This window comes from Idiotropiscis lumnitzeri, chromosome 13, assembly GCF_059441095.1.
Source record: "Idiotropiscis lumnitzeri isolate Australia: NSW breed Sydney's pygmy pipehorse chromosome 13, RoL_Ilum_1.0, whole genome shotgun sequence".
NCBI classification, from domain to species: Eukaryota; Metazoa; Chordata; class Actinopteri; order Syngnathiformes; family Syngnathidae; genus Idiotropiscis; species Idiotropiscis lumnitzeri.
The window spans coordinates 7,596,856-7,741,034 of NC_142403.1; the positions used below are offsets into that span (position 1 = coordinate 7,596,856).

The 144,179-nt window shown below is 39.4% G+C and overlaps 5 protein-coding genes across 13 annotated transcripts; 4 read left to right on the top strand and 1 right to left on the bottom strand.

Annotated features, from left to right (window-relative positions):
- Positions 1 to 31,791: 31,791 nt before the first annotated feature.
- On the bottom strand, positions 31,792 to 33,923 carry fam43a (family with sequence similarity 43 member A). Its single transcript, XM_088314157.1, has 2 exons — positions 33,801 to 33,923; positions 31,792 to 33,684 (listed from the first exon to the last, which is right to left on the bottom strand). Exon 2 carries the CDS (start codon positions 33,653 to 33,655, stop codon positions 32,627 to 32,629), a length of 1,029 nt encoding a protein of 342 aa, XP_088170283.1. The 5' UTR covers positions 33,656 to 33,684; positions 33,801 to 33,923; the 3' UTR covers positions 31,792 to 32,626.
- A 423-nt stretch (positions 33,924 to 34,346) lies between these two features.
- lsg1 (large 60S subunit nuclear export GTPase 1) lies at positions 34,347 to 39,525 on the top strand. Of its 2 annotated transcripts, XM_088314209.1 has the most exons (15): positions 34,347 to 34,522; positions 34,634 to 34,751; positions 35,329 to 35,455; positions 35,570 to 35,690; positions 35,781 to 35,867; positions 35,957 to 36,043; positions 36,113 to 36,173; positions 36,260 to 36,436; positions 36,900 to 37,241; positions 37,398 to 37,499; positions 37,576 to 37,719; positions 37,818 to 37,941; positions 38,482 to 38,561; positions 38,691 to 38,861; positions 38,950 to 39,525. In XM_088314209.1, the coding sequence occupies exons 2-15, from the start codon at positions 34,653 to 34,655 to the stop codon at positions 39,127 to 39,129; spliced, it is 1,902 nt and encodes a 633-aa protein (XP_088170335.1). In that variant the 5' UTR covers positions 34,347 to 34,522; positions 34,634 to 34,652; the 3' UTR covers positions 39,130 to 39,525. The 2 variants fall into 2 exon arrangements, with proteins under 2 accessions (XP_088170335.1, XP_088170334.1); XM_088314208.1 differs by lacking the exon at positions 34,347 to 34,522 and having other exon boundaries at positions 34,533 to 34,751.
- Positions 39,526 to 40,429: 904 nt separating this feature from the next.
- tmem44 (transmembrane protein 44) lies at positions 40,430 to 49,226 on the top strand. Of its 3 annotated transcripts, none has more exons than XM_088313398.1 (10): positions 40,430 to 40,661; positions 42,212 to 42,338; positions 42,413 to 42,503; positions 42,653 to 42,812; positions 43,998 to 44,097; positions 44,191 to 44,361; positions 44,466 to 44,591; positions 44,733 to 44,798; positions 44,942 to 45,073; positions 48,941 to 49,226. In XM_088313398.1, the coding sequence occupies exons 1-10, from the start codon at positions 40,474 to 40,476 to the stop codon at positions 49,121 to 49,123; spliced, it is 1,344 nt and encodes a 447-aa protein (XP_088169524.1). In that variant the 5' UTR covers positions 40,430 to 40,473; the 3' UTR covers positions 49,124 to 49,226. The 3 variants fall into 3 exon arrangements, with proteins under 3 accessions (XP_088169524.1, XP_088169525.1, XP_088169526.1); XM_088313399.1 differs by having other exon boundaries at positions 44,942 to 45,013; XM_088313400.1 differs by having other exon boundaries at positions 40,435 to 40,661; positions 42,653 to 42,813; positions 44,011 to 44,097.
- A 4,746-nt stretch (positions 49,227 to 53,972) lies between these two features.
- Positions 53,973 to 93,043, top strand: atp13a3 (ATPase 13A3). Of its 3 annotated transcripts, XM_088312321.1 has the most exons (34): positions 53,973 to 54,209; positions 63,327 to 63,414; positions 67,004 to 67,090; positions 67,181 to 67,354; positions 68,587 to 68,817; positions 68,991 to 69,061; positions 69,267 to 69,350; positions 69,946 to 70,015; positions 70,139 to 70,273; positions 71,818 to 71,890; positions 72,997 to 73,128; positions 73,196 to 73,378; positions 73,588 to 73,745; positions 74,043 to 74,231; positions 75,117 to 75,178; positions 76,347 to 76,497; positions 76,974 to 77,090; positions 77,289 to 77,306; positions 77,649 to 77,802; positions 78,035 to 78,155; positions 78,369 to 78,493; positions 78,658 to 78,815; positions 78,973 to 79,101; positions 79,181 to 79,260; positions 79,332 to 79,374; positions 79,474 to 79,583; positions 79,685 to 79,781; positions 80,037 to 80,109; positions 80,184 to 80,361; positions 81,318 to 81,496; positions 81,583 to 81,671; positions 81,752 to 81,832; positions 86,401 to 86,484; positions 88,085 to 92,373. In XM_088312321.1, exons 3-34 carry the CDS (start codon positions 67,040 to 67,042, stop codon positions 88,265 to 88,267), a joined length of 3,783 nt encoding a protein of 1,260 aa, XP_088168447.1. In that variant the 5' UTR covers positions 53,973 to 54,209; positions 63,327 to 63,414; positions 67,004 to 67,039; the 3' UTR covers positions 88,268 to 92,373. The 3 variants fall into 3 exon arrangements, with proteins under 3 accessions (XP_088168447.1, XP_088168448.1, XP_088168449.1); XM_088312322.1 differs by lacking the exons at positions 86,401 to 86,484; positions 88,085 to 92,373 and adding an exon at positions 92,672 to 93,043; XM_088312323.1 differs by lacking the exon at positions 86,401 to 86,484.
- Positions 93,044 to 93,297: 254 nt separating this feature from the next.
- opa1 (OPA1 mitochondrial dynamin like GTPase) lies at positions 93,298 to 116,521 on the top strand. Of its 4 annotated transcripts, XM_088313380.1 has the most exons (31): positions 93,298 to 93,499; positions 94,647 to 94,971; positions 95,192 to 95,288; positions 97,071 to 97,178; positions 98,466 to 98,519; positions 99,746 to 99,822; positions 102,127 to 102,282; positions 104,697 to 104,750; positions 105,082 to 105,186; positions 105,329 to 105,415; positions 105,677 to 105,790; positions 105,929 to 106,009; positions 106,088 to 106,162; positions 106,259 to 106,330; positions 106,654 to 106,753; positions 106,863 to 106,993; positions 107,177 to 107,249; positions 107,408 to 107,480; positions 107,553 to 107,668; positions 108,568 to 108,632; positions 108,821 to 108,897; positions 109,401 to 109,566; positions 110,484 to 110,636; positions 110,725 to 110,833; positions 110,983 to 111,062; positions 112,051 to 112,191; positions 112,272 to 112,388; positions 112,475 to 112,568; positions 112,732 to 112,842; positions 114,892 to 114,965; positions 115,048 to 116,521. In XM_088313380.1, the coding sequence occupies exons 1-30, from the start codon at positions 93,435 to 93,437 to the stop codon at positions 114,954 to 114,956; spliced, it is 3,141 nt and encodes a 1,046-aa protein (XP_088169506.1). In that variant the 5' UTR covers positions 93,298 to 93,434; the 3' UTR covers positions 114,957 to 114,965; positions 115,048 to 116,521. The 4 variants fall into 4 exon arrangements, with proteins under 4 accessions (XP_088169506.1, XP_088169507.1, XP_088169508.1 ...); XM_088313381.1 differs by lacking the exon at positions 98,466 to 98,519; XM_088313382.1 differs by lacking the exon at positions 102,127 to 102,282 and having other exon boundaries at positions 93,299 to 93,499.
- The last annotated feature ends 27,658 nt before the right edge of the window (positions 116,522 to 144,179 follow it).

Below are 144,179 nucleotides of genomic sequence, written 5' to 3' on the forward strand. Positions count from 1 at the left end.
AGGGTAATTTATATTTCACCCCGGAGGAGAGAATCCGCACCATGCAGCTTGCTACTGCTAAGAAGCAAATTAGCTCGGCAGCTGCGTGGGTGGTATGTGTGAGTAAAAAAAACTCCACACACGCACCTACCACCTCCGCCGCCACCTTTCTGATCGATTTTGCGATCCAATTAAATGGATCATCTAATAATCGAGGTCCCTTTGTTCTTGCAGGCACGACCGTAATTGTCGTCGCTGATGCGTTGTTTGTTGTTCGGCAACGTAAACACCCGTGACGGGATTTGGTAAAAAAAGGCAGAGGATACTCCACCCTGTGCTGTCCTAGCCAATACCAGCCGTAACGACGCCGTCCGACTTGGAGCGAAACTGCAACACATTTTCAAAATGTGAGTAAAAAGGCAAACTGTGCGCAGCATTGCCGTAGTGACGTCCGCGCACTGGCTCCCCGCACGAGTATAAAGAAGCCTTTAGACTGCTCATCCACGCTACCACACAAGATTACCAAGAATTCCCAATTATTTCAATCCAATCCCCGTTGGCCTGCTATAATCTCCTGGCCTATTTGTAGATTCTTGAACATGATGATCCTTAACTAGCCACAAAAACTGCTTGAAGCCCAGCAAACCTTTCTCAAGAAGGTCAAGTATAATCATCTTCACAGTTTGCTATCCTATACTACTATCGCGATAAGGTTTGCGGAAGTGTTGGGAGTTAAATGTTGTAGTACGGTAATTTGTCAATGGGTGGTGCTGTTGCTTAATGCTGTGACTTTGTGTATCGCGAAGAAGACTCTGTTTACTTCCGGTTTTTTGCGCTGCTGTATGTTGCTGATTGTTGCGCACTTCAATAAAGAACGGCTCACGCCACAAATTTCAACATTAAAGTAGGGATAGGGGTAGAGTTTGGGTTAAGAAGTAGAAGTTGTTCACATGACTTGACTTGAGCACACATTTTGATGTACAAGTAGATCGATTTAATGGACTACTCCTTTTCAGGATTCCTAGCTTTTTTCATTCGATACATACAGTACACCTTGCAGGGCTTCCAACTGTCAGGCTAGAGTTGGCATTGTCAGGTATAAAACGGCCCTGACGCCTTTTTTACACTGGGAATTATTTAAATAATGATGGCTGAATGTCCAAAGTCAATCAAGCAAAGTTTTATTTTCCAATTTGCGAGTTGGTGAGAGAGAGAGAGCCGGAGGCCGAACAGGCCTGTTCGGCCTCCCACACTCCCTTCATCTGACCCCCTTCATCTGACTCTCCTCCGGACATAAAGAGACAAAGAGGGGGGCTGTCTTCTGGAATTCTAGCAGGCAGGCAGGAAACAACCAATCACAACAGACAGTTTAAAACTTCAGCTCGAAGATTCAGAAACTTGAAACCGAATGTGTGTGTGTGTGTGTGGCTGTGCTCATGTGTGCTAAATGAGTGTCTGTGTGTATACAATTATTAGTGATACAAATAGTGTATGAAACATGATTATGAAAACACAAAATTGGTGACATATCCTAACATTCCCCCCTGTTGTGAATTCAAAATCATGGCCCCACGGCTTTAGGACAGATCATCATTATGAAATCATACAACAGTGGAGAGGCGAAAAACCCTCAGTAGGGACAAAAATTCCTCTCCTCTCTTCCGACGTGGAACGAGATCTTCATCATTTGATGACCATCAGGGAATAAAACATATAAAAATACATTTCAATGTGCCTAGTGAAAAATAACAAAACTGTCTCCACGCAGAGCTTGTCCCTGGGGTGACTTGATGCAGGCCCCTTGCCTCGCTGTAGGAGGAGACAGCCGTCTTTACCTCCCGGATCTTCGTGTGTGGTGTATATGTATGCACGTGTGGGGCTTGAGCGACAAGTCCATATTCTTTTTACGTTTCAGTGTCCAGTTCGAGTTCGTCATTGTCCAGTTTGAGTTTGTCATACTCAACATCAATCAGATTGTAATGTTACTTTTGGGTAACAAACATGCAATTAATCATCATTTTTGTCAGAAAAATAATGTAACAAAAACAGTCTACACATAACAAAAATGAAAACCATAATTATCCCGATATATTGTCTTTCAAATTCTTCATAGTGGTCATAACATCAATAATTGTTTCATTTTTAAAACTTTAAATGCAATTATGTTCTTCAATCAAGGCTAAAATTTCTTTATGTACGTCATTAATTTCCAAACCATATCTAATCTTTTTATTCTGTGGCTTCAACATTCGTATCTGTGGCTGGTGGTGTGGTTCTGATGTGCGTGTGGTCCGAGATTGTGACTCGGGGAGGGATTCGCGTTGCTAGGCCTTTAGCTGGAAACCGGTGAAGTTTGTACTGCAACTGGTGGATCCAGCTGCCACGCCCCGCGACCTTTGCTGCGTCGGGGTCACCGCCATCATCTGGCGAGGGCCATCTCAGCATTCACTTCCCCCCAACGAAGTCGTTTCAACACCTTGAAGAAGAGTTGGTCTCCCACACGGACGTAATTTCTGTAAATCAGAACAACACTTGACCAGTATTGGCGTCTTTTGGATCTTTTTCGGTCAAACATATTTTTCGTTGGTGGTTCTGATGAACCTGAGAGTCTATAGGGGATAGTGTCCTTCCTTCGGCTGGCATTGTCCTCATTGCTGTGATTGAAACACAGTCTGGCCATTGTCTCCTTTTTTTTTTTTTTTTTCATTAGTGCGTTCCACAAGTCCTGCAGACTGTATGCACAGTGACGCTTTGAGTCCATTTTTTAACAACTGTCCCACTTGTTACAACATCATTCACAAAATGCATAATTTTCACTTCAAATCACTTCTTGAAATTCCAAATGTCAGGATAATTTGATTACACAACACTTTTCCCAATCGTTTTTAGCATCAGCATGTGTTGATGGAAACAACTTAATCCATTTTGAAAACATTTTAATTATAACCAAACAATATTGCAACCCAAACAACTAACACTTTGTCTAAAAAAAAAGTTTTTTGTTGAAAAGTCTATATGTGGGAACAATTTCATATCATACTTCCCCCTGTTGACACACGACTATCTGCTCGTGTGTCAATCATCTTATTCCTCTAATCAATGAATTAGGCAGCCAGGATTTGCCATCTGCCAATTTGCTGATCCTGTCCTCAGCAATGTTTGCACCTTTGTTCTTCCAATGTGCACTTAGTGGTGCCTTTTTCCCTGGCCTGAGATCAACTTGTCAAGTTGATTTACTGTGTGTGTGTGTTTTCATTAACCCTCTTGTGCTAGGTCGACCTTGGGATTATGGCTTGGCTCCAACCTTTATTCAATCGTAATCGTGTCATTTTCTGTTCAGAAAATTTTGCATTTACAAATACTTATTTAGACGTGCTTTATGCACAATTTTTCTTTCATCTTCTGTGATTTTTTAAAGCGCCGTTTGCCCAATGTCGACAGAACACATAAACATTTGTCAGTCCACATTGTAACCATACAACTCATACAAAATGGAAAACCCCAAATCTTAATTAGCTCACAACCGCCTACGCTCTTCCTGCTTATCCGAACAATTTCTCTTTTCCAAGTTATCTGCTGGTATCAGACTACTAATACTCCCATCGCATAAAAGTCAGCGTGATTTCTTCCTACAACCTTGGTTCTCAGTCACTTTCTTATCAGTCTGAAAGCGCACCTGGTCTGTGTTACAAGTCTGATTTCCTCCAGTCGGGAGGAAAAAGGAAAAATAATGTAAAAAAAAAAACAAAAGGTCAAGTCGGGGGTTCGTGATAATTTGGAGCGGCTCCACAGTCGTGTGATGCCTTCTAATGGTGCGGAAAACAAAATGACGCTGGGCTGAAATGCATCGCACCTTATTAGCGTAATATCCCTGTGACAATTAAGTCGCTGTGCAATGTGAATGTCGTGTGATGGAATGTCATTTTTTTTATTCCTTAAAGCAGCAGTGAAAACTGCTTGATCCGATTGTTGTGACTAATATGCAAGTGATTTCATGAGCCCTGCGCGTCTGCAGCCACACAAGGTCATGAAACCATTTTTGAAGTCACTGTTTGCTCAAATGGCTCATAGTAATTTGGTAGTGCTAATACATCTTAATCAATGAGTTCACGCTTGACAAGTTCAAAAGCTTGTCAGCCTCAAGTGTTCAAACATTTTTTTTTTCTTCTCAAATGTCATTGGCTTGTCATAAATGATGTCCAGCAATGGTCGTGTGATTTCTCAGTAATTCGCAATCCATGCCTGGCAATAGTTGCATACACCTATAAAGGTCATTATTTACTTCTTTGTTATTGGTTTTAGGGCTCGGGCAACGACTTCTTTTTCCTTGTCCCCAAAAATGCGCCCCTTTTCAGTTAAAATGCGGCCTAAATATGTGACTTCCTTTTTTAACAGCTGCATCTTATCTTTAGTTCAGATTATATCGTCGGTTCAATTTGATGACACATTAAGTAATTCTCGTGGTCAAACGTATGTTTAATATCTTCCTCGATGTCTTCCCCGCTGTCATTGTCAGAGGAGGAATCCAGAGGTTTGGACATTAACTCGCAGTCCGAAGCCCCTCTGGGGTCCCGGCCTAGTCATTCATCATCAGGTGACTCGTCAACACGGCGTCGACTAGGCTTAACTTTTCCCCCACAATGACGAGCAAGATGACCTTTTTTTTCCGCAATTGAAACACTTGCCTTCCTTGAACCACTGTTGATGTTTGGGTGACAATTTGGACAAGTCAACTGGACTTCTTTTTTTGTATTTTTGTCCACGTAATTCTTCTTTGTTATCACGACTCGGTCCCGAAAAATTTATGTTTTTATCAAGACGTTCAGTTTTTTTCTTTTCCTGTTCGACACGTTCATTATTTTCTGCATAATTTAGGATTTTCTTTTCCATTTTACAAGCTGGCCAATTTAAATTATGTTGTTCTATTCGAAAAACCTGTGATTTTCTTTTCCTTTTTCACCTAATCACAAATTTCTTATCACAAAAGTGAACTTGTTAATTCTATTTTATTTCCAATTTTTCCGAATCTTTTGACTCATTTCACTTTAACCAATTTTTCCTTAAAGTGGACAAGTGCCCATTAATGTTATTGTAGTTTCTAATTCCTTCTATGCTTTAATGAAATTTATAGCCCTTCTAACTAAATTTCCATCTTTTTTCCTGTGTCATTTTCCATTTCTGTTCTACTTTGATCCAAAAATTATCAACTGAAATATAAACTCTTTCTTCAATTCACCAAAAAGCAGGATCTAATTTCTATCCTCCTCCTCACAGGAGCCTCTCCACAGTCTGCTCCTAATTTCCAAATTCACTGTAGTTTTTCCACAACCACTCAAACCTACCAATGTCTCGAATCAAAATTTAAAAAATCAAGAAACACCTATGTTTTTGCAAAAATTCCTCATGTTCACTTTCAGAAGCTTCATCCAATTGTTAAAACTTCATAACACCTACTTCTCCCTTTCTGAAGGAGACGCAAGTATACAATTAAGTAAAAACCATCATCAAAATGATATATCTTGTCTATTGAATCATGTAAATATAAATTATCTCATCACTAAACTTTTTCTGTAAATTAATCACATCCCCACAACTTGGGCTCTCATTATTCTGTAAAAATAAAACTAATTTCAATTCATGCAACCAACTCAGTGTCCTTCTGGGTCCCTCAACCACACAGGTTCTAATTCTGTTACTCTGTTCCATTTTTCCACTTGCACATCTGACTATGGCCCCTTTCTCACTTGCCCTATCATTTGAAATTGATTTATTATAAGCAATCCTATCTGCACCAATGTCACATAAAAAGGGTAATTGGTGTCCCATTACCAATACGGTTATTTCAACTCAATCATTTAATCAAAAGCCAATATCTTTTGTAAATTTAGGAAAACCTCTTCATTTAAAACTTAGTCATGCTGAAGGCTGCTTCTTCTCAAGGCAATTTCTTGCTATCTGGCCTTCTTTTAGTGTGGTCTTCCTGTGTGGTTGACGGCAGTTTCTGGCAAAGTGTCCTGATCTGCCACAATTGTAACAAATATCATCTCCGGTGGGAAGGCGTCCTTGTCTCAGCCTCTTCCACCTTGATAAAAGACATTCTGACCTTTATTTTGATAAAAAGTGTCTATAGACTTCTGTTTCTTTTTATTTTCTATCTTCTCAGCATGGAGGGCGTGATTTACATACTCCTCCAGGGTACCTGTTGGCAGGCAAATGTAATGTTTATTTACCCACTTATGAATTTCCTCTCTTGATCCTGCATGTAAAGCATTCTTCAACTGCTGTTGAAATGCCCCATCCACATCACCATCTTCCTGCAGCCCGCTGTGGTTTTAAAACACAGCTGTCATTCTCACTTTGTATTGCCCAAATGTCTCATCTTTTCTGTTTCTTGTCACCCTCTTCTCTTTTTAAGGCTACCCTCATCCAATATTCTGTTTCCTCAAAGCCATTTGTCTTCATCTTTTTGGGGTCTTTCTTTGTCTTTGCTATGATTGATTTCTGCAATGCGGCTATTTTTCGTGTTTTTAACTGACCATTAAAGCCATGTTCAGCTATCCATTTGTCTAAATACTGAATTTTATCAGGATCCTGTTTTTTGATGAACTTCCTTATCTTCACTCATCTTTTTAAACCATCCTAGGCATCTGGGTTAAATTTTTTTATTTTTCAGAAAACGCACATCAGGCTATTTCTCTCTTTTCTTTTTAGCCTATCCCGTTGTATAAGTTATTTTATTTAATTTCAAATTTAAATGAATTTATCTCCTCAAATCATCTTCTTTATTAACTTCTTTTGTAAATTTGGGAATTATTTTTCTCAATAAGATCTCGTCACTCATAAGTAGCCTTTTGTTGGTTGCTAATCCTTGATTCCATTTTATCTCTACTTCATCAATCCTTTTAGCATAATTCCAACCACTTTTATCACTCTCCCTGATATTTAGACACACAGACAGACACACAGACATATACACGGGCCCACAAAACGACACACACAGTTCTCAACACTGAACAACTACAAACAACAATAACATGTTAGTATAACAGCAACACAATCCATCTTTATCTTTTGCCCATAATAAGTCCTTTAATTCAACTAATATCTCTCATAATTATGTATGTGCAGCCCTATAGGGCCAATGCAGCCTCTGCCACAAATGCACACTGCCACTTATACACGCAGCACATTGAGGTGAGCGCTTTATTGGTTTATCTGTCTTTTTTGGGGGTTTCTCAGGATACAGGGGGCAGTTGCAACCCCCCTCCCCCTTCTTTACCTTCTTAAGATGCCCTTTATTAGTCCCACAATGGGGAAATTCGAGATTCGAACCCAGGCCTCCTGGGGAGACTGGGTCCTGAACGCGGCGCCTTAGACCACTCGGCCATCCTGGCAGCCAACAACTTTCTCTGTCATTCTCAAATACTGGTCCTGTTTATTACCCTTACTGCAGTACATGGGATAAAATACCAAATGGTATTTGTAATCCCCAATCACACCATTCATTCATTTTGCAAACAGTTTTTCCGCAAACATCCACAAGCAAAACGATCATTCCACATCTGACGTTGTGTGTGTGTGGGGTTTTTTTTTTTTTTTTTCTTCAGCTTCTCTGCAAATTCTTCTCTCACTACCCTGAAACCTGATCCTTCAGGCTTGCCCCAGCCAGACCTCTTCTTTTGCTGTTGTCTGTTCTGCTACTTCTCCAAACCCACACACACACACACACGCACGCACGCACGCACACACATTCTCACTGACTCAAACTTGTTCCTTTGTTCACACACACACACAGCTGCACAGCCCCCAAAACACTTCAAATAAAAACCACCGAAAATAATGCCTTATTATTCCCTGAATTTCAATGTGAAATTGTGAGTAAGACCTTCTCCTGATTGCCACTCTTTTCCATTGTCGACACCGGAGGGAACCTTTTAATATTCGCGGAAACTTTGTCTCCCTTCTCTAGGCGGATCAATCTCTAAAATTTGCTCAGTTTATGGCCAAATTCGCTACCATCGACGCCGAGGAACAAATCAATTTGTTCACCGTGCTATCCGTGTCTAAAATTTGCTCAGTTTCAACGAGTTATGGTCAATTCGCTACCGATGAGTTATGGCCTAATTCGCTACCGATTATTTTTACATAACTCCTTGGACTAGCACGATGCAGTTTTTGTTACCGTACTGACTAAACGGTCGAGGCCCGGCCTCTGCGCGCGCTGTCTTACCCACATAAATCACCCCTTACGAATTGTGTTAATATTTTAAATTTTAAAATGGTGGCACAAAATAATTTGAAAAACAATACCTGATTTCCTCTGGATCAGCCTTGTCCTATCGGCAACCGGCATCCGGGCGGTGCGCCGTCGCAGGAACTTGGAGGCCTCGCTTTCTCAATGTTGAAGCGCTGACGTCAGATTCGATGGCGTCCAAAAGATCCAACGACGACGCCCGTCCGAGTGCGGCTGCCCGCATTCTCCACCAAATAAATGTCAGGTATAAAACGGCCCTGACGCCTTTTTTACACTGGGAATTATTTAAATAATGATGGCTGAATGTCCAAAGTCAATCAAGCAAAGTTTTATTTTCCAATTTGCGAGTTGGTGAGAGAGAGAGAGCCGGAGGCCGAACAGGCCTGTTCGGCCTCCCACACTCCCTTCATCTGACCCCCTTCATCTGACTCTCCTCCGGACATAAAGAGACAAAGAGGGGGGCTGTCTTCTGGAATTCTAGCAGGCAGGCAGGAAACAACCAATCACAACAGACAGTTTAAAACTTCAGCTCGAAGATTCAGAAACTTGAAACCGAATGTGTGTGTGTGTGTGTGGCTGTGCTCATGTGTGCTAAATGAGTGTCTGTGTGTATACAATTATTAGTGATACAAATAGTGTATGAAACATGATTATGAAAACACAAAATTGGTGACATATCCTAACAGGCATCTAGTCAGTGGTTTGCAAATCCACCGTTATCAGAAACAACACCGATAAGCTGTATGTTCTCCGTCGGAAAAAGTTGGAGTGAAACCTGTCGGCTGGATGTTAAGTTCTGTTTCAGGTGAACAAGTCCAGTTGGATTGCTGCAGTCACTATGCCTCACAGATGGACTGGAAAATGCTTTGGTGTCTTGTTTTTCAACTTGGAGAGTGGATAAACAGCAGAAATTGAATGGATGACCTCAAAGTGCTTCTTTAAGGCTGTCAGAACATTTCTGAGTCACCTTTTAATGCTTTAATCCTTTTAATCATACTCTTTATTTGTCATCTTGATTATTTGCTTCAAGTGAGCTCGATAATTTTAAAAAAGGTAAAGTGCTCGTTAATGGAGCTTTTACATTGATGTGTTTAACCCAAACTCGTGTACTTTTTGCAATGCAAAGGCCCTCTTGGAATCTTTGTATTTACATGTCTGAAAGCAAAGCAATTTCATGCAAGGGCGTGTATCCTGGTGAAAATGTACCGGTATGTATTTTAGGGGTCTTCGAAACGAACCCCCAACATTTACTCATTCTTGGAAAGTATTTGTATTAAGTCCTAAACATAATTTTCACAATCAACACGAAATTGGATGGACATGTCTGTCATAAGAAGCACGAAAAAGTCTCAAGGACCCATGCCTGAAAATCGGATATTTTAGTTGGAAGTCGCCATTTTGCAGGAATTCCCGGACTCTACAAACGCCTGTTGCGCTATGGAATTCTCCCAAATGAGCCCGAATCGGAAGTCGTACTCTCGATAGATTGGCTGCACATAACTGTGAAGCTTTTTTGCAGACTCCATCTAATGTGGCTGCAGTGTGGGGTCAAATCTTGGGGATGATTTGGAAAATTCACAGTGATACAAGAGCTTGTTCCTCTTTCCTTGGAACCTAAATTTTACTTGACGGTTCTTGCAGCCATAATTCTAATTGCATCAACGGAAAAGTGGACAAATGCACCTCTACTTTTGCATGCGCATCAATTAACAAGCGTTAACTTGACAGTACCGTGCAATGATACGTCTTTGTGTAAATCCGATTATGCCTCGTTTGCCTGTTAGTGATTCAATTTCCAGTTCTCTGTAAAACTTGAGGATAACCAGAAGAAGCAAGAAATTCTCTAATAGTGGCTTATGCAAGTGGACCAACGAGTATTGTTCTCATCTGCCGTTTCATAACAATAGTTGACAGACGTCGTGCTGAATGGACACTGACAGTGAAGATGCCTTGTGCTTTGTTTTCTCGCATTGTGCTTCTGGTCTATGGGGGAAAGTAGACATCTGTTTCTTAGCAACCAAGAAATAGTCACAGCTTGGAAAGCTTAAAAAAAAAAGGGCACTGTTAAAAGTTTCATTCCAGTGTCAAGAGTTAGTATTCGGGTGCTGCCGGAATTCCAAAGCGAGTTGCTTTGGACACAGGAATGTTTTAGCTCTCATATTTGAGGAAGTGCATGAATTTGTATGTCACATGGTTTATTGCCAAATCTGAAACTGAACGTTTTTGGGACAGTGAAAATGTGACACTGAAGAACGCTTCATAAATCAACTCATTATGTAATACGATTCACAGAGGCTCTCTTTAATCAATTTTGGCAGTTTTCTTTCTTACATAATCTGTCTGCTATTCATTTAGGAACATGACAGACAGTGAGACCACCTGTTCCAACTCACAAACTTTGGTCAAGTGCTACCTTACACATATTGTATTCTTTGCCAGAGACAGAACGGTACTGTATATTTGAGTGGAGACTGCACATTCATACAGACGTGTAATAAAATTTTTTTTTTTTTAAAGTTGCACGGATATCATTGTATGCACAGACTGGCATTACCTAACCGTGTTACCTTCTGGTAAGCAACACTTGCATGAGACTGTCGGCCTCTCAGACAAGTGATTTTGGCAAGACATGAAATGGGTTGTACTTTGTGCACTCCAAGTCTCGATCACTGTGGTATTTTGGCAAAGCAATGTTACGTACACCTGGGAGATGTTTTCCACTTCGGAAAAAAGGCCCAAGAAGTCTTCTTTAAGCAAATAAATATCGAGGTCACAATGTTAGAAAAAATCAAAATCACATGACTCAGCATTCACTCTTAATGACACATGAGTTCCCGTTGTTCAAGGGCTGGAAAACAAACGAATCAGATTGCCAGTAAATGTGTCTAGAGATAGATTTGGACACAGCACAGTCTTGCAGCATTAGCACATAATCAGCTTCACAGTCCAGAAGTTCTGGATTCAAATCTCTAAAGAATTATGGAGCTGACCTACAAAAGCTAAAAAAATAAATCAATAAAAAAATTGCACAAGTACCTAGCATACTCTCCAAACTGATACATTTTTCACACACTCTTAACCCTGTGGCTTAATAAAAATATGTGTATAAAATGTACGAATTTTTACAAGATTTGGGCATTCCGTCACTACTGACTGAAGGTCCATCATTCCGTCACTGACAAACACCCATTTTGCTGTCGAATGACGGGAAACCTAAAAAAAACTAAGCATCGAGGGAAATGTTTTTTTTTTTTTGTTCGTCACCAGAATCAGTTAATTAGTTAGTATAGTATAGTGTCTCGCCTGTTTATTGGAGGGATGAGTATCCCCTGGGGTTGCATATATATATATATATATATATATATATATATATTATATATATATTATATAAAACAATGGATGGATGGATGGTTTTGAATGGACAGCAAAAATAGGCAACCTAGTGTAATCACTGTACATGTTAAGATTTTGACAGTAGCCGTGTAATTTACAGATTGTGAATCCATATCCTGTAACAGCCTCTGAGGTTAAGACCATCAAAGTACATGATCGAAATGAGGTCAGTATAGAAACGGATTAGTTGCAGTTATTTATTGCAGGAATGCATGATCACCATAAAAATAGTTTTGACTCTTGCACATGCAGTTGCTGAATCAGACTTCACAATAACAATATCAGTGTGTGGGAGGGATTTGTGCTGTGTAATGAGATAGCAATATTGGGCTATACTTGCCAAACCGTGTCTGTTGTCATTGTGTGACCGCCAGTGTGCACAAAGCATGCTGGCCCCACATCCTCACCCCGGAGGGTCAGTTGGCACAGAGAAAAGTCACAAATGTTTCATTGCACTCAATTGAAAGTCCTGGCAGACGACAGGGAAAAAACATAAAACATGAAGGGTTTTTTTTTCTCCCATGGTATCAATAATCTCACTCTGCCAACTTTCACATTAGACAAATATTACACTAATGTTTGGAAACAATTTCCGCATGCCTAAGCACAGCAGACATCATAGTTTTACATAAGGCCTGACACCAACATTTGCGGATTCTACTAATATTTTTTCTGGCTTGCTAAAAAAATATAAACCAGGAGGAATATGAGTATACCGTACTTAACAAATTACTAAAACCTCCGCCCTGCGTAGAGTTTATGCCTCAAATGCCCTAAATTCACAGCAATGGTAATTACCGAAATATTCAAGATTATTGTATTACTAAAAGATATACTTAATTTTTTTTTTTTGCTCCATTTCTTCGTTAATTGAAGCAAACATCTTCACAATACTATTTCTCTCAGATCTTTTTCACCATCTGTCTAAACCTGTGTTAGTGAGCACATCTCTTCAACTTCCATAATGCCTGCTAAAATCAGTACCAAAATTTTAAACTGTCATATGTAATAAATAACAGCATTGGGATATTGCAAGTATTTTCGTTACCAACCCCCTTATTGCATTAACTTGAGCACTAGTTGTACAAACTATTATTCTTGACTTCTGATCTCAGAACTAGTTTTCCGTCAATGTGTTGTGTCCAGTATATTTAATAATATGAGGAAGCAATGAAACATTTATAAGGTTTGACAGTCATAACGGGCCTTTCGAAGGAAACCGTAACCGCAATGTGACCCACCACAAAAATGAATTTGACAATTAATCATATTTAATGGCAATGATGTGAGGTTTATGATTTCTTTCAAAAAAGAAATATTTGAATGAAGCTGCTTTGTCATTGGCGATTCGTTGTAAGACGAATCGGATCCCCGTATATTTGTGGTTTACCTATTCCCAGCAGGGAAGCACACGCATGCATGCATTTGAAATTAGCTGTGTGCTAAGCTTGTTTGCAGCCACTGATGACTGAAGTGGATGACACAGACATGATGGGAGTACAGACAAGGACCGAGCGGGCGGACAGGAATGTCATAAGTGTGAACAAATATGGGTGTGGATGGTGAAGAATAAACATTCTCTTTTCTACTGGTGTCCTTTCTGTATCATTCATGTCCACAATTAATGAATGATAACTAATGAAATTAGTAAACCACCAAAAGATGTGCCAGCATCATGAGATGACCAAACATCCTGTCTCTTCAAATAGCTCTTTGTGTTGAATTTGATCAAAAAGCACCACCTCATTTGAAACAAAGGCACGGGTTCATGAGCAGGACGTTGGCGTCAGAAGCTGCTCTGATTTAAACACCTTTTGGAGGACTTCTTCCGGAGCCTACCAGGACACGAGCCAGGAGTGGAGCCTTCTGATTCCTTTCCTCTCCTGCACTGGCGGCATCTCTAAATAGACCAGACGAGCAGGCCCAGTCAGAGCGGATCGCCCTTGGCGTCGTCTCCGCTAAAACCTCTGTAGTCGTTCTGTTAATCAGCAGAGACAGAGAAGGTTGCGTTGCACGAGCCAGACACTGATCAGCCTTAGCAGGGGACGGCAGGCTGTTGCTAACAATAGAACCAGAGATACAGGTGAACAAATGTACTTACCACTGTTGCCTCTAAAAGCGTTTATTTTTCCTTCTCATATTTACGTCTGCCGAGAACAAATGCAAGAAGTGTTGCTCTGATGTCAGTGTTTGTTCAATAAAAATTTGTAATACAGATTTGGAATGGAATCTTAGAATCTAAATATTTATTTACAGTTTCCATAAGTTGGACACCCTCTAGCATTACAGCAAAAAGACACTATAAAAAAATATACATTCAGACCATCTTGGGATATTTTGTCATATTTCCTTAATCAATTTACTCGCTACGTAGTTGTTGTAATTTACTTACGGTGCAGGGGTTGTTGTTATTCAAGTACTCTTTAACTAAAGATAAGTTGACTAGTTCAAATATGTGTTCCTAATTGAAATCCTTTATGTCCAATCTGCTTTTGCTGTGCATTGTTTGCTAGCAGGAAGGACGTAGGAATGTTGTTGTCTGTGGCGCGGTGAGTCCAACTGAATTTTCCCTCACCTTGTCTTAGGTCTTGTAAGCCATCAAGAGTGGGTCAGGGTAACAATGATGCTTTCAGCAATTTTACACAGATTTTCAAACACTATGGAACGAGTTACTTTAACACCAATTCCGATAAGGACCAAATACACTCAGAAGCAGTGTTAAATTTAACTCTATGAGTGTTTAATTAACACATTGAAATTTGCTGTGTACCTATCTCTTACATTCAGATTTTGTCCTCCTTTTATCGGAACACCAAACCAGACTGTGAAGGATGGACAGCTGTGTACCTGTGAAAGGTTGTGTTTTCTCAGCAGCATCAGGAAGCACATCCTCTGACGGTTCTTTTGGAGGATGGCATTGAAGTTGGCGTCAGGTCCTGAGAGTTCTGGACTTCCCTGGAACTTGAAGGTCTACATGATTGGCGCAGGGCCGTTGAACAGTGTGAGTCACCGCTGCATCAAAGCTTATGGTGTGGTTGCCTGAAGGGCACGCTCGTCACTTGACCGTGTCAATTTCATCACATGACCAGCCGCTCCACTTCACATCAACCTGCTCTCGTATCACCGTCTGAAAAATTCTCAGCCTCCCATAATGACTTCTTGGAGGTACTCTTTTTTTTTTTTTTTTGTAGTATATGGTTTCATTGTATGGGGTCACTGACGGTGTAGCGATTCACTCACTCATGGGGTCAGTTCTCACTCAATGACTGTTTGAATTGGTGTGTGAATGGTCGTCTGTCTCGATTTGTGCCCTGAGATTGCCCGTTTCACGGTGTGGTCTGTCAAAGGTCAGTTGGGATACGCTCCATCCCTGTGATTCTGAACATGAAAGGCAATGTAGAAAATGGATGAATGGGTTGCATTCTGTCAGATGTCTGTTGTTTTAGTTTTCCATTCCAGCTGGAGTGGAAGGTCGTTCCACTAGCGGCACACCTGTCACGCATTTGGCTCATGTGGAAAAGGAGGGCGTTCCCTCCAGTAGCACACCTGTCATGACTTTAGTATCGTATAAAAGGACTGCCTAGTGTTGAATCTTCCGGATGCGTTTTGATCTTGCCTTGTTTCTCGCATTTTGCCCAGTAAGTACTTTTTGTTTAGTCTATTCTTGGGTATTTTAGTTTTCTTCGTTGTATTGGACAGCTGGCCTTTTCACGGCAAACTGCGTTTTTGTTATCCTCGTGTTTTTGGTTTATCTAATTTTCCTGGTTGTTTTTACCAGAGTCATTTGTTGAACTTTGTCGGTCTCGCGCAGATTTTTATGAATAAACATTTTAATTGTCAAAATCTTGCGCATATAAATCTTCTACATGCGCAATGAATTATTTCTATTTTTATTTTCTTAACCAACAGACAATTCTTATTCAAGGTTAATAAGAGAGATGTCACATGTGAGTGCGTTGGGGTTGTCATTTGAAGGAATTTTCAAGGTTGAAATGGAATTGAAATGCATTTAATATTAAAATGACGTTTCACGGAAATGTCAGTCCTTCAACTGCTGAGCACTTTCTTTCACACAGGAAACTTGTTTCACCTCATGCTATCAGTGAATTATTATAAACACTCTGATGCACTTTTATTCATGTAATAATAGTGCCGGGCATACTTGAAAAGCACACTCCCACGCGCACCTACACAGTGTTCTTTTTCTTTCATGTTCACTGTGTGAAACGTATCAGACATTTCAATTAGCAGCACAATCGCTCACTAAATGGAATCCGCACGTGTTCATGATTTCATTTTTCTTTTACAGCGTATACGTAATGTACCCAGATGCCGGTGTTGCACGTGGTAAGGTGGGCGTGTTGTAGTCAGAAGGTCAATTGTTTGTATATTACGTATCCTTGAACACTTTCAAAGCCCACACTAGTTCTTGATGTCATTTTACTGTGATTTAGTGAATACACAACATGGAAAAATTCCACTTCAGAGTCAAACATAATTTTCTTTTAAGAACACATTTTCAGGCTATGTGTTTCAATCTCATCACAATTTGCTGCTGCTACCAGTATAATTTTTTGCTCCACACCTTTTGCATATAAGCATTAATGATTCTAAAAATCTGGATTTCTGGAAATGTCATCTTTTTGACCTCAAAATGCTTGAGTGGAAATTCCACTACAGCAACCAGCAACTGGCAGTTCAATTCTTGCAGTGTGTGTGGGTGGTCAGCTGACCCTCTTGTAAGGAAGCAGACTGTGACAAAAATAGAGTAAGACACATATACACACTTGTTATCTAATTGCTCGCATGTGAGGCGCAGATGACGAATACATTGAGTGAGGCTGACAAAGGAGAAGAGAGGTGGCCAACGGCAGGTCAACCAGTTTTCGAACACCCCTTCCAAACACATTCTCCAAACCTCTGTCCTGTTTCCTGTTTACAGCGAGGCGCTATTGTCCACACGTATGTACGAGGCCTTCAAGTGGAACAATCCGCTCAGTGTTGAGGAGCCTGAAAACACGCGTCCATTTCCTGTGCGAATCATCTGTTCCATCACTGAGATGATCCGCACACCCCAAAACCTTCACAGCTGTAGCTGGGCAGGGAGCGTTGGCTTATGAATTTGTGTGCGCTTTCACTATTATAGTGAAATTCATGACTTCCTCATTTCAAGCCAGTGCGCATCCTGCTGATTGCAAAAAGTGCCGCTTGCCAAAATGTCATCGCGGCGGCACAGGGGAGTATCGAGGTCATGTTAAAAAAGAACTTCAATTCTAGATTATAATTGCTAATGGTCAAAATATAATGAAAATAAAAATGCAGTTTTATGAGAATTTCTCAAGATTTTATTTTATTTTTTTTTTTTTGTGAGTGAAGGTGGAAAATTTGGGGTTTTCAATTGATTTTTTTTTATTATTTTTTTTTTAACGTGGGTGGAAGACCTGGAGGAAACTGCCACAAGCACAGGAAGATAAAGGAAATGCCACACGGGAGGCCAGACCCTAGATTTGAACCCCAGACATCAGATGTGCTTCACACATCACTCACTTGGAGCTAAATATTGTGAAGAATATCAGACTCCTCTCACTATGATCCTAAAGAAAATTTGTGTAAATGTAAGGACAACAATGACTTTTCTAAGGTCCAATTCCACTTACTATACTACACTTACTTGACATTAGCCAGCAAAGGATAACAACAGTTATAGAATTAAAAGAAGGAAAGGTGATGAAGTTATATTTGGATTTGTGTCAAAGGTGATGTGAGAAGTTAACAAGTGCAGGTCCCTTCATCCAGAAAAACATTTCAGTGGAGCAGTGTGTTCATGCCTGATGCCTGTTTATCCATCACACATCCTGTGTGTGTGTGCGGGGGGTGCATGCGCGTCTTTCTGCCTTTATTTATAAAAATTGGGCCTTTTATCTGTCTACCCTGTTATGTATTGTTGTATGTATATGTCTCTATTTTTACCGTCTATTTCTCAGCCAAACACAAGGACACCCCCACACACGCACACCCAGACCCAAAGATAAAACACTTTGTCAATGTGTCAGCTCAGGATTCCCTTACTTCTAATGAGTAGAAGGAAGTAAACAAGCAGGAATCTTTTTCTGCTTAACCATAATGCCTCAAAAGTCACCTGACACAATCATGAAATGCAAAAAAAAAAAAAAAAAGGTAAGAGACAGTTGCTTTAAACACAAAGCACCGAGGGCAAAGCATCACGCGCGTTAAACGTGGCATTCCACTTAGTACACACAGGTGGTATTAAATAAAGACAAATTAATTAACTTTGTATGGTAAAAATTGAGAATTGATTGGTTGCATTTGATCTCAATTTCATTGACTGTAAGAACTGTTGAGCGACAAAACAAGGAAACCTCCAAAGGGATTCACCCTCACACCCACTCAGCCGATGATAAGACGGGCGACAGATATAATTGTTGTATCTATTTCCAAAATAGCGCTTGTAAATTGGACAGAGTCAGCTTTGTGTGTTCCAATGCGTTGAGCTCCGGCTTTGCTATCACAAATGCTGTAAAGCCGTGTTTCCCATCCAGTCGAGGAGATAAGAGATTTTCTGCTATTCTGGTTGACAGGAAGCCCTCGCACAACAACAATGAGCCTCACTGAAGATACACGTGCAAAACAAACATGCACATTCCCGTTCACATTCTTTCAAGTTCACCCGCTCCCTAAACACGTTTGTCTATGTGTGCATGCATATAGCAAAGCCCCTTAAACTGCTCAAGCTTTGAAAGCACACTGATGGTATGCTGGCTTTAAAAAGGAGAATCGTCTCATGGGTTCAAGGAAACGTTTCATTGTTGTGTGAAGTTTTTATAGATTTTTCAGCATAGTAACATTCCATCCATTTTCTATACTGCACGTTTTGTTCACGGGAACGCTCGAGGCACGGGTACACGATGTACCTGTCAATCACTGAGTTGACACGCACTGAGGCAGACAAGCACTCATTTATCCTATGCTCCTGTTATATATACAGTGCAGGCACTAAATTGTAATTTGGCACTTAAACCTGGACTCTAAACCCACCTCAGTTTCATGTATTATTCAATGAGGATTCAAGAAAATTTTCAATCTTACAGTGGTTTGAAAAGTTTCTCATGAGTACTCCATAGATGTTGCATCACCCGCCTAACAAACCAAAACATAACATAAAATCATAATTCATCCATCCATTTTCTAGCGGGTTTTTCTCATTTGGGTGGTTGGTAAGGTGGAGTCTATCCAACGATGATGGTGGGATACATCCTAGACTAGTGGCCCCCTGTTTTTTTTCTGCCACAGACCAGTTCAGAGCAGTCCATTATTTTTGTGGACCAGCAACCGTGGGGGGGTTGGTTTCTGATGGCTGACTAATAAAATGCAACACCAACGAATGCAAATCCACTGTGTATTTATAGGTCTTACGGTAACGCAACAGACACCAAAGAACAAATATGACGTGCATGAATGAGCAACAAAAAAGTGGCGTATTTTATAGATAATACAACAAACGCATTTTTATGTTACTATATTAGCAGCGCCCTACTGAAAAGTGCGGACAAAAGTGGCCAAAGTTGCCCGCAGACCGGTACCGGGTGACGGGCCGGTGGTTGGAGACCATTGCCCTAGATCGATCATGAGGTTATAGTATATACAATACAGACAATCAACTATTCACACTCAGATTCACATCTGTTAATTATTTCAAGTCTTCAATGAACCAAACTTGCATGTTTTTGGAATGCGAGAGGAAACCCAAGTTCAGTACCTCGAGAAAACACATATTAGTGAAGTGCGGTTGTGCAATGTAGACACAGAACCAGAGGACTAGAGATTCTGATTCCCTGTCCCAAAACAAGGTACAATATTGTATCATTAACTCATTCAATCCCAATGACGGATATACAAGTCCTACATTTTATTTTCACCTGGGCTGGCAGTGAATGAGTTGAGGGAACATTTCCGTGCTGACAGCATTCATATTAATCCGCAAAGACTGATTAATTTAAACGGAGAGTTTCATGAGATGGAAGTGGCTCGACTTACCATTTTTTCAAGATACAATCTGTCATTGGGTCAATATTTTATTAATTTTTGCTTTGACTTGTCAGCAAAAATTTGAGATGCGTACTGTATGGTCAGTGGACATAACTAATCTGGCTTCGCAACAGGTGGCAATTTGGAATGAAGTGAAGAACTCTTAAAAAAATAAAAACTTACAACTATTTAATGGCACTCCCACTCAAAGTTTATTGTCAAACTGATGTGGTTGCAAAGGACCCGCCCACCAGTACACGTCCCTGCGGTTTATGCATTTCTCTTGAATGAAAAGGAATAGTGACATACGTGACATACATGCAGTACAGTAGTTGTCATCACCCAGTGATGACGTGCATACATTTCATGAGTCTATAAAAGGTGTGAATTGGTTTCTAGAAACTGATCAAACCGGTACAATTCTTGTCTTGTAAGTGAACAGAAACTGGATCCGCCCTGCCGATATTATTGTTGTTGTTGTTGGCAACCCCATCGACACACCATGTTGAATTGCTCTTAAACAGACAAGACTTAACATTGCGAGTGTTTTCTGGCCTACTTTTACCTTGTGCAGTTTCCAGCTTGATTGTCAAGCTTCTTGGGAGTGAGGGGTGTGCTTATGGTGCTTGACAGATGCTTTGGACTGCCACTGAATATTTCTCGAACGTTAAATTCAAGTCACGCTATCGGCAGGTTGACTCTCCAGAGAGTTCCACACGTGTCTTGTGTGGCGTGTCAATGTTTTCATTTACATTAATGTTGCAACAGCACTGAGCTTGCGATGCATGTGTTAGCCCTCCTTATTCCTCTTTGTTTCTTTGACATGCCAAAAATGGTCATGCATGTAAATTAAAATGATTATTATTATCAGCATTATTATTTTTGAACGAAACATAACAGAAAGGCTGCTGAAAACCCACTGATCTTACTACCTCATTTACTGTATATTCCCAACGAAACAATCTTTTCTGACAAGCAATGGATTCTAATGTCAATCGCTAAATATTTATCTATATTTTCGTCATCAAGCTCAAGAATTTTAAGATGACCCTCATAATCCCACCATTTGATGATTCTGTATCAGTGCACAACTGTAACAATGACTTGTCTTGCTTGGAGCTTTTGTTGCTTTGACGGAGTATTCATCCGAATCCAATCAGTTTACAGTAAGCTTGTCTCATATAGAACCGGAAGAACAGGGTTCGCTCGAGACAGAACACCATCTTAACTTGAGGTGCAACCGAATGAGACCCAACAAATAGGCAGAACACGCAACTACTAGGACACTATGAGGAAACACAAACAGCAACTAACCTTAATCTTCAAACGCTTAATTAGTGACATCTATTTACAAACGCTCCAAGGCATGCTACGATGCCTCGAAACAACGTCAGTCATTCTGCCACCTGTGCGGCTGCACATGTGGCACATGCCAGGATCCGCTCCTGCCGGGCTGAGCTCATGTCTAAATTACAGATTGAAGAACTCCTCTGCATTTAAATATAAATAACATTTTAGCCCTGAAGTTACTCATGCTTTAGTGGTTCAGTCAGGGTGGTTCCCACTTAGTGATGGCGTGAATATCAACGCGAATGTCTGGCTACCAGTCTAGGGTATAGTCTGCGTTTCATCCTAAATTAGATGCGATAGGATCGAGTTTCCCATGACCCTGAAATGGATTAGTGGTATAGAACATGGATGGATGGGCTTTCGGGCCCCTAATGCATAGACGACTGCGTTGCTAATGAAGTGTTATGTCTGATTGCGCCTTCATATACTTGTACAGTATTTTGCCCTTTTCAACTGAAATGAAATGACAGTGTTAATCTTATTAGCTCTGCATTGCTTGGATTAAATATGAGGCAGATTAAACGAGCACTTTGGAGTAATTGGTTTCATTTTAAAGCCTCTTATATTTCTTATGAAGTGCAGCTTGTAACACAGCAGGGTTTTTTTTTTCTAAGATGCGACCACTATCTTATTATATTGAAGTTCTTCATTTGAACGTCTCTGATGTTTGTGTGTTGCATTGACACTGCGTCATTTACTGTATTTACCGTGTGTGTGTGTTTTATTGATTTCATGTCATCTTACATGTCTATAATCTTGATCATGTCTGGCTATGTTGTCAAAGCAAAATTAAAAACATTCTCAATGTTCACAGCCACTATTGAAAACATGCTTACACTCACACACGGGCGCAAAGTACAATCCCATTTAATCTAATGTACTCTGACTGGGAACATTCCTGTCATGTTAAGTCAGTGTATTTTGCTTATTGGAGCAAACAATAGTACCTGTCAATTTCATTTTCATAAATGAAAGGATTATAGAGCCTCGTGTTGATCTTTTGTGTTCAGGCCAGTGCATCGCAATTCCTCTGCGTTCCCACGTCCAGTACACGTTCCACCTTGTACATGATGTGACAAGCAACCCGCATTTGTCACACAGAAAACGCACGCTTTATTGACCTGACAAATCCTTGTGTAAATTCACACGTCCTGGTGAAAATTTACTGCCCTGTGGCAAAAATATGTCTTTAATGGCATACAACATTTGCAACTTTTCCGCTTTCTTCTGCTATTTTGTTTATTACAAAAGCGTCCCAGTAACGGCAAAGAGGGAAAGTTTTCCGTAATATAACCATTATAATTAATTAAATATGAACTTGTCCATCGAATTCTAATCTACCGCTCATCCTAGCAAAATTCACTGCAGATATTTAATGAAAGTTCCCAAGTATGCCCACTTCTATGCCTTTCTGTGACTCTTCCAGTCTCTCTGTTGCAACCTGCTGCTGACCGACACTGAACAGTTGGAAAAGTTAAGAGGTCAGAGTTCACCTCCAAAGTTACTTTTTATTTATTTTTGTTGAGTTTAAATGAAAACTTATTTGTGTTTCAATGCTTGCAAATGTATTTTCAGTTACGTGAAGCACATTGAGTTACCTTGTGTATGAAATGCGCTATTTATAAAAAAAAATTCAGCTGACTTGCCTTGCCTCAAGATTATACAAACGCGCATTGTAGGTTCACCCTAAAATTTCACCAGGAATCTAATCCCTAACCTTTTGTGAGTAATGTTATTTTCAGCACTTCATGTTACAATATTAGAGCAGCAAAAGCGTAGCACAACCCCCGTCCCCACCTCACCCCTCAACCCTATCAGAGATTTCTGCACCTGAAAGGCTGCATTGTTTGGTCATGCATAACCCCCGAGTGCACCTGGGACGTAATTAGTGTCACACACCTGCCCCAGGTATGAAATGTTTCTGAACCAGACAAGATGATTAAAGGATTAAATTGGTGGGTGCTAATGGCTAATTTTTAATTCATGGCATTTTGTTGGTTTTTCACTCTTGTGTGTTTAATTTTGTACTCTGTTTGTGCAGTTTAATTTTGTACTCTGTTTGTGCAGTTTTATTTTGTGTTTGATCGTGTACGTGTGACTCCAGGTGGAGGAAAGAGGGGGCAGTTTGCAGCAGGGAGACCGGAGAATAAAATGAAGGAAACGGGAAGGAAATGACAAAGGCTTTCCTCTGAACCCACAGAACTACCACTCTCCCTTTGTCATCCTGTGTGGAAACTTGGACTCACACAAACACACATGCGCATGCATGCTATGTTGTTGTTGTGACTAGGATTAAAAGTTTGCTTGGCAGACATAACAGCCAAGTGATAAAGAAAAGAAATAAGGGGGAAAGCAATTGGTTATGACATGACGATAATTGCAAATACGTTGCAAAAAATAAATAAATAATCATTGTTTGCCGTCATCATCATGACAAGTGAGTCAATACGGAACATTTGAAGGCTACAAAATGTCCATATAATAATAGAGGTGGAAAGTCACAGATCTCATTTACTTGTCTTGTGATTGGAGAACATTTTTTTTTCAGTATACTGGTACTTTTTTAATGTCACTTTAAAAATCTGTATTAAGCAGGCTACATACATTTTTGTCTTTTTTTTTTTTTTTTTTTTACTTTTTCCTGAGGCATAGGTTGTAAATGAGGCCAGTTTTTCCACAGTGTTAACACATGAGGTTGTTTCAATGTTGACTCAAACAATCAGTAATAAAAAACAAGCAACCTGCATCAAACAATACAAAAGTATTTCACATTGTTTGTTTTAAATTGCCTGGAGTTCGACATTGGCATCTCCTCCACAGTGGACTTTGCATATTTCAAGATGACTTGAATGAGAAGTTGCTCTGAGGTCCTTATGATTCGGCTGTGAGGAAGAGACACAAAAACAAGTAAAGAATGTCAAAGGAAGGTCAAGGGTCACTGCAAGAATGTCATTGGCATGTTTGTTATCGCATATTCACACACGAACGGACGGCCGTAAGTGTGGGGATGTATTCACATACTTTGAGGGTATTTTTTAACCATGCCAGACGACATACTTTGGGATTGTGAGGATGTTTGTCCCTTCCTTTTCTTCCATAGGAAAAATCCTATATAATCAAATATTATTACCAGGTCAAATTATTGCCATTATGAAACATGTAGTATTAACTGTACAAGAATCTCAAAGTAAGGTAAGGTGAAGTAAGTTTTTCATTTTTTGATGATCATGCATGTAATTAACGTCATCCATTCATCCATTATCTTATCCGCTTTATCCTCCCAAGGGCCGCGGGCGTGCTGGAGCCTATCCTAGGCAGTAGGTAGCACACCCTGATGTGGTTGACAGCCAATCGCAGGGCACAACAAGACACCAAACCACTCGCGCTCGCACTCACACCTGGGGGCAATTTAGAGTGTTCCATTAACCTACCATGCATGTTTTTTGGAATGTGGGAGGAAACCGAGCATCCGAGGAAAATCCATGCTGGCACTGGGAGAACATGCAAACTCCACACAGGAAGGCCGGAGCTGGAATTGAACGCTGCACCTCTGTACTGTGTACTGTGAGGCAGACGTGCTAACCAGTCGCCCACAGTACCGCTCGCGATTAATATCAGAGGGTCAAATCTATATTTATGGGGTGCTTTGTTTGCATTATTGTTGTATTCTGACCTGTGACTGCAGCCATCGTCACGCTGCAACTCAATTCCTCTTTATTTTTTTTTATCTTTAAACAAACTAAACCATACGTTCTAAAGTTGGGGATGTGCCCTTTGTGATCCAAAGTAGAAGTGTAACACATGGCCCCACACCGTAGGGAGGCGGGCATAGCAACAGGCACGGTCGCTGAGCATTTCCTGGACGGCGTTTGGCTCCTGAGAGCCGATGACATGCTAATTCCACGGCGGTTGCAGCCTATTGCAGGGAGATTAGAGTTGGGCGGCACGGTTGCTCCGTTGTCTCCTGGCGCTCCTGGCCTTCATCTTAAGAGGCTTTCAGAGACTTCACAGAGCTGAGCGGCCATCTGGCTAAACCCTCGGCAGCCAGTCACACATGCTTTCAACGCAGATGATGTCAACTGGGAGTTTGAAAAGAAGCACGGAACACAAACTTGGCCCAGGCGTTCAACTTTTGTGCCACCTCCTAAGCCTCCTAATGAGACAATGACAGCCGGCTGAAAACGTTTGCAGCAAGTTCACAAGAGATTTATGATTAAAGATTTGCTTCTCTTAGAATAAATTAGAGAGTGAAGCTCCAATAAACCTGTCTTTCTAATTTCAGTTATAAAAAAAATTAAACTACTAGTAGTCACAAATGTAAGATGAAATTGGACAAACAGAAATAAAATGAATTTAACATGAACAATTACATTTGAATAAATTACCAAAAAATACAATAAAGATAAATTTTGCTGGTTGGAAAAATGAAAGGTAGACTGTAAGCAGCTATTCTGAGTTAGAAATGGCTATGAAATACAACTTCTGCTACCTCTACTATTACAACTCCTACAAATAATTAATAATAAATGATAATCAATAATAACTCTAACATTAACAATCATTATTTTAGCTCACTTTAGTTTATATAAACCAAGTAATTTTCTATTAAAAACAGCTGTAAATATGTTTTAGGAACAAAAATAAAATATTTTCTTTCATATTTCTGTTTTAAACAACTTATGTTGTTATTATACAGGGTAATTATTTTGTAATAACTCAAACAAATTGATAATCAAAGTGGAAATGAATTTTTTTTCACTTATTTTGCAATCTTAAAAACAAGCTGTTACAGTAAATAGATTGACGAATCTATGACTTGTTCATTTTGTTCTTAAATTCAAGGTTATAGCTCTACGATCTCAAACAGTGTGTCACGGCCCAATTATGTGAGTGGGTTCATGCCATGATTACATGACATGATATTTTTGAAAAAGTTTTACGGATGTTCAAGCACAATCATGTGTTAACACTCTCTCCAGACTTTGAATTTACCTGAGGTAACTTTCCATGCGTGCACTTTTAGTCTTGTTACTCTTTCACGGAGTAGCCACATGGCAAGGATCTCTGCAATGAAAGGACTTTTTATTGCATTCCCACTTGGAGGGCGGGGGGGGCACATTTTTGGCACCGCTTGCTTCCAACAAATATCTTTCTTTGCTCCCTTCATGTGACCACACCGAAGGTTCAATCCTGTTGCTCGTGTGGTATGGGGAAGGAAGATGCTATTAAGACCTTCCAACTCCTGAGGTTACAAAACTGCAAAACAGTCTGTGCTTTTCTCTCTGAGGAGTTACAAAAGATATATTTCAAATCCACACTTGGTTTTTTTCTTTTATTGTTGGCCAAATGACCAAAGATCACTCAAAGCGCCAAATTTTTTTGTATTTGTACAAATGTGTTTTGAGTTGAATATTTACTCTAATTGAGTTTCAGTCTTACTTGAGCATCTTGCATCTTGTTGTGTGTGTCTGCATGCGTGGGTGTGCGTGGGTGTGCGTGTGTGTCCGTGTGTGTGCGTGTGAGTAAAATAAATGGGCTGTAAAAAATGTGTTTTTGGACAATTACTGGAGTGACTGCATCCAATCGGCATGGCTCTATATCGACGAGTGTTGTTCTGGACTCTTAATGGGATGCAAAATTGGCCAAATGCTGTAAATCAAATATCCATTCAGCAGAAGCAGAGAGAGGCTGATCCCTTCTCACTGCCATAGCAAGTCAATAGTGGACAGCCTGTATGCAGTGTCCCCAATAGCACCCATCCATCAGTGACAGTTTGTCTCTGGTGTAAAGCTCAGTCAGCCCATGGAAAAAAAATCATAATTGATTACCCATGCCGATGTAATCACTGCCTCTAGACTCCAGAGTGTGTCAGTAAATGTGTCAGCGAGCTCATACGAGGCGTTTATTGATAAATAATGAAGTGAGGAATAACTTCCTGTTTAGAAGACATTAGACAATAAGCACAAAGTGCAGTATTCAGGGGTGTGTTGCAGTGCAGCCATTTATGTAATCCCATCATAATGTAGATAAGTTTTATTGGACTGTGGACTTTTACTTGCGTTTGAGCTAAACATCTTAGCTGATTTTAAAATGCGGGCCCACGCATGACTAGGAAAATTTGTCATGTTTGTGCTTCCTGTTTTTATAGAGTTGAAGATTAAACACACTGCACATTCATTACACTAGGCCTGTAACAATAATTTCTCCTGATAATCACAAGTCTTCCCACACAAGTCTGGTGTCCCACCATGACTGACCCGTGAGAGGCGGCATGGTGTCACAGGTCATTGTTGTAAAATACAAAGAGGTATAGAAGACGATTGGCAAACTCTTACTTCAAATAGTAACGGCATTGCAGTTGCAAGGCTTCTTGTTATTTTTACTGCGATGGAGGACTTGTGAGACACGTTTTCCTAACACTCAATCGTATTTCAGATTGCTTTCCAGTTGGCTTTCTTTCATGGCATCAGTGTGTTATCTAAACTCGGTGTTGACCATTTATTATTATTATTATTATTATTATTATTATTATTATTATTATTATTATTATTATTATTATTATTATTATTATTATTATTATTATTATTATTATTATTATTATTATTATTATTATTTATGATTATTATCATTATTTATTATTATTATTATTATTATTATTGTTATTTATTATTATCATTATTTATTATTATTATTATTATTATTATTATTATTATTATTTATTATTATTATATTACAAATATTCTTCACTCACCTCACCCCACAGGATAATTGCTCAGGGTAATCTTTGTTAGATATCTGAAAATCAGGCCTTTGCTGACTAGCTGAAATGCTCAAAATAGGCCTGCACTTGATGATCCATAGTCAGAGTGTTGCCCCTGACTTGCTGTTACTGTTCAGCAGTGACACAAAGACTGTCAGCCCATTCTCCAGGACAACCCAGACAAGCCTTTCATTGGACGTTGCGTTTGTTTCCTGTCTGCATTTGAAACAGGAAAATTACACGAGGATTTCGACATGAGAAAAGTAGGCCAATCTCGCTGGTAACTAAGGTAGCGCACACACATCCTACTTCTCCTCTGTGCTGGCATTACTGAACAACACAAGCTCAAAACATACTGATGAGTATCTTAGTAGACTCATGAAAGGATCCCCCCCCAGGTTGCATCGCCCCCAGACAGTCAGCGTCCAAGAGGTCACCCAGTGATTTTTCTTTACTCTATGCGTGGTTATTATTCCATTTCCTCCCTGCGAGCGGAAAGACCAAAATAACCCTGCTGAAATCTATGGCTCTCCAGAGGCAAGTCTTTTGTGTTGCAGCAAGTGGAAAACAAGTGTGCCACTCGCTGAATGGGACACTGTGAGATATAAAGTTTCACCGCCTCGTGGGGGTGAGTCCATGGACACAGACACCACTTATATCATCAGGCACTTTGTGAGGAGAACCATTAATGAGTGTGACACTTAGCATTGTGTCTCAAAGGCACCATGTTGTCTGAAACTCAATGGCAATGGTAAACAATGAACTGATTAAATATATAGTCATCCGAGAGTAAAACCAAGAAACAATCCGTAAATAAGAATGTAGAATTTCATAACTAAAGTTGTAATATTTGAGAAAAAAATATGAGAAAAAATACTCAATACAACAAATGATGTTTGTAAATTAGAAGTTATCGTCACACAATGCAAATATATGATCAAATCTATTTTATCATAATGAAAAACAAAACATTACAATAAAAAAAGTATGTTTCACAGTACATTCTCTGAATTAGCAATATGCTCGCTAACATGACGCGCGGTGAGAGTCTCTCAGATGTCAGCCATGCACTCATACAACGTGAAGAGCAGAAGAATATTCGTGTGTACTGTATGGGGAAGTGCTTGCTTGACTGGGAAAGGAAGTGGAAGGCCCTCAGCACCTGCACACATTTCCTTCAGTGATTCAAGTTGGACGACATTTTAAGAGAGCACCATTGTATACTTTAGACATGGTGAGAACAGTTTATAGAATCCCTTTTTTCTGTTCTAGCAGTCCATAAAGACATGCAAAAAACCCGGATCGATACCCTAACAAACATCTTTAGGATGAACTAGAGTAGGGATTTCTTGACAATTGCCATTATGTGAAATGGTAAGGCAGCCAAATATTTTTGTTCAAATAGTGAGGCTTATGTCGTAATGTTTTCCCAAGCAGATCTCAGCCAACTCACACACCCACACATGGCTTAGGCACGGTATAATGACTGCATAGGCGAGCCACATTTTGAAGGAGCATGAGAGGGCCATGATTCTCTGTGGGTGTCACTTCTCAGATATTCATCGAGGCTTCATTGACAGCGGCACACAAAATATTCATTAAAAATGTGAATGAAATACACACAGTCATGTCTAGGATGAGGCCTGTCAGACGAGTGTCAACAAAGGAAAAGAGTAGGTGTCTCTTTTGAATTTCATTATTTCAAGCTGTCTGCTATGAGCGCTTATATGAGGAAATTCCTCTTCTAATTCTACTTTGTGACTCATTAAAATCACCTCCAGCAGAGGTGTCTTTAATTAAAGTCTGTTTTAATTACAGGCTCCGTCATGGAGAATGGCAGCGTCAAGCTCAGCACCTGCCAAGGGTTCTACGACGCAAACGTCTAATTATGTTCTCTGGGTGTGCATGAACTTGTCACAGTCTGTGGAAATGTTCATTTGCTTGAACCGCTCTGACTCAGGTCCCTGCGACATCTCCAGTGTCATCAGATCCAACCTCATGAATTAAAAAAGGAAGATTTTGTAGCAATTCTTTAGATGTAATTAGGTTTTGGCTCAGAAGATTTGCTCAACCCTCTTCCGACGAAGAAATTCCGTTCTTTTATTCGCTCACTTCTGGTGCCCAGTGGCGGTGCTTGACCTTAAATTTCTTGGGAGATGGTGGCCCGGGGGGGGGGCAGACATATCCAAGTGGGTCCACAAAACAAAATAAAAAAAATTCACAACAAATCTTACTAAAATAGAGTACATCATGTATTTTACACAACCAACACATGCCAGAGCTTCAAACTCCAAAAATTGTTTTTTCTAACTTGAACTGTCACAGTGTTATTTTGGAGACCCTCTTGAGATGGCGACACAAGTCGATCCAGCCAGTGACTCATATTTGATTTGCACTGTCTTGTAGATGGGAAGCTTCTTTCATACCAATGCCAGACCAAATAGTGAGTTGAGTAAACATTGAGGTGTTTGCTTAACAAGTAAGCATCAATAGAGCCTCCTTATCAGTGAGGTAGCGCAGGCATTGCCACCTTTGGATGTTTGAAAAGCACTCATCATTGCAAACACTATCACATTTTCAAATAGGCACACTGTGCGTGTATGGCCTTTGTTCAGCAAAGCCCGGGTGCCCGTGTGAAAACACTCCTGATTTCCGCTGAGGTGTAACAGATGCTGCTGTGAAAATGTAGGTCAGGGAAAAGTGCATTCACCTCGAGCTGTATTGAGCTGCTGTGAACGTCAGGAGCAGCCGACAAGTGTTTGTGTGCGTGTGCGAGGCCATCGCCACGGATCACATTGGGTCGGCGCACATGACAACGACGGCCCTTCTATGCAGATGCGTGTGCAGTACAGTTCCAATCACAGTCACATTGCTCTGGAAACTCTTTGAAACCTAAATCCATTGAGAGGGAGTGTATCGTTTTCGACGTTAGCCTTAGCGTGGCCAATGGGATTGTATAAGATGGTTCTACCATGCATATTTTCCCTCTTTCGGTTTCATCGGCTCCCTAGTGCCAGCTGTTTCGGCTGCATCTGTGCACTTCGTCATGTCGGCACTGCGAGCTGCGCCACATGTATCAATACATCAATAGAGATGTGTGTTATATCACTGAGCCTAATGAGAGGCAACTGGGACGCTTGCATTTCTGTGGCTCGCTAACTGTGAGTGCACGGGAAATTTAAAACTTCTTGTCAACAATGCCTGCACTGTAATAAAAACAATGTTGGGTAAACTTAAATATCAAGGCAACAAACTTGGATGACATTTTATGATGGGCAATTCAACTAAATATTTTAAATTTTGCGGTTGTAAAAATTGTCTTTCCTTCATCTCATTCTTTCATGCATGTGACAATTAAATGTAATAAAGTTTTCTTTTTCCAACTAAGTCCAAGTTGTGTTTTTATTTTTACAGTGTGGTCACATCTTAGTCACATGCGTGTGTTTTGAGGGTCAAGTTCTGAGTTATGGACAATGTCCAGTTGAGAGGCTGTACTTGTTTTGCGCAAAACAGACAATGATGACCATGTGACACATGAGTTTGTGCACATAACACAATTTAAAAAAACTTCATAGAGCATCCTTTAAACCCCAGTGCCTCTCTTCTGCCTGGTCATTAAGAGCCATGTGATGTTCAACTGCTTGTGATGTGCTCTGTCCAAGCCCTGAGGCTGGTGACAATGAATGAGCTCTCCTTGACACTGCAAAATAACGCCTCAATAACACGCACCCATTGGAGAAAACACACTAGAATCCATTGAAAGGAAATCCAATTGTAAATCTATTAACAGAATGTGTCTCTTCTATAAGCAATGTTGTTTCCATACATATATAGGCTTCAATCCTTGTAAGTGTAGTTGTTGCCCAATGAAAAGCACGTCTTTCCAATCTAATACATCTTTTTAAAATCAGTTTTGGATAACAAGCCAAAACGTACTCAAAGTGGAGAAACGTGCTTTTCATTGGATGCAGAAATGACTCCAGTACATGTTCTCACAAAAAACTCATGATTTGACACGTTTGATCACTTCTCCTTTTTATTAATGAGGTTCACAAACCACATTTTGTATTATTTCGAAAAAAAACCCAACATATTTATAGTTTAAAACATCTGACCTTACATCTTATGTATAAGGTGTTTTTTTCTTTTTCTTTTGCACAGCAAAGATATGACATTCATGTTTAGGACAATATAAAAAAAACAGACATTATGTACATTGTAGTCAATGTGACACTTGAGTTAAGTCGACAACAGTGCAAAATTAAAGAATAAAAGGGGTTGTCATCTAAAAAATGGTCTAGATTCACTGAGGCAGGGGTGGAGAATCTGAAAAAAATATGACCAACTATTATCAGATATATTATGAGCATGTGTAGGTTAAATGTTGTTGCATGGAAGGTGGGAACTAACGCACTTGGAATACCGTATCACTTCCCCACCACCGAATAAAAGAAAAACTGAAACTGAATTTTTCTGGATCCTAGTCAGCACGTTTTCAACAGATGATGTTTTATTTTCACCACTGGGAAAACTTGGGTAAACAAGTATTGAGGCAAATCCTCTTAAATAAAAGATGGGTATTAATCCTGCGTGGGCTCCTTTTGGAGCACTATAGAATTTGGCAGGTTAAAAGCACATGGTCCCCATTTTTGAATTCTTTTGGCATGAACAAACTCCTAAATATCAATATATCTCCCAAATTATGAGAGTGTTTTTCAAACCCCTCCTCACATTGTTGTCAAGAGGCACAAATATAAGAAAGTCCCCATGTTGTCAACAGGCGATTTGCGTCTTTCAGGAGACACTTTGGCTCAACACACAACAGTGGCTTAGTGTCATATTATTCACTGTACTTTTATCTGCCCGAAGCCATTGGAGAGTGCTTGGAGCTCATGGCTACTCTCTATGGACGATTCACTCCCCGTGCTCTCCCCCGATAGTAGTCTGGTGACTTTGAGGTCAGCTTTCAGTGTCTGCACGTCGTTGCCTATGCTCATCTCCCCCAAATCGTTAATAATCTGAGTGAGCTCCTGTTTGCCATTGGCCACACAATCCTCATTGTCAAGAATGTCCTCGCATTCAAAGTGCATGGCCTTTTCCTCCTCCTCCTCCCCGAGCAAGTCCTCCGTGATGGAGCCCAGTTTGGGCGCGCTCCGGCTGCGCTCCACCGGCGGCTTGTAGCAGCACTGTCCGTTCAGCAGCTTTCTGAGGGGCGCCAGGGGGATTGTTTGTTCCCCGATAAGCTGCTGCTGCTGGTGCCGGGTGTCGTCCCTCCGCTTCAGGCGCTTGAACTCTGCTAGAGCCGTGGCCGAGGTCTGGTAGAGCAGCAACGCCATAGCTTTCGCCTTCTCCGGCTTGGACACGAGCACGGCGTGGCAGCGCAGCATCACCGCCTTGTGCTTCATCTCGTGCCGGTAAATCCAAGCGAACACCTTGGGCAGCCTCGGGTCAGCCACGCAGTAGGTTATCCGGTGCAGCAGGTACAAGTGTCCCGGTCTCTTCGCCTTGTCGTCCACGTGCACCATGCGGATGCCCTGCGAGCTGATGGTGAGCCGCATCTTGGTGCCGTTCTTGCCCAAGTCACTCTTGCCCCAGATCTTGCTCACCGCCACGTCGGTGCAGCCGTCCCCCTTGGACTGGATGGTGGTAGCGTTGCCCAGGTAGAGCACCGTATACGTGGGGTCGTCGCTGGTGATCTTGACCTTTTTCCGCTTGGACTTGAACATGTTGCCCACGCGGTTGAGTGCGCTCTCGGGGCAGGACTTGGCGAAGGAGGTGAGCGCCGAGTAGTTCAGACTCACCGCATAGCCCTTCGGCTTGGACTGTTTGTCTTCCTCGATCAGGTCGAACTTATTCTTCTTCCAGGGCAGCATTTTAGAGCAGTTCGCGGCGAGCACCTCGACTGAGAAAGAAGGAAAAGTGAACTTTTTTTTAAATGCACCTCTAAAGTCTAGTAAATGTCTAGTGCTTTCTAATCGCAGTTAAGACACGTGTGAGCTACTCTATGAGACACCGTACTTCATGTGTCCATCCTCTAAAGTTGTCCATGGCAGCATGTTGTGTGTCAAGTTGACAAGTGCAGAGAAGCTGAGAAGAGTCCAAGGCGTATATACTGGCACAAACCATTTCAATATTATAGGGTGGACCGAACCAACTGAGAATCTGAAAATGAAACGCAAATCTCGTCAGTGTATTTATGGCGCCACCCTCCGGTTTTTACGATAGCTGCAGCTCGTGCATTTGTCATGCATTAAATACATACTTAATATGATATTAATTATATATTCTTCAATAAAAATGAACGTTAGTTCTCAATTCAATGTTGAAATGAACTATTTTACATATTTTACAATTTTGTTTTAACTTTACTTGGACTCGTATTTTGGACGTTCTATAACGGCGAAACCGAACAAAATAGACTACTTTTGTATGCAATATTTAACTGTCCTTTAAAAAATTAAACCATGTAGCATGTGTTTTTAATTTATAAATGTATACGTATCAGTAATGGGGAACACAAATAATATCGTCGTGTTTTCTTTCAGGACTTCTTTGAAAATTGGACACATATTTGGAAAGTTCCACAAACAACTGCGTAACTCGGGTCGGCTACGAGACAAAACATGCAGATTAGATTTTATTTAAAACATTTGTGACTTTGTAGTATACGAATAAATTAGTTCTCTGAATACGGGCGCATACAACATCGACGTTGTAATTATCAAACCTTTAGCGAATTGGTATGTTCCACTTCCGGTTCTTTGGAAAACAACCCCGTGCACATGTACCTCCGTAGGTTTTGACTTCTGTTTTTTTTTTACTGCAAATACGTATATTTTGGTGGGGTGAAGTGATTCTGCAGGAGTTGTTATGGGTAAGAAGAAGGCTGGAGGAGGAGGATCACTCGGCAGGTCGCTGATTAAAGAGAGACTTCAGACAGGCCGAGGCAAAAGGAGGGGCGACTCATGGGTACGACATTTGACTTACATACACTTTATCAGAATGCATTATGAGTCAGATTTGTCTTCCATTAGTTGCGTCTAATAACCTTTACGTATGTTGTTGCATTTCCTACTATGAGCGTTGAGCAACTGTATTACAGATCACTGTAATAAGGCAAGGTGGATAAGTTACCATAGTCATTGTTTATGTGGTTGATTGCAGCTTAGAACTGCACTTCATCATACTGATAGCTGTGTATTATATTCCTGTTAGTAAAGGAGGGAACAAGAATGTATATGTTTGATGTCAAATATTTTGAAGCGATAGTTAAATGAGGTAATTCAATTGATAGATACAGCCAGCGCATGTGTATCTGCGAAAAGCTGCAAACTACTTCACGACGTCAAACATATTACTGAATTACTCTGTCAATCAAAACTGAGCAGTATTCTGATTGTAATGTAAGGTTTGACAATTGTTGCGGTAGAATGTTGTGGCTGGTGTGCGCAACAGTAGCACTGCATTCTCATAAGCATGTTTTGTTTCCTATGAGGTCATAAAATGTGTACTCGACCTTTATTTATATTTTTTATCATATTTCTAGCTGCACACCAGTGAGCTGAATGATGGCTATGACTGGGGACGCTTGAACCTGCAATCGGTGACTGAACAGAGTTCCATGGATGACTTTTTGGCTACAGCAGAACTTGCAGGAACAGAGTTTGTAGCTGGTAAGTGATCCTATTATGTTCTCTTTTAATGAATGAGAAAACAAATCATCACATTCAAATATCTTTCCTGAGAACATTTCCTAGTTTGTTGTATTTTTCTTGTATTTATCATAGAGAAACTCAACATCAAGTTTGTACCAGCGGAAGCTAGAGCAGGTTTATTGACAGCTGAGGAGATAAAGAGGCTGAAGAACCTTCATGAAGACAACAAACATTTCCTTAGAATCCCTCGACGGTAATTTTAACCCCCGAAAAAATAAATTAAGAAAAAAAAAAAAACACGATTTTATTTTATTATGTTTTTATATCTATGTTTTTTTCTTAGCCCTCACTGGGATGAAAGCACCAGTGCCGAGGCATTGCAGCTGGCAGAAAAGGACACCTTCCTGGAGTGGAGAAGACAGCTTGCACAGTTAGTCATGTTGTGCATGCCATTTACATGCTTTTAAACATTTGTCATTTCTCACTGTATCAAGAATGTAACTGCTGCTGCTTCCTTAGGCTGGAAGAAGAGCAGAAGTTGTGTCTCACTCCATTTGAGAGGAATCTGGAATTCTGGAGGCAGTTGTGGAGAGTCATTGAGAGGAGGTAAAAAAGAAAAAAAACATTCCTCTCGATCAGAATGCAGTCTTTGAAAATTGATGTGACTTCCTGCAGTGACGTAGTTGTTCAGATCGTGGATGCCAGAAATCCATCATTGTTCAGATGTCCTGACCTGGTGAGTATGTTTTTTATATATATATATATACACACACATTTCCTCTCCACTGTGAGTACTAATTACATTGTTATGGTTGCTGCCAGGAGCTATATGTAAAAGAGGTGTCAGAGGATAAGGTGAACATGCTGCTGGTGAACAAGGCAGACCTTCTGACCAGGGAGCAGAGGCGAGCATGGGCCAGACACTTTGAGAAAGAAGGCCTGAGGGCAGTTTTCTGGTCCGCTCTCGCTGAAAGTGACAGGTTGGATGCAGAAGAAAAGGTGAGCAAGCATGGAAAGAAACTATTGATTAAATATATACAAGGTCCTCATTTACGACGGTCCAGACAGACGAGGTTTCAAAGTTATGTCATCAACATTTGAACGGAACTTTCCGAGACGTGGCTGTGAGATGATTGGTTGTTTCTGTTTGCTTGAAAACTCTCATTTTCATGTTAGCATCCTCAGAAATAGATGTTGATTTTAATCCCAATAATACATCGTAGTCCATTTAAGATGCATCTAAAAAAATCTAAATCTAATGGAAAGCCGAGTCCTTTTTTTATAATAGTGCAATTTAAAAGAAAATCATATATAGACAGTTAAATATTGTTTTAAATATAATTTTAATGATTATATCTTGTAACTTTTTTTAAATTAATAATTTATAATTTAACTACTGAAATAATGTAACTTTTCTCCAATATTCAAATTTACTGAGTGGCACCTTGTATGTGTTCCACAGGGCATGGAGGTGGAGCAGCCAGAATCTGAAGAGAGTGACCAAGAAGAAGGAGCACAGCCAGACGATGAAGATTTGAAGTGGAAAGGGGCAGATGGCAAAGATGAGGAAGGAGAGGATAGCGATCACTGGGAAGAGGTGCGGGAAAAGATAACCATTGATGAGGAGGAGTGGTTTACCGCCTCCGAAGATGAGGGGCAGGAAGAGGAGCATATTGTTGGCAAATCAAATGAGATCCCTTTCCGTAATTCCACTCGCTTGTTGCACAAGGACAAATTGCTGGAAGTGTTCAAGATGGTTCACAATGGTCCCAGATGCAAAGAGGGACAACTTACGGTTGGACTGGTGGGTACATGTTTCCATTCTTACTTGTTAATTGTATTTTAGAGCAGTGCATCGGGAATTACAACAAGCCGTGTGGTCAGAGTGGGCGAGACTCATAGGCTTAAGAGTGCATCGCTCTCTGAAATTAAACATTTTTCACCAATATGCATTCACCAGGTGGGTTATCCAAATGTGGGGAAGAGTTCAACCATCAACACCATTCTAAGAAACAAAAAAGTATCCGTGTCTGCAACTCCTGGGCATACGAAGCACTTTCAGGTACAAGCGTCAACCGCTTAATTTTTCACTATGCGCTGTAGACGCAATTGGGATTAACGTGAGTGTCGTTTCACAGACTTTGTTTGTGGAGCCAGGGTTGTGCTTGTGTGACTGCCCTGGTCTGGTTATGCCCTCCTTTGTCTCCACCAAAGCTGATATGATCTGCTGTGGGATCCTGCCCATTGACCAGATGAGAGACCATGTGCCAGCAGTCTCTCTCATATCCTTTACACTGCCACAGTACTTGAGAAACTTACTCTCTCATACTTGCACTGTGAATTTCTCAAAGCACTGTTATGAACTTAACAAGTATGTTAAGTCTGCCAAACGATCCCTCGGCATGTACTGGAAGGCACGTATGGTATCAACATCATCAGGCCGAGAGAGGATGAAGACCCCGACAGGCACCCCACCTCAGAGGAGCTGCTTATGGCTTATGGATGTAAGACTACAACATACATCGCTGCAGTTTACTTGCCAGGGGTCAAATCTGGGTTGAGAGCAGATTCAACTTGTCTTCTTGTCACTTCTCAAATTATCTTAGATTCAGCCACTTAATCTCTTAATATTTGATGGATGGAAAGAATGTTAGATGGATGTATGGAGAGAGATAGTTAATCCAGTGAATTGGACTTTGAATTAATATGAGAGCGAGAGAGAATCTGAATTATCAATTATATGTCATCCATCACAATTCACAGTCTATTTTTGAAAGCGTTCTTTTTATTTGCCAATCTGTGTCAGTCATTGATTTTATTGATGGAATTATGAAGAAAGACAGTCTTTTGTAAATCAATATGTTCTACCCTGGATTTCTTCTTGCCTCTTTCCATATAGTTGGATACTTGACAAACACACCGGGAATATTTTACTTCTCCAAATGAGTGAATCATGTGCAAACATTTCTACATGTTTTGTAGAGCTTCACCAACCATTTGTTTGGTAGAATCTTTGCAAGATTCTTATTTTGTTTTTCTTTCAGACATGAGAGGCTTTATGACGTCACACGGCCAGCCTGATCAGCCCAGATCTGCTCGTTACATCCTGAAGGATTATGTCAATGTGAGTCAATCTGGCATATTTATGGCAATGGCAGTTTGCCAGAATTTAAGTTATTTAAGTTCCTTTTCAAAGCGACTAATCCATCATGGGAACCAATTTGCTTAGCATACAGTGTTGCCTCTTTCACAGGGAAAACTTCTGTACTGCCACCCTCCTCCTCACATAGAGGCTGAGGACTTCCAGCCACAGCACAGCAAATTCCAGAGAAACAATTTGGACAACTGCGACCTCTCTTCATCCAGTAACAAAGGAAAAATCAAGAGAATTGAAAATACGGTGGACAAGAACTTCTTTCATGCGGTAAATGAACTACTACTAAACTACATCAGTAACATCATTTTATTAGTCCGGTACATGATTTCAGATGGGATCTGTGTATATATTTTAGGAGAATGTACGAGCGCTCTCTAAAGGAGTCCAGGGTTTTATGGGCTACAAACCAGGCAGTGGCATGGTGGCCCCTGGAAAAGCCGGAACAGAGACGATGGTGGAAAAACCTTGGAAGAAACATGGCAACAGGAACAAGAAGGAGAAAGTACGTCGTCTTAACAAGCATCTCGACGCTTGATCATTCAAGAGTGAAGATCTAATCTCAAATAGAGATGGATGGAACAGGATGGAAAAACACGTCAAACTGTGCTATTAATGAGTTAATGGTGAACATTATCTGTAGGTTTCAAGGCCTCTTAATCCAGGAGATGGTTTGATGTTCACTTATGGCACGCGTAATCCATAATGGACTGCTGTGATGTGTAGGTCAACATATGGAATACATTCCATCAACTGGATAGACAGTTATGAATCAGTGCACTACAATCATGACTAATAATCACAAGGTCTGGATTTTTATACTTTCACAATAATTTACAGTAGGCACAAATCTCCAACATGTACATTGTACAAAACATCGGAACCGATATGATTAATGTACCAAATCAGTGTTTTGGATAAAATAATTAGATTATACGTGTGTCATGGATTACATATTTTATATGTTCACAAGTCACTACAGCACACTTGCATACATGTTGCATTTAAAACGCTTCAGGCCATACTTGGAGAAATCATGGAATGAACACACTCATGAGGATATTCACCCAGCCACATAAACAAATAGATGTTCAAGCAACTGCAGAATCCACAGGAATCATGGAAAGAAAATCAGTTTACATACATCAACTATTTGGAGAATTTGTTTGGGGTCAATGTTAAAATGCTCCTTGAAGATTAAAGTGCCAAAATCTTGAGCTAGCAAAAGCTGAATTTAATTTGTTGTACCCCTCTGAATAGTTGAAAAGTTTGACATAGTGTTGGTCTCATTCACTACATGCATTTTTGTTTTTAGTTTGTGTTGTATGCAAGGCCAGTTTTATATAATGTTTAAAACTAATTGAGCTTGCAACACGGGCCATCTGTACTGCCGCCTTAAATGTTACCAAATGTATTTTAGTTTTTAAAGAAAAATACATCATTAGGTAGCACGCCTTCCTTGCTTAAATTCATTCCAAAGTGTGAGAAAATCCAAAGGCGGATTTGTGGTTGTTAACTTCGACTGACCAGCCATCCATTTTGAATTTGATTTGTCCTCATTAGGGCAATGGGTGAACTGGAGTCTATCCAAGCTATTTTTGAGCAAGAGGTGAGGCACACTCTGGAATTGGTGCCAGCTGTTCTCGGGGACATGCTGACAACATTACTCCTATCTTAATTACACTCATTGAACTTTATATATAGTGAAAAATCAAATTTATAAAGCATATAAGACAAACAATTTATAATTTCTAAACCGTACTTTTTAATGATTTCTTTAACAATTAAAAAAATGACGTGTTTGCCAACGCTAAGTCCCACCCTCAAATAAATATTGGCGCTATTTTATTGGTCGATTTTAAACGCCCCACCGGGTATTGACATGGCCACGCTGAACCAGGAGAATGACTGGCCCAGGACCAAAGACCACAACTCGTTTCCCTCGAGTCTCCTCAAGTTTTGCACCACTTCTCTCACCTCTTGTTTTACGAGTAGTGACCCAGGACAAAGTTGCTTTTCCATTCGGCTTGTTTGCTTATCTTCTTTGCTGCTACTGATCTCATGTCTTCAGTAAGTATCTTTAACTCAAATCCTTTCTACCGTTTAGTTTTGTTTTTGGTTAACCTGCAAATTAGTTTAGATAAATCATTGATTTTTTAACTATTCAATGACTACAATTAGCTCGATTCTGATTAAAGATCGTGATAATTGAACAGGTGTGTTCATAGTTACGTATACATACACGCCTCATTGAGCTGGTCGCGCCATTGCGATGATACGCCAGCGCGTCCGCCATATTGCGTGTGTCGGATATGAAAGTACTCCTCAGTAAATGCCCTGAATCTTATAGAGAGACAACATTCAACCTGCACAGACTAGTTAATGCCAAAAACAACATATTTAACTTTTAATATAATGATTTATACAACTTATTTGTGTGGTATATGTGCGGAGAGTATAGGTAAGCACCAAATCAATGTACCTGTATCTATTCTGTATCTACAATGTTACTCGGTTCAAGATTATTTAAATATAAATATAGTAAAGCTTTAATCTGTACCGGTAATGGAATGCAGACCTAACTTTGGTTTTCTGTATAAAGAGCCCTAACTTTAATTTGACATTTTTTTAAATGACATTTATTGATTTTATTTATTTATTGATTTCTATTTTTTTAAATACATTTTTTAAAATTCAAATTTGTATTTTCTTTAGTGATTCGTATCATTTTAACTACTCATAATGGCAATCACTACGTACTGACTATCCACTGTTTTTGCTTCCTTCCATAACATAGTATATGGAAAATTAGCTGTCAGGGATGGTTCTACACCGGGGCCAATGGGGGCTATAGCCTCCCCTAGAAATTTCGGTAGCCACTGTTAAGTTCCTCCAGCGTTTTATTGGATGTTCTAAAATATAATTGGGAATTATTTTCTCAGCTTCACTATGTGTACCCAGGGTAGGTCATCCGCGCTGAAAGGAATGACAAAAAAAAGCCCCTCCAGCATTTTATTAGATATTATAAAATATTTCCACAGCCCCACCAATGCTATAAGCCCCGGAAGAGAAAAAAAAAATCCCAGAGCTGTCTCTGTTCAATATATAGCCATTATTCAATTGAAAAATATTAATAGATACTAGTTTTATCAAGTTATGTACTCAGACCAATGTGTTTACATCTTAATCAAGCTTTAAATTGTGAGGGAGGAAAAAACTGCCGTGTCTTCCTCCTGCTGTTAGTGTAGTATGTGGCGTACTCAGGATGACCAACCCAGAAAGCCACACACTGTTGTGTATTGTACAACCATCTTTAGTGTAAATGTCAGCTTTTCTGTTCCTTTACATCTGCACTCTAGCTTGTTTGGGGTTCAAACAATATTGTGGGTGTGGCTGGGACTTCTACAAATTACTTTTCATTGTGACTTTGCATATGAATGATGTTATTTATCTGCTGTAATTGCCTCATGTTGCACTGTGAACAAGTTGCGCACAGGTTGTACAACCAAACCACTTATTTCATGGTCTACCAGCATTCACCTAATATGTATTGCGTGACTTATATTTCTATTTAAGTGTCACTTCTGACCTATTCTTGTTTATTGCCTCAACCTTTCAAGTGTCGTGGGTCAGAGGGGCAAGCATCATGGAAAGAATCCTGGACATACTGTGACTTCTCTCTACTGTTTCCTTGGTAACCTGTGTGGATTCACTGGAGCCGTTTTGTCCAGACAGCTGCATATTCAAGTAAATGTAACAATCGGGCCGGGGTATTTAAACACCAAGTCTCATATTAGATATTAAGTCTCACTTCTATCCAGGTTTTGATGGGACTTATCTCTGCTACTTTGGATTTGGTTATTGTTATCGCCTGCTGTATTCCACTGTGTTTTTGCAATAACTTGCGAGCAGGTAAATTAAAATCTGATAAAATTGCGAGTTTAATATGATAGATTATTATTTATTTATTTATTTTTATAACAACAGCTAAATTGTAATTGACAAAATACTCTGACTCTGTTTAGATTACAAAACAACTTTTACATGGCTTTGTGCTTCAGAGAGAAGGCGAAGAATGATCAAGAGGCGCAGGAGATCTCACCTTCTTGCAGTGTGTCTCCTTGCGGCGCTCACCGGAGGTTTCCTGAAATCAGGCGTCCTCCGCAGCCCAGCGGCAGACGGGGCCCTCCGAGGGAGGAAGTTGCTTTATGTTGCCCTGCAGGTAAGATTGCGATGACTACTTCTATAAGAATTAAAGTGATAAAGACACAGAAGAGCAATGATGAGATAGTGATGTCTCTGCATCACCTTTGAAGCATTTACAATTCCTCCAATCAGGTTTTTCTGCAGTCATCCCATATACTCGTGACAGCCTCTAGGGGGCATTGTTGTAATACAGTGGTGCTTTGAGAGACTAGTGACCTGACTTTTTGGAGAAGGGAGCCGTTTTTATTGGACTTGCAAGGGTGACCTTGAGAGAGCACTTGATGGTTGCACGTGACATAAGTAACTTTGCAACAAGTAGCAGTTTGACAGATCTTATGAGTCAATAGTCTTCAAAATGTAGCTTCAAGCTGTTTATTGCCTCTCTCAGCTAAATTTTACTGTCAAACTAAACGAAGAGAATTACAATGTGTATTTAAAGCAACCACACAGCCTCCGTTCCCTTAATGTTAACATGTATAAAAACTCCTCAACCGCACGGGCTTAAGTAGTATCTTTGTGGGGTGTTGTTACCCCTAAACCAGCTGACATCTGAACCCAAACGGTGCTGCAACACGTTGAAAACGATATTCATAGGCAGAGAGTCTTTATTTGCTGTGAACTATACTACTGTCACCAAGAGGAGCTGAGCCCCCAATACAGAATATCCATATGTCGGAGCCTTATGCTTCCACTAGGTGGCCAAGGTATGCACGTCAGAATGAGAAGCTCAATTGAAGGAGAAAGTGTGGGGAAAAAATGGTTTACTTGGTTAAATTTATTAATTTACCGATCATCTTATCTTTACTAGTGTTGCGGGCATGCTTGAACCAAACCCATCCTGAATTGTTCTAAATTGTTAATAATGTCATTACTGTAGATTTCTATAAAGCACAACTAATTTTCACATAAAAAGGACATTACAATTTTTTTATTGGGAGGTGGGCCTCGAACGTATTCATGGCTTTTCCAATCATTTACATAACGGGAAAGATGTTTTAGATTTGTTATACTCAAGTTAATTGTTGCTCACTGAGGTGAAGTCTTGAAAGATTTTCATGAACCTTCATGACATTTTTTTGCACATTCACATTTTTCCCGAAACTTTTGATGCGTACAGTTTTTGAATTTCAAATTATGCAACATCAGCAGCATTTCAGTTTGAAGGCTCAACTGTGTCTTTACTTTCTTTTCTAACACCTGGATATTGTACGAGGACAACACTGAAATTTTGGGTTACACCCTTGGCCTGGTGTCTTTTGCTATCACAGCTACCTCCAAGTTCCCCACACTTCACAGAGTTGTAAGTGATCATATTTTGTATTAAACTAGTTCTTGTCACCAGTCAGCAAATAGCTTTCAACTAAAGAGCTTTTTTTTTGTCCTCCACATGCAGCACAGAGGGAAGGCGCTGTCAAGATCTCACATTTTCTCTGGAGTGCTGTGCTTGTTGGCTGCTGCCCTTTATGCTACTGCCATACTTCACTACGACACTCGGGTCAGCTTCCTCCTCAGGGTCATGCCTTGGCTGCTGTCTGCAGTCTGTGGTGCCTCGCTGGATCTTCTTGTATCCCAATAAGAATAATTCTACAAATCTAAACTGTGAAGAAAAGCACAGACTATTTATTTGAAAGCTCGTGATGATGCTTTGACCTTTGACACACATGCCAGACTATAATCCTCCACTGGTGTCACATGGGAACCAGGCAGCATCTTCTGAGCTTTTCTCCAGAAATGGAGAGCCTCCTGGGTGACTCAACCAAAGACAACATTGCCACAAAGCATCATGGAAAACAGGTAGGTCCTTTTTTCTTCATGTTGGTCCGTCATTGTAGGTCCTTTTCCACATCCATGTCCGAAATCAACCCTTTTTTTTTATATATATATGTGTTACTTTTTAGTAAGACCATTATGCTATTGGAACCTCTTTCTTTAAAGGGCAAACATTTCAATTTGACCGAGATGGGCCGCTATATGGACGTCAGTATTGACACCACAAAACAAGTAAGCAATTTTGTTGCTTACACACCATACGCTGTGCCCTGTGTATAAAAATAACACCATCTCATGTCCACTCCCTGAATACTGTAAATGCTGCTCCTTCTGTGTGTAAAGTAGATGTAATGTATGTCATACTATATTGACAGATGTACCCCAAAGAGGCGGCAGTGTGTGGGAAAGTAGTGGACAACAAGGTTCTGAACAGGACAGGCCCAATGGTACGAGTTGATGGTTGTGATACATCATGTGACTCTTCAATTGTCAATTCTGATCTAGAGGTGGGTAGGAATGATTAAGTAATATTACAGGTACTTGGGATAATCATTAATAAAATATTTATCACAGTAGATACAAGTACAATGCAATGCAAACATTCTCAAGCTATTTTGTGTACTACCCAGGAAAAGCCACTAGATGGTGCCTGACTACTCTAAAAGCTTACACCCACAGATGTATAAGTAAATGCAGTTTAAAAGGACTAAATGATGTTTTTGATTTTGGTAATCGTGTGTTATAGCACAGTTGTACACCAGAGCAAACTACAATAATGGTAAAAAATATTACAGCGTCAAACCAAGTTCTTGAATTAGATTTCCTTAGATGATGTAACTTTGTGGATTATTGTGTAACTAACTGCTTTGCAATGAGTCAGAAAGTAACTTTCAGAATGTCACATGACTGTTGGGGAAATGAGCGAACCAGTTATTAGAGGTCCTTTTCACAAGACAAGCTGTCATCAAGTTTAATAAGATGCAACACCAAGAACCTAGAATGCGTGTAACATTAAATAAAACTGTGGGTGATGATTTTGATGAACATAAGCGGCAAGCTTTGCACACCTGATATCGTGGAACCACTAGTTAATGGTAGTTCGACCAACTTTCTTTGATGTGGAAACACTTCTAAATTACTAACCACCGTCTTGGATGATGCTACACAAAAGCTCTGTGTATCACATTTGGCCTCAGTTGAGCAAGTATCTGATGATAACTCTGCATTTGTTTTGGTTTTTTTTCTTTGATTTTTTGTTTTTCTTTTTTGGTGCTACTAATTATAAAAGAACCTCTGGAAAGAAGATCTTAGTTTGCCCCAAGAGAATAGTAGTCGAAGTTTTATTCTACACATACCACAGAAGTAATGTCAAGGGCTTCTTGCCGTGTGATAATTAAGAACGTGAAAAAGCAAAATCTGATCTCGCACATATCTATGACTCAACTCATGTTTGTTTTTGGTTCATTATAAGAGTTATGACTGATTAGGTTATTACAGTTTTACAGTGGTTAATTAAAAAAATACACTTAATATTTACAACTTGTAAAGGTTTTTATATATGTATATGAACAAAGAGAAAGTCAGGAAGCTTCATGTAATGGATTTTATAATAATAATAATAATAATAATAATATTCCCTTTATTAGTCCCACAATGGGGAAATTCGAGATTCGAACCCAGGCCTCCTGGGGAGACTGGGTCCTGAACGCGGCGCCTTAGACCACTCGGCCATCCTTATTTGACGTTATGTCCCACTTAACTGGCAAAAACAAATTTTTCTGATAAGTTTTATCAACACGGAGGACCATAAAGTAAATGGTTATATATCTTTACAGAATTTTTGACACAACTAACCTCTGTTCCCAAACAAATATTGTATTGAAGTCTGTTTTTGGACGTGTCGCCTGATTCTGTGACATGACTCACCAATGAATAGAATGTCAATGAAACCCTTTTTATGAGGAATCCTCCATATGAAACCTTGCTGTTAGCCCACTAAAATGCAAATGCAACAATACTCTGGAAAAGTTCCATTTGTGACTTCTCAACGCGTTGCTAATTCTGTACCTCAGACTCAGTTCTGCCAGTAAATTGGGTAGACGGTTGCAAAGAATGAGCCAGTATTGTGCTGAGTGCAGTTTCTCCATCATGATGAAACGGAGAATAGACTTGAGCCCGGGAAAGTTTTGAGGTGTTATGCTACGTGCTGCCCAATTGCCAATTGTTCTCCTCTGACAGATTGTTGATTAAAGCTCTATGCTGGGCAGGGCCCGTCTGCATAGAAAAATGTTTGCCTCTTCCCATAGGGGACCAGCAATCTAATTTTGGAGATTTTTTTTCCCTGCTAAGTCATTGAGTTTGTATGACAAAATAAATTATTTTTTGGACTATAAGTTACACTTTTATTTATTCATATACATATATATTCATCACTGTCCTGTGAAAAACGAGTATGTCCTGTTTTGTTCATTTTGAAAATGTTCACATTAAAGGGATGTCTGTGACGCATTCACGTAAAAAAAATTAAAAATGGACATACCACTGGACAGCGACAATATGTATGCACTATACCATGAAGAAAAAACAAAACATAAGATGCTCTGAAGTGTAAATCACATTTTCTTGGGGGAAAGTATTTACCAGTGTCAGCCAGTAGAAGGCAAAAAAACGCATCAAGGACGAGCTGCTGATAACACCGCATTCAGAAATTCATGGGAGGCGATTGAGCTTTGCCTTTCCGAATATACGCACTCAAAGTAGTGCCAGGGTAAATCGCATTTTGTGTTGACAGAAGAATTGAGTTCTAGTTTTATTTGAAAGTTCCTCATCTAACTGCAGAAACATTTTTATTTTTAGTTTAAAATGACTTACTTAAACTAGAATCTCATGTTGCATTGTGGCCAGAAGTTGAATCCTGTTTGGGTATTACTGCGCCTTTTGCTGCTGTAAATAAGAAATCCTTGTTGGGGTGGACATTACTTACTAGTGGCGGCAGCAGAGTTACGTCACACATTAGTTGCCATGACGACAAATCATCTCCTTTTTTTTTTTTTTTTTTTTTTTTTTTTTTTTTTTTGGTGGTTGGCATATACTTCTGGTTTATAACCCCCACCTCGTTTAGCATGCAATAAATAGGCCCCAGCTGTGATGCATGACTCTTGCTGTGTCCAAATTCACCAGCTGCATCCTCCAAAGCCTGAATTTGATGGCCACGACTTAACGTTCGGTGCGCCTCGACTGCACAACGGTCTCCAAATTTCACGCGACTTTGAATCTTGCCTTCAAATTTGGCCTTCGTTTCCATGAAGATGGGGCCCTGAGTGAAGGCTGCATTGGAGCACACTTTGTTGCTTCGCTTTTCTTCTACGCTGATCTTCAACACTTCATCTCTTCTACATCTTGAGGTGGTACAGAAGACAGTCATGTGAGAGTCTCTTGGCCTGTCCAAATTACGGTTTATGCAGTCCATGGAGGCTGAGATGAGAAGGAACCTTTGAAGAACCCAGCCTGTAAAGCACCTTGGAGGACACAGCCTATGAATTTCATTCTTCTACCTGCATTTCTTCCACTGTCTTTTGGGTGTTGGGAAATACTAGAAGTGGATTAGCGCTGGTGGAAGGTGGCGGTAGTGGGGAAAAAAAAAAAAATCAACCAGATTATGGAATAATGGAGAAAACTGCAACATAGTCCGAAAAATACAGTAAATGCCAACTAGAGTTAATATTTATTGTGACAGCAGGAAGTGTCCTTATAGCACTCTCAAGTTTAACACTTTTAAACTAACAGCTGTACGGTATTTGCGAACCACTCATGCACAGATATGCTCGCGTCTAATGAATGATTGTTGTGCCTTTTTGTATTTTAGTTCATTTTTTTTATGTGGAAAAGGTAGCTTATGCTTTTAGCATATTATTTATTGTATGTCGTGGTTAATGAAGAATTTATATTTAAGTATATGATCATTATGGGCTGATCTGAAACTCTAAAATTCCATGACTGTCTCTCAATGTTGTAATCATGGAAGCTGCCGTGGTGTTTCATTGTGTGACTACAATGAGCAGGATCATGTTTGTAAAGAATCAGTCTGATAAGGTGGAATTGCAGTTGATTAGTTGTTTCCTTAGTTGATGGAATGATGCACAAAACTGCACAACTGTTTTGAATGAAACTGCGTATATGTAGCGCTTGAATCAAGAATAGCGGCACTAAATTTTAGGCCACGATCTAGATAAATGTGCTGATCCAGATTTATTTGTTTTACAGTCAGTCACTTTATTCAATTAATGTAATGAAAAAGGCTGAGTTCATAACTTAGTACATTATTCTGATCTAATTTTCCATGATTATATCTTATATCTCTCCTTCTTTTCTAGTGGGATTTTGAAGAGGGAAATGCTCAATGGAGTGAACCAAACTCAAAACCACAAAATGGAGAGGCGTTCCCCTTGCAAGAGTGGCCAAGCAACCCGAAACCGTTTAACATACGCACCTATGCCTCGTATATACCCCCTCAAAATGGTGTGTCCTTGAATGAGGCTGTCAGCCACTCAAAATGATTTAAAAAAATCCCATTCCTATGCAGCTGTTTGGATTATATTCCATATTTTCTGTATAAATTTGTGATTAAATTAAAATGTGCATTAAAAGGCTTGAATACTCTTATTTGTATTTTTTTTCTGTTATAAGATGTCTCCCTTGGTGCATGTTTAGATCGAGTTACATCCTGTATTTTGCAAGTCACTCTTTGCCAGTGATTCCCAACCACCATGCCACAACACAATGTTCTGAGAGCTCATCAGCTGTGCAGTGGGAAACTATCTATCCATCCATCCATCTTCTGTACCGCTTCTCCTCACTAGGGTCGAGGGGGGTGCTGGAGCCTATCTCAGCTATCTTTGGGCAGTAGGCGGGGGACACCCTGAACTGGTTGCCAGCCAGTTGCAGGGCACACAAAGACAAACAACCATCCACGCTCACACTCATACCTAGGGGCAATTTAGAGTGTTCAATCGGCCTGCCATGCATGTTTTTGGAATGTGGGAGGAAACCGGAGTACCCGGAGGAAACCCACGCAAGCACGGGGAGAATATGCAAACTCCACACAGGATGGCCGGAGCCGGGATCGAACCCACGCCCGATGCTGTCTATCACTGTGAGGCCATCGTGCTAACCAGTCGCCCACCGTGCCGCCCCGGAAACCATCTAGTTTCATCACATTGGTTCAAAGGTTATTTTCCGACAAATGACACTGGGGAACACTAGTTTTGTTGAGTTTGGTTTTCGACAAATTTTTGGGCGCAGAAAATAAAAATAATCAGTTTTTCTCTACCATGTCAAGTTTTGAGCTGTAGGATTCATGTTTTCTTAAAAAAAATAGTAAATATGTAGACACATAAGACACAAAGTTGTAATAATCACAATCTTTGGAAACTGTAAAAAAAAACCTGACAATTAGAACTTAGAAAGGTATGTCAATAGTTACAAGGTTAAGCAAAAAACCCACCACTAATCCTTTTAATTCCTATTATTATAGATTTCTGTTTGCAGATATTGATAGTACGGTCCTATTGGGAGCAGCACACACCTCACTGCACTATTGCAATTCTGAATGCACAAACAAGTTGTCATGTAGCTGTAAAATGAGTCCAATCGTAATCAGCTCTTCTCATTACATACAGTCTTACTAGAGCTAATCGGTGGAATTAAGATCATCTGGACGGTAAACTGTAGAGAAAAAAAACAACTTGACATACTACTGAAAAAAAACTGACTGCAATTTTGAAATTGGCCAGCCAATGTCAGTTTCAATCTGCATATAAATCTAACTCGACAGAATTTTTTCCAATCCCAGGGTCATGTAGTAATTCTATCTATCGAGCTATGCCAGTGATGTATTAGTTAAAATCTCTTCCGCTAGATGGCAGCATGTATAACCATTTGTGTATCCAACAGTTGATATTGAAAAAAACAGTAGCTTTGGGTTAAACTAAGCGAGCACAGATTTTACACCTCATGAATAAATTGAGATACAATCTTTATTTTAGTGGATATAGCTTAATTTAAGGTTTAGTTTGTGTCGCAAGATTTTTCTTGAATAAAATATGGATACAGTCGCTCAACAAAGATGTTTGGTAACTGCTTGCAATAGACTCTACTGACTAAATCACAGTATATGACAAATAATTCTGCATTAGAGGCTGTGAAATGTGTTTTCACCCCCATACCATCCCACTCTCAGAAAAAAAATCCCATCACAGTCCCGGACCATAGTAAAAAAAACTAATCCTGAAAAATGAGTCCTCTAGAGTGCGTTAGGGGGGGAACCGATAATATTTTCCGCAGTCCTGACTGTACATTGCAGCCATATTTGACATCAATTAGAATCCAGCCATTAACTGCAATCAATGTATTTTGAGTGAGGGCGAGGGGCCCAGGCATGTTGCCAAAATGGTGTCTAGTGACACACCTTGGAGCCTGGCAAAAGTCGCCCTTCCACCATTGCACGATTGCAACGTGCCAAAAGCTTGCTAGCTTTGTCTTCACCACGAAAATGAACCTTGCTGCTTTAGACTTGCACATGGACTGGAAATGCATACTTGGTTCCACTTGTGGTTCCTTTTGGTTTCACACCAGTATGTGTTCCTCGCACGCACTTTGGTACATTTAAAAGTTAAACCAAACAAAGCTCCAGTGTTTGTTTTAATGTTTGGGGGAGTTCATGTGGAAGTTATGTGCCTTGTGGCTCTTTTAATATTCCTTTAAATGATCAAGATGGAGATATCGGCAGAGCTTCTTGCACAAGCGCGAGGTAATGACGGCATTCCATTATTTTTTGTCGCTTTGTGCATGCTTGGTTGACATACTTGCATACATTCAATCTGCACGGTCTCAAAAAATGGGTTTCACACGGTTGACCAACAAGTATTGTGCGGACATACATGACTAGGCCTTAAAACCATACATTCAAATATTTGTATATCTGACTATGCTTACGTTCGCTGAAAACACTTAATAATGACGCCAACAGGGTATGTGTGGCAATGGCATAACTCGATGAGCGGAAGTACAGCAGCATTTATTTTTCAAATTAAGTGTTTTCAGCGAACATAGGCATAGTCAGAGATCCATCCATTATCTGTACCGCTTCTCCTCACAAGGTTCGCAGACGGTGCTGGAGCCTATCCCAGCAATCTTCGGGCAGTAGGCGGAGTACACCCTGAACTGGTTGCCAGCCAATCGCAGGGCACACATAGACAAACACACACACACTGAGGGATATAGAGTTGATACGTTTCTTGTATTTGTAATTTTTTTCTAGGTGAACTCTCAGCCTACTTTCTGATTTGTTGGAATTGTAGAGGAATAAAATAATTCACTACTACAGATCAAAGCTATCTTAATTCCTTTATGTTATAGTATAATATGTTTCATCCCTAGTGGATGGTCTGTCTACGCTCCCAAGACTGTAAAATGTGATGAGAGACTGGTCTAGATAAGAAGCAAAATCCATCATCTGCCTCCTCTAAAACCTTATGTCATGACACCAGCAGTGTGCAATCACATTTTTAAATGACCAGTTCCCTGAAGTTTGATTAGAGAACAATACAATGATTAGATAAATTTTATGAAACACATTTGTACTCCTCCCTGTTATGTTTTCTTGAATGACTGTTGGAAAGCAAAATGAATTAGGTACGATCACGCAGTTTCTGTTTTGAGCATTAATAGAAAATATTATATAATTGTATTTTTGCAAATTTGGGCGTGGCTGACGGACTTCTACAAAGTAGATCACATTGCCCAAATCATTTTTCAATGTTTTGGGAAAACAAGAAAAAAAAATTTTTTTTACAAAACCCGTGTGAACAAGTAAGCAAAATGAAAAATACGTCATTAATTGCTTACAAAGAATTGATTTAGGATTGTGTCTCTCTTACATCTAAATGCAAACATAACCTAAGAAAAGTTGTTTTACTCCCCAAAATGTAACCACATTAATTAAGTTGTTTCTTCATGTTTAACCATAATTTGTTTTCCTTTCCCACTCTTAAAGGGACGCTTGATTGGGTTGGCTTCTTGTGCTTAGGCCAGTTTTGTACGTGTTTGTATTCAGTTGACGCAGACTGATGTCATCATAAATGCTGACTTAGCATATCTATCTCTGGGCCTCCTCTGTCCTCTTTAGTGTCGGGTGTCAAAGAAAAACAAACTGTGTCCCAAATAAAAAGATGGAATCTTGTTTGCAGAAGGGATGAGGGGCATGGATTAGGACATCAAGCAACAGTTTGCAAAGGCCCTTTGTGTTTTTCTTGGCCCGTACGTCAGCGATTGCCTTACTTGCAGAAGGCACGGTCGACGCCATATTGTCTGAGCCCGCAGGACTTTTTTGCTTTTTTGTCTATTCTGCAAATTTTGCAATCGCTTTAGAAGAAAGAAATGCTGAGTAGTTGCCAAGCATGAGAATATACCAGGAACTAAAGGTCAATCCTTTATTAACTATCTGTAAACAATTTAAACACTAACAAAGTGTTGGTCTAATCTAGAATTGTTTGGAAATGCCATTGGGTTAAACAGTTCCAGGTTTCCAGGGACGTTATGTTCAAAGACGAGATATTTAGTGTTCAAAGAAAAGTTATCAACATTATTCAATTAATTGACAACTAATTGCTTACTGAATTAATCAACTATTTTAATAATTGAGTAATCATTTAGAGCCAATGATTGAATCAAAATTGTCCAAATCTTCTGATTTTGGTAATTATTCTGATTTCGGTTGTCCTTCATGAAAGCGGATTGATTTACTTTTGTGATTAATCAAAATAAGACATTTGCAAACATCAACTTTCACTTTGGAAAACAATGACCGAATTATTAACTGAATCAATGGTGATACCAAATAAAGTCGTGTAAAAATTGTTTTGTAATACACTTTAATGAAAAATAACATTTTATCGGATTATTAATTGAGGACATAATGGATAGGGATTCAAAAAAAATATTCAATAGTAACAGCACTAGTTCAAATGATAAACATTAGTTGTTGTTCCCCCCCAATATACTCTCATTTTGAATTTGATGTCTACAACAAGTTCGCCCCAAAAAAGCTAAAAACGTTTTTCAGACAACTTTTTACATTTACTCCCTGCAGTACACATGACAACAGCTACTGACGTAAACGCGCACCAAAGTAGAGAGATAAACCCAACCGCAGTTGATCTATTGATTGATGAATTTATACGTGGGAATTCTATTTTGAACGTGGGCTTTTTTTTTGTAAAAAGTGTGGGATGGCCTTCAGAATTCACTTCATAATAATAATAATAAAACCATTTTCATAATATGCAAATTCGGACGCAGGTTGCTTGCGTATGTGTCCTGTGACGTAACAGACGTCACGTCCTGTCGCTCGACGCGCACAGCCGGTTCAGGCCAGTTGACTGGGCGCAAAAGTGGAGTGTCTCGCCGAGACGAGCCGAGCTGAGCTGTCAACACAGCACCACTTCTCCACTGGCATTGTGTCCACTCAACATTTTTCTGGCACAGAGGCGCATCTCTTGTTCAACGACGTTCCTCCCAAGATAACAGCTGCTCTTACCACACGATGACTCGAAGGTGATCTTCAGCTTGTCCCGGAGGTTCTGGGTGAGTGTGAGCGAGAGCGCTGTCATTCTTCACACATGTGTGCCACTCGCGATTTGGCGTTTTCTCAACGCTAAAAAGAGCTAGCTGTCGCCAGTCAGAGCTCCTCGTTGAAGGCATGGCAGCGGCATGAGGCTACTGAAGCACTACACGCAGCCTAGAGGCAGCATTTAAGGTCTCGACATGGTACACGGTTTAGTGTGGATGCGGATTTGGGTGGCGGGTCAACGTTCTGACTTCTCTTCGCCAACGTTAGCCAGCTAGCTCGCTAACATCTCGCAGTGTGACCCCCCCACCCTCATGTTAAAAGCCTCTTCTGCTTGTCTGATACTTGTTTGTGGTTTGGTTCTTCTTGCTGTTTGGAACGTCTGCAACGTGACAACTTCACTTGGTTAACCAAAGCAAACTCAGGTTTCCCAGGGTTCACTATCATCCCAAAAAATTAAACATTCATTGTTTACTAATCTTGATCTAACTTCTCTCAGGGAATCAATAGTGTATCTATCTAGCTTATCAAGTAAATTCAGAATTCAAAGTGTTTATTATATTCTTAGGCAAGTAGTGTTATTCACCCAAATCATTTTCAAGTTACGGTCGCAATATTAAAATAGCCAAATGTGCTTGATTTTAAAAGTGTTTTTTTTTCCTTATCTCGGTTGTCCAGCTTCTAGGTTATGCAATGCCACAAAGTTTGAATTATCACACTTGAAGAATCCAAAACAAATGCTAAAAAATGAACTGGGCAATATTTTTTTTTATAACCGTAGAACGTGAAATGACTGTCAGTTATGCTATAATAACACATAGTCAATGCTGTGTGTTGTTGGAATGGCCAATTCAACCTGATTATGACCACTAAGAATTTTGAAAATCGGATGATGGGTTCCTTGAGAAATAACTTAGAGAAAATCTAGTCTAAAAACACCTTCAAATTGTGGATTATTTCTAAACAACTCTCCTTGACTCTTTTGTTTTGTTTGGTACCCTGAGAAGCCTTTCTCTGGTTGGCTGATTAATTTTATTTAAAAAAAAACACAAAGAAACTCGTATGATCCAAAAAGTCAGAGTGATTCTTTAAATTGACATTTCAAAATTACTGTTACGTTTCAAACGACAGGACTTGCGCTCAAAACTCAACCTGAATTGCACAAATTTAACATATTTGTGAGAAGGCCTGTGTGGGCAGGAGGATATGTGCTGTACATGTACTGAAGTAATCTGTTGTTGTTGTTGTTGTTGTTTTTTTTTTGTGCAAATTTATTCGTTATACAGGCGATGATTAGATGTGTTTGAAGTGTTCATGCCATTCTAGTTTGGTTTTGATTTTTTTTTTAAATAAAATTCCATATTGGCTTGTCACATTCCTAATAATAGTAGTGGAGTCATTTCCCCTGTCCAATTAACGTATTACTTTTCTGTCCAACAGAGTGTAAAATACGAACAGATAAATACAAAGCAAAGAACAAAACTGTGTGGAATGACAATAAAAGAAAAGTACTGAACAATAAAACAAATATGAGACAGGCCATGCACAAGTTGACTTTTTACACTGGGTAAAATATTATACAATGTAGTTGTAATGTCATGTAGCAGCTGAACAAATCATGGAATGTCAGGCTGTGCAAGGTCAAAGTGGAGACATGCCATAAGTATAACATCACATGTATAAAGAAGCTATACAGACATTTGGTTTACAAGGCTGGCTTTTTTTCCCCAATACATTGAGTTGTACAAATCATATAATAAAATTAAAAAATATCGTGTGCACTTTTGACTGCGAGGGAGGCGGTAAAAGAATCTGACATTATGCAAAGTGTTTAATTAGCTGTTAAGTTTCAGCGAATGTCAACATTTGAAGGTCAGATCTTCAACTATGCAGTCAAAGGATGTATGTATCATCTTCAGCGACAGGCTTGAGGTCCAGGTAGAGATAAAAAGATAGACAATCAAATGCAAGTAACAACATATAAATATGCAGATACACAAACAGACGCATTGATATATACATGTCGACGTCACGTGTCGATAACGTAATTATGTTAGTTCGCACAACATACCGTCGAGAGTCGTTGATGTATATACATCCACACGTGCATACCTTCAGCTGTAAACAAGTGCGCGCAGCAGAAAAGAGAGGAGAACAGGATAAATGGCGGAGGCGCTGGATCCGAGCGTTCCAGGCGAGGAACAGGAGAGCAGCACCCCGAAGCAGCTAAAAAAGCGGATAAGAAAGTCCAAAGTATGGACATATTTCAACACAGTCCAACGAGTAGGTTGTCTGTAACCTTTGTAAATCAGCGATGAACGAACACCTTAAGCGACGTCCCCTCTGGTGTACTGCTCGAAAACGATAGTGAGCAAAAAGCTAGAGCTAGAAAACAGTTCTGTTTGTATTCACTTGCACAGGTCTTTAGTTTTAACCTCATTTGTTTTTGTTTATTTAAAAGTTATTTATTTTTTAGTTATTTATTCTTGTTAATTCTTTGACGTGGGCTGCTGAACATGTGCTCACACATTGTTTCACTGTAATGCATTGACAGAGAAATACATCATTCATGTTCACACATCATGATGCTTGCTTAAAAGAGATGTGACCGTTCATTCAATTTCCAATTTCTTTTTGATTTACTAAAAAAAGAATTTAAATAAATGTTCAGGTGTTTTTGTGAATTAATAATTGTCAATGCCAAACTAAATTGCTGCATTATTTGAAAAATTTGTTTAAAAATTATTTTTTTAGACTAATCGCGATTAGTCGATAGGCTAATCGGAAGAAAAATATACTCGTTTGGTACAGCCCTAGTCGTATCTACTAAATCTCTTAAAAAGCATACAAGAAGCAGCTGTTTTAATGTATATACATCGAGGGCTGGTGTTGCGTATCACTTAACCTCATCACTTATACACAAATCAATTTTGGGGAAAAAAAGCACTCACACATTGTGGTGTACCAAGCATTAGTGATGGTAGAAACCATCGTCTTTGCGATATATTGTCATATCGCCCAGTGCCAGTGATGACCACTGACAGAGGGAAAAAGGCAAACTGACTTATTTCATTACTTTACTGCAGTCTTTCTCTTTACACCAATAGTGTCAGAAGGCAAAGGCATCTGTCTCTTTGGTTGCCGTAACTTGGTGTTGGTGAAGCTTCGGGTCAAAGTTTTGTGTGGACTTATTCGACTTACTTGCCTTCCCCCCCTCCTTTCATTCTATCAACTAGTTTTCCAAAAAAGACACTAGCAAAGATGACAACAGTGGTCCTAATGTTCGCAACGTTCTTTATTTTGTGTTGGAGTGAAGACGGCCAAGAAGATTTGGCTCGATAATGCTATGATATGGTGCACCAGCAAGCGTTCCAGTTTTCCATATGAAATCTTTGCAAAATTAATTTCCCATCCCTGCTTTATGTGTACAGTGCTGACTATAATATGCACTTTTCAGTAATTAAAATGGGGCAAAGAGCCATGGCAACATTGGATTTTTCTTACCAAGGGAATATAGGATAGATATTTTTTAATGTTTAAACTGCTGCTTCTGGGCGTATATGTTCATCCTATTTCTGCAATTTCACCGCATCTTGTAAAATTCCTGGTGAACTCACATAAACCTATGTAACAGACACGAAAGTGAAGCCCATTTTTTTCACAGCCCACTATCATTAATATGGTCACACTTGTGGTTAGTTATTTCTACTTTTTTTTTTTAACCTGACTGTTGGTAAAGCGTTAGCTTGACCTCACCTGTGTCTGTCTCTACTTTGGCTGTACAGATATAGAAGAGAGAAGCTACTATGAACATAGTGGATAGTAAAATGGCTTAAATAAACAGAGGATGTTCAATGCTCATTTTTCCCTTTACCATTGGAATAAATAAGTCTTTTTGTCATGGCATTTCACTAAGATAGACTGGACTGAATGCATATAGGATTTCTTTTTTTGAATGTTTAGAACTTGTATTCATTTTATACCGTAGAAGGGAAAAACTCAACTCATTCTGCTGTATCGACCTTTGAGTATATGAACCTTGCAAGCTCTCATGTTCTCGTACTCTGGTCTTTCAGTCATCTCAAAAGTCAGGACGTCTTTTGAGTTTTCCGGCTCCCGTTTATGGAACTGCCTGTCGGGGAACCTCGACTATAGAGAGGTTCTCTTAAAACACAAAAACAAAAACAAAAATAAGCTCATGACTCAGGCTGCCACTCAAAAATCGTTTTGGAGTCGATTATCCCATTGATTTAATCGATTTACTCCTCTATTGCCCAATTCCCAAGTTCCCAATTTTTGTTTGATTGTTTCAGGAAAATGTTGGACAATGATAAACACGCTAACAAATAATAATGTTCACCAATATGTTGATATTCCGATCAGGGTTTTATACTGCTGATTCTGATACTGATTAACCATGAGTGAGATCGGCCGATACGATACAGATACTGAGGCTCCCCATACGATCTGTTTATATGTTTACAATGTTATTGTTTCAGTTTTTTTTTTTTAATTCAACAAAAAATAAGTGTCTGCTTATGACCTGAAAATTGAGTTCTCTCATGTGTGCTTCTCTCTCTCTCTCGCTCTCTCTCTCTAATGATTGTCATGAAGGATGTTCTGATCAGGGTTTTAGGTGTTACTTTAGCTGATATTAACTGAATATCACATGATAGGTCCCAATATGCAATGTCAAGCGGGACAACGCTAGGTAAAATGTATTAAAATAAATTAATAATACCTAGTCAACAATAATCGATAATTCTAAAAAAATGTAGAATTGGTGAAAGAGGACATTGTGAAGGCGATAAATGAGATTTCAATTAACTACCGATAGGATGTGGTTGTATCTGTTGTTTGAAGTGTTTTTATAACAACCCGAGTTGTTTAAACTTGCATATTTTTTCAAAATGTATTTTATTGCTCTACATTTCAATACAAATGTTCAAAATACTTAAGCACAGCGCTCATGAGGCGCCATTGGCGCTTGATTTTATCCGTAATTTGTTCGTAATTTCCGCAATTTGTGAGCACAGATGGCACTGCGTCATCGGTTCCATAGATCTGTTCGCGTGTGACTTTCTTGAGCTGTCTGCCTAAGAATTTCACGGCGCGTGTTAGCACCCACTCTTGGTGAAGTTTGAGACTACCAAGTACTGCAGAATTTACTGGGAGCAATACATTGTGTGCTCAGGCCTCATTGGGTCGCGGTCCCAGACCGTTGTTTAAAAAAAATAATCCGGTCCTATCTTGTACCGTCCCAATTCGTGATTAGAGACAAAGTTGACTCCCAATCCAGGAAAAAATGTCACCCTCTCGTGCAGTCTCTGTACTCTCCATGTTGCCAGCATGGAATAACGAATTAATGTAAAATCCTATGTTAAAAAACCCCCAACAATTTTAGTGTTAGTCAAACACTCGCTCGAGTGGCCTACTCATTATGCTGTATTCTTACATCCTGTACATATTCCAGATACCGTATTCCCATTTAGGAAATGAATTAACAAAATGTAACAAGTTTTGTTTTTCTTTGTTAATATGACATGAAATAACTATTTTAACTTTATTTTTTAATGATCTTAAATAGGTCTAAAAGTCTTCCATTTAACTTGAAGAATCCTTTACAAAACCTGCAAAGATGAAGGCATAATTTTCCAAATTGTCAGCTCGAGATGTAACTCAATTTTTGATAGTACCTTAGGCCACTAATTTAATCTTGTAAAATAAGTACTGCTATTACAGGAGCATGTGATTGGATTTAAATGTAAGATCTGTAGGATTACTCCATTTTCCCAGGTTTTACCTTCCAAAATTGCAGGTTGTTTTTCCTCTGCCTGCATCTTGGATTCTTCCATTCACAAATCCCACCCAAGTCAAAATGTTTCATGGATCAGTACTGCCAGGGTACATTAAATGTTAACTGTATTTGATTGACCCACTAAGTGGTTGCCTACCAGTTGGAATCATGTGACAGGCACTTTATTAATCTATTTAGGCATGGAGCGGAAAGAAGAATATTAAATATGTCTGAGGCTCAAGATCAAGATAACATTTTCTTTATTCAAATAGAAGAGCAATAGCTCTGAGCCTGCCTAAACCATGTATCCCTGTTTAGAACACAAAAGAAATCAACTGAGGTCTAAAAACATAAATTAACAAGGTTAGATAAATAAACAAGCTCGACAGTGAGCTGGAATCTGCCGAAACAAGCATTCTCACAGCCCCGTTGATTAAAGATGAATTGTCTTCTATGCTACATCAAAAGATGATTGGCATCTGTCTTGTCATTTCCAGTTACAATGAGTAAGTTGTCATTGACGCAAAACCTTTTTTTAAACCTTTGTCACATACACTTGTGATAAATTGTGGTTGATTGCTAATACCCGCTCTGTCACAATATTGTTAGTTAGGCGATAAATGCTCAAGGGTGACAGGGGATGACTTGTTTAGTCCATCAAGCAGAAGAGGAAGGGTAAGTGGTCATGGATTTTGGGTACAGCCTGTCATGATAAACGACATGATTGGCCCTTGGGGGGAGCAAAGCTTTGCTATAATGGCCCAAGAATAGGAGGGGAAGTGATAAAGAAAGCACATTGAGTGCCCAGCTTGATGATAACAAAATGCATTTTCCTCCAAATGCTTCCATGAATTATGGACTTTGTCATTAGGTCATGGCTCATTGTTCCCCCTTTCCTTTTTGTGTCTCTGCTTAAGAACGGGCCAGAAAGGCAGAGGTCATTATGTATAAAGTATACACAAACTAATGCTCAGCACTTGTTGAAACAATCATTTTGGTACGTAACTGATACTGCGTAACAATTTGAGGTATCATAATGACAAGTCTGTAGAGAACAGAAAAGTGTTACATTTTGCCGAAAAAGTATTAGACTTTTTAATCTGTCCACTGCTGTGAGTCAACCCCCTGACAACAACTTCACTAAACTGGACAATGTCCTTTTCAGACAGTGTGTAGATTGGACATGACCTGCTTCTATTCATTTTAAAGGTCAGAAAGTTTAATGAGATTTTGTTTGCGAGGAAGATTTGAATACACTCAACACACACGCGCACACACACTTTCTCTGCACAAGAAAACGCTGCCAGCTCAGTAACGCGCACACGTCATGGGTTGTCCATGATAGAGTATTGCTATGAATTAAATGTTACGTTAAAAACATTAGAGAACCGATAAACAAACCTGATGACTTAATGGGAACGGTCACGCTGCAGCCGTATTTAGCAGTCGGCACCTCAACTAACATCTGATTTGAAGTAGAGAGTGTTCCTGTTCCCTCTTTTTAACTTTTGCTGAACCATAATTAAATAACCAGCCATGCATCTATAATATACTCTTTTGCGACAGTGTTCCCCACTGTGCCTCCCTTCAGAATTAATAAATAAATAATAATAATATGATGAAATTAAAGGCAAAAATGGGGCCAGAGAGGGGTGATTTTTATTTTCTTTTCCCCTAGAGATAATGTATATCATATTCTACTATCATACAGACAGTTTTAAAATATATGACCTAAAGTTTTTTTTATTATTTTTTTTTCTCTGCAAACGCTACCTTTATAAATGTGTGGCTTTTGGAGCATTTTAAGACGCAAACAAGAGCAAATCATTTGCAATGAGGTGCATTTAATTATTTCCTTTTAATTTAATTTAATTTTAGTTAGGCATGTTTTAGACCCCTTTCTCAGGACCCGCGGTAACTACTAGACAAAAAAAGTCAAATGAAAGATTGCAGAGATTAAAATGTTTGATCATTGCTCACCTCGACAATACTATGTTCTAACCGGACATACTGCAGCGGTTATCATTCCCATAAACTTTTGATAGCCAATCACACCTGGTAATATTTTACAGTCATGTGTAATTCACGGAGAAGAACATCAGCACATTTTTACACAGTAGTCTCTACTGTTCTGTTGATATTCCTTTTTCTTTTCTTTCCAAGGGAAAAAGATTCTGAATGACATTTTAATCCATAATAATATTTCAGATACAGTATAATGGAAGTATATGATTAAGAGAATTAAAACAACTCCAAACTATGTACAGCATCAAACTACATTCAAGACAGATCTATTTCAGATTAAGTTGACCCACTATAGCACGGTCATAACTATATTCATATGTGCACATGTGTATTTATGTGTGACCAATAAAATTCACCGCATTCTCAGATAATTAAAATATTTCTCTGCCTGCCACAATATCTTGCACAAGGGGCTTCTTGTTTCAGCATGCTTTCCAAACCATAAACAAGATATGCTTCAAAGTTTGAGCCAAATTGTTTTCTTTAAGCCAGGGTTTGGCAGCTGCATGTGACAAAGCCCCCCAAAAGTGCCTTCAAATTACAGTAAAACAGTGTCACTTCATTACTTATCAACACATCTTTACGGAATATCACACATCATAATTGGCCATGCCGAATTTGATTTTAAACTGGTTTCTTTTGAAGTTCTGAGCGGTGTTATGATAAGCCATTTCGTCCAAATCAATACGTGACTTAAATGTCAAGGGTTGGGACTGGGTCATGAAAACCTCTAACCCTATGTGGCTCAACACTGTCACATTTTTCCTGCCCACGAAGCCATGTAGTTAGCTACGCCATCCCGTATTTGGTTCGCCAGTGTCTTGGTATGTTATTGCGGACACATAGCAGAGCACAAAAAATGCACACCATATCAGGTAAAATGTATTTTTTTCAGGTTGTAGGTGCAGCTTGATGATTAACTGCACATTGTTGTGGTAGAAATGGTAATTATTAAGTTGAGTTCTTGAGTAATTATTAATAAGTAAGTGGCAATTGAACAGTAGGCGGGGTACACCCTGAACTGGCTGCCAGCCAATCTTTATTTCATATTATTTTTTCCTTCATAAAAAAAAACCTAGCACCATTTAAAACTGCCTTTTGTTTCCCTGGGTTTGTTTTGATATTTGTTTAATTATCATATCATGGAAGAGATTGCGTGCTTGTATTGTGTAACGTATTGATAGCCGTGAGCCATAAATCCGTAGCCTACCGCACTGTGGTGTTGATATCTGAGTATATAATTGACAATTGTCAATTTCCTCATGATGATATCTTAATGTGATGTTTATGTGACCTATTTTTGTTCCTTTAGGGTTCCAGGTTGGTGTGGGAAGAGCAAGCTAACTGCAGGAGACCACCTGGGGCAGTTTGTCCTAGGCTCTCTAGGTAGAGGCAGGAAGGTTGGTACCTTCTTTAGCGTCCCATACCTTTAGCACTCATCTTTTAAACCGACACAAACACTGAGTCTTATAAATTATACTTTAAGCCTTGCTATATTTGATTTCCAAGTTGCTTTAGAGTCACCCGGATTTTTTCCTGCCATTACAAGCCTGTTGAATTTCAAATCATTCAAGTTCTACCTGTTTACTTAACCAGTGAATATGAATGTTTGATTAGAAAGCCTATCCACATATCCAGGTGACAAAGGCTGCTTACAATTAAGATTGTATGCTATGAGTAACCTGTGTCATCGGAGGACAAGTTGCAGCCAATGTACCTAGCGTATGTACAAAAACACCAGCACATAATTTACCTTGACACAGGTTCCAAAGGTGTAAACTTGTAACTTAGTCACAAAACTCTCTCACTTCCTGTTCTTCTTTTTAATGAGAGGTTTGCCTCTTCTGCTGTAGCATTTGTACTTTTGTTTATGAAGTCTTCTGCAAACATTAAATTGTAGGATTGTCACTCCTGGCCTTTTTGCTGCAAACACCAGATTTTATTTATTTATTTATTTATTTTTAGGCAGTCTTTACAGGTCTGCCATCAGTTGCTTTTTTCATTGATCTTCACACATCCAAATCTGAAAGTGAGCGCATTTATTGTTTGAGTACTGTGTTCTATAGTTTGATTTGATCTTTTGTTTTGTAATCGCAATACTTTTTTCCACATGAAAAATGCCTGCTTTCAAACAGATGGTGCTCTCTTTTAAATTGTGTGTAAAAAGATCTAAATACATGATGATAAAAGCTAAAATATGAATCCATCTTTTGATAACAAACCAATACCTTTTAAGGCTATGAAGCAATTAAATTGCCATCATCACTTTATTGGGTTCTGTGATAGGGAGCGAGCAAACTTTGAACTGATAAATGACCTCATGAATTATGCTATCTATAAAGAGTCACAAATTAGACTTGTATAAAAATGATAATCAGATCTAGTACCAAAATCGATCACCTTTTAACTCAAATCCCATCTTCTCATACGTGTAAATCAACGACCTGCACACGTCGGCCATCAGGATGCAACGTTGGAGAAGTACATATTCATCTAGGACCTGGAATCAATGCCACCCAAAATTAATTTAAGAAAATCTCACCCGATACTGTCAGGATTTATTTTTTGTTTGAAACCCTGATATATAATGCCGATGCATCAGTCCCCAAATGATCAAATAATGTGACCCTTTTCTAAATCTCTCTTTGCACACAAACATTAACTGAGATGACCTGGAACTTCATAAAAGACATGAACGGAAAGAATGTGGTAAAAAAAAGGAATCGCTAACCAACAATCAGGCACTAAAGTGACTTATGACAGCGCTATGATCAATCGGCCACCTATCGCAATTGGCGGATTTCCATGAAAAAGTAGCTCGTCTTGTGCAGCCTGCAGCTATCTAGAGGGCAGTCTGTGTGCAGTGTTGTGTCTCGCCACCTTTCCTTAACACCGCACATAACAAAACCAGTAACTGAATCATAATATATGTTGTTGCATTTTCTGCACCGTCACTTTGAAATGTCCTGCTTTTGTATGATCAAAGGATGGAAATTTAGAAATTCCATCAATTATTTGGAAAAATAATTAATTTAATAGATCATCCAGATAATCGTTAATGAGCAGTTCTAAATTCTAAAAATGTGAAGCTAATGCATGTGATCGGAATCATTATCAGGCAATCTCACTCATGGATGATCTGGATCGGAATAGGCAGGGAGCAATAATGCGCATACCATGGCGAAGAGAGCATTACATTAATTCCAGCAACAACTGCGCAATAAATGGACAGCAGGCACACAACACTTCTGCGTTGGGTGTAAGGTGGCATGTTGGCGTCAACGTCTGGTCAGAATTTATGTAAATGCATACTGACACCATGGGAAACGAGTTCAAATTGAAAACAGAGTTAACACCAAAGTGTGGTGTACCACTATCTACTCTTTGATAAGTAAAAATAATGTCATGTTGACTTCAAGGTACTAGCACAGAACTATTGACAATAACTTACCTTACACAACCCTTGCTTATCACACATTTAAAGCCAGAGTTTTTTTTTCACTCAAATGGCGTCTAAGGAGCTTGTAACTTATTGACAGTAGTAACTGTCTTGCAGTCTGACCTTTCAACCAGGAAGGGTAAATGCGTTGCCACGTATAATCCATTGACGTTTTAAAACCATCTTGTCATTTCAAAGCAAGAATCTGAGCGTAGTTGAAGTCGGCACCAGTTTTAGAGAAGGGACAAGAACAGCCGAAATACATAGTTGCTTTATAAAGAAAGGATGCAGCATTATTGCTTTTTGTTTTTACTCCAAAAAGCCTCTGCCCCAACAAAAATGATGTGATTTATTTTTTTGCCAAATTTGGAGTAAAGAAAAGATAATTTTGATGAGCAACTATACTTTCAAATGATCTTTAAGAGGTAGGCATCCCCTCAAGGCAATACAATATTTCTACATCTGCTGTTGGAGATGGGCATAATTAAGCAAATTTAAAAAAAAAGAAATTAAAAAAAAATGGCAGACTAGATCATGATTAACCTAAAAGAAAATGAATTGTTTAATTGTGACTTAAATTGAAATAATGTTTTCCACCTCTTGCACATACTGCTCACTTTGTCCTTGAGAATTTAGGACTCAGCCTTGACGCATAATAATTCAAAACATAAGTGAAATTTGCACTGCAGTAACTAGAGGTACTTTCGGAGCCTCTCTATGCAATTTTTATGTTTATTTTTGCTGTGTTGAATAAACCATAGATATCATTAAATGGCAAAGATGATTTAAGGGAAGGTATTTTCTTTGCTCGTGCTAGAGAGTTGCTATTGTCCAATACTAGGAAGGGTTTGGTCCAAAGCAAAATATTCCGCTGGATGCTGCACCGCCCATCCATGTATAGTTTGGTTGATAAGATCAGCTGTGTGTGGGAGAGGCAACAGTTGCCCTTTACATACATCATGTTAGACCTGGTAGAAAAAGTGCATTTCTTGGTGTGCTTTTAGTTTTTATTTTTACTTTATAGTTTATGGAAAACCTCACTCTGTAAACAGTAACTGACTATATACAGTCCCCTCCAAAGGTACGGGATCACCATGGTCAGTTTCAGATAAAAAAAAATATTACTAATAAGGAGATAAAAGTTGAGAATTGACGCTTTTATTAAACGTTCTATAAATAAATAAATTTCATTCCATAATTGTCATTTGAGGCGTTTTGCGTCTATTGGACATTTATGGACATCAGTCAGCGGTTATATCTTTAAATATTCGTTACTCAGGGACTTCTTGTATTTACATCTGTTAAAAATCAATACCTCTTACCTTGAAATAATATGTGGCATTGAAGACTTGAAATGAATCATGCTATAATGAGTATGTATAACATAAGTGTTTCATGTTCTGAAATTAGAGAGAAATACTAATGAGAAGTATTTGTTATGCTGTTAACTGTAATGTCCACAATTCCAATCTTTATTTGTAATGATTACTCTTGGAAATTATTACTTTGAATGCAGAAGTCATATTTTTGTATGGTGTATGTCTCTGTAGTGACAAAGGAGGGTTCTCTGCATTCAGCTTTGAATCATGGAGAAGGAAGAAGTAAAGGTCCTCAACAAGGGTGAAGATGAAGAGATGGTGAGCATCCTTAATTGCAGTGTGAAGCTCAAATTTGCACATTCTTCTGAGTTTTTGCATCATACCTTCCTTTCTTCTTCAAATTTCAAGGAGTTGCAAGGCTACCGTTTGTGCCGCTGGCGGCTGGCACTGGTGGGTCTTGGGGTACTCTGTACAGGGGGATTCCTACTCCTGCTGCTCTACTGGATGCCAGAGTGGTGCGTCAAGGCCACCTGCATCCCTACCACAGCCTGTGATGCCGAAGTGGTGTTGCTGCGTTCCACGGTTTGTAGTATGTTGAGCTAGCATTGTGAGGCGTTTAAATGAGATGTCATACTTATAAATGTTATGGACCATCCAGTGGGGTTCCATTTGTATTAAACATTGTGCAGGTCTCTAGACACTTGGGCTCGGACTCGCACTCAAAATCTGCGTTTTCCATGTGTGTTCACGTTAACAAGCGAGTACCAAATGAACTCAAATGGGATACTTACGAAATGCTTCATCCATTCATCTATTATCTCAATATTCCATCAAATGAAAAATCCAATTAACCTAAAACGTTGGATGGTAAATAGAATGCACTTAATAGCGCTTTACCTATGGTATACTGTGTTCAAAACTCTTTACAAAGCCACGTTCATTCATTTATTTGAACATGTTTTCTATGTATTGAACCAGTGTTCATCTGCGGTTTAACAGAGGAGTGTAAACCTTTGTTTTTCCTTTTTAGTTTAAAATGGCTTACTTCAACTTTCAGGAGACCTTTCTGTACCCTGGCCAAGCGTACAATACAATACAATACAACTTTATTCATAGAATCCAGGGTGTTTTTATGAATTTTGTCCAGTAAATTCTTGTATTGTGTCGTACCAGCTAGCTGGTTCCAAGCTAACCTCTCGTCTCGCATCCGGCATCCAAGTGGCCTAACGTCAATTAAAACAAAAAAGAAAATTATGATTTTATGAAGAAGGTAAAACATCACGGAAAATTGCAAAAGAAGTTGGTTGTTCCCAGTCAGCAATGTCTAAAATCTGGACCAAGTAAAAAAAATAAAAGTAGGAAGGTTGTCAAAAAAAATAAAAATCATCCTGGTGGACAAAGGCAAACAAACCCAAATAAACACCCAAAGAGAAAAAAAATAGGCTACAGTGAGCTAAAGAAAATCTCCGACTATAGCACATAACATTTAATAATTTACAGCAGTTGTCATTTAGAAAGCATTTGTTGCCTGAGTCATACAAAGGATCATTGATAATGTCACATTGAAACAAATCTATCATAAATTTAGCACAGAAAAGGGCTACTGTAATTTTATCATGTGCAGTGTTATGTAAAAATAACTTGACCACCATTTTCCGGGAAATTTTAGAAAACACAGTTGTGGGACAGAGACTTTTTATTAGTGTGGATATGGAATGAAGATTGCGGAATTTTATCCTTGGAATTGCGACTAGACTACCATCTTGCTTTAGGTTTCCACTCATTTTTTCAATTTAAGTTGTACTTTTGACCAGGATGAATTCCGGCGCTGGTTCCTGGCTAAGATTCGAGTGATTCTCGCCCCAGGAAGCAACCCCTTCCACAACCTGGAGATCCAGACCACCTCCCATTCTTCCCCTCCTTCCCCTTCTCGTCCCTTCTCCTCTTTCTCCCCATCTATGGCCAATGGAGACACACGCCACTCTTCTGATGGGATCCCAGCTCGGGAGCTCATCAGAAGATATGTGGAATACCAGCCCACAAAGGTGAGGAGAACACTACTCTTCCCTGTGCTCTCCATTCATACACGTAACCAATACAATTATGGTCAATCATGATTGTCATGGATATAAAATCACCCATCCAACACACTGACATTTAAATGCACAAGTGCTGTTACATGTGCTGCAAATGTAATCCTCCTTTTTCTGTCTTTCAGTTGCGTTACTTTACACTCCACAGCACAAAGTATTACTGGAATGACAGAGCGCAAAACTTTGAAGTTTTGAAGCAAGTATTCCATGTTTTTTTTCCCCCTCATCTTTGGAATCACCCAAATTGATTGAGGTTGTTTTTCACCACGTTGTGTGTAAACCAATGGTGAAAAATGTAATCTGCATCTTTGTTAAATAGTAAACGTTAATACTTGAATTGATCTCACGTGAAGCTGTACTATGTATTAAATTTTATATCATGTTGTGACTTTGTCCAACAGTGGGCTGGATGATCTCAATGTTACTGCTGCAACGATCCACTCAGAGCACAGCAAAGGCCTAACCAGGAATCACCAAGAGTACAGGTAATATCTGGTTGACATGATTTACTTTTGGCGGTCGTCTCCTGACCCATCATCAACACTGGCATTTTGCTTCTTAAAGGACCTATACTGTCACGATGCTCCATTTTTCACTAAAGTGCTCGCTTTATGTATGTTTTGCTCAGGAAAATTAATTGCCCCGGAATACCTTTTTCACCACCAAAATCAAAGCACCCCCGATTGGGTTGTCATCAACTGCAATACTGGAAACTGAATTTGTTGTATAGCTGGTATGGACAAAGGCCCATACTATTCAATTAATTTTCAATCAATGTTTACAAAACAAGTCTATTTAAATATATCTCGCTTGTGGGTGAGCGATATAAGCAAGAAGTTAGTTAGATATTCTACAAATACTAACGTCAATTTGCACTTGCTTCCCACAACGATTGTGAATAGATGGTGTTTCTGAACAACATATTGTTCAGCAATATGTTGTTCAGAAGAATTGCCAATGAATAAATTGCTGTTATGCACCAGCTACATAGTGTTTTCACTGATTTATCTGAATATTTGTCACTTAATAGTCATTAGAATGGTAGAACTTATTTTTTTTCCATTTGTTCATATATTTTAGGAGGCTGTTTTTTGGATTGAATGAAATTGAAGTGAAAGTGCCTTCTGTTTTCAAGCTGCTTATCAAAGAGGTGGGACTCATGAGGATGTTTTAAAAACATTTCAGCTGTAAAAATGTCCAAATTCCAACTGTAACTTTCTTCTCTTGTTACTGTGTTAGTCCATCTGACCTCTGTCACGTTCTTCTTTTATAGGTCCTGAATCCTTTCTATATCTTCCAACTCTTCAGTGTGATATTGTGGAGTGCCGATGAATATTACTATTATGCGATTGCCATTGTTATCATGTCATTAATATCCATAGCTACCTCTCTCTATACCATCAAAAAGGTAAGCATATGGAAGTCCCATGACACATACAGTACAACCTTTGCGTGAAACTCACTCTGAGAACAACAAATGTGCTTAATTCAAGTTATGAAATATTGGACTTTGTCAACATGCTTATCAAATAGAGAAGAAAATGATGGTAGGCTGTGAACCCCAAAAGTGGGTCACAGGTTCATAATGGCTTTGTTATGGACATGCAGTGGGAAAAAAAACAAAAAACATGCTTGAACATCTATACACATTTGTTTGAGCAGAACCCCCTGTACTGCAATGTATTTAACAAACATCGCTGGATAGACTTGCCTTTTATTTAATAACATTATTGTACTAGACATGCATCAAAAAATTTACTTTCCAGTATATGGGGTGTAACAGTTTGTATAATTATTTGTTAGATGCAACACATTAGGTAAAGCACTTTGCTATATTGAAGAGATGAATATACAGGTAATATTGTGTGGCTATATTTTTTGTAGTTGTGGTATTCAAATTTTTGTCACATGCATTTGTTATTTTAATAACGCTCTGTTTCGTAATAATGTGCTCTGACAGGAACTTTGAATATGTAAGAAACATCCTGAGACATACATTTAAAAAAATACACACATGGACAAAATTGTTGTCAGCCCTCTGTTAATGGAAACAAAATAAGAAATAAATAAAAAGAATAGTAATACTCACAATAGACAAAAATGCTATAAAAATTATCCTATAAAAATCATAATTGCTTTTGGGTTGTGGTTTGCTGACAACTCTGTCCTTCGCTTCTTCTTAATTAATATTATGAGTTAACCAGTGAAATGCACTTGTTATTAGCCATGTCAGGGTGGTGGCCATTTTTGTCACTTATGTCGACTGAAAATGACATCACAGTTCCTCACTGCTCAGCTAACAACCCACCAACACGGCTCAGCGTCATAAAACAGGTGAGTCGTGATTGGTCATCACTTGAGCCCTGTGCAACTTTGATGTCATTTTCAGTCGACCAGAAGTGACAACATGGCCGCGCCCTGAAATGGCCAAAAACAGGTGAGTTTTTCAGTTTAACTTGTATTCTGCAAACATAATATTAATCAGAATGCCATGTCTAGACTAGTGAAGGAGCACAGAACACGCTTTTTAGGGGTTGACTGCCGACTAATTTCAAGTTTGAAGACACCTGTGACGCTAATTGGAGGACTCACCTCAGTGGCCAAATTAGATGTTTTCTAATGGCCCCATTATTTTTGTCCAAGCCTTTTTCACGAGTCTTTCTCTCTCTCTTTTTTTATAACAATTTTATACATTTGTTTACATGTTTTATAGGCAATTTAATTATTTTTTTTCTTAAGTCATAAAGTGAATCATGACTTAACAACATTAGGGAAATCCGGAACCCAGGATCGCCACAAATGTGCGGGGGTGTGGTGGCCATTGTGAATTGGTTGGATGGTCGTCATCGTACTTTTCACCTTTACCCTCTGTTTTAGACTTTTTGTGGTTGTTTGTGCGTGTTCTAATGAAGTATTGTGCAATTCTTACATTTTCTTCTCTTCATTCTCTAGCAATATGTCATGCTTCACGATATGGTGGCAGCTCACAGTATTGTACGTGTATCTGTATGCCGAGACAATAACGGTTTGTAATTTTATTTGTTTTTCATTTGCCAAATATCATCAGATAATCTTTGACTTCTCTGTTTAGACTCGCTCCCAGTTGGACTTTCAGTTAAAGGGCCAGTACACGCAACAGCGTTATAAGATTTCATTCTGATCAAAGTGCAAATATTTAAATTCTATACATGTGGTACTTGACCCGGTTATGGACGATTAAAGGGACGGACACGAAAACCCACTTTTGGCCTTTCTTAGTCAGTCCTTTTTAGAAAAACCTCTCGTCATCCGTCCAAAAAATAAACATCCGCGTACGGATGACCGGGACAAAATGCCCATATGCTCTCACACCAGCACTTTTCAGGAGAGCCCCAAAATGTCACACTTGGTTCAACTATTGACATTGTATCGTCAAAAAGAGCCAACCATTTGCATTGACAAAGAGAGCAAGCCATTTTCAACGCTTGATATTGATAAATCCTTTGTAAAAATAACACTGGACTGATCAATAATGTAGATTTGTGGGAACAAAAAAACTCAAAATTGTGACATTTGAGGTTTCGGTCCAATGCCAGCAATTGAATCTATTATTCCTTAGATTAATCGGATCGAAATGTATTTTGTTTGGAAGCAATATAATATGTGAGGGAGTGATGTTATACTCACCAGACTTTTTGAAACTGAGCGCTTCTCCTTGGTTTTAAGTGGCACAAAGTTCTACTAGTTTCTATACTTCTGTCAATAGCAGGTTCTTCATCCTCACTGGCGGGTTATGATTATTTTCATGATTACCACCGAGCTGGAAATAATTTTTTACCATGAATTACTTTTGATTCAGGTTTGATCTGTAACGTTTTCGAAAATAGGCAAAAATGTTCAGTCATTGATAGCACAGCTGCCAATTAAATCAGAGGTTGTGGGTTAAAATCCAGGCTCCGGCATTCCTTTGTAGCATTTGCATGTTCCCCCCGTGCCTCCGTTGTTTGAATTATTTATACTTTATTTGTACAATGTTATATCTAGATTCATTTTTACTCCATATTCTTTTGCTTTGACCTATCATAGAACACAAATAAGCTTCCACAAGTGTCCCTAAATTTTTGCCTTGCACGCATTTTTCTCTCGTGGCAGATATTGAAGAGGTTATGTCTACTGATTTGGTGCCTGGTGATGTAATAGTCATCCCCAGCAATGGGACCATTATGCCATGTGATGCCGTGCTGGTCAGCGGCACCTGCATTGTCAATGAAAGCATGCTTACAGGTCAGAAAAGGAATCTTTAAGTGGCTTGCAAAATTCAATGCCATAATAATGGTCTACCTTTCAACAGGTGAAAGTGTTCCAGTAACAAAGACCAATCTTCCAAACCATTTGCCAGGGGAGAGTGGCGATGAGTCTATGAGTGCCTATAGCATTGAGGAACATAAGAGACACACACTATTTTGTGGCACTAATGTCATCCAGACACGTTTTTACACTGGTGAGCTGGTCAAAGCTGTAGTCGTCCGCACAGGTAAGCATGCGTCTTGGGTGTATTGCTAATTTTTTGTTTCCCACAATAAATAGTAGTCATGCTTATTTTTTTTTTAACACACGCACTTCCTTATACTATTTTGAAAGGTCTTTTAACATTTTGAACATGTGATTCAAAGTGAATGCTGATAATTTCTTAAGGGTCCATTGAAATGTTTAACACTATAAACTTTACCTCATCTCACCTAGGCTTCAGCACAGCCAAAGGCCAGTTAGTACGCTCCATTCTATATCCCAAACCAACAGACTTCAAGCTATACCGTGATGCCTACCTTTTTCTGTTATGTCTGGTGGGTGTGGCTGGGATTGGCTTTGTCTACTCCATCGCCCTTAGCATCTTGAATAAGGTAATCTTTGCAAACACAGTAAAGGTGGCAAACTCTAAAGTGACGTCTGTCAAACAAAAAATGAAAGTCCTAAATGCTGGTGTTTCTAAACATTGACATGAACAGTTTTTCATACAATGGTAACATTGCAACTGAATTACCACAGAATTTTCCTTTGCCAAACTAATTATGGGCCTATTTTAGATTTTGTTAACACTTTAACTTCAATGTACATCTCAACAGCTCCAATATGATACAATAAAATATGTTAAGTGTACAAAGTACTACTTGTGACGGGAGTCTCTTTTGGGTTCCCAGGTGCCAGCAAAGACCATCATCATTGAGTCCTTGGACATCATTACCATCACGGTCCCCCCGGCGCTGCCCGCAGCCATGACAGCTGGTATTGTGTATGCCCAACGACGCCTCAAAAATATTGGCATTTTTTGTATCAGCCCACAAAGGATTAATATTTGTGGGCAGATCAATCTGGTCTGCTTTGACAAGGTGAGTACCATGCTAAGTGTATAATAAATGCTAGGAAAAGCTAAACTTTTTTAAAATTATTTTTAAATTTTTTTATTTTGGGTATTTTGGGCTGCCATTATAGCCATTAGCGTCCGCACAACCTCACGGTCTCTCTTGCACAGTGTTGCGTTTATGAGCAGGGACATTGCAGCACTCAAAGTAACAATATGAACAACAGACATGACATATTTTCCACAAGCACGCAATGGCAAAACATAACAATGAAATATAAACTAGCTAGTTCATTACGTTTTTTGTTTCAGGTGCACTACCACATTTTGATTGTGTAGATTAAATTATGATGACTAGAGAAAAAAAAATCCATCACTTTATCAAAACATTTTTGATAAAGGTTGAATAAAAACACAAAAATAAAAATAAAAAAACAAAAGTGTTTTAGTTTTCTTTTAGCACAGTGCGTTTTCCTAATGGCTTTCATCTGATTTCACTACCTTCTACATTTTAAAAAGGCTTAATGCACAAGAAGAGTTGAATATATATATATATATTATTAATTTGTACATACCTTAAAGAATTCAAGATGTAAGATAATGATGAAGAGCAACTGCTTGCTGGTGCGATATGCTCTGATTTCCTTAGAATTAATCATGACTACTGTTTGCGATTAGTCAAAGAGCAAAATAATTTTTCATGGCAGCCCTAATTTGTGTTTTCCCACATTTTATCTTATTTTCAATCTATGGCTGTAGGTTATTAAAATGCTGAACTTTGATAATGTCCACCACAGTCGTCTGCCAGGCAGGAACTCTTATCTATATAATTATTTTATTACATTCACTTATCTCATGCCATGAGTTATTAAAATGCTAAAGGTAGATTTTATGTACCTCACTCTTGTGCCAGACAGGAACTCTTACTGAAGATGGTTTGGACCTATGGGGAGTCCAAAGAGTAGAGAATGGCAGGTAAGATAGTATGCACCCCTTCTTGTTATCTACAATACGTATTACATTAACATTAGTGTTAAGTAGTTGGTAGAGTTGGTTGAAAAAGTACGTGAACCATTTTGAATTTCTTAAATGTCTGCATAAATAGGTTATTATTATTATGATCTTCAATTAAATCACAAGTATAAATCTAACAAAATCTGCTTAAACCCACACCACACAGTTATGTTTTTATATTTTTGTAGAGCATAACATAAATATTCACAGAACAGGCAGGAAAAAATGAGTGAACTCTTTAATTAACAACTGTGGATGACCCGCCAACTTGCAACGATCAGGATGAATTTTGAACCATTCCTCTTTCCGAAACTGTTGAAGTTCAGCGAGATTTGTCTAACTTGTATAGTTGTGTGGGATCATGCTACAGCATCTGTTTTGGGTTGAGGTCAAGAATTTGACGTGATGAAGCCATTCTATTGTTGATTTGCTTCTGTGTTTTGGATCATTGGCCTATTGCCTCTTTTGAGCATCAGCTGTTGGAAAGATGGCTTCAAGTTCTTCAGCAAAATATTTTGATAAACTTGTAAATTATTTTTTTCCATTAATAATAGCAATCTCGTTGGGTCCTCAGTATCTGTCTGTGATAAATGAACCAACAATTTCAAACTTCGGTAACCCTTTATAAGCTTTATACAAGTTTACATACAAATTCCTGACCTCAACACGATTGTGGTGCTCCGGCATGACCTCTGAGTATCCTAAGCATCAAACATCCTAGGAATCATGAACAGTTTTGTGACGAGGAATTGTCCAAGATTCATCCTGATTGTTGTGCATGTCTGATCTACAATGATAGGAAACATTTGTAGAAGATTATTACTGCCAAAGGAGGGTGAAGTAGTTAATAGTAGTTCACTTACTCTTTCCTTATAACATATATACTTGTTTGTGTGGTATTTGTTTCAGCAAATTGGTATATTCTTTTGATTTAGATGATCAGACCCAATTTTATGACAGCTCTTGATACTGTACTTGTGTGCATGCGTATGTATATGTGTGTATTTATGTATATATAGGTGGATGTGTGTATATATTTTCCCAGAACTTGTATTTATTTTGTTCAGATTCAATTTAATTGTAAATGTGTCTTTGCCAACATTACTGATACTTATAATGACCTTTTCAGTTTCCAGCAATCAGATGAAAAAGCCTCCAAAGAAAATCTAGTAAAGTCCCAGTTTGTTGCTTGCATGGCCACATGCCATTCTCTTACCAAAATAGAGGGTCAGTTGTCTGGAGACCCACTGGACCTCAAAATGTTTGAGGCCACTGGTTGGGTAAGTTTTGTACTTGCATTATGGTCTAACCTGATTCAAATGATCATGATTGTTGTCAGGCTTCTTGAGAGCTTGCTAATGACTTTGACGAACAAAAACACTTGGTAGATAATTACGATGTATGCATGTTTACAACATGCTGCAGATGTGGCATTGTATATTGGCCACCACTAATTCATGGACAGCAGAAGCTAGCGCACGCATCCAACATTAGCCAAAATCTAACACCGGTCGCTGCATATCATATTTGTGGCAAAGAACAAGGGCAGTGTGACACAGGAAAGCTTTGTCGCAAGATTATGGCTGCGCAGATAACAGTGGGCAAACACCTCTGAATATCTGACTCTTTTCTTGTTATTTTTTTGGAGAGTTATTACTGGATAGCCTGCTGCAATTCTGGCCTGAAAGGGCTAATTGTGCAGTTGAGAGAAATAGATTTTCAAATCTAGATAAGAAATTCCAATTTCTCCCCCCAGATCCTGGAGGAAGCCACTGAGGAAGAAACGGCTCTTCACAATCGTATCATGCCGACTGTGGTTAGACCCACAAAGCAGTTGTTGCCCTCACAGCCCTTATCAACGGAGCAAGACATGGTAAGTAATGCAAATCTGAATGATGGTTTTGATGAGAGAGCCCAAAAAGCCCACAGAGGGGAGGAAATACAATAGTACTCTTTGAATAACATTTAAACATGATGGATTCAGTCACATTTTCCGGCCCAACTTTAATCATTTGCAGAAAACATTGTTTCTTTCTAATGACTGTTCTCCTCTGTCCTTTTCACATTCTAGGAACTTTATGATCTGCCCGTAAGTAGTCTTTTTTTTTTTTTTTTTTTTTCCTTTATACACCTTTCAAATTCCTTCTTGGTATATTGTTCCAAATTTTCGCAGGAGATATGAACCTATTAAATGCCTTATGACAGATGTAAAATCTGGTTTAACTAACTATAAAACAATTGAAATCCTATTTATTTAATTTGGAGTCACTGCTTTTTGAGAAGTTTGGAAGGATTCAAGAAATTTCAGGTGTTGACATTTGTTTAGAATTTTTTTACAAATCCCCGATGTATAATTTGTGGTGCATGATAGGACACTTCACTCTCCATCTCAGTGACAATTTCAAAATGAGTATGTTTGTTCTGTGTGTAGTCTCAGTATGAGATAGGTATCGTGCGGCAGTTTCCATTTTCTTCTGCACTCCAAAGGATGTGTGTGGTTGCTCGTCTGCTCGGGGAGAAACGTATGGATGCCTACATGAAGGGAGCACCAGAGGTGGTCGCTCGCCACTGCAAGACCGAGACAGGTGAGCCCAATTGACTTTGCCCACCATGTCGGGGAATGTTTTACCTTAAAAGCACAATGAGATTCTAGCGTAATGTGTTCAGTTTTGCTGTGGCTCTGTAATAATAACTCATTGAAACAGGCTATTGATTGTCGCGAGCCTTTCCTGTTTCAATTACAAGCAGTTTTTCCCTTTTTCTGTTTGCCTAAATAGAAACAGCAATGCTCATCATAATCTCACTGTATCTTTGCAGTGCCAGATAATTTTGGAGAGGTCTTGGAGGGCTACACCAAGCAAGGCTTCCGAGTAATTGCTTTGGCTCACCGTCGTCTTGAATCCAAACTCACGTGGCACAAGGTTCAGAACATAAACAGGTATAGTACCTTTTATACTTTTAGCGTTCGCAAAATACAATCTGTGGATTATTTGTTGTAATTTGGCCTGATTTTTATTGCACTTCTGAAAAATGAAGAATAAAATATATTTTAATACTGTACTTGGAAACATGTTATACTTTACTTTATGTGAAGGGAACAATTTTTTGGACTAAGTCAAAATATGTATATGTATATCTTCTCATAAACTAGAGATCACATTGAGACAAACATGGAGTTCCTGGGTTTAATAATCATGCAGAATAAGTTGAAAACAGAAACGCCGGCAGTGCTGCAGGACCTCCACAGAGCCAACATCCGTACTGTCATGGTTACGGGTAAGAATGAATTGCTGGGCACTGATACAAGTCACCATAGCAAAAAATAAATAAATAAATAAAAAGGCAACATTGTGGTTTCACATTTTTTGGCAATTTTTGTAAGATGACATGACCACTACTAGTGCTACATTAATTTTGAAACCTTTACTCTGTATCTTTAGGCGATAACATGCTAACAGCCATCTCTGTGGCTCGGGATTCTGGAATGATCCTCCCACAGGACACGGTCATAATTTCAGACGCCATTCCCCCTCACGATGGACAAACTGCCAGAATCACCTGGAGGTGGGCTGACAAACCAAGTATGGCACATTTGGAGGTGAGACAACTGTACACAAATGTTTAGTTTTTTTTTCATTTCAAAATTGACGATTACCCCCAAAAATTTAAATAATACTTGTTTGTCGACATAATCCAATAAACCTGTGAATTGTGTTCATACATTTACAACTACTCTTTTTTTTTCTTTTTTTTAGCAAGTGAACATCAGTCTGGAGGATGTGAGTCCTATAGATGAGCACAAACAGCAAGAGCAGTACCATTTTGCCATGAACGGAAAGTCATTTGCAGTCATCTCAGAGCATTTCCCAGACATGCTTCCAAAGGTGTGTGGCCTTACGAGAGGGACTGTTGTATATTTAAAGATGATTAACTTGTAATAATTCTTTTACGACTATCTTACAGTTGGTGCTACATGGGACAGTGTTTGCCAGAATGGCCCCAGATCAGAAAACCCAACTCATTGAGGCACTACAGGATGTGGAGTGAGTAATAAAAGCCTTTAGAATCATCTGTGATGATGGTGTATTCTAAAGAAATGTTTTTTTCCTCACAGTTACTTTGTGGGGATGTGTGGGGATGGAGCAAACGACTGCGGGGTATGTTACAGGCCTTTTAATAAGTGAACATATGAGTGGCAATGAAAAACTTAAATTTTACAAAACCGACATTTTTGCCATCCTGCTTTTTTTCCTCAGGCTTTAAAGAGGGCTCATAGTGGCATCTCTTTGTCAGAGCTTGAGGCGTCTGTAGCCTCTCCATTCACCTCCAGAACACCTAATATTTCTTGTGTCCCAAGCCTCATCAGGTTGGTTTCTACTTTATGGTTTTATTTTATACTTTATTGATAAAGTTGATTTATGTCTGGAATAGCGAACTAACAAGCACACTGTTTTTTTTTTCATACAGGGAAGGCCGCGCTGCTCTCATCACCTCCTTTTGTGTATTCAAGTTCATGGCCCTGTACAGCATCATCCAGTACATTAGTGTGACTCTCCTCTACTCCGTATGTAACACTCTCCTGCTCATAAACGCCTGTCTATAGGCAGGGCTGCCGCCAGGGACTTTGGGACCTGTGAGAAAATATCACTATGGTCCCACCACTTCAATGGTGCAAATTGAAAATACTATGCTAGGTCCTCTGTTAACCATGCGTCCCTAAGATCATTTTTTCTCCCTCTCACGATACCCCTGCCTGTAGGATTCAAAGGGAAAGCAGTGAGTTGCTTCATACAATGCAAATGTTCTCTTTTTCTGCTAGATTCTCAGTAACCTTGGAGATTTCCAGTTCCTGTTCATCGATATAGCCATCATCCTTGTTATTGTTTTCACGAGTAAGTTTTGTAGAAAATAGATGTAAGAAACATAAACAGTGGTGTATATTGGTGGCTGATTTCTTCCCTTTCAGTGAGTCTGAACCCGGCATGGAAAGAACTAGTTGCACATCCTCCTCCATCAGGCCTGATTTCAGGGCCTCTGCTTGTGTCTGTGCTGAGCCAGATCCTCATCTGTTTAGGCTTCCAGATGCTTGCATATTTTTGGGTCCAAATGCAGCCCTGGTACACCATCTGGACACCGCTTTCAGAGTGAGAAAATGACATCACGATCAGAATGTTCTTGACACATTTTTTTCAAAATCTCAAATTTACCACAGTATTACCGTATTTTCCGGACAATAAGTCACTTTTTTTCATTGGTTTACTTGTTCTGTGACTTATACTCTGGAGTGACCTATAAAATACAAAAATATAATTTCTCAGACAGCCATAAGAGGGCCCTTTAGGCTCATACACCGATATCTCCTACTCCTCACAAAGACAACAGAAAGACAGTTTTGTGTGAATGAGGAACTTATTAGAGAATGGCAAAACGCGGAGGCTACTCTTACAGCGTTGAATAAAACTGAAAGCTAGACAGCCACAGCTAGAGAAATGAACAAAGTGATGAGTCTCGCCCACGGTACAGTTACCTCTCCACGCTCACGTTGTAGCCAAGGTGATGACTATAAAGGACTTTGCGAGAGGACCTTCTTGCTGCTTCTGCTTCATGCAACGCAGCTGCCTCTCTATCAGAGCACAGATACTGGTGTCCCAAAAACATTAACATGAACGCAAGACACCTTTTCTGTTCACGTTTATTTTTCGTGTAGCTAAATAACTCTCATTATGTTTGCATATCTAACACCTATTCAGCCTGTTCTTTAGTCTTTTTTTAATATGTGTTTTTGAGGTGTTTTCTAAAATAAATTGCCTGAAAAAAAATGTTACTTATACTCCAGTGTGACTTATATATGTTTTTTTTTCTACCTCATTATGCATTTGTGGGCTGGATTGATTTATAATCTGGAGCGATTTGTAGTCTGGAAAATACGGCAATGTGCTGGGAAAATTTAATGCATGTTTAAAGAGATTAAAATGTGTATATTTCAATTGTGAAATGACTGTCAGTCTTTTGTTTTTAATGTTAAATGTATGAAATGATTATGCAAATGGTAGAATTCCAATATTTTACAGCTCAGTGACCACACTTCTTGTTCTTTCAGTGCCTGCAATGTGTCGTCACACACAAATGTGTCCATCCTCAACGAAACTGAACTTGATGACCACAACATTCAGAATTATGAGAACACCAGCCTTTTCTATGTTTCCTGCTTCCAGTACCTCGTGGTTGCCGTTGTCTTCTCAAAGGGCAAGCCTTTTAGGCAACCAAGCTACAAAAATTGTACGATTGTCGCTTCTCAGCAATCATGAATTGTAAATAGTTGGACAGTTAGGTAACGGTATCTTTTCGTTTTATGCTCCTACCAGGGCCGTTTGTCTTGACCGCTTTGATTTTGTTCATTTTCCTCCTCACCAACATGTTCTACCCTGCTGAAGCCATTGATCAATTTCTACAGGTAAAAAAGCATGAGAAATATCAAAACTGCACAGATGGATGCAGTTGCTTCTTTCAACGTTTTTGTTTTGGTCTTCGCAGATTGTTTGCGTTCCTCTTGATTGGAGACTAAAGCTCCTGCTTATTATTGCGGTCAATGCTGCTGTGTCTGTCGTGGTAGAGGTAAGACTCTTGAACCAATTTGTTAGCAAGTGGTTGTTTTCTCATGAGTTTTTTTTGTTTCTTTCTTTCTCATGCAATGTCCTCATGTTTGTCTCATTCCCTTGACAGCAGGATCTCTTAAATATGTTATGCGTTAATATGTATATGTTATGACTCCTCAATGTCTATCAGAAAGATTACATTTCAGTAGAATTATTTTCTGATTTTCAAGTGCTTGACAGTGATAGTTTATGCATTCTTGCATTACTCAGTGGAGCAATTTTAACTGTGCTTCTGTCAGGTTCGCCAATTTGACATATAGGGTTCATAGCTGAAAAGAGAGACACGCAGCCCAAGTGGAGACAGAAAGGTTAACAAAGTTTATTTGGCAACTTCATCTCCCTTCTGTTCATCGATGTTTTTCATACATTCCCTTTTATAACATCGAGGAATCAGATTACACTTCGAGAAATCAGATTACATTCAAGGGTGGTACAGTTCGTCTTCTCAAAAGCTGGTTTGGTCCGGTTTATCATTGGTGTGTCGTCGTGGGTCGCAGCTGACTTTGACGTCAGCATCTCTTATCAGGACCTAGCACGATGTTGCTTGCTTCAGACTTTGAGGCCAACTTCTTTATCAGGACTCATCACGATGTTGTTTACTTCATCCTCACTTCTGAAGAAGTGCCACCGCCCCTTCTTTTCAACATATGTGCACCATGTATTGAAATAAAGTTGCGTCATGGCAAATGTATAATAACCTCCAAATATTATTCTAACATTCCCCCCTGTTTATTCTACATTTGCCCCAAATATTATCATCAATGGAATTTCCAAAGATTTAATTCCATCAAATCATTAGCTTGATAGCAAATGTAAACCCCTCTATTTTTCTTTGTTTAACTTTAATGTATTTGAGCGTTTTGGATTAACGAATAGGATCTCCCAGGTAAATTCAGTCGTCGTCATCAACTTGGTCATCACTGTCTCCTCCATCACCAGCACCTCTGTAATTAATCAAAGGATATATTTCCTGTCGTTTGGAATTTGTTGGAGCGAGAGCTGTTGAGATAAATCGGAAAAGCAAAACGCGAATGCAGGGAATACAACAACATCCACACAGTACAAGGATTGAGGTGAACATTGTTATAGAAATCATTACAGAAAATACCATATTTTTATATTTACCAAACGTTTTGTTCCACCACTCATGCAGAGGTAGTCACACCTGAGTGTTCCTTCAGCTTATGCTTCAGGGTGCGCAAGCCTGCAATGGCTCTTGTGAGGGACCCTTCCGGAGAAGTGTTGTTAGGAATGAAAGTACAACATTGATCCCCAATCATGGCGCAAACCCCTCCTCTCTCTGCCAACAGCATGTCCACCGCGATGCGGTTTTGAAATGCCATGAGTGATGTTGCTGCCAATTGTACTTTTGGACCAATTTTACGTCACCCCAGATGGAAGGACGACGAAGGATCAATTGTTCTTTAATAGCTATAAATCCTTCTTCAATGAAGTTCCCCAATCCTTGCACGTTATAGTGTATGTAATTTATTCGATCCACATTCTTATTCGGTGTAATCCAAAGAAGAATGGACTCGAACCCTGCCGCGATTTGATTTACCAACTCATACTCATCTGGTACGCCCCTTGGTTGGCCAAATGCATCCAAATAGGTCATATCACCATCCCTCCAGGAAGCACTTCGTCTTTTCCTGGCGTAATAATAGGGTTATTCGTGGGCTTCAACTGCCTTCCGAATGTCCCCTGCTGTGGATGGAAAAATAGACACTGGTAAGAGAAGTGACACCAATGCACAAGTTCCAACTGCGTCCTTTAATGAATCAAATAGTTTAGTACCCCGCACCACCACCACACATCGCTGCGTGGCAGTAGTGTACCTGCTTGGAGTACAGTTGTCTTACACCACTTGTGTTCCTGTGAGATTAACACAAGTAAAGTTAGCCACTGCCACATCGGTAGAAAAGATAGGCTTATCTTTCGTTGCCTTAATCGCAGCGTACACATCATTCCAAGCAATGCAGTCCGCATTAGGTGTTAATTTCATCATTACTTCTAAAAGGCATGTTGATGGAAGAGCTGTTGGAATTACTCATAGTAATGGTCTCGGACACATGCATGAAACACAGCTTTTAGTGCAACCAAAACTACACAACACAAAATCTCAATTTTTTATCCACGCGAAAATCATGTCAACCGAGAGACCCCTAATAGGGTAGGGTTGAGATGACTTTTTACAATGCACAAGGTGTATGTTGCTTGGGGAAACTGTCCTCGTTTTGGGCTTATGTTTCCCTGACAATTGTGTCGAGCACAGATCATACAGGCTCTTCAAAAAATCTTTTGAGAAAAAATTAAACCCATATGTTGTATAAAATTGGTTTATCTGTCTTACCATACCATCCCTCCTGTTTGACATGTGTGTGACAACATGTGTCAATATTGCGAAAAATATTTTTTGGAAGAATTGTTTTTTTTTTTTTTTTTTTTTTTTCTGAACTGACATATATGCCATTAGTCAAAGTAGCTCCTTTTTCTAGCCATAGATTTTCTCTTGCATAAGACTTTGTTGTTACATGTCTGCAAGGATGTTGCCTCGCAGAACGTTATCTATCAGCGCACACACAGCCACACCTATGAATGGCTTGGTAGCTGCTTCTTTTGCTGTCTTATCTTTCCTAAAGTAATGTCATCAGTATCCACAGTATGTGCGGAACATTTAAATGTTGCAATTTGGTTTTGTTATTTTTATCTAGTTTCCGTCTTTGTGCCATTGTCATCCAAAATTCTGTATCTTCATATCCGTCTTTATTCACCTCTTTTTTTTTTTTTTTTTTTTTTTCTTTCTCTCCTCTCTTCGTTTTATTTTGTAAGTCGACTATTTTTTGTGTATTAAGCTGACCAGCGAATTTATATTTTGTTTTCCATGAGTTTAAATGTTTTACTTTTTCCGGACATTGGCTTTCTATAAATTTCCAGTCCTTACACGTCAATTGTTGTTTCGGATCCTTTTTGCTAGCTTTTTTACTGTTTTGATTTCCCCATTTTGCAAGACAGTGGTACACCTAGGGTGACTAACCTGTCCTCCAGTCCCTGAACAGGCTGACAATTACTCTGTTTTAGGTAATTCCCAAGCTTCTGCTTCCCAGACAGTTGTCAGTTAAATTTCCTGTTCCAAAATGAGGTTGCAAGCCTCCATGCACACTTTTCCATTCACACTATTTTTTTCCCCCTTTTCCTTTTCCCCTGTTTTCTCTTTCCATTATTTCTCTTCCCTTTTTTCCCTCTTTTTTTTTTTTTCCCTTTCAAACGCGCGTGGAGGATACACCCCTGTTATCCTCTATCAGTTTTATAGACTATCTCTGTCTCTTCACGTAACATTGACTAGTATTCTTACGGTTTTACACAGTTTTAAAGACTTACTCTGTCTAGTCGTAGTGGAGTCCGCCCTCCAGTATCCACGGAATTTAACTACTTATTTGCAGAGGAGTCCGCCCTCCTGTTATTGCGGAATTTAACTACGTACCTTCACATGCACACATTTATCACACTCATTCATCACATTCGGACTTCACACACTCACCCAAGATGAGCTGAACGTCTCTCTCCGCAGCCTCCCTTCAACTTTCAACATCCAGTAGCAAAGTCGAGGACCAGGTCCAAAAAAAAAGAAAGAATCCTTATCTTGTCGTGGCCACGATTGTCCCCGGTCGTCGGCTTCGCCCCTGGACGCCTCCAGTATGTTGGGTTCACGGCTCTGAAGGACCAATTTTATGTCAGGTTCGCCAATTTGACATATAGGGTTCATAGCTGAAAAGAGAGACACGCAGCCTAAGTGGAGACAGAAAGGTTAACAAAGTTTATTTGGCAACTTCATCTCCCTTCTGTTCATCGATGTTTTTCATACATTCCCTTTTATAACATCGAGGAATCAGATTACACTTCGAGAAATCAGATTACATTCAAGGGTGGTACAGTTCGTCTTCTCAAAAGCTGGTTTGGTCCGGTTTATCATTGGTGTGTCGTCGTGGGTCGCAGCTGACTTTGACGTCAGCATCTCTTATCAGGACCTAGCACGATGTTGCTTGCTTCAGACTTTGAGGCCAACTTCTTTATCAGGACTCATCACGATGTTGTTTACTTCATCCTCACTTCTGAAGAAGTGCCACCGCCCTTCTTTTCAACATGATATGTGCACCATGTATTGAAATAAAGTTGCGTCATGGCAAATGTATAATAACCTCCAAATATTATTCTAACAGCTTCCTAACACTTGGCTGCCTTTGCATGCACGCCATGCTTAGCACCCTAGATAGTACTGTTTTGCTTACTACAATCAAATTTTGGCTAAAAATCGAACAAAACCATTTAACTTATGATCAAGAATTGTTCTAATTGTCTTTGTGAGCTAATGCAGCCATTTATTTTCCTCTTTTTTTGTCCAAAATTATAACTTCATTGCAATAATTAAAGAAAAATGAAACGCCTGTGGCCCTGCAAAAATATTCAAAACTACATGCAATCGAATTAGCCTCTCTGTAATTCTGTCCCCTGCCCACTGCACCACAGACCTTCATCATTGACGTCGTCTTATGGAAGTTTGTGTTCAGCAGAGACAAGCAGGGCATCACTCCTGCTGCCCCACCACCACAGGTTGGGTAAAACTGATCCTATTCTCGCCCTTTTATCTTCCTTTTGTGTGGTGTTGCCTCATCCTTTTTATATGACATCATGATCAACCGTAGTAATAACTTTGCAGCGGTCAACTTAGCAAAGCCCCCCTCCCTCGGTCTTATAACTGCATAACCTACGTGCTCCCTCAGTCCGCTACCTCTCCTGTTGCAACTTGCTCACCTCAAAGCTCTACTTGCTGCATTTCCCTCTTCATTCCTTATTACGAGTCTATATGTCATTCTCTCAACAGTCCCAGTTACCCATCTCTCTACCTTCAGTGAATGTGTTTGAACAAGGCTAATCTTCAATGTCTTCACCAATAAGTTCATATTTGACATCTTTCCCTTAAAATATAAAGTTGTGCTGTGGATAATCTCCTGTTTTATCTGTTAGTCCATACGCTTTTTTTTTTCATTTTTGTAGTTTAAAAGGTTGTGTTTGACAAAAAACTTTCACAGCAATTTGTCACTCTCAATTTTGTTTTTAAGTGCATGCAAATATGTTGTAGTGAAATAGTATGATGCCTATTGCCTAACGTGTTAGAAATGTATTTATTAGAAGGTCAGAAAGGGAAGCAATACCCAATCTGGTGACATATTTATCTACTAAAAATAGAGTTGACAGAAATCAAGACTGATATCTTACTGATGTGCAATGCATTTTATGTTGCTGACTTTTGAAGGTTTTCAAACAATGAAAGAAGGCAGAAGAATTAACCATCGTAGTGGTTCTTTCTTCCAATCACACACGTTTATCCCAAAAAGGTGTAAACATTTGAGAAGACTGCGCTTTTGAGGTGCCTTTAGGCTGCATCTAATAAATTAGGAAATGGCTTTTGTTTTGGTAGTTAAAGAACAGTGCTGGCTTTGTGTAGCACTTGTTTTGGCTTTTCTCTGTAGACAAATGCCGTGAGGGAAAGAAAAAAAAAAGATTTCAAAAGCAAAGAATTCTCTTTGTGCGCTTCAACTTGTTTGGCTACTCAACTCTTCTTGAATTCTTTCCCGCGTATGTCATGTGCACAAACTACAGCTGGGCAGCCTTCTAACATCAGCTCACAATGCATTGCAAACTCATTGAATATATACTGGTGCATCTCAGTGAATTGGGATATTCTGGAAAAGTTCATTTCAGTAGTTCAATGTCAAAAGTGAACCTCTTAAATTATTTTTATTTTTCTTTTTTTTTTTTAGAAAGTCAATTTGTACCTATTATTTTATATCAACAAACATTCAAAATGATTTTTATGTAATATTATTATATAACATAATATCATGTGCTTCGCTTTTTAGATTGAACTGCGGAAACAAATTAATTTATAGTTTAATTTTTTGACATGCACCTGGATATGAAGAGGTACATTTGTATCATTTTGGGCAATAGTTAAGAGTAGTGCATTGTGTAGTGTTTCATATTGCATGCAAATGAGTGTGTTTTTGTTGCCTGTGATTTGAAATATTTTCGAAAAACTCCACATTTTGTGACATTAGTTAATGAAATCTACCTCACCTACCCCCTGACGTTTTATTGCATTTTGCTGAAATGAATATTTTATTTATGTGTGGGATTGTGGATATTTCAGATAGGCATTGAGCTGTCAGCATACAAGTGCTGCCCAGGCAAGGTGGCCCGCAAGGCTCGCTACATGCATCTGGCCAAGGAGCTCAGTGTGGACCCCGACTGGCCCCCAAAACCAACCACTACTACTGAAGCCAAGGCCTACCCTGAAAATGGTTCCTCTTATCAAATTAAGGGTGTTTCCTAGCATCCCCAAAGCCCCTATCATTAGCCAGGACTTTGCATACTGGAACTATCAAAGCAAAGAGTATGTTTGCACATGAACTTATTGAAGCACTCACCTGATCTCTGCTTGTCACTGGTCCTGATGATTGTATAATACTGTAGCTCCCAAAAGAAAAAATCAACCACTCAAACACATTTGAATGATGATGTCTGGTTCAGCCACTTGTGAGGGTGAGGTCCTCGGTCAATGAAACAAAATCATTTTATCCTAATATTGGAAGTGAGGTGGGGCGGAGGTTTAATAAAAGCTATGGCCATATTAAGATATTGAAAAACTTAGAGATGCAACTTAAATAATATATTTGTATTTTTAAAGTTTAGGAGTCAGACTATGAGAGTGCCGAGTAACATTTTGGAATCTTGAAAAGATTTTTCGTGTCACAAAGTAATTAAGATCGACCATTTTTCTTTGTAATTCATGTCCTTCTATGAGTAAAACAGTAACTTTAGAAATAAGTGATTGACTTTTGGGTTAATTGTGTTAGATTGCTCAGTTTTATCACAGTTCTGTCACTCCATCTTACGTTTCGGGGCATTTATTTATGAAGTGGGTTGGATAACTGGTGTTTAGCTGCACGTCCTGCTTGCTACTGTGTGGTGGTCATTAACATCATTGTGCAGTTGATGTTAAATTTCAATAAGCTCTGCATTTGACTAGATGTGGATTTATAAATGGCAGTTTTGAAAAATAATTGACTGATCCCACAGAGGTTATTTAATCACAGTCTACTTTGTAGCTGTACATCTTTTAATGGTGGAAACCCCCTTCCAAACAACATGGACTGGATTGTTAAGACTTGTTCCTGTTGACCATACAAGGGTGTGCACTGTAGCAAAACACTTTTTTTTTTAAATTTTCAGATATCATTCGGACAGACCTGATCTTATCATCTTTTGACATCTTAAGCGCTGCAATTTTTGCAAGCGTTTTGTGTATCTCCCTCCTTTTTGGCCCACCAATTGACATTGAAGCATTATTGTGAATTTACCACCTGACACGTTTGTCTATCACCAACTCCTCCAGTTCAGGCCCCGTCTTGTCTTGACTGGTTTTGCGCAAACCCCGCTTCAAGGAGTTTGATGTTTTCATCAGTGATGGTAGTGTCAGAAGAACAAATGCTGTGTGGTTTGTCTCGAAAAAATCCTGTTTTGAAAAACTAATTAAAAATAGGGTGAATCATCCTCCACTTTGGAGCGGTGTGACAGCCATTAAACTAGTGCAGAACTGCAGTCTGGGCCAGAAAAACTAATTGCCAGGCGCCAATTTTGCAACGCTGTGCCAATGTCAATTGGCGAGCCATGGTCAATGGAGTGATATTCGTAGAAAAAGTGCAAATCCCAAGTTAAATACTGAAGAAGTTGCATTTGTCTGAATAATACCTGAAAAGAAATACAAAAAAGGATGTGTTTAGTTATTTTTGGGACACCCTGTATTTCTTTTTACGAGTTTTACACTCTATAGTCATCCCGGTTAGCTAGTAAAATATGGATTAAATCACAGGAACTAAGCACAGTGAACACTGCTGAACTCTATTGACTTTCTGGACAGTGAGAGACTAAAAGACAATCTATATTTTCTTGAAACCAGCCAGCAATTGATGTTTTCCACATAAATAGACTAATATTTTGATGTCATGCTACCAACAACCTGCCTCTGAGACTCAAGTGTTCATCCTAAATTTTCAACATAGCATTTGTTTTGCTGCTTCTCGCCAGTCATTTTGCTGATGGCCGCAAGTGTGATGACTAATGTAGTCAAAAGTTAAACATTTATTGTGCTTTTAGTGGCAAAATGATTTGGTTATTCAGAGACTGTTCATGCGTATATGTAGGATGTTGAAATGCCATCGAGCTACCGCAAATTAAATGGTTGCAACTGTAGAATTGTGCTTTGGGAATGTTTCTCCAAAGCACCAAAAATACAAATTGCGAGCCACTGCTCTTTTTTTTTTTTTTTTTTTTTTTAACCTTACAAAAAAGAAATTCTGTGCTCATCTAAACTATAAATCTCTTCCTATGGAAGAATGATTAAAGGTGCACTGGTAATGCATTCTGCATCTCATCAGCTCATTGCTTTGCCATGTTGAAAGGAACCCTTGTGCACACTGAAACCGTTTGTCCATTTAAACACACACATTTACACAGATGCTTTATATAAGGGCTATGTAATATGTTCAGTGCTCTTATATTTTTAAAACGCTGTTCCAGAGAAATGTTTGCTAGTATCTGACAATATATTATTTGGAGCAGTGCGTTTTTAGATTGTTAGCTGCCAATGGTGTGATAGAATCAGATGGTATGTGTAGATACTTACGTCGTTAGCAAACTGATGGGAAAGGAAAGATTTGCACTGCATTGATTTCAAGCCGCTGATCTTTTGCAGAGTACCAAGACAGCGTGTTCTTTTTAGGCTCAAGCATTACTCTAAAATAAGGACCCAAATTTGTAGTCTGCAATGTCTGAAGAAGTTATTTGTGATGTTGACAGACGTATGTACTTCTATTCATTTTTTTCTGTGTCCAACCCCAATGTATTCTCATGGTCTCTGTGTCCAAACAGTCAATATGATGTGAGAAGATTGTGCATATTTTGCGAGTATCTTACATCATGTGTAGATTAGTTAGCATTTTTGCCCCGTACAAAACAGCATCGCAAAATATTTTGGTGGCATTAAAAGTGCTGACGTTTCTCTTAAAAGCCATTTTTAAATCGAATTTGTATCAATATCAGATAACATTTTTAAGTTAACACGTCTATGAAACCCGTGACCTGTTCTGTTTTAATAAGTAGATTTTTTTTGTTATGTGTGCAATGTCATAATGGATGGGATGGACCTGATGTGCCCAAGCTCTTTAATATTTGCTTAATGGGCCGACCACCTAAGGCACAAATGGATTGTTTTGAAGACCGCAACATGCTCCCAACGCAAAGCTGTTATTGTTTTCAGACATTTGCTATTGTCTTGATTGGTTATTTGAGAAATAGAAAATAAGATGTTTTGACATTTTGTGCATGGTAACTCCCATTTGAACTGAACAAGAGTTGAGTATATGAAAATTTGGATTTAGTCTGAATTATATTTTGAGATGTACTGTGTGTGGATAAAAATCTGAATATTTGGTCTAAAATATGTATTTCTTTTCTTCAACTACTAAGGGCTAGTGTTGTGGTACTTTTTTTTTTACAATCAAGCGTTTGATTGATTTTTTTCATTTTTTTTACATTTATTTGTATGTTCACTTTCATATCAAGTTAAATTAATTTCTACTTTATCTCACTTGGGAATGAATCATGGGCATTTTTCTTTCAGTGTTGGATTTAGTTAAAATCGAAACTAGGTTGCTGCTATTGCTTGGATCAAGATTTATCAGGCTCGGGTCTATGATGTACACGGTAAAGCAAACTTCTACTGTAAAACTTAAAGACAGTGAGAAACTGATAAATGCTAATCTCAAAGAATTGAATCAATTGCCACTGCTTTGTAACAATTTGTTCATTGACTGTGCACCTTCATAATGAACATTTAATTTCTAACGCTGAATGTCATTTTAATACCTTGCTGAGTGTAAATATTAACATTTGTTATACGCTACAAATTTGCCTTTTTTTGTGACTGCTATATCGACACCTTGGATTTATGTAGAGATGTTTTAAATACAGGTACAACAATATGCTGACAGGTAGGATTTGCTTCCTATTCTCATGTTTCGTTGACAAACGGTTAAATGGCATTTGAGTCAGCCACTGAGTTTATAGGCTCAGATGGATGTTTCCTCAGGGGTATATGTATATAACAAATAAAGAATATGATCAAAGTTGTTACTCGAATGCAAAGAGGCGTCTTTATTACTGACCAACTATCAGTACAGCAAATGGGATCTGCTTTAATTGACAGCTTCTGCATATCAGTGATCGACTCATATTGGATATATATTTTTTTATCAGCAGAGATGTACATTGTGTTAAACTGTTTCTACCTAATAATTTATTGTGTATTTATGATTTTATTCCTCCCCCTGGATATTGTATTTTAGCCTTTTTGTTTCAATAAATGTTTTAAAACCATCATTTACGTCTTCAAGTAGATTTGTGCCATTTGGTAGGATATTGAACAATGAATTCTCATTTGAGTACGGAATTTTACAACCAGTATCATGCAGAACATCAGAATGAGTATTTCTTCTTATTAACATTGCTGCCCCTTGACTTTATTGATATGCACCTCAGATAAAAATGAATTGTCTTGACATATTCAGTTCCCCTGCACAATCTAATCTTGAGTATAATAGCTCTAACAAACATCCAACTGACTCAATAAAGAACAATTGCTCAGTATTGAAAGTACCGAAATGTTATTTCGTTGCAGCTAACCGATTCCGCTAGTATCGGAAGTGAGAGCAAGCAGCGGATGGGGCCCATGGAGCGGTGGCCCCCGGGCATCAACGGCACAGCACGCCGAATATGCATTTACTGGCATGAAGTTACACCCCCCGACCAACACCGTGCAAAGATTATTTTTCGGGCGCATGAAAATCAGCCGTTCACCCCGGCAACAAATGTTTTGCACGCCACCCATTGGACGTCATGAAGAGCTATACTGTTACTGTTCTGTATACCCATCAGAACACTACTTAAAATACCTATGAAAAAACCTGTAGGCACTTTTGATCATGAAAGTTTGTGATGGATATTGTTGCGCCCACATAGTAGACCTTATTTAAAAGACAGAGGAAGTGTTTGTTAGAAATAGTTGTAAAACGTGTGAAGTAAACATTGATAAATACAATTCAATACAATAAAACTCAAATGCTTAATATTTCACAAATTATTTGACGCCCTTTTTAAATGTTTTTTTCGCCATCATGGAATTATTTTGTTATTTGTTTAATATTTCATTTATTTCGGTTCTCGAAAGAGCATTGAATAGTACAGCTAAATTGTCTTTAGCGTGGATGAATTCTGATTAGGAACTGACGTGCGAGATTCCGTCCGGGCTGATTTGTTTGAAGGACCGGAATACCGGAAGTTGGCTGTCATTCTAGCCTGTGTCCTTTAGCTAGCGGGACAGGCGGGTGTGTGTCTTGTGGAAAGATGCACTGGGAAATGCTCTCTGTGTGAGAGCCTTTTAAATGCATCTTTGTCATCTCGCTAGTAACAACAGCACCATGTTGCGCGTTGGGGGTAAAGTTGCTTGGTAAGTTTACGCCATAACATAAGCCAATCGTCTACGATCAAGTAAAAATGCAAGCAGCTCTAGCCTAGCTGACTGTCTTAGAAAAGCCAAGTTAATTGTTTCTTATTAGATGTGTCATTAAATATGCATGCATATATACTTATTCAGATATCTGGCAAGTAGAATATCATTATTTAGACAGTGAGCTTACCTTGTCTGGGTGTATTTTGTCGTTAGCCTTGCCAGACCACCGGCTAGCTTGATAACGGATCATTGGACTCTCAAGTCAATACTTGTTCAACGTAAGAAAATGACGTTTCACTACATCAACTTCATCACAATGCATACCATTATTAACTCTAGTTGTTGTCTACGGCCATGCATTTCGACTTTTGTGTAGGCACTCAGTCCCGGTCAAAAATTTGAGGAGACTTTTTCATTAACCAGCATGACAAAACGGTGTACAAACGAGTGTTGCCACAATACCAAATTTACGTCTTTTATATTTGAAAGTTTACCATGGCTAAAACTGAATATCAATAATAAGAGTGTGCTGTATTCATAGATGACGAAACATGGCCCAAAACAAGTTCAAATTCTTTTTATTTAAAATATTGGTTTTTGAGAGGTAGAGATTTGTAGCTTTGTTTAAAATATAAAGAAAGCTTCACGGAATGATTGTCCCAAAATGCAGTTGTGCAAAAAATGGCACCAATGTCTTCTTTTTTTCTCTGACTTAAAGTTTGGAAAGTTCACAATTGCCTCAGTAGAAAAGTAGAATATGCACTCCGTCAAGCAAAGGGGTGTATTGAGTCTTTTGTGTTAGGTTTATTTTAATGAATTTGTACCGCATGTTAATAGTCCTGCCAGACTTAAAGTTAGATCATTTATTTTTAGCCATTTCATTATCATTATAACAGAGTAAAGCCAATGGCTGTTTAAAGACTGAGTTGACGCATTTGTAGCATTAGTCTTTTTTTTTTCTCTTTTTTTTTTTTTTTTAAATTAAATATGTTTACTTTGTCTTTATTGGAGTTGTTCACTGTGAGGTTGCGCATGCCTACTCTAGTAAGTGTACCGGTCTAGCGTGCAACCTTAGTCCAAACTTAATCCTGGTACTGCATATGTTTAGTGTGGCTTTCTCATGTCCATTTTTCTGTTATTTTAGCATGGCATGCAGGAGTCTGGTCCCCTCCAGGACAGGAGTAAAATTTCGCATACCACTTCAGAAGCTGCACCCTTTGTACCGTGCCATCCACCATCATCATTCTGGAAACACCAACTCTCAGCGTCCACCTCATCGCACAGCGGCCCGCTATTTCACCTCCATGTCGCGGTTACCCATGCGGCCACCGAAGCCACCTCCGGGATCGGGGGGCCGAGGCTACCAACAGAAGCGCAACTTCTGGGTGGCCCGACTCGCTGCAAGGCTGCTAAAGCTGCGCTACATTCTGCTTGGCGGCGCGGTTGGTGGAGGATACACGGCTAAGAAGGTATGCATTCGGTCTTGGAGGGGCGCGGTCTCTTAATGGAAATATATATTTCTTAAGCATGCCTTTTGTCTACTACCCACATTTAGTTATCAATCCACTTGCTGCCTTGTAAAAAAAAATCCTAGACTCTCCACAAAAAACGACTAATCATAAAAGTTAGCATTGTTATTGTTCTGTGTTTAAGTATGAAGCTTGCTCACCTGTGTCAATTTTCTAATAGACCTATGATGAGTGGAAGGATATGCTGCCTGATTTTAGCGAATACAACTGGGTCATTCCTGACTTTGTGTGGGAACTCGGCGAACAAATAGATCTGGGTAAGTGTTTTCATTGTTGTGTTGTAAGGCAGTGGCTGCCAACCATTCTCTTGTGTACCCCCGAACCTTTTTGTCACAGGATGAGTAGCCCCCATAAATCATACCTGATGATGATTTTTCAAAGGTATTATATAAAATAACTGATTATTAAATGAAACTAATTTTATTGTTGATCTTTAATTCTCAGTTATTGTCTTCTAGGGGTGTCTGCATACAACTTTTTTCACTTCCGATATGAAACCACTTCCTGAACAATTTTTTTTAATTTTCCCATTTTTAAAATTCAATGAGCGACATGACTGCACATGGGAGTGTTTTACTGTATATTTAATATTAATGATTCAAAGAACAAATCATTCACAGAATTGACACAAGTGACCCATGCCCACGCAGACATATTTTTAAATAAATATAGGACCCTAATTGAATACTGATGGTCATTTTGAAGTAGATATTCTCAAGGAAATAAATGATTTCAAATCACTCACCAGAGATGCACTTCCCGCAACTCATGGCCGTTATTCGAATTATTAATGACTATTATGACTCTAACGACAGTCTTTGTGATCCATCCATCCATTTTCTGAAGCTCTTGACCTCACCAGGGTCATAGCATGCAAACGTTTTGTTTGTTGTCGTCTGCGCAATACTGAACATCATGCTGCCGATGAAAATTTCACTTTGCGCTGCGGTTAGCCTCAACTGCAATTGCATTGAAGCGTGGTGAAGCTGAACAGGTAGCCAGGTTTAAGGGATTAAGCAAATGCAACAGTTTCAAACATTGCGATTTCTTGCTAGTTCTTCTTCCAAATCACCGGGAGAGGCTCGACGGCGGCTTGCCTAGTTAGTTTATCTGCGCCGTCCCGCTTTTGTTGACATGACGCTGCTTTCAGAGTGTGTAATGAGTGTATGACAGCAGTATGTGCGCGCATACTTTTTATTTTATTTCATTTAACGTAAAATTCACCCCCAACATCTTCTCTCGCTCCTTTACGCAAGTGGTTGTTTTGCTCACCTGGGCACCGCATGCTAGCTCTCGTCGCTTCTAGTTACAAAACCAGTTGCAGATTCTCCAATGGACTGCTTGTCTATGAGTGCTAATATCGGAGATTTTGGATGTAGTGTGATAAAATCTGATACTATTTTTTTGGGTGACATCGGCCCGATATCCCATACAAATATCTGCTCGGGACGCCCCTATTGTCTTCTTTGTAACTCAGCTTGAACATAAAAATATTACCTTAAAAATAGATAGTATAAATTAAAATAAAAAGAAATCAAATGATAAACGTACCTGTGTTGTATGGAACTCCTTTTCTTTACAACAAAAAAACCCATTAAATTGGTCCCCTTTTAACAGGCATTTAAACTTTAAATATAATAAACAAAACGCTTAACGAGATAATATAATAATATTCCGACCCACTATAGCAATTTCACTTTGTTCATCTGTCATCTGAGCTTTAATGAGACCGTAGAGCTGACACGCGGTTGTTGTGGTTTTGGCGCGGTCGTAGTTTATCACCTCCCCGGGGAAACAAGTTGAAGCGCACAAATACCATTTTATTGATAGGCTTATAAAATGACAAAGAATATTCACTTGTCATCTTGGAATTACATTTTAGAATACATGTTTCAATGTAGCCTTTGCAATGTGTTTGTGTGCCTACCCCACTGCCCTAATGTGAAAGACAAAAACAAGCTTGTTCATAGAGTGTGACAAAGATTATGCTTATATTTCATTGCATTACTTTCTGAATTGTCAATGTTTATTGTCCTCAGATAAATTGGCCAAAGCTCTACCAGAGATGGAGGAAATAGCCAAACTATTGCCAGACTTTGACAAGATAGGGGAGAACTTGACTTTCATCAAAAGTCTCCTGTCCTCAGGTGCGTCAACAGAGCCTCAAACATGCCTCATCCATCTTCCCAAAAATTCAAACAATACTTGGGGGTTGAACAACTATAATGCATGACATCACGTGAAATTAAGACGCTGCACTTCTCTATGATTTCCATTGGAGAGAAATAGTTTGAAATGAGAGCAACTTGGAAATCAACCAGTGCTGCAGAGCAGATTGTGTATGACTACTAAGTAGTTTTAGATGTTGCAATATAGCGGGCACTGTGCCCAGGCTTGCCGTCATTATAATGAAATATGAAGTCCTCTTAGCTAAAAACATAGCCAGGGTGTAACTTTCTATGTGCTTCTTTTGCATTGTGTGGGTTTATCTGATGGGCGTGGCGGAAAACTGTTCAGTGAGTCTACACAATCAGTTAACAATCCACAATACAGTCGAGGCCTAACTGTCCATCACATTGACAAGTTTACAGATGGGAAGTAATTAAATTAATCTGTTCCTGGGCCAAATTGTCGCCATCATAAATGTGTAGAGGCAATGAATGTTTTAAGTAACATTTTAACATTCCTTTTTCACATAGATGTAAAATAAATAAATTACAACAAAAATAATTAAACACCAACTGATATTTTAAAAATATGTCAGTGGACCGCACCTTTGCCGTGACTCATATGAGCATAAAAGGAATCTGGTATGATTAATAACTGTCACACAACATTAAAAATTCAACTTCATAGAACAATTAAGCACACAATAACAGCTAGTCTGTCACTACGTACAATCTGAGAGGCCCTCATGACGAGAGGAAACGAAATCGCTGTGTCCTTACTGCTGTTTTAGGGCCATATTCGCCCATTTACAACTATGTTCTTTTTTACGTGAGGCATTTTTCAGAGGTGTGATTCATTGACAGCTAAGACGTTTCAAATCATGAAAATGTGCTGCTTCCAAATGAAATTTGGGAATACCATTGAATTCCACAAAGATAAGAGAACACTTAGAGTTTGAAACTACATCAAACCAGCACATGTAGTTTGTAGTGGATGGCACCAACTACATTTAGGCTCGGAAGCCTTTGTTTTTTGTTCTATATGAAATAATGCCAATAAAAGACATTTAATCGGAATATGTGTTATGGGTTGAATGCATGATTTAACAATTACCGAAGCATGTTTTGATTTGCACATCATTTCAGCGTGGCCCTGCATTGACCATCATCCCTCTGCTTCTGTCTTTCATGATTATTTTGTTTCTTGTGTTGTTCCTACTTTCTCCTGCTCCCTTGCCCCTCTGTCCTCCTCCACATTATTCACAGGTGTGAGTTTGGGTAGTGAAGTCAAAGGAGCTTCTGGTCTGCTTCTGTTATTAGGTGTGTACACCAAAACTCAAATGTGCTACCCACCTTCCGCTTTTCTTTCCGCTATTTTTCTAACTAGCGTTTTGTGTGGTTTGGTCCACTTGGGAAATCCTTACCATGCTTCGATGTTGGCTTTTTTTGGGGGGGGCTGCTATCAATAGTCAATGCAGGTTCTGAATTGAGTGTACAGTTGTCTTCTCACTGCTCATAGTAGACTCAAGCATCCCTTCGGATGTTTTGGGAACTAGTTACTATTACTTGACACAAATTAAAATTAAATTTGCATAGAACTTACATGGCTTTATTCAGTTAAACATCTATTCAATGCAAACACAATGTTTTCCCCTTATTTGATTCTCTCTCTCTCTTTTTTTTAAACCATTGCCAACAATTGTATTTATGCCTCCTTTGACTTCCACCCTCTCTATCCCCTGGTCAGTATGTTGTTCAAAATGGCACAACCTCACTCTGCTTTTAGTTAATGCTCAGATGTTTGGAAAATTCGAACACCTTTCTGAGGTGAAATTGTTATAATTTCTAAATTTCTAGCAAGACATAGAAAAACCAAAATGACAGTGGACAACACTAGCACAAAAGGAATCTGGTGTAATTGTCTCTTGGGCAGTGCATGTGACTTGTCCTTTTACATTCATTCAACACAGTCACATTCAATGGCATTCGTTTATTGTTAAAATTGCATCAGTCATTTTTGCCCCAACCGTAGCCATAGAATATTAAATGTCTGCTGCCGCCTCCATGAGTTGTTTGTATTTGATATTGTGCTTTAAATATTGGGTAAAATAATAGATTTATTTTGCATTTGTAGTTTAACAACTACAAGTATGTTGCATCAAACTGAGATGTTTTCTGATTCTTTTGACCCTCTCAAAGTTGCGTAAGGTAGCCAACCAATTAGTCACAGCTATTGGTAGGTTGCAATGCAATTCTAAAAAGTAAAACATTTTTGTAGAGTTGGTTAGATAAGTACCTCACAGTCAGTGTACTGGATCTTTGTATGAAATACTTTTATTGGATCTCATTAGATGCATATTCCCACCCAATGTATACAGTTCCAAGTATTTAAGATATTTAACATAAAAAATATATATTGGACACATCATTGCAAGATTTTCCACAGATTTGGCATTTAGAAATGGATGTCATCACATGAGGAATGTATGCATTATGTAGACAACAATATTTCTGAGACATATCCAATGCTGTTGTTTCTCTGTTAGAAACTTCAGGTGAGCCGCCGTTAAAAGCCACAGATGCTTCGACCGCTGCCTCCCAGGATGACAAGCACTATAAAAAGGTAAGTTGCCCCATCAGCCTCACATATCCGCCTCCTGCCGCTTGGTTCTTCCTGCACACCAAAATGGAAAGATTTTTTTGTGCAAAATTCTTTTTTCACAATAGTATTTTGTTTAAGATGCAAATATGGATGACATTTAGCAGCAATAGTAATATATGCAAAATGAAGTTGCTCAAAATAGTTTTCTGCCTGGTGTGGAGAATGCGGGATACACGCATACCATATTTTATTTTATTTTTTTTTATTAGCATCTGACCAAATTTTGAAAAAATTCGGACCTCACACATGATGTGGACAACATCACCATGCCTCCGCTTACTGCTCTTATCGGGTCATATTCAACTGTGTTCCAAAGTCAGAAAAGGCACGTTTTCTCACTGTGCGGATACTCCCAATGACTGAAAATGCCGTTCACGCACCCTCATGGAAGTGTGTGGACGAAGGGTGTATCAAACCTTCATTTACCATTTTGGGCTTTCCCTTTCTCGCCTAGCGCACATTCTCTGAAACATTTAAGCATGTTTCCTCTTGCGCATAACAGAGGCTATATCTATCGCCACCTGAAGGTGAAATATCATATTGCACAATTTGAGTCACTGCTCTGACGGGTAACTGTGATGGCTCAGGTTCTGATTCATGCTGACTGTATGGGGCGCACCTGTTTCAAGTACGCCCATATTAATTGGCGGACAAAGAATTCATCAGCAACTTTTTTTTTCCCCACCTGCGAGGAGCACTTCCACGTTGTTGATGCTGATGTAAATCAATTGAATTTGATTTGCAGTGTGCACACCTATTTTGATTTTTCTCCTCATATTTTAATTTATGGGTGACTCTGCTCCTCGTTAAAAAAAAAAAAAAAAGTTGGTCTGAGGTCCTTCATTCCCAAAATAGCAATGCACAATCAATGAATAATACAAAATAAAAGTGATGCACAGTATTTTTACAGATTTTGAAAAAATTATGAATGTCAGTGGATGGGGAAGACGGTGCTGAGTATGTAAAAGATCAATGTGAGCACATACAATAGGTATATGAAGTCCTCGTTTTAAGACGGTGTCGATATACAAAGTTTCACACTGCACGAATGAACTAATTTGTGCGGCAGTAGAAGAACACATTGCCATGCTGCACAAAAAAAGGTATGCTCACTTACCATAGAATTGGCTTTTTTTTCCCATATTATTGTCTTATATATGTGGCCTGGAAGTGTTTTTTTTTCTACACATATACAGATATACTGTTTATTCTTAATTACTGCGCGAGTAATACGCGATAGTGTTTCGACTTGCTTACATTCAGGTTGCGGCCCTGCTGGGGGAACAGAACTCCTTCTTAAAATGAGGACCTTTGTAATTGTACTCACTGTGCGGCAGTATTTGTTTATACACACTGCTGAGCTGTGTCTTCATGTGTCAGGTCATCTTTGCTTCATCCCACCTTTTTTGTCTCTTTTGTCCCAATGTTTTATGTATCTGTAGGTGAACGATTCTGAAATGTTGCTCTTCTCCCCTGATGCACACTCCCGCCCCGCCCCCATCTGCAATCATCTTCAACATAACCCATAAAATAGCATACAGCACACAATTTATCGTACAATACCTGGAAAAGGTTGGGATGCTTCAAGTGATCATGCACTAACATCATCCACTGTTTTACCAAGACTTAATCAGGATTTTGAGGTCACTGATGTTCAACGACAGGGCTTAGCTCGATTGTTCAGTTCATACCAACATGTTTGGTGGTAGTCTTTGATGTCAACCTCAGCCAAGCATACCCGAATAGTCTCTGCTATGTGCACTGGAGTACAGGCTCACAAAGTTGGAAGTTTAGCATTGTTGGACAAATGTGTACGTTCTAGTATCAACATCAGCATACTTCAGTGATTAGAGCTGTCAACTACTGTTTTTTTCTTCTGTGAAACTGTGAAATGGTTTTAATCTGCAATAGTAAGTAACCTTGGATAGTGTTGTAGCTCATCTACCGCAATGAGCGATGGCGGTGATAAAGGAGGGAAAAATGAGGCCACTTGCTGAGAGGTGCTGATTGTGCACTAATATTAGTCGCCTCTCCTGCCGTCAGTTCGGCAAAGTTTGCCCTCAGACTTTGTTGTGTTGCACTAACGATGGTGGCAAGATTCCCCATAGCTGAATCCTTGACTGAATTATTGTTCACAGCAACAGTAACAGTTAATGGTGCGCTATGTGTTAGGCCCTGTGTTGGGGTATAGCAATGGCCTTGTGGGCTGGTTGCTGTTTGTGTTGCTGCTCCTGCCTGTCTTCTCACTATGACGTACCCCGGCAGGGTCTGCTCGGCGAGCTCATTCTTATTCAGCAGCAGATCCAACGGCATGAGGAGGAGGTCCGGCGGGCAGCTGCTACCAATTATGCGCGTCCCCCACCGCCAGAGCCTGCTCCCACTCCACCTCCGAACCCCAGCCCCCCTCATCACACACGCAAGGTGAAGGTCCCACCATGCCTAGAGCCATCGTACCCCCTCCCAAAAAGACACACTTAAAGGTTCTCAGCTAGTCTAATCTTTTACCCTACGGCCGACTGCATTCTTCAATGGAAAGCATTAAAATTAGCTAATTAACATTGGCTAGATTTACATTGCATGGTTCAGGTGACACAATTCCAATTTTTATTTATTTATTTTGCTCTCAATGGCATGATTGAGACATGAGTTGTAGAGAAAATTGCATCTCTTAAGCTAGGAATCAGGCCTTTGTCCAAATGTGGATGACAATACTATGCATATCTGATATCTGCCATTGTGGGTGCACCATAAAGGCGCAGCATGACTGTAAACACTTAAAAAAAAAAAACACTATAAATTTGATGACATGATCGAAATAAGTTTCGTTGGAGATGGGTTGATTGTTAAATAAGCCGCATACTTCCAGATGGTGACTTGTGAAATTATGTGAAGGTTAACTTCATTTACAAACTGACGTGAAAGCAGAATACAATGATTTGCAAATCATTTTCAAGCTATATTCAGTTGAACACTACAAATACAAGGTAATAGATTTTTTTATTTTTTTTTTTTGCTGCAACTATTGACTTACCATGTTGAATTTGATGATGGCAACACTTTCCCAAAAAACCCGAGACAGAGTCTCAGATCTGTGTAATTTGTGAAGTAATCAGAATATGAAACCAAACTGTTATGACACATGCCAAATGTAGGTTGGCATTGTCTTGTCTCACTGAAATAATCTGGAAGTCCCTGGAAAAAAAAATGTTGCTTGGATGGCAGCATGGATAGATATACTCAGGTCATGGGCACTAGAACAACCCCATAACCATCAGCGATGCTGGCTTTGAAACTTGGCGCTGATAACATTCTGGATGGTCCTTTTACTCTTTGGCCCAGAGGACACAACATCCATGATTTAAAAAAAAAAATAAATAAATAATAATAATAACAATGGACACGTCGGACCACAGCACACCTTTGCATTTTGTTTCTGTCTCAGATGAGCTTAGGCCCAGAGAAGTAGTGGTGTCGTTCATGGCTTTTGCTTTACATGGTATAGTTTTAATTTTCATTTTCAGATGTAGCAACGAACTGTGCTAAGGGGCAATGCTTTTCTGAGGTATTCGTAAATCCACATGTCAAAATCAGTTACCCCGTGATGCAGGTTTTTAGTGGAGTGCCGCCTGAGGGATCAAAGCTTGCTTGTGAACAAGTGCACCTTTTGAGGAACATTAAATATCATGTGTTTGTAGTGTATTCAATTGAATGTCAGATAAAAAGGATTTGCAAATCTTTGTATTCTCTTTTCATTTACGTTTTACACATAACTTGATTGGAATTAAGGTTTCAGAACCTTGATGCTTATTATACTGTACAGCGAATTACTTGATTATCATCAATTTTAGAAGTGCCCTTAGTATTTCTAAAAGTTAAGTTACCTCATATTACAAGTGCAAATGGTCACTTGGACTCAAGTTGAAGTGGATGTGCTTTTTTTTTTTTGCAGAAAATGCAATGCAACATTTATCATTCCTGTATTTAATTGCTCTACATTTATATAAATAAATTCTACACTATTAGTTAATCCCCGACAATGAATGCCCATTCGCCCAATACCTTCGCCTGTATATTGCCAGGCTACAAAATGCTGTGCAAGTCGCTTGTTGGCAGGCCACACATGGACCTTCATTGTCTGGTCCCAGATGGCACTCATCGTGCACAATCGCTCTCCGTTGTGCTTTGGGAGCATAAAGAATGGAAAACCTCTGCATGGTGTGAGCTGTACATTGTGAAACGTCTGCTACAGTCAAGGGGTGTGCAGGATTATCACTTGTCAATCCAATTATTTTTATTTATTAACATTCTAAACAATCTAACACTGTTTGTGCATTTCATCTAGACTTAATAGCCTTTTGATCGTTTGACCTTTGTGTCTTTTCTCTCTTCCTGACAAATCATTTTCTTCCCTTTGACCTGTCTCCCCCCATATCAGTGGTGATTATTGAAACAAATCTGCTGCACATGTGCAAATTTTGTATCTGAATGGGATTTGAATTACCAATCACTCTTAAATTGCCTGTGAATGATTTTGCAATCTCTGAATCAATATACTAGTTTGTCATTTGGTGTGAACTTTTGTTTTGCATCACCGCAGATGAAAGGAACAGAACACAAGAAGCGAAAGAAGGATTTTGTGCCCCCCCCACTTCTCTTTATTCCTTATAGACTTAAATTCTTATTATAATGTGCATGTAACAAATGATTGTTTTGGGAAATGGACTGATTTAATGCTTGAGAAGCCTTGAAGATGACCCAAAGTCCTGCAACAAAAAAAGCATTAACTTAATTTGCCATTGTTCCTTGTTTTTGTTCCCCTCTCTTTTGATTATTAGTCCTCAGATAAAGAAAAGTTAGATCAGCTTCAAGAGGACCTTCTTCGTACTCAGGTAGACTCACACTTAAACATAGACAACACAAGTTCAGGCTTAATATACATATTGATATGCAAGTTTCTGTGTTCCTGAATTATATTAATTATTTACAGTTATTTGAATTGATATTTAGTTCTTTGTTTTTGTATTGCTCATTCTTTGTGAAAAAGTAATGTGAGGTTTTAGACTGACTCACTCAGATTTTAGGATCATTAAGTGATGCACATCTGTCCCACATAATACGTTACAATTGTGAGTATATTTATATATCGACTTAGTAACGTGTCCTCTGAAGGTATGTCAGGAACTTGGCTGACACTGTTTGTTTCATGTCATCTGATCATAGCTTAAGTATCAACGCATGCTAGAGAGACTGGAGAAAGAGAACAAGGAGTTGAGGAAAGTGGTTCTGCAAAAGGACGATAAAGGAATTCACCAAAGAAAAGTAAAGGTTGGTTGCACCGGATACATACCATTTCATTCACAGCAATTTTAAGTCCTTCTCCATTGTTTCCAAAACCTTTAGAATGGGCATTTATTATTACAGCATATACATCAGGTATGACAACGTATGTCTCACTTTATTTTTGTAGAAATCCCTTATTGATCTGTATTCTGAAGTTTTGGACATCCTGTCTGATTATGACGCCAACTACAACACACAAGACCATTTACCCAGGGTAAGATGCATGCATTGGGTAAATTGCATTACTAAGTGAAGATTGATGTGTCAGTTGTCGTAGTTTATTTTAAATTCATAGTCACTCACTACTTGTCTGAAAAATATTGTCGTGCAATTAGAAAAGCTAATCAGAATTAGATTTGTCGCTTGCATTTGTAAATTACTTCAATACAATTTATTTAATCTATTTCTTCAAATACAATCACCAAAAATGCATCTTTTTATCCCTCCTTTCCTCTCCCCGTCACTGTCCTTGAAGGTGGTCGTGGTGGGCGATCAGAGTGCTGGCAAGACAAGCGTCCTGGAGATGATCGCACAGGCCAGGATTTTTCCCAGAGGCTCTGGAGAGATGATGACACGTTCTCCTGTTAAGGTACATGGAACTAGAGTGAATGTAGTCTGTTGTGAGTTTCATTTCATTTATATAATCTGGGAATGTTAGTACATTCAGGAAGCAAAGTGTGCGAGATCTGAGTTTTGATAGATTTCACAGACCATTTTCTTTCTGCAGGTGACACTCAGTGAAGGCCCCCACCATGTGGCTTTGTTCAAGGACAGTGGCCGGGAGTTTGACCTGACAAAGGAGGAAGATGTAAAACACAAACCTACCTTTTCTTTCCTTCTGGCAGAAATATACACAGAAATTAACCTTGTTTTTTGGTTTGTGCAGCTGGCTGCTCTTAGGCATGAGATTGAGCTGAGAATGAGAAAGAGCGTGAAAGAAGGACAAACTGTCAGCTGTGAGGTTTGTACATTAGTTTCCATTCGAAATCAAAACGGATTATTGGTTTGACAACTAAATGTGTTAACAGTGAATTTGATTGTATATTTTAATTAACAGACAATATCCTTGAGTGTCAAAGGCCCAGGAATCCAGAGAATGGTCCTTGTTGATTTACCAGGTGTCATCAGTGTGAGTAAAGTTGTCTGCAGCCTTTTCTTATCCGCCTGTCCTTTTTCTGTCCCACTTATCCTCACCTGGTTCACGGGTGAGCCGTATTTCCTATCCTTGCTGACTTTGGGCAAAAGGCTGGGTACACCCTGGACCAGTTACCAGCCAATCACAGGCCTCTTAGACATCCATTCATACTCAATCAGGTTTAAAAAAAATAAAATAAATAAATGCTACTTTTTCTTGTGGTCTTTATCTCCTTTTAATAATTTAGAAACATGTGAAAGTGATTTCCCGTGCAGTCCTTTGAGTGTTTTTTTTTGTCTTTTATATGTTCATCCCAGACGGTGACAACAGGCATGGCATCAGACACGAAGGAGACCATCTTCAGTATTAGCAAGGCCTACATGCAGAACCCCAATGCAATCATCCTTTGCATTCAAGGTGAGCTGTAATTTTGCATCACCAATTAAAATGACTGCATTGAAGCCAGCTGGTAATTTTGAGTGGTGTCGTTTATCCTATCGCTGATCTGTCTCCATCTCCATCCAAGACGGCAGTGTAGATGCAGAGCGGAGCATTGTAACTGATTTGGTCAGTCAAATGGACCCCCATGGGAAAAGGACCATCTTTGTGTTGACCAAAGTGGACTTGGCTGAGAAGAACCTGGCCAGCCCGAGCAGAGTAAGACTGCTCCCATGTCGTTTGAAATATATTTGCAGACCGTATGGCAGAAGCACGGAAGTATTTGGTCAGGAACTAGAAGCGATAAATTGCTCTTCCACAAGAGGGCACGCACCCCTAATGTAACCTGATGCTCATAGATTGCTATAGCAGGGTATAAAAAATAACTCTTTATTATTTCAGATCCAACAGATAGTTGAGGGCAAGCTGTTTCCCATGAAGGCTCTGGGATACTTTGCTGTTGTGACAGGAAAAGGTAAATCCCGTCAGGGCATGCATTACTTGAACATCAATCAACTCATTTTGTCCATCAGATGCTCTAATTTGCCTTGATTTGTTTTGGGTAAATGTAATTTTGTCATTCGATTTAGTATAAGTATGACTGAATTTCCAATGCTGGCGATCCATGTATAGGAAGCAGTGGTGAGAGTATCGACTCGATTAAGGACTATGAGGAGGACTTCTTTCAGAACTCCAGATTATTGCGGTAAGCGTTGAATGCACCATTTTATGGCATTCATTAGTGTTTCGCTGACCATAAAATGTCCTATGTCACTAGGGACGGCATGTTGAAGGCCCACCAGGTGACCACAAAGAACTTGAGTCTGGCTGTCTCAGACTGCTTCTGGAAAATGGTCAGAGAGTCTGTGGAGCAACAAGCTGATGTCTTCAAAGGTAGGATCTCTGGCACTGTGGTTTTGTCGTTTACTTTCCAATATACGGTGGTTAGAAAATGAGTTAGCTCTTCACATAGGCTCTTTCAAGACTCAGCTGTCTACCTGTGCCTCATAGAGAAGCAGAACTGTTTTGAATGACAAAATGTAATATTCCTGGGGTGGTGGAGGGGTGGTTCGGATAGAGATGACTAGATCATCGACATGGTGTCCTAACTGAAAAGGTGCTTTTACCCACCCATATTTCCCTTTCTGCTTGATTGGCCATACTTTTCCTCTCCCGCCACTTTTCCCAAGTTAGCGCTGCCCTCCTGCAGTAATTAGTTGAAGCAATCTCAGGCTACAAGAACCAGAGATTTATGGCCGTGCTCCTGCATTCCCCATAGGCCTATTGTATGCTGTATTGATCCCACCGCTCATCAAATCACACTCGGTCTCCATCCGTGTTCAGAGCCACTGTGGCATCACAACTCAGCAATTAGCCTAATCTCCAATTTGAATAAGTAGCAATGGCTTGATATCCGGTGCATGTCGGGCTGTGTTTACATGTAGGAAGGTTCACCTAAATGAGAACAAACCCATAAATTTTTGACAAAGGTGTGCAATGGTCATATTTGCTCTTGGCCTTACGGCGTAATTGCCGGTAAGTGTTTAAGTCATCACCCGACTTTAACTGGCACCATGAGCAACAGTCTATGTATGTGCTGTCCTTGCTTGTTGATTTACAACTACTTTGTGTACATGAAATATTACATCAAAATTTTAACCTTCATCATCCTGCCTTGAGGATCTGTAAATACACCTAGATAAGTTTACATTTTCTTGCATTTTATAATTAAAAAAATGTTAGTCATGAATTATGTTCATAATTGAACTACTTTACATTCTTTTTATTTTTAGCATCCCGCTTCAACTTGGAGACAGAGTGGAAAAACAACTACCCACGTTTGAGAGAACTGGACCGGGTAGGAAAAAAAAACAGTGTACCTTTTTATCTTATTACAACATATTACCCGATTACAACTTGTTGACATGAGAGCCTGAAAAAGAATCAGCTCCAAGTGGCTAAGCTTGTTTCACAGTAGAACACTTTAATGGACAAACTAAATGGATTTCTGTGATATTGGACTCATTATGCAGATGTATTTTTCAGAATGAACTTTACGAAAAGGCCAAGAATGAAATCTTGGATGAAGTCATCAGCTTGAGTCAAGTGACCCCACAACACTGGTAAAATAATTGAATCTTATAAAAAAAAATATTGGAGTAAAGTTATATGCGCAAGTATTATTTGATAAAATTAACATTTTTGAAAACCTAGCAATTGCATAATGATGGTATTGCTAGTGCTGAGACTGTCTCTGGCAGTGCTCCAAGCAACGTAGGACCAGGCCCCAATTTTGAGGATCCTGAGAATAAGCAGTACTGAAAATGAATGGATGAATTATCCAATCTGCGCTATTGGAGATCATTCATAGTTCACGTTTGGGCTTATGAGGATGTGGTCCACAGATCAGGACTGTGTTGCTCCATTGACATCTTGCCATGAGGGGATTCCGTGGGGAGTCTTAACTGGTAACGGGGTCATAATGAAATTGTGTTGAAATCTACAGTCAAGTGCAATCACAAATGTGATGGTGGACTTGAAAGTGAGTTCGCGGAAAGTTTTCTCACTGACACTTTGACCGAATTACTCTTTTGAAGTTGGCATGTTTCTCTTCATACCGTAACAGGGAAGCCATCCTGCAGAAAAAGCTGTGGGAGCGTGTTTCCACACATGTGATAGAAAACATCTACCTACCAGCTGCACAAACAATGGACTCTGGGACCTTTAACACCACTGTAGACATTAAACTGAAGCAGTGGACAGACAAGCAACTTCCACACAAAGCCCTCGAGGTAAAAACTTTCAAGATGACGATCCATTCATTGGGCCATGCTTGGATGCCTGTATAAAGTGAACTGCAAATTCTGAATATCTGTGATTGAATGGTTTGACAGTTGAATTTAATTGAGTAAAAATGTCTTCTAATAAGCTGTCTGTCACGGGGTGGTACTCAGTTTATCCGCCCCAAAAATCTTAAACAAATATTGGAAAAATGCACCTAATAGTTGAATCCGCAGGTTCCAAACCACAAGTATGAGGGGTCCACTATTATGACTAAGTGCAGTTCTACTCCACAGCAAAAAACTAAACAATGTTAAATTGATAGCTCTCCAAGTGAATGACGATCAAAATGAATAATTGGGATCTAATTGCTCCAACAGACTCTAAGTATTTATTTAGATTTTTATGGCCTTAAAAACTATGCATATAAAGAATTTAAGAAATGCTGTGCGCTGTTGTAGTGTAGTTCCGGCACATGATTGACAGAAATTTATTCATAGAATTCTATCTTTTAATAAAGTATAATAAGTGTGTGCATCTCAACAATAAAAGATGCTTTGATTCAAAGTTTTTTTATTTCAAAGTGGAACGATATAACTTGCTTTAATTCAGTGTGATTACGATTTGATTCGACATGCTCAACTAAAGAGCGAACGATGCAAAGCGTTTATCATTCTTATTTTATGGCTATGAATGAAGTCTGTTGGTTACTGTAAATGTGTCATTTCCTTCAAATTTCCTCCAATTAATACGGTTTGATACATATTTCAAAATGATTTGTTTCGCTTTGCCTCTATGCACTCACATCTTCTAAATCAAAATCGATTTATTATTTTTTTTTGTCCCCCTATTACTATCTATTAAAGCAAGCTTCTCATCACGTCCTCTTTTCTTTAGCTTCATTTAATGACCCTAATGTTGTTTTTAGGTTGCTTGGGAGACGCTGCAGGAGGAATTTGCCCGCTTCATGGCTGAGTACAAAGGCAAAGACCAGGATGACATTTTTGACAAGCTGAAGGAGGCCGTGAAGGATGAGAGCATCAAGAGGCACAAGTGGAACGAAAGGGCCATGGACAGCCTGGTAAACTGTCAACATATTCTGGCTAACTGAATGCAAGGTCATCTGCGTCACCTGGCATTTGTAAAGTTCGTGTGATGTGTGTCATCAGAGGGTGATCCAGCACAATGCCCTAGAAGACCGTTCCATCACGGACAAGCCTCAGTGGGATGCAGCAATTCAGTTCATGGAACAAACCTTGCAGTCACGCCTCAAAGACAGTATGTGCTGTGCTTCGTCTTCGAAGCTTTATTCCTGTAGCAATGTGACAAGTTGTGGAATGCTGTGCAAATACTGGATGAATTGGACCAGTTTGTACCAAAAATGTATATGCATTAATCTTCCCTTTTATCATGTTTGTATTTTGTAGCTGAAGCTGTAATCAAAGACATGGTGGGTCCAGACTGGAAGGAGAGGTGGATGAACTGGAAGAATCGAACACCAGATCAGGTAGCGTTTGTACACTGTTCAGCGACCCAGTTTTATCACAATAATTACTATATTGACTATCTTATTATCCCAAGCCTTTTCCCGCTTAGCAGCAGGATCGACTGGAGTACGATAGCAACTTTTCATTCGATAAATAAAATGGACATGCTATTTTTTGCAGAGTTGATAAATTGTCATTTAATTATTTAGTTAGTTAGTTTTCATGCGTCATCAACATTCAGTCACGTTGCTTGTTTCCCACTCCACGCACACACGGTACAAACAGCATTGAAGCAGAGTGAGAGAAAGAATTAGCATACTTCAAGCAACTATTTCTGATGGCTCTAAGTTTACTTTATTTACATGAAGTTGAGCAGCATAAACAGAATTAGTTCAAAAGCCTAATGCCACAGTACCATTGTTGGATCATTTTGGACTGAGGCCTAATAAATGTGGAGCGGCCGGTATGGCACATTTGTAAAAATATAAATTGAAAATGCAGTCATCCCGCTCAATTCAGCTGGCAACTAAAACACAGCGGGGTATGGAGGACCGTTTATTTCCGGGCGACTTGTAATTACAATGCCTTACAAATAACGTTACACGCCTCATAGTTAAGGGATGTATCAGTACAGCATTGCAGACTTTTGAATACCTTGTGAATTTTGGTTTATATTTCCCAAACAGCTATTCCAACCTTGTACACTGATGAAAGAAGACATTTTGATGGTCATAAGAGTCATATAATTTTACTCTGTTGTTGTGTTGTTAATATTTGAGGCCAATTGTTGTGAGCAGTCTGTTCTTTCTGTTTTTTTTTCATTATAAGATTTTTTATTTATTAATCTACATCTCAATGGCATTGTTAAATATTTTTTATATATTTGTATAATAAAAGTGAATTGAAACAAAAATGTCAACAATATAATTGTTTAGCGTGATCATTTCTGAGACAATATATCATCCACCACATGATCTAAGTGCTTAACCCGTATCTCTCACTTTGCAGCATATCCGGAATGAAACAAAATCAGAGCTTGAGCGCTTGTTGAAGTTGCACGATGAGCACACGGCTTACCTGGCCAATGATGAGGTCACCACAGTTAGGAAGAACCTGGAGGGACGAGCGGTAGAAGTGGACCCAGTGCTTGTGAGCGCATGATACTCACATTGTATTATGTGTGAATAAATAAGGTCATCCACTGAGTAACGCCTTGAATTTCTCTTCAGATCAAAGACACCTGGCATCAGCTATATCGACGACACTTTTTGCAAAAAGCTCTGTCCCACTGTAACCTCTGCAAAAGGGGCTTCTACTATTACCAGAGGCATTTTGTTGACTCTGAGGTAAAAGAAGAGAAGGAACGTTTTAAGGTTGTCATTATCACATTCCGTTGAACTGTATTTTAAGTGGCTGTTGCATATTTTCCCAGTTGGAGTGCAATGATGTCGTTTTGTTCTGGAGAATTCAGAGGATGCTGGTCATCACAGCCAACACATTACGACAGCAGCTCACCAACACTGAAGGTAAATACCATGGATATTGAACTCTGTTCTCTTATGTCCAAAATTTGTACTTGTCAATGACACTTTGATTTGGATTATTGCAAGATCTAGATCTTAGAGATGATACTCCATATGTACTATGGGTGTGTCTTGTACTTGTTCGCTCAAAACTTATCCTCCTCAGTGCGTCGACTGGAGAAAAATGTTAAGGAGGTGCTAGAGGACTTTGGAGAGGATACGGAGAAGAAATCTCAGCTCATCACTGGACGCCGAGTCCAACTTGCCGAGGATCTCAGTAAGTCGTCATTTGAACTAGTTTGTAAATGTTTTTGGAAGGGTGTAACAATTAAAGGAGTCGCCCAAGTGGTCAGTAGATGGCAGCAGTGTTTAAGGAAGCCGCAATGTTAAAGCTATTGCATTCAGCTAATGTGCAAAATTGTTTCAAAGACTATAGCCTTTCCCAACATGATCATTTGCCACAAGCACCAGCATTTATTTATTATTAAAATAAATGATGTAAAAATGCCCGCTTAAGGGCAATTGTTGCGTAGATTATTATTTTTTTTTATCCACAGTTGTTTTCAACTATCCTCTACTTGGGTCTACACGTGCAATTGTTTCTAGCATATTTTCACTTTCCCTTCTAATTAATGAATACCCGTTACTGGTGTCGAGTGTAATCCATCCATCTATTATCCAAACCGCTTATCCCGAAAAACTTTCACTTTTCAGGGAGCTCTCCCAAAATGTTGTGCCACAAATACTGCATCATTAAAGATAGCAAGTCATTTTAATCACTTAAGATTTGACAATTTTTCAAACCAGCATACCTTTGAGGTAACTTACGAGCAGTATTGATTTGTTAAAAAAAATAAAGAAAAAAACTTACATGAAATTGACCACATTTGGACATTTGAGTTTTTGCCCAATGCTAACGGTAAACAAAACACTTAAGAGATTCCACCCAAACGACTGCTTGTGGCCAGAAGTCTCTCTGCAATACATTTTAACGACTGTCGGTTTGCATACCGAATGATTGGTGTGCCTCTAACCAAGAGAATAAATACTTGGCTTTTCACATCACGGTTAGAGCTGGCCTATCTAGCCTATGTGCATGAACTGGTAAAGCTGCTCAGATGAAATGCTATTTCTAACTTGAGCAGTCTAGTTGCTATTCAATGTCTGAATATGGCCTTGTAGTTGAATTCAATCTATATTGTTCAGTTAATTTCACACTAGGGGGTTCCTGTCCCTTTGTTCATTTAATTATTTTACTGTAAACCCTCCCAAAATGCCAGTATTATACGGAGTCTGTGTAACACCTTTATTGTCAGCCACATCGGAGCAAGTTAAGCTTTGAAGCCCAAGCTGGGGGCTTTCCCCGGCTCTTGATGATCCCACAGTCAGCAGCCTAGTTTCTTTACACCTCATAAAGTCCCTTTTATCCACGTGGGCAGATGTTGCTAATCCTGTTCTGATTGGCCCAGATTGAGTTATGTGGTCTCCCTTGGATCATTCGGTCGCATTTGAGCCGAGCCTGTGGAGACCCGCGTGCTGCTGTGGCGGAGCTCAGGTCATGTTTCATTCTAGCCCACACCTGCTCCTTTGACTTACTATCGTGCCCTCACACAGGCTCCCTTAATGCCTCCATTAGGTGTCGTAATCCCCCTTTAATGCCCTGCCACCTTGTCTGAGTGTGTTAACAGACAATTAAACATTGGCATTTTTAATTTTCTTCCACCAGGTGAGAAGAAGGGGGTTCCATCTGCAGGAGCATTTACGTGATGTTATTCGGATGTCCGTCTATGTTGATGACAATGCTTCTTTGTGTCTTGCAAGCAGGTCTCTAAATGACCCGATTGTAAATGTTGACTTTAAAAAAACGTGAGCTTGCTTGTGTGGTCTGTTTGAGCATTCACATCACAGCCAAACCAGTAATGGAGGAAGACAGCTGTAGTGCAAGTACCATCTGTATTTATAATGCCTCTTGTGATGTCCGCTCACTTAGGTGTTATATCAAGCTCGCTCATAACTCATGGTTGGCGCACGAAACAAAATTAAAAGAAATTGACCAAGCAATTTCTTCTAACTCAAAATGTGAAAATTGCGACAGCCGTTTGTTAAGGCATCACTGTACAAAACATTTGTCTTCTTGTGTCATCTATTAACAGGGTGACCTCTGTTTATGATGGAGTTCTGCGTCCATGACACCAATGTCACATGCTTTTGTCTAAACATATACTGTCTCTATTACTCACCTGTTTTTGATGAGCCAAAATAATGACCATACTGTAAAATTGATTCATATGTCTAAGCGAAACCTGATTTATGTGTTTCTCTACAGAGAAAGTTCGTGAGATCCAGGAGAAACTTGAAGCCTTCATAGAAGCGCTACACAAGGAGAAATAAACGATACAGGTAGCGTAGCCGTATAACCAAATGTTTAATTTTACATGCAGATTGTCTCAAGTTTTGTCTATTCTGCCACTCTGCTTCACAGAACTGTCGAGAATTAAAGGAAATGTTTTGCTCACAATGCACTGATTCATAAAATATAACCGGCATGGACTGCTGGATGCCACCAACGTCACCCACAGCCCTCTCATCTGCTTTTAATACTCTCACCTTCGCTCCATGACCTCCTCGGTGGAAAAGATGGACCTTAAAAGAAGGAATATTTGTCAGAAGACTTTCTCTTGGATGTATTTTTCTTTTTCTTTTTGTGGGAGCTGTTCCGGTTAAGCATGGGACTGAACCTCCCTTAGTTAAATCTGGAGGAAGACAATAAACCATGACAACATAGAAGAAGGCTGCATGTTTGTGGCTATTGGCCCCTTTTGAACATTCATTCTGTTTAGTTGCACTAAAGATCCAAAGTATTTGTGCTGTCCCTTCAAGATTTGCATTATATTGGATACCCCCCGAATCACAATGGCACCATTTGGGCAGAATCATTTGTGGACCTGGACGCATTATTTAAAGAATAATGTCTGCTGGACTAGAATTTAACAAAGCACTTATTAGTTAATTGAGTCCACAAAGTCCATACAGTATACATAATGTTCCATCATGTTCCATATTTTGTTCGTCTGTGTGTTACGAATGTGTCCTGTGTGTGCACGTGTCATTGCCACATCATGTTTTCACCTTCCACAGGTGATTGTGTATTCTCGTGTTCCAAAAGATTTTACGAAAGTAGTTTACTTTATTTAAATGTGTAAATACAATAGGTGAAAAAAAAAAAATAAAAAGGTTACCGCCTCTGTGTGTAATTTGGACAAATGGCAAACCAAGAATGACGTAATCAAACTGTAATGGATGAAGTGGGAAATCTTTTTGGGTTACTTTGAACACAGCAATGGGTACACATGCAATACAATACATGACTATTTAGTAAGAATACAGGTACAGTATTGTAAAAAAAAAAAAAATATGCCCCCTGACAGATCATTTTTCAGTTTGGATTGGCATTAATTTAACATGCTTATGTTAAAGTATTTGTCGATTCTGGTTGTAGTTCGGCAGCAGTGTAGGACTGTACTAAATTGTACCCAAAGCTGTCTCTAATATTTTGCACTTCGTCAACCACAGTAGTAAACCTATTTCTTTTTCTTTTATAGACCAGATCAAGTTTTCTTCATTTCACCTTGACTTGGCGCACTCTTGACTGTTGTCCATGTAACAATTATTCCTACTTTGAGTCTTTAACTGAAAAGCTGTGTGACAGACGGTGCAGTCCTGTTCTATTTGTATGTGTATATGGCTACAAAGAGGTTCATTGATGTTAAATTAGCGGCGCTTATGTCACAGCATCATACATATGAGGACAAGCATACTTGTCAGAAACAAAATCAGTGAAATGGTTGCTAAATCTTTTAAGTTGAAAGTCATGTTTGCATGGTGTGACCCATTTATTTGTTCTTTATTTATTAAATTTGTGTTAAAGGTAATAATAAATAGACGAATGAAAATTATTTTTTTCACAATTTCTCACTTAGCATTAGTTCACAGGCAAAAAGGTTTTCATTAAGCACTAAGTAGTAAAAATTATTTTAAATCATACAGAAAAATGGGATGTTGCTCTGCTGTAATGTTCAGTATTTCATAAATGTCATTTACTGATGTTCACCTGAAATATTTAAAGTTAAATGTTGCAAAAATTCATCTGAGTGAGCTTCTAAAGGGTTCGTTACCTCGGTTTATAGCCTCGACAGATTACCATTGATGGTAGAGAAAAAATATTATAATGCAGTGGCTTGTGAAAGTATTTGACGGTTAAAACAATTAAGTTAATTATCAGTAATTAACCAATTAATTAATCAATCAATAAATACAGCAGACACCATAGAACAATGCCAAGTCTCATACTCAAAAGCCATAGAATAAAAACTTGTCTTTAGATACATTTTAAAAAGGGACAGAAATGGTGCTTGCCTAACAGAAGCTCAATCCAAAAGGGAAGGACTGGCAACGGAAAAGACTCGATCCCGCCCTGAGCCTCCACTTAGTTGTCGGTACCTCCAGTGGTGTCTGTTCCGCTGACCTGAGGCAGGTACGTAGAGATGGAGAGGAGAGTTAAGGTGGCCTGAGACCATCTAAACATCTGGAAATTAATCTTAAAATATCTCTTTCTATTTCAATATCGTTGGTTGAACAGTTCTTTCTCTGTGATTTTTTTTTTTTTTTAAAGAACACTGACCCTGCTTTAAACCTCCACATCACCTCGGACCTGCTTGGTATGTTCGTTAGTCTTGTCTAAACTAGACTAGTCACTTGAAACAGCCCTGAGACTATCACAGACCAGGTGCGTTAATATTGAAACGGTTGTCACCCAATCGCAGGGCACGCTCACAATCACACTTGGGGGCAATTTAGAGTGATCAATCAACCATGCAGGTTTTTGGAATGTGGGAGGAAACCCACGCAGGCACGGGGAGAATATGCAAACTCCATACAGGAAGGCTGGAGCCGGAATCGAACCCTGCACCACTGAACTGTGAGGCAATTGTGCCGCCCTGAAAAATAAATGTAAATACAGGTCAAGCAAAATGGATAGAAGATACATTTATCCTCGATTAGCAGATTTTATTGAAGTTTCAATTAACACCTAAGCTTATTGGTCATTCAGGTATTAATGCATTGTTGGTTACAGCGCTAGTAGGCCATTTAACTGAACAGGTAGTAGAATTCTTTTCACCTTTCTCTCCTCCCCTCCTTTCCCAGCCCACTTTTGCTATCCTGCCACTTTCCCCATGTTTGCTTTGCCCTCCTGCAGCAATTAGTTGAGACAATCTCAGGCTACGAGAACCAGAGATTTATGGCTGTGCTCCTGCCGTTCCCATTGGTCCATTGTGTGCCGTATCGATCCACAGCTCATCAAATCACACTCAGGCAGCCACCATCCTTGTTTGGCGCCACGGTGGCCCCACAAGCCAGCAATTAGCCTAATCGCCAGTGTGAATAGGGAGCGGTAGCTTGGCATCGGGTGCGTGTGGGGCTGTGTATACTTGTAGAAGCGTTCGCATAAATGAGAACTACTACTGACTGACTTTTGACAAGAGTGCGCGAGGTTCCACAACTCCCCATCAGCTCTAGTGCTTAAGGGTTAGTTAAATGTGTCGCCTGATTTTAATCAAACTGGCACCATTAGCAGTCTGGGAGTTGCTGTTTCGCCATACATGTAAAACATACATGATTAGGTCATGTCATGTCTGTCTTGTGTCTTCATTTACAAATTGCTACTTTTTTTTTCCATTCGCTGATCTGCAGTGCATGCCAGCTGCGGGGGTTTGAACAGGGGTGTGTAGACCTTTTATACCCATTTTAAATAGCTTTATTTACTGAGTTGATTATGTTAACAGAAATGAACACATTCTCTAAGTTAAATCTACTATGTTTCTTAAATTTGTGAACTTCCACAACCGGTGTTCTTTATTTAGGGGATGATTTATGATATAGCACCAACACTGGCCGACTCCATTTGAAAAACATTTTGTATTTTTTGTGAGGCTGTGTTATGAACAAGGGTCCAGAATGTCTTATTGACTGAGCGGATTGATGGAGAAAGCAATGAAGTAGTTCACGTTGATCAATTACGGATGCAGCTTCTGAAGATGAGCAGTCGAGAAAATGGTTGGATAGATTGTGACTGATAGGCTGAGCAAAGGAAACGTCTATAATGCAAACGTGAATGCAGAGATTCCGGACAAATAAAGTACTCAGCTTCACAATTGATTTAAATCTTGCCACTTCTCAATGAACTATTTTCAGTATATGTCAAGAGTGATTGTAGGGATGGACGTATTCATACTGGTTTGTTGTGCCCGGTCTGCATGCCATAAATTTTTTACAATCCATATTCTTGATGAATGGTCCTTGGACATGAACAGGGGTGGCCCTGTTGTCCAACCTGCGCTATTGGAGATCATGCTTATTGACAGTGCAGATGGCTATCTAGAACAAAAGGGAAGCATATTGAAATATGAGCATCCGTTTGTGATAAATGAGAGTCATAGCTCTGGTTTGGTCTCATGGGGACATGGTGTGGTCTTGTTCCATTGTCAAAACTCCATAAGGGGACATGGTATGGTGGCGAGACCTAACGGCCGGCATGGTCATAGTGAAACTGTTGGAATCTACAGTCAAGTTCAATCACAGCTTTGGTGATACACTTATATGTTGAATGTCACCCATTATTCTTTTCTTGTATTTTAAAGTTGGCATATTTTATTTTGTACCATCACAGGGGAAGCCACTCTGCAGAAGATGTTGTGGGAATGTGTTTTTGCACATGGAAATGAAAACATCTACTTTACCTCCCTGCTGCACACTGGACTCGAGGGCCTTTAACGCCACTGGAGACAGATTGAAACACTCGAGTGGCCAAGTAGTCGTTAAAAGGACTGTTGAATGGGCTGGAAAAATCGACACACAGGTGATAGGTCTGTATGTAAAAAAAATATGTCAGCACAAAAATCCTCATCAATTTTGATGATGATTGAGCAGTTTTTTGGACATTATCCAATTACAATTAGTGATTTATACTGAACAAGTTGCATCCAGTTCCTCCTCTGATGTCACACCAAGATATGGAGAGTGGGAGGCATATTGCAGAAAAAAAAAAGAGTCTGGACAAGATTAGTTATTTACTCATTTCTCTAAAACAAATTGACTTAAATCAAAATGCAAGCTCAAGTTTACTGATCAAAAGTGGATTATTATTTTTTTTTTGGACATCTTGCCAAGTCGCCACTTTAAGATCATCACCTGTTACCGTGGCGACCGCAGTTTAAGACCATTCTGGACACACGACCGCAGTGTCCTTGAGCAAGACACTGACACGCTGAACTGCTCCTCGGGCGTGCAAGCAGCCTCCTGCTCCAGTGTGTCTTCGCTGTGGTGGGTCAAATAGAGGTCACATTTTGTGTGTATTTGAGATTCTTCAATTGTGCTGTGTTTGTTTTTAAACCATTTAACCTTCCTTGATTCCCAATTTTAGTCACGACTGATTTGCTTATCAGATTCAAAATGTCACACAAAAAAAGAGGTGCGTTTTCTTATCTTGTGTCAGAAAAAGGGTAAATAAAATTTTTAAGACACACCACTCAGTATAATGCAGCAGAGTTAGACATCGCTGCATTTTCTTGTCAATCTCTATTAAATTTGATTAACATTCCTAATTTCATGGCTTCTATGCGTTGCGAGTGTATTCCTCTCATAGGGCTCTATCTTATCAAAAGTAACTTCTGTTATTTACTTCTACTTTGACTGACAATGCTGGTCTTGTTTTTAGGTTGCTTGGGAGACGCTGCAGGAGGAATTTGCCCGCTTCATGGCTGAGTACAAAGGCAAAGACCAGGATGACATTTTTGACAAGCTGAAGAACGCCGTGAAGGACGAGAGCTTCAAAAGGCACGAGTGGAACGAGAGGGCCTCGGACAGCCTGTTAAACATGTTGTCAACATATTCTGGCTCACTGAATTCAAGGTCATTTATGTCAGCTGGTCTTTTGTAATGTTCTCACAATGTTCTTGTTGTGGTGTGTGTCCATCAGAGGGCGATCCCAGACAAGCCTGAGTGGGACGCAGCAATTCGGCTCAAAGAACAAACCTTGCAGTCACGCCTCAAAAACAGTAGGTGCTTTGCTTTCTCTTAGCTTTTTTCTACTAGTTCTCTTACTGTATTATCGGTATACTCTACTAACATTTGATCACGTTGACTAGTTTGTCGCCAAATGTACATAATATGTACTAGTGTATGATATATTTGTACTTTAGTAACTCTTTCATTCCCGCTCAAAGAACATGCATCGGTTTCATGGAAAAGCCAGCGGTCGGGAGAGTTTGTGTGGCGTTTGCACTTTGCATTAACAGCCCTGTGGGTTTTCTCCAACAGTCCATTAACCTGCTTGTTAGTTTAGTTGATGACATTAATTTGTCCATAGGCCTAAGCAGTACAAAAATAATAATTCAACACTTTTAAGAGTCATCAAAGTGATCAGTAGGTGGCAGCAATGGCTAAGGAAGCAACAGCACTCAGAAAAACACTCAAGACCTTTGCCTACAAGATTGTTAACTAAGTAGCAATGCTGCCTTGAAATCAAAATGTTTGATAAAAAAAAACAGAAAAAGTCCTCATGAATGTTTTTTTTTTGTATTCATGAAAATACAATTTTTACAGAATACTTACAAGTAGAATTAGGAGAATAAATTCACGAGCTTCCTAATAACACACTTCAACAATAAATTTCAATCATAGACAGCCCAACATGCCCTTCAAAGTACTTTTGACAGATTTTTCTCGGGCCTCACATTTGTGAGATTTTCATTTTTTTTGTATAAAGTTTGACCCATAAAATCCTTCATAATACATATTTGACCATGTGTTGTAATTCATAGAAAAAAAAAATCCATATTGCTGAAACTCATGCTGAATTCATAAATATTAATACATGTTACGATATTACTTATTTTAATTCATTCTAGATGTTCTATAGAGGAAAAAAAACAATGGCAGATTTTAAATCAGTGCAAAAGATTCATTTGGTAAAGTTAACTTGTGTCTCTGATTAAAGTATTTTGTAAAAATGTGTTCCTTCATATAATTTAAAAATACGTAAGCTCCCATAAAATGATAGCTTAATTTTGATGTATGTTCTTAACCTCAAAATGGTCAACTTGCTTTTAATCTAGTGACGTTTTTTTTTTTAGAACGTATGTTACCGTTTGCTCTCTAGATCAGTGCCTAAAATAATCATGCTGTGGTTGTCTAAAAATAATTATTGTGGCTTTGTGTTTCAGAATGTCAACACGGTGGACCGCCTCATACTCACGGTTTGGCACCCGCAGAATTGCATTTCCATTTTTTTCACCCAATTTTACCCCCCCCCAAAAAAAAACATATACATTTTATTCATTTTTTGTTTGTCTATGTGGAAAACATCTTGAAAGTCTATCAGTTTTTTAAAAGATTTTTTGTGGATTCATTTGATTGATTTATCCCCCTCCTAATGCATTTCAGTGGGCGACAATTAGATGTAAATTTTCGTAAGCCGCCCCAGTCCCCATCCCATTCCCAGGCCCCCGTAGATAAGTGTGGGTCCTCTGTGCAGTCGTGGCAACTAAATTTCGGATGAAGATGTCTTTTCTACTTTTGCCTTTATCACACCACCATTTTGCTTAATATTTTTTACGTTCTAACGATTGTCACCGACTGATAAGAATAAACCTGATCACGCAAACCCTCTTGCAGCAATCTGTAAAATAACAATAGTCTACCCTTCGTTTACCATCCTCTTAAAACAGTTGTTCTATCTGTATGTTTGATTTGCTTGACCAGGAGATAGGAGACTGTCTTAAGAAAGCACACATCGGCCTTTATTAGTTCTTTTTGTACTGCCAAGCCCCCACGTGCATATCCTTGAAGAGCAGGATGCAAAGTTTATAGTTTGTCTAAATACACATCGATCCAGTGTAATATTGATTTACAGCCAGCTACATACTAGTCAGGTTAGCGGAGTGAAGTTTGAAGGACAAGCTCACCTAAAACAGACACATTTGCAGGTAGAACAAGGAAACAAACAAGCTTTTCTCTCCCGTAAACTCACACACACTTGGGAATGTCAGGACCCGCCTCGCCTTGCAAGTAAATCCCAAACTTTGTCAAACAGACTTGACATTCTCAATTCCCCAAACCAAATTCGACTCAGCAACAGATGTGGGAATGCAGTTGGAATCTCTCATGTGCTGTACAGGTTTGAAGCATAGCACCGCACATTCATTCACAACTTGACAAAAGCGTTTTATTTCTCATTTTGAGTTGATGATGTAGTCACAAAAACTGTTGTTTCGCTGTCTAGCACTTAAAATGTCACTTTTTGTGCCATAGCTCTGTTATGGTTTGAATATTCATTTTTTTTCCCCCTTTCCAAAATCTCTTCATCTTGTTGAGCTTGTCAGTGCAGAGGTTGAGTGGCATTTCTGGGTCATCAGCTGTGTGACACTTGTTCTGCTGAAGACTGTGTATGCGTGTGCGTGTGTGTGTGTGTGTAAGGCAGCCTATGTGCATATGCGGGCTCCATCAGTCCGGTCTCAACTGTGTTTGGCGGATGGGCTGGCTCATTGACACGGCCCAAAGCACAATGGTTTCTTGGAGCAAACTGCAAAAGTCTGCAGAAATATTTTACTAGTATTCTTTTAAGTACATTAGCAGGTTTGTAGCCTTGTTTATTGTTTGGCATAGTTGCCACATTGCAAGATAATTCTAACAGCCTCACCGTATGAGAAAAAAAAAAGTAAAGGGATGAATCTGCCTCTTCACGATTGGCCAGTATTATTTTTAAACTGCTTGTTATGGACAGTGCATTCATTTGTATGTACTTGTCTCGAAATTTGTGGAAAATTATGGCGCTCATAAAGTCCGAAAAGTATGGAATTTGACATGGAAAAATAAATCAGCACAGTGATAATCTAAGGATTAACTCCTCCAATAGGTTTTGCGTTTTTTTTCTGTTGTTTTTGTATTTTATGTCACCTCAGAAAGGTTCATGGCTGGTTGCTCACGGAAAAAGTGTAACGATGACCAGAGATCCGGAAATAGAACTTTTTGCTATCTAGTGGTTGAATAATAACAAAATTGTTCTCCAAGATGCTACAATAAGGCCAAAGCACATCTACACACTTTTAGCTGTCCTTCGAACTACTCCCACTGCTCCGCATTGGTTAAATCCACGTCACATACTGTAGTTTGTGAACGCCAAGTTGCCTCTATTCCTGACATTGATTTGCATTTGCCCTTTGAATTGCATTTTTTTTTAGCAATTTGGGGATATATGGTTGGTTGTGCGTTTTTGTACCGGTATATTGTTTTAAGAATTCTATGCAGCCATCCATTGTCCAAGCCGCTTCTACTCACAAGGTTCGCGGGCGTGCTGGAGTCTATCCCAGCTGCCAATGGGTAGTAGACCATTCCCTTTATAGTTCACTAATTGGCCATGATGATAATCTCAGATTCATTGACTATATAAATAAATAATAATAATAATAAAAAAAAAATATATATATATATATATATAAATATATATATATATATATATCACTCTCCACAATTTGTTTTCTACAGCTTTGAATGCTGAAACCTTACTAAGAATACTGTAAAAGCAGATTAATTCCATTTTCTTTATTTTCTCCGGAAATGTTCTAAATAAGCACGTACAAAACCGAGGTCATCTTGTGTCGCAGAACATATTGTTTCCATTACAGTGTTGTACCTCCCTTACTCGATTACATTCAAACATTTACTCAATTGTTGCCTCACTGGTTTTCTAATATATTGAAAGGAATCAAATTCCAAGAGGTCAGTTTAGGTCGGGCTGAAACTATGACCTGAACAGAGGGCCTGTGCGCTCAGCCCTCTAATAACACAACAACAACATCCAGCTATCATAGTTCGCTCCATACGTTGCTGTTTCACTGCCTTTGTCAAAATCTGTCCAGTTGACACTTGCGTCTATATTCCTCATGAAAAGCAGACTGCACCTTCACCACACCACCTCTGATCTGAGCACAAACGTAGGAATAAAAACGGAAGAGAAAGGATGCAGGAGGAAGAATAAACACACTTAACAAAGGCAGAAATCTGCTCCTCGGGGCAGCGGTCTGTTAAGCTCTATTTGTCCCTTCTTGCAGAAAGGCCCGCTCCATCTCAGGTTGCAAATAGAGGTCAGGTGTGTGCATTAGTGAGTGAGAGCGTGAAAGCAGTGCTAATCAGTGGTTCAAACTACAATGCGCGAGGTGCGTGCATGCGTGCTAGTGAGCGCGTGCCAGACCGGCTGTATGGCGTCTTGCCTCCGCTGGAGCGAGGCCCGGACTCTAACGTGCGAGCACAGGCCTCTTTGGAAACCCGCTGGGATGTCGCTTGGCTGTTTCGCTGCACCTCATCGAAAGCATCGTTTGTGTGTCGTGCCCTGGAAAACGTATTCACAAAAGTTGCTGACATCAGCATGTTTCCGTAATGACTATTCACTAATGATGTGTGAGATGTCATGTTCATCATCGTGAGATGCTTGCAAGTGTACAAGTGCGGACGTACATCCTCAGTCTTGGAGGTTGATGACTATCTTGGAACAAGTTTGGCATTTTCAACTTTTTTTGGGGGGGGGTTTCTTTTAATTGAGGTATCTGCTAGTTTGTATGAGTGTAAATATACGGAATATTTAATCCTTGTCACCTGTGTGTAAGTGCGGCGTCGTTATGGCTCAATTTAATAGTATGTACTGTATATTCAAGTGACATAACTTGAATATGTGTCATGGCAGTGTAAAAATGAAAAACAACTGCAATCAGATACGATCAGATTGGAATTTGTCATATTCTCAATGTGGATAAAAATCCAATCGGTATAGAGTATCTGCCATTGCGAGTGATAGCACAAGTCAAAAATGTCTTTGCGCCCTCTAGTTGAAACACAGTTTTCGGTTTTATTACATTTGTAGAATAAGAATTAAGCATATTGAAACATCACGGCTTATCTGTGCAGGATCAAATGTCAACCCCGGAGATGGATGAGAAACGGGATTAATCTGCTTTTTTCTTATTCCAAGAACTCAATATTCATCAATATACTGGGTCTGAGCAAGTGGGGGAACGTGTTGCATACTTTCGCAAAGACAATCATGATTTGAGTACCCCTTTGATGCAAGCTTGACGTCAAAACATATTTCCTGCTGACATATACGGCACACACGTGTCTGCTTCTCACCACCCTTTATATATTTTAAAAACAGTGAAAGTCTGGTCAGTTATGGTTTCAAAAGAATATGGTTTCTCAAATAGTTGGTCCACTAACTTTCCAGGAAAAGATCTTCTATTTTTCAATAACGTGTTGAGTCTTTGCCCTTTGGTGCAAGCACTCGCTTTCTCTCTCTTCCTATTTAACGGAAGACAACTCTGGTTGTCCGGGCTTGCACACTGGAATGCCTACTCTGCCTTTCCTTTCATCTCCTCCTCCGTGCAGCAGCTACCTCCAGAGTGATTAACACAGGCTCAAAGAGAAGTGCTCATCTGTTCTCCTCGAATCTAAGGACGACGCGTCATCTGGAGCTGCTGTGTACATGTGCAGCATTTTCGAGGGGACACAGGACACAGCAGTGTTCTTCTCTGGTACAGAACTTGACAGTTCATTCATACTGTATTTGTGACTCATTTTGGACTTACTTCGACTCCCTCTGTAGAGACTTTGATACAGCCAATGTGGGATCGATTTCTACTCAATGATTGTAAGAGAATATTTGGATAACCTGTTTCACCGAGTTCCAGCAAACAGATAATTATGAAGGCCGACATCAGTGCCAGCACCTGATGGGTGACGTGCTGGGCAGTAACAATTGCTTTCAACACAACAGACCAGGAGAAGTGAGTCTCCGGTGTTAAACTTCACACCACAGTCCTGTCATTCCTTTTCATGAAGCCGTCATCCCGCCTCTGATGTAAGGCCACATGCGGAAAAATCTGCAGGTCAACTTCCACCCAACAGGCAGCGTGAACGGAACTTTCAGTATGTACGGTATGCCCTTTGTTGGACCGACCACCAACTTAGCGACTGCTACTAAAATCACACAAACAAATACATATCGGCAATTTATTTCAAGAACATTTTACAATAATACACCGAGATATGCAATTAAATAGATTATTTTACATTGAAATTAACAAGGAATTGGTTCACATAGAAAAAGAATAATGAAGAATTCATGAAAAGAAACCAATATTGTTTCAACAACTTCTTTGAAGGTCGTTTCTTGCAAGATTGAGTAACAAATTATTGCCCATGTATTGCTCAAACAATCAGATATTCTCTCTCGCTCTCTCTCTCAATGTACACACACATATGTATACAATCCAAATTCATAAAAATTTCATCGCTGCTTCCCGTTATTGTAAATCTATTATGTGTTAAAAACTAATAAAGGATGCAATTCCCCAAAAATATAACCAAATAAATAAAAATAATTCCAAAAATATTCCAAAAAGCCTTTTGTATTTTCCCCCCTAGCATTTAAGTAGTTTTCTGCTCTGTAGCTGACCTCACGCTTGAACTTATTCAGACCTACGCATGTCTCTCCTCTCTTTGGCTGCTCTTTCCCAGAATCTGTTTTCTAGATGAGCCCTGCAAGTCGGAGGGCTGATTCATTACTCTGTCATTGACATGGTGTTCAGTCTATCATCACGGCTCTTTTTTTGGTCCATGTCTTTCTTAACCTGCTTTCGTACGCTGTGACAATCCACATTTAGTAACAAATCTTGCCTGATGTGGAGGAAAAAGGGAGGTTTCTGTTTGTTACATTAAGAGATTATCTTACAAAAGATGGAAAAAGCAGAATGTTGAACTGTTCCAGGTCCTCAGCTACACCATGACCTTGGCACTCATGATGTAAAGTTTCGACGGACATGATGACAAGCTGTGGCTTGAATTTCATACTGGGTCTCTAGTGACCATACTGTGAGATGCTGCTTCGGTTGTTGTCGGTATTTTGGAAGATAAAGAAGCCGCAACCTTGGCACCTGACCAACAGTTGAAATCATTCTGCTTCTTTACTATTCTCTGAATTTTACCTCTGGTCAAAAAGAGAGGGCATCAATCTAGAAAGAGGCTTATTTTGTTTTCGCCACTGGGTGAGCTGTGAGCCGCACTGTCCTTCATTCTGTTAACCCTCTCTTCTGTCTACTGAGTGCCTCTCCAGCAGGGCCATGTCGTTTTGCAGGATAATAAGAGTGTTCAAAAGAATGCAGACCTCCGCCAAGGCTTTTTCTTTGCTTTTTTTTTTTTTTTTGTGCATGAAAGATTGAGTGAATGGCTTTGATTGGTCTTTAATGCACTGCTTTTTTAGATCTGCCCCCTTTGACATATTTTGACTAGTTAAACAGAAACGAATACCTGACAAAAGTCTAAGCACTTGCCTTGGTGTGTAATTAATTATTATTTAATCCCAATTGAATAAGATTTGACCGAATAAACATTCAATGTTCCCACAATGTCATCAATGTGTTGATTCCTGCTAAAATCTCATGCAAATATTTTTGAACGAATGCCTTCCCGTCACATTAAAAAAAGTTAGTATGCAGGAAGACAAACGGGACAAACCCAAAATGAAACCTCCTGAAAACCTCCTTGGCTGGGGTAATTACAGGTCAATTAACAGCTTTCTGGTGCAGCTCTCCTTCTGCCGCGCTTGGGTCATAGCAGGCTTAGCAGACTCTACAGAGTAAGAGTGAACGAGATATCATTTCATGTGGAGATCAAGCGGCGAGAAGTTCTTGAAAGAAGGGATTGGGCTTCCCTCTCTTTTTGTCAATGGGCGAGAATCCCTCCACCCGCAGGAGCCCACACAACTCCCAGCTTCTTAAAAGAAGGGGCCTCTGGGATAGAAGCCAGAGGATTATGGGAATATTCATGACGCGATAAAGGGACCGGCGGTTGAATGACTGAGTTTTGGGGCTCATCTCTTAAGTAAACAGGAATCTAAATGGAGTTTTAGCTCTCTGCTGCTACTGCTATGGAGGAAAAGCAATGGTGACTCTGTCCGCTGTGTTTTGTTGCCTTATATCGAAAAGAAAGACTTGTTGTGCTTGGAGGAATAAATATCGGTTTCTCACTGTTTCTTAATATTAGCTTTTCCTCAAAGACACCATTCATTCGCACCCGTGGACTTCAACTTCTTTAAAAGTCATGTAGCATCTCAACAAAAGGGAATCATTACTTGTTGTGATCTGTATAATTTATTTTTCCAGCCGCCATTTAGAGAGGGGCTTTAAATTGTATGTCAGCTCCTCTTAACTTCCAGTCAGTATTCTCTCTATAAGTTGTGTTTACTTATTTGTTTGCTATATGCTAATAATTCTGGTTCAAGCGGTCATTGACAATATGTATGCAATTTTATAGTCATGTTCGTATGACCGTTTCTAATTATTTAAGCAGGCCATATCTAAAATTGTGTTGTGTGCATGTTTGAGTTTTTTCATAACCTGTTTGGCTTTATAATGCTTGCCAAATAAAGTCAGGCTGCTTTGGATCTGTAAAGAAGCATAACAGAAGCAGTGTGAAAAAAGGGCTGCCTAACGACAACATAATGCGTAAATTTACCTTCATCTTGCCCTCACAGACGTGATGCCGTCAAGATCCGAACTCCGACAAATTTATGTCATTCAAATAGAGTGTGAATTTTCAGTTATGGGATCTCTTCTTTTGACAAAACTATTTCCTTTAAATCTCATGTTTTCATGCACCGAAAAGTAAGTCCTGTCACAGGTCAGTTAAACTTTGCTTGGGAATCGATGGTTACTTAAAACCCTGTGAAATATGGATGACTCGTGTATGGTATTGTTTGTGGTGATGTGCAATGAAAAAAATAAGTAATTTAAAAATCCTCGTTCTTGGCTTTGTAATCTGCATTTTCTTCCTTGAGCTGACGAAATGGTATCGAAAAGATGTTTTCAGCTAGAAAGGCAATCAGATTGTGAGATTGTCGGTTTTCAGTATCGCCAATTTCTGGACGGGCATGCAAATGACCGCACTTTCATCTGATGGATGAAGCAAATAAGCCGTACAATCCCCAGCGGATATGACGTCATGACATAACAGTTAACTAAGAACAGTATCACACTTCTGGATTTTTATATATGCATTGTCATTCAACAATACTGTATACCGAATACAAGTGGATGAAGGCAATCATTTGAAGTGACTTTCCTACTACTTTATGTAGGAGGGAAATTGTTTCCTCTTATTCAATGCTTTCTTCACAATTGCCCTGTAGTTGTTCTCCTCCTGGTCTCCAGAACCTGGACCGGGAACCTGAATTGGTTCAGCCGTATCAATCATGGATGGTTGAATGAAAATTTTGAGAGCACTGCTATACACTTGCAAGATATGGGATACAAAATGCTTTCTTCTCAAATTCTAATAATTTCATTAAAGTGTAAATTCTGAGCAAAATATAACGATATGATAACAACCTCAGTAGAATACATTTCTCTCATAAAAGATCCAGGTCAAAGTAATAAAACTATGACTCTTTCCTGTCCGTTAGTCTATATTTGTTGTCTTGTGTCGGAATAGATCGGGATCATGCTAGAGAGCGTATCGGGTGAGGTTGTGTCACAGTAAGTTAGCAAGGAAGTGACCAACATCAGTAGTGGATCAGTGTCTGGTTTCACTTTAGTTGCCTTCACATGTCTACCAAACCGACCATTTCCCTCTTATCACCTCCCAGTGTCGGGGTTAACGCTTAGTTTTTGCCGCCCGCAAGCCGTCAAACTTCATATGCCCCCACTCTGTTAATAAACAAATGTATTCATTTTTAGTTGCACTAAGGAGTCCACGGAGTCTGTGTAACACCTTTATCGTCAGCCACATCAGAGCAAGTTGAGCTTTGAAGCCCGAGCTGGGGGCTTCCCCGTGTTTTGATGATCCCACAGTCGGCGGCCTACTTTCTTTACAACTCCTAAAGTCCTTTTTGTCAATGTGGACAGATGTTGGTAATCCCGTTCTGATTGGCCTGGATTGAGTTATGTGGTCCCACTCGGATCACTCTGTCGCATTTGAGCCGATCCTGTGGAGGCCAGCGTGTTGCTGTGGCGGAGCTCAGGTCATGTTTCATCCGAGCCCACACCTGCTCCTTTGACTTATCAGCGTGCCCTCACACAGGCTCCCTTAATGCCTCCATTAGGTGTCGTAATCCCCACTTAATGCATCACCACCTTGTCGGAGTGTGTTAAAATACACAGTTAAACGTGATTTTGAATTTTTTTTCCCATCTTACCTCAGCGAGAAGAAAAGCGGGGTTCCGTTTGAGGGAGTGTTCACATGATGTCATTTGGCAGTCCGTGCTGTTTTGGAGCTTGAAAACGGGTCTCTTAATAAAACATTTTTGAAAATGAGAGTTATTGTTACAAATGTTGTATTTGAAGGTGGAGGGCATGTGTGTGTGCTCGGCGCTCGGTGCTCACATTACAGCCAAAACAATATTGGAGGATCGCCGCTGTACTATATGTTGCATCTGTTTTCATTTTGATTCTTCAGCAAAGATGACATTGACTTCTCTTATAAACTGAAGAGAAGGTGAATTATTGATTTTCAGTACCACCAACTTCCACCCTGGCAAACATTTTGCAGCACTTTCACTTTTCTGTTAACATTTGAATAGCAATCCTTTGGACAACCATTCATTTGTTCATCCCTTACTTGAAAAAAAAAAAAAAAGGTTTCATTTTTATCACACAGTTGTGGTGTAAGTTTACCTCACTCACGCTGAGGTATTAGTTGTCCAAGTATTTCCCCAGTAAAACTTATTTGCATGCGATTCAGTTTTCACCTCTTGTTATTTAGCACCCCACATCTGTGCTTCTGTTTCAGGAGCGGGGCGGGGTGCTCCCATCTCTCCTAACAAGCGTGTGCTTTTCATCTGTTAAGAAAGAGATACTTTAGCAGCCGCGCTCCATCAAAGGTGCTCACAAGCCACGCTGAGATTTGGTTTCACTGCAAAGCACGTGCATACTTGTCACCTTTGTCTTGACCTGAAATGGACACTTAGGACAGTGTCGCCCTGAGGTCCAAACCATAAGAATTAATCTTCCCGCATTGGACAGTTCGAGCTTTTGTTGTCATCGGGCCTCCTCGTAGGAAAACAATCCACGGAAGGTTCCCTAAAGATCGCATGTAGCCAAATGACCCGGGTAGAGGAACCAGCGGCAGTTTGCTCATCAGAGTTGCTTGTTTGAGTTTGTGCTCGAGGCAGATCAAGGCAGATTAGCCATGGGTGACATGGAAGTAGAGAGCCAGTCGGGACCAAGACTGCGGACTGCCTTGCCAGCTTGAGTCGGACTTTCTTTAGCCGCTGTTTAATCAGCGATTAAGAGCGCTTTTGCACCGCTCGCTCATCTCGTGTGACAGTACACGAGAGCGAAGGGCTCGCTCGTCCTCTGCATTGTTTGGACAATAGGAGTGTGATCGTGAGGGGAAGTGACTGTTTTTCCAGTAATCTCCCCCTTCTCTCTTTCATGTGCAATGTTGTTGTTATGCTATCTCCTCCTGACCATTAGCCATGTGCCCGCCGGTGACATACCACCTCATGCTTTGATGTGGCTGTCCCTCAATGGGAAAGACTGCACATGCAAGTCTTCATCATCATATGATGTGAATGGAAGGCTGCCTTAAGGTTTGACTGTCTCTGTCAGCATTGACCATCTGCTGTTTTGGTGAGAATGTGATGGAATCTCTACCTGGAGGGAAGAAAAACCCTGACGGACTTGGCCTACTCTTTGAAGACCTAAAACGCTCAAAAACATGCTTACATAAAAAAGTGGTGTAGTGCAATATGTTGGTTATAGCACAACAGCACAACACTTAAATAAAAATATATGTACAGAAAGGGAAAATGAAAGAAAATGTAAGGTTAGTTCCACTGTGGCAATTAGAATAAAGTCCAGATGAGAAATTGTGTTTGACTGGCATTTTCCAAGTGCAACTCATCCAATGTTGGAGAATATCTGCAGTTCCAAAATGTCGCAGTAAAGATGATAATTAATCTAACCTAGCCCAACCCGTGATTGCCCACAATGACTCCTTTGTTTTTAGCTGCGGATCTGAATCAAGGGGCAGAGTTAATCATTTGTTTTAGCAATGAGTCACTATGACATCAATGGCCAAATGTAAATGATGAATAATGGTGACATAATGCTGAAAAGTGATTCATATTGCATTGTGCCTCACGTGTCACATTTTTTTTTTCAAACTTCTTTCATTGTTGCATAAGGGTAAAATGTCTGACCTTCAGTGTAGCGTCGAACCGAACGAAGTTTAACTCGTTTCATGACGAAGCTCGTAACTCAAAATTATAGTACTATCGTGGTAGCAGTCGTGGCCACCGGCTCAAAGTCACGCCTGTGGTTACGTCCCCGTCTTCCCATTTTTGGTCGACATGAAAATGTAAATGAGTAAGTGGACTTTTTCTGCCCAGCCATAATTTGGTTTCAGTCGTGTGGCGGGCTGTGAGGCAGACCAAAGTCAAGTCCCTACTGATGGCCCAGGTACCAAATGAATGGCCCACCGTAGCTTACTTGTGGACCTGAATGAGGTTGAATGATGAGCAAATCAGGCACCCGCGGTTTTTTTCACAAGAGGGCGGGGCAACATCACCAGCAACACCTGAGGCTTTCGACAGCTCTCATCAACATGCTTCTTCTCCTGGTGTGGCAATTTAGCTGCTGTGTGTTGTTGTTCAGAAGGAAAAGTGCCTGATCACTATGTAGCAGCTGTGAAAAGAAAGGGGGTGGAGCGGGGTGGGGTTGAAAGTCAACCTCCGTCAGCATGCCTTTGTGCTATCACATGGCCACGTTCTGGCGGCGGGAAGGCATACCCGGCGGACACACTAGACGCCATTAGCATCTGCAAAGGCCGTCACGTTGACTAATAGCCAGCGCCACAACAGCATACGAGTTGAGTTTGTGTTTCTCCCTCAATCCCCTTTATGCCGGACATACAAAAGCAGCCGAGCCAGACCTGTCAAATGTGCCACAGCGGCAAACGCGCACAAAGCGTCATTTCTAGTCTTTCTTCACCATAAAAAAAGCCCGTCTTGTTCATTTTTCCCCCCCAAATCCCTCACATTACCACACAGACACATCTTGTCTTGTGGCAGAGGGCGTGGCGCTGGTCACCGTATGATGAAAAGTGTGAACGTGTCTTGGGAAAGAAGGCAATAAATTGTGAGGATGGTTGATTTTGGACATTAGCAGCAATGTGTGCTTTTGTTTGCCTTCTTGTTGGACGCACTCGCTTTGTTTTCGTCCTCTCTTATGGAGATCTTAATTGAGCTCATAGGACACACAAGAAGAAGTTTTGGCAAGCCCATCAACGCTCGCCACTGTGGTTAACCCGTCATGAGTCGGATAGCATGCTCAGATTAGGGCCGCTGTTTTTTATTAATTTAATTATTTTTAACCTGTGCCAAATACTATTAAGATCATGAATGCATGTTTTTGGCTGATGTCTATGAAAAATTATGTGATGTGGCGTGTGTTAATTGGGATTTTTTTCCATCACGATATGCTCTGAAAAGGTTTCGTTTTTAGACACAATGGAACCATTCCCAGTGTCAGAGAGTAAAAAAAAAAAAAATCTCTGAAGTGGTCCACGACCGTAGGGATGGACAAACACAAAAATGGGACCCCATGATTTTATTTTAATTTTTTTTTTTTTACTTGTGATAAAGCATTTGAGTAGTGATAATTAGAATGGAGGAACTGGAATCAAAAGTTTAGCACCTCTGCAACGTGTCTTATCTTTTCTCCAGCATGTTTGTCTTTTTACATGTCGTGTGTTTTTGTTGTGTGTTGTGATGTGCATTTGGCAAAACTCCCAACAAGTGATAAAATAAAAATATAAGCTAACATAAAAGTCTCATTGAGCTTCATCTGTAATTCACTCAAATGTAGCACTAAATTCCTTATTCACAACACTTAGCTCTCAATATAATCTCATTAGAATAAATTGATATTATTTCCTCCTGGCCAATAAAAATTCTGAATCTTTTAGATATTACAATTTTAGCTATTCACGTGTTGTTTTCTGTTGCCAGTTTTGTGTCGGTTTTCTAATTGCTCATGTTGGTGAAATTTGTGATAGAAATGAGAGAATATTTTCCCTTTCAAGTAGTATTGTTGTATTTAGCTTTCAGTGAGCTAAAAATAACATGACCAAGCACTTATTGTCCGCACTGTACAGGAAGTCAAGTGACCCTTTGCCATGTAGAGGCCACTACATTTGGCCAATGCTCGTCACTTGTCAGCACTTCAGTCAACGGCGTCCCATGCACACAAAGGATGTCAATGTAAACAGTCACCTCCCGCATGAATCGTATCTGAGACTCGAGTCCAAATCTTGCTTCTCGCCTTCAGCCGACAAAACGTCTACTGTCCCCGGGGCCTCATTCTTTTGCAGCGCGGCGTCACAATTGCCCTTTGTGTTCATTATGTCCGTGCCTTCTTCCCATTGCGCTGTGGGGTCCATTCCCTTGAATTGGGCCCGTGGGGATTTTAGCCAAGTCATAGAGGTGACTGACCTTTGTTTGTCACACCCCCGACACACACATATAGAGAAGGCTGTTCTTGTGTGGGTGAGTAGCTATAAATTATGAGCAGATTTAAAGCTTCAACATGATGGAGGTGTGAATTCTTAGGTGGTCCAGTATGCGTTAATATATTCGTGCGTGCGCGTGTGTGTGTGTAGTTAGACGATGACTGCGTGATCCCATCCATTCAAGAATTTGCAAGATGACCTCACCGTCTCCCCGCACGAGACGTCACAAATGAATCAGTCCTTTGTGACATGGTGAAACATCCCCCTGATGCGCTGTCTGCATTTTCCAACTTGTCTCAGATCGTGGTAATCTCCTATCATGCGCACGCACTGACAGAATACGACGCATGCGAGACTGCGAATGCATGACAATACTGATTTTTTCCACGCATATGCTGCACAATGATAAGGCAATATTTAATAATAGTTCATTAAATAATAAATCTAGTAAATCATTGAGGATAAGTGGAAAATAAAACAAGGTAAAAAAGACAAATTTTAACAGAAAAAATGCATGCATATTTTAAAGCAATAGTTAAAAACTATAAAAAAAAAGACAAAGAAAAAAGAAACATGAATAATGAATACAAATAAATTGCTGTTATCCAACAAGAAATTTGAATGACAAATCAAAATATTAGTCCCTGAAAAGGGTTGGAAAATGTCATTCAATGTCATTTGAAGTGACATACACCTCTTAAGTAATAAGTGAGAGTTAAATTAACAAAGCTTCATCTTAATGCATTTTAGGAAGATTTCTTTTTGATAGAGTTCTTTAATTGACTGTGTGAGTTTACCCCCTCAAAAATGAAAATATTAACTTTTCTTGTATTACTTTTATTTGCTATTGTTTTTTTCTGCCAACAAACAAATTCAAATGTAAACCTTCATTGTGTTAAAAATAATAATATTGATGTAATGTACACTATTTGGTAAATACCTTTTATTGGATTGTTCTGGTTTGCATGCTCAAAACCATTTAGTTTACCTAAAATGTTACATGAATTAAATTTGTTCAACACAAAAAATGTGATGTTAATGTCACATTTCTGTTAAGTTAATTTTAACTTCATATTTTAGTGTCTGAATTAAGTTACTAATGGATCAACTTGTTATAAAATGTGTTTAAATAAGCATTGTCGTCAACTGATATTTGAAATAAGTTAATGCTTTGAACATCTTAATATGTTTGTATTGAATCAAGTTGGACCAACATATTGTCTTAAAGTAGTTATTTTAAATTTATCGTGCGTATATATCCCAAAATTGTCACTTTTCATTTATCATTTAAAAAACTTTTTTTAGGAAGCACTTTTCAACGTGAGGTACCGTTTTGATTAAACCAATGGGATTGCAGCTTGTCTATTTATTATAAAGCTAATCTGTTGAAAAATGTGTGCAGAAATGATAAATCGAGCCCGTGGCGTCAAGCAGTCAGTTAAACAGTGATTGAGTGATGTAATGCAGGAAGAGAGGCGCAAGCATGAAAAGCGACTGTGTGTAAAAATGGGGTGGGCGGGAACTCTCTTTATGCAAAGTTGCCATGGAAAAAGTGATGGAGGCACAAAGTGTTTCTTAATCGAGTGTAAGGGGGGTGCGCTTTCGGCCCGAGTAGTTTGTGTGGGTTTGCATGGATTATTAAAGGGGATTATGCGACCATTCATGGTAACCCGTGAGGGCGGCAGGTGAGGTGTGGCCTGAGCCGCCTGAGCCTTTAGGTAAACACTGATCCCGGTTGCCAGATCCAGGCTGCGTTGCCAGGTTGACATTGTATCCGTCCACGCTACTTAGGTCGGTCACTTGTCGTCGGAGGGGGGATGCCGAGGACCACCTTTTATCGCCTAAGTGTTCAAGCAAAAACGGTCTGGTGAGGTTACTTGACTGGCCGTCAATAGTGTCTTAGTGGGCGCTAAAACCAAAAGTAAACACGCGCCGCCAAGTTGGCGACATCACACGACAAACACGACTGGCTTAGTCAGCGCCATCTTTTTTGGTCTCCTTTCAGGAAATCTCATTTCCACCAAGCTTATGTATTTTAATTTGATTTACATTTGCAATCGGGCCTGTTTTACAAGGTTTCTGCCAGCTAAATGGCTAAACAGGCTTATGCGCTATGTTTCCCACCATTGTTCTAGTTCAACATGCTGAGCATCCCTTTACATTAAGACAAGAGAATTGCCATGTTACATGGAAAGTGGCGCCAGGAATTTTGGCACGCACACACTTATGTGTTTTTTCACATGACCTTGACAAATTGGATTATGAGGACAATTTAGGCAAATGAGCTCATTTGTGACTATTAAAAACATATCGGCACTGCCTACTTGATGATGAGTATGAGTCTCTGTTTTTTTTTTTTCAACGGCAAAACAATAAAAATGACTAGTCTATAAAGTCACCCAAAAAATAGATATATTGGAGACACTGTATTTTTTGTCGGGCAAACCTGCTAACAAACAAATTAAATAACAAACAAAAAACAGCACACACCAGTTTGGTTTTGTTGTTGTCCATTCATTACAAAGCTAATCTGTTGAAAAGTAGTGTTTGAAAACACAACAAAACCATGCGGGTTTATGCCTTTTTTTTTTAAAGCATGGAAGACAGTAAAAGTGGTTCAGTGGAGAGGTTGCACATCCATTCAATATAACATTAAACAGTCAAAGAATTAATTTGGGCGCGCCCCAGTTTCAAAAATTTGCCTGCGAGAAAGCAGTTCTGATTTTTCCCTTGATCGACAAGCTGCCATTTTCACATCAATGCCAAATGTCGGATGCACCGATTTATGGGGGCTCAAACTTCCAGACTTGTTTGTCATCCTGCAGTCAAGGTGGGCGGGCAGCAGTTAATTTGCGTGACACAGGACGGCCCCCTCAAAACTCTTTGATTTCAAACTGGGGCTCCAAAAAGGGGAGAAGAAGAAAAATTACTAACCACTATGACCGTGCTGCGTGATTAAGGAGAATATTACAGTCACTCTCTCTCTCTCTCTCTCTCTCTCTCTCTCTCTCTCTCTCGACCTCTCTACCTCGCTTAAACTCTACCTCTCATACATGCTATCACTCTATTGCTGTCTCTCTCTCTCCCCTCGCTACCTCTTTCTCTCTCCCTCTCTGTCCCCTCCTGCTCTGTCAACTCTCCTTCTCTCACTCTCAATCTATCTCTCACTGGCTTAATCACCCTCCTTCCCCCTTTCACTCACTGTCTCTCTCTCTTCCTGTTTCCTCTTTCTTCCCCTCTCCCTCACCCGAATTTTCTCTCTCTTTATCAGTTACTCTCTCTCACTTCCTCGCTCTCTTCTACATTTTCCCTCTCACTCTCTCTCAATCTCTCTCTCAGGTAGTCTCCCCCTGGCTCTGTTTCCCCTCACTCTCAAATGTTTCTCTCTCTCTCTCTCTCCCCCTCTCTCACATTGTGTCCCTCAACCTCATTTCCCCCTCTCTCTCTTTCTCTCTCTCTCACTCTTTCTCTCTTTCTCTGTCACAACATGCACTGTCTCTCTCTTTCTCTCCCTTTCTCTTTTCCGCTGTCTACCCCCCTCTCTCTCTCTCTTTCTCTCTCTCTCTCTCTCTCTCTCTCTCTGTTTATTCACCTGCTGACCTGCTGGTCACTGGTGCTGAAGATGAAAGGTCACTGCTTTGCCCCACTGACCTCCTTTGACCTCCACACTTCTCCTCTCTGCACTGGCAAACATTGGAACAGCTAGTCAGTCAGACCTGTTTACTGGTCACCTTAGAGCAGCTTGACAGACAACTGGACCACAATACACCCAAACACGTCACATCTGAATGTTTGTTTGCATGTGTGTTGTAGGCCTCTTCTTCATTGAAGTTCAAATATAGTATTGTTAAATCAAATAATAACTGCACGTAAATGGTGAGGAGCAACTGGTGAGTTGCTCTATGATTTATTTTTAGGCCAATTTAAAGCAGAAATCCTTAAGAGTTGTGCTCAAAATAACAACAGAAAATCATTTGGCCGACACACTGGAGGAGCGTCACGACTTGCTGGTGTTGTCTTGGCAGCCACAAATCATCTACTTAAGTCAAGCACATCAAACTCAAGATTAACTGGAAAGATCCAGCCCTGCACGTAGCTTTATGCTGCCTGCGGAAGCCTGCCATGATTTTTCCTTGATTTCTGTTCAAAATTAGTTATTCATTATAAAAATGGTAAATGATTAACTTAAGTCCAAAGTAAATACTGAATTGAGATTTCTGGCGTCGCATTAGACCCTGAACAATTATATTTTTAACCAGTTTTCATAATTAAGGGAAACCATAATTACGATGTGGTCTGCGATGAAAACTAGCTTTTTGACTTATCGCTTGTGTTAAGTTTTTGCATTTCCGGCAGTGTCCATGGGTCTGGTGGAAATCGCTCATGGAAATGTTCCTACTCTCACCTTTACTAAAACGTTTTGGAATAGGAGTGTAGCGGTGTTGCAAGGGAGAGGGCAGAAACACAAAATCTCTACACTTGGATCAGAACATCTTGCGTGTAATATAAATGTTCTGAAATGTTGTTCTCTTTTTGAAAAACAAAACATCTGAAGTAGTCTCTTCACAATAGTTGTGCCGAGGCTAAGGAGGACAAAATGGCAGCTCTAGAAACACTTCCATCTTGTCACTTGGGTATTTTTAAAGGCAGATTTAGTGCACGCAAAAAACAAATGAGAGCAAATTCAATTAAAATTGTACCAACTCGCTTATTTTTAAATGAAATGTGGCAAAATGTTTACTACTTCAACAACTATAACAGCTATTTTCTTGTGTGTGTCTTCAGTCGTGTTAGTGTGTGTGGGTGTGTGCGTGTGTGGGCGTGTGTGTGTGTGTGTGTATGTTCACGTGCTGGACAATGTGTGCTATTGGATGCTTCGCAGTGTTTGCTCTGCCAACACTGAGTGAACTGTAGTTGTCATCGTCTCTCCAGACTCGAGTGAAACGCGCACACACACACACACACGCGCGCACACACTTACAAGCACTTGGCGGCCTTTCATCAGGCAATCCCGTGGAGAGGAGTGGAGAGGAGCGAGGTAAATAATGTCAGGACTTTAATAGGTGGATAATGTGCTCAGCCTGCTGACTGTCCCTCAGCAAACAGTTTCGCATGCACACACAGGCCAACATGAGGGGGCTACACTTTGGCTTATTGTGTTTCATGATTATGTACAGGTGACTCTCATGAAATGAAGAATGGTGAGGAGAAGTAAATTCAAGTCATTCTGTTCCAAAAGTGAAACCACACACATAGTGAAGAAGTTCATGCTTTTATTTTGTTATATTTTTAACAACTCCTATCTTAAAGTAAACAAAAGCCTTAAATGTAATATTTCAAGATATTCAAATCTTTTCATTACATTTTCTGTGCCGCTTATAAAATTGACTTTTTACCTGCTTGTCAAGTAAAATTTGGCAGCTTGGTGATGAAATGCTGCTCTATAAGAGTAAATTAGCGATTTGTAACTTTACAAACATAATTCTTTTGCATTTGTGTATTTTTTTCAGAGACCTTTTATTGAATTCGATTCAATTAATTAGTCTGCTTTAAAGTCGTGGTTCACTGAAGATGCACAGTTAAAGCAAATAAAATAAATCACATCTCTAAGTATACAGTGTAAGATAGCACTCAAAAAAATTATGACAATGTCTTCTAAATAAGGATGTAAAATAGCATTACATAAAATCCACATGCAACTGACTATTTTGAGAGGACAACCGAAAATGAACCATTTATACGGTTGAAAACATGAAAAGAAAATCACATTTTAACATACAAAACAAAACAAAACAAAAAAATAATTGTATATTATGCATGAGACCCCTTGGATATCTTTTGATTGGGTGTGCGTGTGTGTGCGCGTGTGTGTGTCTCCTGTAATAATACACAAATTGTAATCATCATTTCCGTTACGCCATGGTGACCAAGGCGCCGTTGGAGGATAGAAAACGGTCACCACTGAGAATCAACGTAAGCTTTCAGGCAGGCAGTCGTCACATTTCTACTCTTGCAATGTTCATTGAATTGCATTGCAGGTGTACCCAATAATGAAACTATTGCATTTTTCAGCAGATTTAAAAGTTGTACTGTATAGATCATCAGGATCAAACTATACACATGTCCAAAAAGTCACAGCAGGTTGCCCTCAAATGCACACGCACGTACAGACGCGCTCTCACACTCAAAGTCTCTAGAGACCAATTAAGATAGCCTATCTACCTCAGGGCATGTGCGCCACTGCTCCCCCCCCATAACACGTTCACACACCCACATCACGCCCCACCCCCCACTAAGGTCACCAGCACCTCGAGCCACCTCATGCTCTCCGCATGAGACCCTTTGACCCCTGACACACGACCTCTGCGCTGAATGAGTACACGCAGAGCAGGACCCCCGGCCATTCCTGACACACATGCACACATTCACACAGACACACACACGCGCACACACACACACCCTCTGGCTATGTATGACGTGAGCAATAAAAACAGTTTGGACCGCAGGCTGCTCCAAAGGCATTGCTTGCATGCACACACTGCTTTAGAGGTTAGTTGCAGGTCGCTGTTTAAAGTCCTAACAGCTGGATGCTGCAGGGGGCGCTATGGAGATAAGAAGTTGCGCAGTCGCATTAACATAATTGAGAAAGTGTCGAAATTTTTAATACAATTGATATAAAAAGTCTGCACACTCAATTCTGTTTTAAACTTTTTTAACCATTAATGTGACCTTTAACCTATACTACTCAATTTGAAAATTTGATTACTTGCTTACTTACTTAGCCAACGAAAAATCGCCCAAATCACAAAGCTGCTACCTTCACGCTTCCAAGTTTTTTTTTTTTTGGGGTGATGAGCAAAGTTGTGTTTTCACCAAACACATCTTTTCGAAATATGACCAAAAAGTTCAACTTTGATTTTATTGGTTGACAGCATATTTTCATGTGATTGAGAAATATTGTTTTGGTCATAATTTTTACGTGTGAAACTACTGTTGAATTTATGTTAAAAGGGGATTTGGTGGGGCAAATACTTGCAAAAAGCTGTTAAAAGTGAAGAAAAAAAACTTTAGTATCAGATTTCTGACGAAATGGAAAAGAACAAAACAAAACATAAAGCAGACACATTTTATCAACTTCGATGAGCCACACCTAAAGTGATGTAATGGATGTGGACCCTGGCCTAAAAAATAGCCAGAGGAGTAAATGAAAGTGTCAATCATTGTTTTGTTCATTTAATACACTGAAAAAAAATTTTGTTGAATTTTTATTAATTTTTAAATAAAATGATCTATGGGAACATAGATGATTTTATTTCATATAACCTCTTGACAAAATGAAATTGAGTAAATTCAACTCACCATTTTTTTCAGTGTGGAAGGGTGCTGGTAAATTCAATAAATTTTGTTTAGAATATAAAAATATAAATTTGTATTCATCCATATTATTTGAATAATCACAATTATTTTAATAATACTATTTCTTTTTACCAATAAATCAACAGCCAATTTCTCTTTATGCTGCATTGAAACAATTCTAACGGCGTTTGATCTTTATGAAACTGCATTTAAAGTATGAGAATCACTTAAAAAAAAACTTTGAATTAAAATCTATATTCTGATTTGCTTTTGCAATTTACATCAACCATTTCTCACTTGTTGATCGTGAGACTTTGTGAGGCTGAAACATAACAGCCCCATAACTCAATTATAGAACTGCCATATATTGGTCACACCCACTCCAGAAGAAGCACTCTTGGTATATTTTCTCAGTTCATTTCATGACAAATCCTTGCTGTGTAATTCTTTGTACATCATATATGATGTAACTACCTCAAAATAGCTGCATTTAAATGTGTTATGCTTCGCTCAATTGTGCCATACTGGTTGAAATTTCACACAATGACACTTTGTCATTTTAACTCTGGAAAACATTTCAAAGGCAACAAAGTATTTGAGTTGCATTTCAAGTGTGAGGTAGGCGATGGCAGTGCTGCGTGGTGGTCAGTCTATGAGGACATCAAAGAGCTTGGCTCATTGGTGCAACTCAGAGAGGAGGATAAAACCAGAGCAGGCCAACAAAACTAAGAGCAACTTGAATGGCGGCCCGGCCCAGTAATACGGGATCATCCCTGGTGTAATTCCTCCCCCTGGCCTCCAAACAATGAGAGCTCGGACAAGGGAGGACACATGCGGGGGAGACGGTCCGGTGGTCCGGCAGCCACTGACCAGGTCGCCATGCCAACATCATACGTAGACGCACATGGAAACGCTTGCAACAGTCTGGAGCTCTCTTGCCCTCCTTCCTCTCCATGCATATTCTAATGGGACGCTTTGTGCGTGGACGTGTCCAAACATGGCGGGAGATCACAGGTCATCCCAGCCGCTGACCTCGCAGGCCCAGTAAAGGGGCGTTGTTAGTGCTTCATAATCGGCTCAGGGGCCGGTCCGAGTCCGGACACCAGTCGCGTATTGTCCGGCCGGCCGCCTCTTGAAAAGCTTTGGGACTGAAAGGCCCGAGACACACTGGCGATGGAACCCTTTCACATGCCAATGATACCCAACCTCACGCTGCTATCACCAGAATGGAAAAGTGGAGATGTGCAAACACACTGATTGAATATTTCATATGATTACTTCCTCTCAAAGTCAGACACATTTTGTAAATTTTAACATTTTTTGGACATGGATTTTTAAACGTCGATGGGGTAGCAAATTTTATATCCAGCAATGGATAAAAATCAGTTAGTACAAGTTTTGGCTTATATCTGACATGCTAAATGCCCGAATTGCATGTAAATAACTCCACAAGTGTCTTAATTATGGGCACACCTCTAATGCGTTCACTGTAATTTAGATTTGTGCATGCGTGTGTGTGTGAGTGCAGGTGTTGTTTAAGGCACACGCAGGTGTGTATATATGTCACCACCAGTTGGTGTTTTTTTTTTTTTTATTATGTCAAGCTCGCCTTGATTGGGGTCTATCTCATCTCATTTACATTAA

Bases quoted from the DNA above. Each gene is read 5' to 3' on its own strand.
- fam43a (XM_088314157.1), bottom strand. From the start codon at position 33,655: ATGCTGCCCTGGAAGAAGAATAAGTTCGACCTGATCGAGGAAGACAAA.
- lsg1 (XM_088314209.1), top strand. From the start codon at position 34,653: ATGGGTAAGAAGAAGGCTGGAGGAGGAGGATCACTCGGCAGGTCGCTG. The intron at 35,456-35,569 runs GTAAGTGATCCT...TATTTATCATAG, and splicing joins AGGAACAGAGTTTGTAGCTG to AGAAACTCAACATCAAGTTT. The intron at 36,044-36,112 runs GTAAAAAAGAAA...GACTTCCTGCAG, and splicing joins TGGAGAGTCATTGAGAGGAG to TGACGTAGTTGTTCAGATCG.
- tmem44 (XM_088313398.1), top strand. From the start codon at position 40,474: ATGGCCACGCTGAACCAGGAGAATGACTGGCCCAGGACCAAAGACCAC. The intron at 44,799-44,941 runs GTAAGCAATTTT...CTATATTGACAG, and splicing joins GTATTGACACCACAAAACAA to ATGTACCCCAAAGAGGCGGC. The intron at 45,074-48,940 runs GTGGGTAGGAAT...CTTCTTTTCTAG, and splicing joins TTGTCAATTCTGATCTAGAG to TGGGATTTTGAAGAGGGAAA.
- atp13a3 (XM_088312321.1), top strand. From the start codon at position 67,040: ATGGAGAAGGAAGAAGTAAAGGTCCTCAACAAGGGTGAAGATGAAGAG. The intron at 79,375-79,473 runs GTATGTTACAGG...TTTTTTCCTCAG, and splicing joins ATGGAGCAAACGACTGCGGG to GCTTTAAAGAGGGCTCATAG. The intron at 79,584-79,684 runs GTTGGTTTCTAC...TTTTTCATACAG, and splicing joins TGTGTCCCAAGCCTCATCAG to GGAAGGCCGCGCTGCTCTCA.
- opa1 (XM_088313380.1), top strand. From the start codon at position 93,435: ATGCATCTTTGTCATCTCGCTAGTAACAACAGCACCATGTTGCGCGTT. The intron at 95,289-97,070 runs GTAAGTGTTTTC...TATTGTCCTCAG, and splicing joins CGGCGAACAAATAGATCTGG to ATAAATTGGCCAAAGCTCTA. The intron at 106,010-106,087 runs GTAAAACACAAA...TGGTTTGTGCAG, and splicing joins ACCTGACAAAGGAGGAAGAT to CTGGCTGCTCTTAGGCATGA.